Consider the following 144,179-nt stretch of genomic DNA (forward strand, 5'->3'; position numbering starts at 1 on the left):
TGTCATGTGTATATGTGACAGGTTCCCTAGTAGCTGGATACAGTAGCTAATTAAAAAAAAGGCCCAACCCACATCCTGCTAGATAGTACTCTATTTTAGCAAAGATATTGAACTTGATTTTCTTTTCCTACCAAAGGGTTAAGTTTTTACAATTATATTGCATTTTAAATAAGTCAAGAGGCACAAAGGGGACTTTCTGAGCATTGTTAATTATGCTCCCAAGGCAAAATGTGATACATGTGAACAACCGCAAAATGAAGTGAATCACTTCAGGATTTCTAATTATATCCTGTAGGAGAGAGATAAGAGGAGCAAAAGTGTCTTCCACATAAACAGCAACAATTATAAATACATAAATATGTTTCTGCACATCACAGTGCAAATGACTCAACTAAATTACTTCTAGACCGGCATATTGCTGGCTTGTGATACTCCGCTTGTAAAGCTCCGACATAAAACAAACATTATGGATCTGTGTGTTTATTACCATCTATATTATCCCACGTTCTGTAGACTCCGCACACATACACAGCAGCAGAAACAGACCGGTAACCTTGTCCTGATATTATTCTGTATCTTAAAGGGGTACTCCTCACCTAGACATCTTATCCCCTATCCATAGGATAGGGGATAAGATGTCTGATCGCCGGGTTCCCTGGCAATTTCAGCTGTGGCACCCCAGACATCCAAGGCACGGAGCAAACTTTGCTCTGTGCCGGATGACTTGCGATGCGGGGTGGAGGCTGATGTCACGCCCGCTCGTGACGTCACGGCCATGCCCTTCAATGCAAGTCTATGGGAGCGGGGCGCGGCCGTGATGTCACGAGTCCCCGGCGCTGCACTCGATGCTCTAAAGGAATGTTGGGTGCACCAGGGAGATAAGATATCTTATCCCCTATCCTTTGGATAGGAGATAAGATGTCTAGGGGCAGAGTACTCCTTTAATATTGCATATTTGAAGAGGTTGGCCTTTATACATGTGTTGTGCCTTCTTTTTTACTATTTGTTTATTTTCTGTAAATCAATTTCTCTAAATTTCCAGATGGGTGTAAACTATGTTGAAAAGCAGGGTGTAAATGCTAAACTCATGGGGGTGTGATGTGGAGGCTGAGCCGGAAGCAGGTGGCACCTTACATGGTGTAGTGGTCGTATTGGTTGGGATACTGCAGCTCAATAAAGTGATGGGGACCTGAGCTGCAGTTATATAGTATACAGAGCCGTCAGCTTCCAGCTCTGTTTTCTGTGGTCCCCGCTTCTCTAGTGAACAACTAATCTTCAGCCATTCTAAGGATAGGCCATGAATAAAGAAAGTCCTGGAAAATCCCTTTAATAAAAATAGGCCATGAACTCCAGAACGTAGAATCGGGAAGGGAGTTTTTATTTAGATGATATGCCCTTCAGATAGAGGAGAATAGTGATGATACTGCGCTCAAGCTTTTGTTCTTACAATGTTGGTAAGAAACGTCTCAGGCGACTTATCTATAAAATATTCTTTAATAAGTAGTGTGTATATTTGCCAAATGTCTCTAATCTCCGGGGACAGCTCCAGGCTTTATGGCTGTGTCCCTTGAAATGTCCTTATTTTCCTAGTACTGACTAGAAACACTTCATTTTAATCTGTATTCAGCTCTTTACTTCAATTCATTTTTCTCAGGTTCAAAGATATTCATTCAGAAGTTAAAATATGTTATTAACTAAGTAAAAACTATATTTTAATATGTAAAACTGGACTGTAGGTTGATGACAGGTGATAGATGGATAGATAGATACAAAACAATATAAGAAACTGACACTGCCATAAGGGCTTGTAATTCCAAGGTGGTGGCTAAGCTTCCCAAGATCTGACTCCTGGCCTTATGAACAACAATATCTAGATAAGCTTGAAAAAAGTTCTATTGTTGGATTGAAATGTTGCATTGTACACAGATGGTGAATAAACTGCCTTTTTGATTCATTGAATTGGAAATACTGTAAATAGATAGATAGATAGATAGATAGATAGATAGATAGATAGATAGATAGATAATGAGACAGACAGACAGATAGATAGATAGATAATGAAACAGACAGATAGATAGATAGATAGATAGATAGATATGCTGTCCTGTGTGCTAAAGATTTCCTCAGGCATCCATGCTCTCTATGTTTTGGGCCCCCTGCTCTATTGTCTGACCTGATATACTGTGATATATTTTTATGTTATGTCTTAATTTATGCACTGTACCCTTAAGAGATTGTGTCAGAGAGACCAGGTGACCCTGACCCCCAATGGGAGACCGCCAAACCAAGCCCTTATGTAGTGTAGGGGGAGGAGCTGTTCTGTTGCAGTCTGGTTAAGTAAGAGACAGAGTGAGGAAGAGTGTGTTCCAGCTACAAACAGTTCACAGCCACTTCAATCTCAGGAAAAGCCCCAACGCACATTTGAATATCATAGCCTGGCGGTAAGCAAAGCTCTTGGGAAGGATCTCTACTTCAGTCAGTCAGTCAAGTTAAGTAACCCTGCTTCAGTGTATTCATTACTAGTGTTGAGCGGCATAGGCCATATTCGAATTCGCGAATTTTCGCGAATATATGGACGAATATTCGTCATATATTCGCGAATATTCGCATACTCCCGTTTTATTTTCGCATATGCAAAACTTCGTGTATGCGAAAATTAACATAAGTGAATATTGGCCCATACAAAATTAACGCGCGCGAAAATTCGCATATGCGAAAATTAGCATATGCTACTTTTCGCATATGCGAATTTTCGCATGCCAGTCTCACACAGTAGTATTACAGCCTTCTTTACACCACACAAGCTGGAAGCAGAGAGGGGTGATCACTGTGATGTGTACTGTGAAGAAAAAAAAAAAAAAAAAAAAAAATATTCGTAATTACGAATATATAGCGCTATATTCGTGAAATTCGCGAATTCGCGAATATGCGATATTCGCGAATAATATTCGAATTGCGAATATTCGCGAGCAACACTATTCATTACCTATTTAAACCTCGGATCGTGTAGGTTAATGGTGCCATGGCATCACAAACTGACATTTACACCTTACACCCCATAACTACCACAGGTAGATATGAGAAAGGTAGATTTATGAGATAGATAGATAGATTGGGGGCCTTTTAAATGGAACTCAAGGCCAAACAAGGGGAAAATGTGTAATTTCCTTTAGACATTTTTGAAGAAACACTATGGAGTTATCCCCTTCTCTTCCCTCTGGAAGCCGCAGTATTTAAATGTTACATCTTTATGATCTAACCTCCATATCTGTATTTCTATCTCCAGGCACACTATTCTCTTTCCTAAGATCAAGGCCTACGTCATGCCGCACACCATCCCTCCATTCTGGCATCCTAAAGTCCAAAAGTTTATAATAAAAAAAAGTTTTTCAAAAGTACTAAAGCAAAAAGAAAAAGAATTATAAGACCCCATGATATTATTAGCTTTATTACATTCTCAGCTGCAGATGATTTACTTAACTTCAACTCTAGAAGAAATGAATGAGAAAAGTCACACAATGGTTGCTAGGAACCTGAAATGCAGCCTTGTTACATTTGTATAAAACCGTCCTTTACCAGTTTTAATCCATTTTGCGGTTACATATAATTCTCTGTTGTTGCTCTCTTTTTGTATATTCCTATTTGTTTCTTCTCTCCTCTGGGGTTTTATGACTTGTGTACAAATCCCAGAAGACTCAGCAAAGTTCTCCTAAAATAGAGCATAAACCTGTAATATTTAGAAGGCAGCGTAACATTTCACAGTTTTTACATATTTCAGTGTTTTCATGGCCAGGGAATCAGTTTGTGAAGGTAGAGCTGGAAAAGTACAGTCTTATAAATGTCACGGATTCTAAAACCACTTCAAGGTCAGAAAGTTATCCCTTTGTGTGGCTAAAGAAAGTTCCACATTTTTACTGTGTAATTTATACAATGTAGTTCAATGCACCGTTATTAAAGCCAATGTTATTATTGTTCATGTCCTGTCTGTCTAAACCAGTATTTTCCAACCATTGTGCCTCCAGCTGTTCCAAAGCTTCAACTCCCAGCATGCTCGAACAGCCTTTGACACTGGCAACTGACTACATTTTTGGTCCTGATTTTGGCACTGACATGCCTGATTGTTTTTCACCTAGCTAGCTGACTATCCTACCCTTCTCTGTACACTTATTTAGGAAGGGACCGTTGCGCAGTTGAGGACCTACAGTGGATACATCAAGTAGTTACCTAGAGTGGATACATCAAGTAGATAGTGAAAACAGCTGTTCAGTCATGCTGGGAGTTGTAGTTTTGCAACATCTGGAGGTCCACAGATTGAAAACCACTGGTTTAGTTGAACCATGAGGCTTTTGTATTACATACAACAGCGGTCTGACATCATCCTAAATACTTATCCTCATGGCAGTATTATGGCAGACTGGGCATGCTGGGAGTTGTAGTTTTGAAATATCCCTACAACCTCTGACCTCTACAGAGTCTAATAGAGCATCCATTGGGCCATTGCTTCTAGAAGATAATATTTCCACTATGCAAACTTGTAGAGGCGGCCATGTGCAGTGCTGCTCCACAATGTGTATGGTTCCAAAATGTATAATAAAGCAACTTAGTAAAGTAACATTATTAGCCATACTGCACGGACCCTTCCATATCAACTGAGCTGTCTGGCTTGCAGCTGTGGCATTACATCACTCTCTCTGAAAGTAGTCTTCTCCAACCCTGCTCCCCCTTCCCTTCTGTCTGCTCAGGATGAGACTAGTGATGTGAAGAGGGGAGCTGGTATTACTGCTTATTAGATTTTAATGCAGTAGGAAGCCTTTGTCAGTCACAGTAGTTTCCATCAGAACAGGCTCACTGCTGTCTTATCTCAGAATGGCTTCCTGCTGCCTTAAAATCTAATAAGCTGTTATATGAGTCCCATTTTTCACATCAATGGTCTTGTCCCAAGCAGACAGGAGGGTATGGCGGAGGAGGGAGTTTTGCTTTTTTTAGAGAGTGCAACGTGATGGAGATATCTCAGCTGATAATGGAAGATCTGTGCAGTATGACTAATAACATTATCCTAACAAGTTGCTTTATTATACTTTTTGGCACAATGCACAGGTTGTTTCTTTTGCTGGGTAACGCCATTTTAAGGTAATATTTAGATTGTAAGGAGGAAATGCAAAGAATCTCTTATCAGCATAATTCAAGAACAAAGGAGCGGCGCGTGATCCTAGGTTGCATGATGTTTTTCGCAGTGATTTTTCATTTGAAGTCCCAATGGAATTAAGTGTACTTTTACACCATAGAATAATATTTCTTAATGTATACCTCACCATGTTCAGCAATTACAGAGCATTCCTCTTAACTCCAGCACCGCATACTATAAGAAGCTTTACTCCATCACTTTTTGTTTCATAATAGACATTTGCAAATCGCCTAACTTATCTTTCTTTCTATCCCAGAAGCCTGGGTGATACCCATTTAGATCCAATTAGAGGCCTTTCTCTTAGACTATTAATAATTCAATAGGTATATTTAGCTTTTTTCTTTTCCTCTTCACAGCCAGTATATCAGGATTATACATCCAGGTGCATTTGCATTGAAATTCCATTAGTCTCTTTGCATCAACTATTCAGAGTGTTTTAAAGGTGCTGGAATGGATATTCATCCCTCTCCTGCATGTGCCATTCAAGTGTGCAAAAAAATAAAAATGCATGTAAATGCCCATAATTTATTTTGTTGAAGTATGTTGTTTTCTTTCTTCGATGGCCTTTTTCCCCACATATAAAATTCCTATAGCATTGATCACCGGAATGTGCTAAGCATTTTTCCTGTCCTGACGCTGACATAGTACCCAACTGCGAGCATCTATCAACATCTCGCTGATTTATAGGCTTAATAATGAAAAATCATTGGCTAGGCTAGCCGTGCTTTGCCAAAATATCGACCTGCGACCTTCATTTTCTAATATTCAACATTCTTAGCTTTAAGGTGGTAACACAGCATATTTATCTTAATAGGCCGCCTGTGCATAAGTAAATCATATTTTTGCGAGAGCTAACTGTTGTCAGAAAATAGAAATACAGGCTTAGTTTAGCCTTTGTCAGTGTGGTAAGACTCACTATGGCATGGCAGTGATATATAATGGGGGGTTATTTGTATATTGGGAAGACTATATCATGCAAACCTGTAGAGGACACCATGTGCAGTACTGCTACACAATGTGTAAGGTGTACGGTTCTAAAATATATAATAAATATATTTAGTAATATAATGTTTTAGCCATAGTTATTTGTATATTGAGAAGACTATATCATTTGAGAAGGCCCCACATTACTGTTAAAAGGATAGATCCTTGTAATTTCATAGATAAAACCTTCAGACAACCTTATGGATTGACCATGAGCATTGGTAGACAGGGAAAAAGGCCCATAGCAAAAATTAGGCCCCCTTCACATACGTCCATCGTCCATTGGTGTTTCCCTCCAGCGCAGTAGAAAAAGTAGGGAAACTAATGTAGAACTGATCCCAATAATTTGAATGGGACAGTTCACATTCATCCGATGTTCAACTTGAGACACATCGCATGGGTGAAGGGCAGGGGAACTCATCTTGCTGCGTTTCCCTTTCCGATTTGCACAATAATGAATATCAGATTCCAAAAATGTATGCAAACTGAGGCACTTTTTTCCGATAGTTGTGGCATCAGTTGTGATGAGTGTTAGGCTAGGCTTACTGAGCGGGACCCGGATATATGTGAACCCAGCCTTAAAGGGGTACTCTGCCCCTAGACATCTTAACCCCTATCCAAAGGATAGGAAATTAGATGTCTGATAGAGGGGGTCTCGACACTGGCGACCCCCACGATCTAGGCTGTGGCACCCCTGATGCACGGAGAAAACTTTGCTCAGTGCCGGATGACTGGCGATGTGGGGCAGAGGATCGTGATGTCACGGCCACGCCCCGCTCGTGAAGTCACCGCCATGCCCCCTTAATGCAGGTCTATGGGAGAGGGTGCGACAGCCGTCATGCCCCCTCCCATAGACTTGCATTGAGGGGGCATGGCCATGACGTAATGAGCATGGTGTGGCTGTGATTTTACGAGCCTCTGACACTGCACACGATGCTCTAAACGAACACCGGGTGCAGCAGGGAGATCGTGGGGGTCCCCAGAGGCAGGACCCCAATGATCAGACATCTTATCCCCTATCCTTTGAACAGGGGATAAGATGTCTAGGGGCACAGTACCCCTTCAATGTTACCCAATATGGTACCTACTTTACCACTCAGTACGGAGGGCCTGCATTTGTTTCCTCCCATAGTATTTTACTTTTGGACCAATTTTCTATCGTCTTGTTTGCAAAAATAATTGTTCTTATGGACATAGGAGTCTTGTGCAAGTTCGTATCACCCAGTAGCAATAGTAGCTATGTGTACTATTTCTATAGTACATGTGTTCTCTTTCTATAGTACACAGACCCTTGTTTAAAAAGCCTATCTACTGGCAGGAAGGTAGTGTGTGCTATACACTTAGTGGTCTTCACACAAATGCAGGAGCAGAGACCTGGCTCAGTCTACCTTGGACATGTTTCACTCATTTCTTGCTAGAAAGAAGACTTCTTACATGGCTCAGTATCAGGCAGCACACACTAATACAACATATACTATCTTCTTTTTCCCATGAACTCTTAAGGGTTCGTTCACATGGGCGGATACACAGCGTATTTTAAGCTGCTGATCTGCCGACATGGACCCCACAGTGTTGCCTCCAGATGTGCATGCTGCGATGTACGAGTCGCCCCGCGCATGCATGGTGTACTGACACACATCGCGGCCTCTCTCCCTTCTCCCTAAGCTAGGCCAAGAGCAGTCGTGATGTGTGCGAATATACTGCTCATGCACGCGGCGATTCGCACATCGCAGTGTATCTGCTTGTAGCGGCGGATTGCCACTCCAAGCAGGCACTTCTGAGGCGCCCTCTAGGGGTCCATCGTCAGCGGATCCGCAGAGTAACATACACTGTGGATCTGCCCGTGTGAATGGGCCCTTAAGGATCACCTAGTAGATGTAAATACTCCTATAATGTCCTCTTTTTTAAGACATCTCAAAGCTTGACTATCACTTGACGTTTACCAGTAACTTTAAAAAAAAACTTTTGACAAGTCATAAAGACAGTTTTGATCGGGTTGGGGTCTAAGTGTTCAGACCCTGACCAATCATAGAATGACCGTGCACTGATTCTCTGTGCCAGCAATTAAGACAATCCAATAGACTGATCTTAGTCATGTGACACAAAGCAGGGAGAGAATGCTCTTCCTGATCTTCTCCCAGCTTGTTCTAGTGATCAGTTGAGTTTTTGAAAGTGACATTGCCTATGTAATGGTTTTTACCTAATCTCCTCGTTTTGTAAAGCATGGTCAACGGTGCTTTCACAACAGGTAAAAGTCAGGTATACTGATAAAGTTCAAGCAAAAGTACTTTTCGAAATGCAGTAGTCTCCTGAAATGGGAAGATTTGTTCAGCTATAATTCAGATGGCTGATTCAGATTTTAAATTAAACAAATTTGCTGGACCAAGCATTCCGTCAAAATTATTTATTTTAGTAAAAAAAAAAAATTATTCTTCCTTTTCATTTCTGGAAAAAGTGGATGGTGCCTCCCACAGCTTATCTGATTTGCTATAACTTACCCCAAAATTTGGCAACGTTATGCCCGAAATCTACTTTAGATTAAGCTGGCATAGCACTATTGCCTTGCAACTCTGGGATCTTAGGTTCAAATCCCATCAAGTACAACATTTGCAAGGTGCTTGCATGTTCTCCCCGTGTTTGTGTGGTTTCCTCCAGGTACTCTGGTTTTCTCCATGTCCTTAGTCTGTTTGCCTACAGTAAACTGTTTGCGTGCTTTCTTGGGCTTTATCTTCATAAGAGGCTTTCTTCCGGGACGACAGCCATGCAGACCAATTTGATTCAGTGTGTGACCAGCCATTGTTTCCAACACGTGTTGTAGAAGATGAAGCAGTGGAATGACATTGTTCATCCTGTAATCCTAGTGACTGAATAATAATGTGGCTTCCTCAAGGCCTGAGCAAACGGCAGGTGTCACGTATGAGCTGCCACTGGTTCACATTGAAGTTACACAGGGGAGTCCCACTATCCACTTGGATCATGAAGAAATCGGTGATGGCTTTTCTCTGTTCATATAGTCTGTCCAACATATGAAGGGTGGAATTCCAACGTGTGGAAACGTTGCAAATCAGACTATGTTGGGGGATACCGTTCTGACGCTGCAGCTCAAGGAGGGTGTACTTTACGGTGTACGAGTGGCTGAAATGCATGCAAAGTTTCCTTCCCATTGTTAGGATGTCTTGCAGATGGGGGGAACATTTCAGAAACTGCTTCACAACCAGATTGAACATGTGTGCCATGCTGGGTGCATGGCTCAGCCTTCCTTGTGGCAGCGCAGACAAGATGTTCTTCCCATTGTCGGTCACCATGGTTCCCATTTCCAGTTTTCGTGGAGTAAGCCATGATTCGATTTCTTTATGAATGACTTTTAGCAGTTCCCCCCGTGTGACTCCGTTTGCCAAGGCAAACCATGTGAAGAACAGTGTGACACCTCCGTGCCCTACACACATGGTATGCTGGAGGAGCACTGAGACCTGTCCATGCAGTGGAGGTTGAGGACAGGGTGGAGGATGAGGAGGTGGAGTTGCACACTGTCACAGGATCAACGGCCTTAAAGCGTGGAGGAGGAAGCAGCGTGACTTGTCCAAGTTGCTTTTGTGGCTGTGCAGGAACCACATTCACCCATTGGGCCGTAAAAGACATGTATTGTCCCGGACAGTAGTTACAGCTCCAAACGTCACTGGTACCATGCACTTTAATACAAACTGACAGGCTCAAGAACTGTCCCACCTTCTGTTCCATAAAATTGTGCAGGGCTGGTACTGCCTTCTTCGCAAATAAATTACGGCTATGCACTCTCTACCTCGGCTTGGCACAAGCCATCAGTTCTCTGAAAGGTGCAGGGTCCACCACTTGAAAAGGGAGGGACATCAGCACCAGCAACGGACAGGAGCACATTCAAATTCTGCGCCGTTTGATGAGTGGGCGCATACTGTTGTGTCTTGGACTTAGCTTTGCTGAAGGATTGCTGGCGGAATGACTGACTCGAAGTATGAGGAGCAGGAGCATCTGGAGCGACAGAAGATGGATATGACACACAGCTCCATTCGGCTGAGATGGTGGAGCCTTGGATGGCTGAAACAGGGAGCGGCGTGCCACTGAGTGATGCAGCAGGCTGGACCACCACATCGGAGCCACGGTTCTCCCAGGCCACTTTATGTTGACACTGCATATGTTAACACAGGGCCGTGGTGCCAACATTGGGACCCTGGCCACGCTTCACCTTCTGCGACGCATCTTGCATGCAGCCAGGTTAACATACTCCGGATGCTTGATGAAAAACTGCCACAACACCGAGTAGCTGATTTTCCCACCAACAGTCCACTCTGATTGAATGCTACTTCTGCCGACTCCAGGAATCCCTGTTCCCAGGAAGGTAGGCTGCCACAAAGCAGGTGGTCTACTCTGGCACGTTTGGCTCCAGACTTTCCACTTCTGTCACCATGCTGACTGCCAACCATGCTACCACCTTGCTGTCTCAGCTGCTGCTTCAGGGCAACCTGCAACCCTCTTCTCCTGATGATGATGAAGCCCCTTATGGACCCGGCTCCCAAGTGCGGTCGGCTTCATCATCATCGAGTTGTGTCTGCACGTCACTGATGTCCTCCTCAGGTTCCTCAACAGTCTGCTTCAGGAGCCTGAACGCTCGCAACACCATCTTCCACGCCACTCTCCTCATCACTACTTGCCCACCTAGTGGAGGAAGCAGCGGATCTCTCCTCCACTTGTTGGCTGGGCAGTAGCTGCTGACCGTCCTCTATTAGATCGTCCTCACTAAATTGTAGAGCTGAATTCAAAGCATAAGATACTTCTGTAGGGGAGGGAACAGCATAGGACAGAGGCAATGGGAGGAGAGGGACTGCTCCCGAGCCCTGCCAACTGAGGGTTGTTTCTGAGGAACCAACCGACTGTTGACTGGGGGTGTCAGATGTTACTTGTGATGAAATGGATGGCCGTGTTAACCAATCAATGACGGCAGATGAGTTGCTGGTCGAGACACGACCGTTAGCTGATACCGGGAGCTCAGGCCTTTCGCTGCAACTCCTGCTGCAACTCACCCCTAATCTGCTGTGACCTCTGCCTGATGAATTTAGGCCTCTGCTACTCCTCTGTGCACGTTCTGGCACTTTTCTGCCTGACATACTTAGTGCATTTATGAGGGGAGTACAATACGCTTCACTAGACTAAAAACAGTATTTGTCTACAACAACAGCAGGTGTGTACTTTTGGCTGGCCTTTCACAGTATCTAGGCCCTTAAGACTTTAACAGGAACAAAATAGTACACCACCTAGATGTCCGTATGTGGTATGCACTTATGAAGGGACGACAATGCGCTCCAGTATGCTTAAAACAGTATTTGTCTACAACACTTTTCTGTGCAAGACACTGCTCTCTGTCACTCTCTGCAATATAACACTGATGTGACTGGGGGGTGAATCACTGCTGTAAAAATGCTTTTCTGTGCAACACACACTGCTATCTGTCCCTCTTTCTCTTTAATAGAATGCTGATGTGACTGGCCGCAAGATGGCTGACGATTATATAGGGCTGTGACATCACAGGGGTGGCTGGCTACTGATAGGCTGCATGCTGCTTGTGATTCAGGGTCATCTCGCCCACCCTTGTTCCCGCCTTCCCGGGATTCCTTGCCGCATGTCCTCACATGTGGATCCGCCATTTTAGATGCCCTGGAGCCTGGACTGCACTAAATGGAGTTTAATTAAGCGATTTGCGCAATCGAATTGAGGAAATATTTACATTTATTGTGTATCGAATTTTTCGTGAAATTTGTAACAAATTTGGATTTGGCAGATTTGATTCACTCATCCCTAATGTCCACGATCACCTTCTCACATTTGATCACATTGTTTTGCCGCCATATTGGATTGCACAATACTCCGCAAATATAGTTTTCTCCCAAATAACTGGTAACAACAGTGCAAAAATTTGCACACATGTTTGTGATTACTTTCTGTACCACAATTGATCACCAGATTTGACGGCCATATTGGATTGCGCAATATCCTGCATACATGGATTTCTCTAAAATTGCTGGTCAGAACAATGTGAAAATTAGCACACATGTTTGTGATAACATTCTGTACCACAAATGATGACCTAGTTTGGCAGCCATATTGGATGTCACAATATTCTCCATACATTGTTTCTTCCAAAACTGTTGGTCTGAACAATGTTAAAATTACCACACATGTATGAGATCACGTTCTGTACCACAATTAATCATGTTTGGCTGCCCTATTGGATTGCACAATATTCGGCATAATTTTTTTCTCCGCAAATGCTGGTTGGAATAATGTGAAGCATAGCAAAAATATTTGTGATCGCTTTCTGTACCACAAATGATGACCTGCTTTGGCAGCCATATTGAAATGTGCAATGTTCTACAAACATAGCTTTCTCTAAAATGACTGGTCAGAAAAGTGTGAAAATTAGCACACATGTTCACGATCAATTTCTGTACCGCACGTTATCACAAGATTTGGATTCTCATATTGGATTGCACAATATTCTGCAAACATAGTTTTCTTTGACAATGCTGGTTGGAAAAATGTGAAATTTAGCACAGATGTCCATGATCACCTTCTCCACCAAAGGGGGTCAAAGGGGTACTCCACCCCTCGACATCTTATCCCCTATCCAAAGGATAGGGGATAAGATGTCGGATCGCGGGGGTCCCGCCACGGTACCCACCTGTAACGGCTTCCGGAACCACTGGAGGCCCTCAGGCTAATACCATCCCAACCACAGGGACATAAGACTGTGACGTCACGACTCCGCCCCCGTGTGACGTCACACCTGCCCCCTCAATGCAAATCTATGGGAGGGGGCGTGAAAGCTGTCACGCACCCTCCCAAAGACTTGCATTGAGGGGGCGGGGTGAGATGTCACATGGGGGCGAAGTTGTGACGTCACGATCTTACGTCCCCGTGGTCGGGATGTTATTAGCCTGAAGGCCTCCAGCGGTTCCGGAAGCCGTTATAGGTGGGTGCCGCATGGTAGAATGCGGGGGTCCCCAACGGCGGGACCACCGCGATCAGACATCCTATCCCCTATCCTTTGGATATGGGATAAGATGTCTAGGGGTGGAGTACCCCTTTAAGGAATCATGTGCCATAACCTTGTTTTGCTGCTTGGATACAGCCCCTCACACAATTTTTATATAATTTACTACAGAGAGAAAAAAAATGGATACCTCTCTGTCTACCTACCTATGTCTTACAACAAGGGGCCCTTTATAACAAGGAATGTTTTATGTTATAAACTATAAAGTACAGGGTGGGCCATTTATTTGAATACACCTTAATAAAATGGGAATGGTTGGTGATATTAACTTCCTGTTTGTGGCACATTAGTATTTGTGAGGGGGGAAACTTTTCAAGATGGGTGGTGACCATGGCGGCCATTTTGAAGTCAGCCATTTTGAATCCAACTTTTGTTTTTTCAATGGGAAGAAGGTCATGTGACACATCAAACTTATTGGGAATTTGCTGCAGAATGGGCAAAACAAAAATTGGAACAGGACCCTCAGTTTACGCAGAAGATTTTGTTCAGTGATGAGGCAAACTTTTATGTGAATGGGGAAGTTAACAAACAAAACCACCGCTATTGGTCTGACACTAACCCACATCGGATAGATCCCTCCAAGACTGTTGGAACACAAAAATTGATGGTATGGTGTGGTATATGGGGGTACAAAGATAGTGAGGCCATTCTTCATCAATGGAAACCTCAAGGCCACTGGATATGCGAAATTGCTACATGATGATGTGTTTCCCTCTTTATGCACTGAAGCTGGCACGTTCCCTGAGTTTTTCCAGCAAGATGGTGCACCACCACATTATGGGTGTCAGGTCCGAGCATTCCTAGATGAACAGTTTCCTGGAAAGTGGATTGGTCGTCATGGGCCAGTTGAATGGCCCCCAAGATCTCCCGATCTGACCCCCTTAGACTTTTATCTTTGGGGCATCTGAAGGCAATTGTCTATGCTGTGAATATACGAGATGTGCAGCACCTGAAACTACAGATACTGGAAGCCTGTACTAGCATTTCTCCTGCGGTGTTGCTATCAGTGTGTGAAGAGTGGGAGAAGAGGGTTGCATTGACAATCCAACACAATGGGCAGCACATTGAACACATTTTATAAGTGGTCAGATAATTGCAAATAACTCATGAAAGAATAAAGTTATGTTAAAACCAAGCACATCATTGCTTTTCTTGTGAAATTCCCAACATGACCCTCTTCCTATTGAAAAAAAATAAAAGTTGGATTCAAAATGGCCGACTTCAAAATGGCCGCCATGGTCACCACCCATCTTGAAAAGTTCCCCCCCTCACATATACTAATGTGCCACAAACAGGAAGTTAATATCACCAACCATTCCCATTTTATTAAGGTGTATCCATATAAATGGCCCACCCTGTACTTTGTGTAGGTTTTTACTCTCTTTACCATTAAACAGTAAATTAGCTCTTACGCCTCATACGGCATGTGTGTGTGTTATACAGCAGTTGTGTCAGTGTTATACGGCATGTGTGTGTGTTATACAGCAGTTGTATCAGTGTTACACGTCATGTGTGTCAGTATTACACAGCAGTTGTGTCAGTGTTATACGGCATGTGTGTGTGTTATACAGCAGTTGTATCAGTGTTATACAGCAGTTGTATCAGTGTTACACAGCAGTTGTGTCAGTGTTATACGGCATGTGTGTGTGTTATACAGCAGTTGTGTCAGTGTTATACAGCAGTTGTGTCAGTGTTATACGGCATGTGTCAGTGTTACACAGCAGTTGTGTCAGTGTTATACGGCGTGTGTGTGTGTGTTATACAGCAGTTGTATCAGTGTTATACAGCATGTGTGTCAGTGTTACACAGCAGTTGTGTCAGTGTTATACGGCATGTGTGTCAGTGTTATACAGCAGTTGTGTCAGTGTTATACGGCATGTGTGTGTTATACAGCATGTGTGTCAGTGTTATACAGCATGTGTGTGTTATACAGCATGTGTGTCAGTGTTATACGGCATGTGTGTGTGTTATACAGCATGTGTGTCAGTGTTATACGGCATGTGTGTGTGTTATACAGCATGTGTGTCAGTGTTATACGGCATGTGTGTGTGTTATAGAGCATGTGTGTCAGTGTTACACAGCAGTTGTATCAGTGTTATACGGCATGCACTGCTCTTTCTGAGGCTAATAATTAAGTAAATTAGAAACGCAGTAAAAACTGACACATATTATGGCATTTAAAAGAAAGCCTCAGACTTATTGTAACATTGTATCCTATAACACATTGTGCGTCTGCTACATTGTTCATTCTAAGCTTCCTGTTTCATGAACAGAATACAAACCTGAAATTAAGAGTGACAAACATGCAGGCTTTGCAGAGAGAAATGTAATTTTCTGTACAATGAGTTAAATGGCATCTACCAGCACTGCTAATACAGTCATACCTGGAACACAAAAAGTACAGTGAGGACTGACATACATCCTCCTCATACCGTATATACTCAAGTATAAGCCGAGTTTTTCAGCACGATTTTTCGTGCTGAATATGCCCCCCTTGGCTTATACTCAAGTGAACTCTCCGCTTGTCAGTGGTGTTCAACCTGCAGACCTCCAGAAGTTGCAAAACTACAACTCCCAGCATGCTCGGACAGCCATCGGCTGTCCGGGCATTCTGGGAGTTGTAGTTTTGAAACCTCTGGAGGTCCGCAGGTTGAAGACCACTGCGGCCTTCATCATCCAGACACCCCTTTTAGTTTTCTACTCACCTCCCCTTGGTGGGAAGGAAGGGTAAGCTGGTCTGGGCCATCTATGCTGCAGGGACCATCCAGTGGGGAGGGTTAGTCATTCCGGGCTGTACATTTTCACCCAGGGGGGCCCTCTTCTCCGCGCTCCGGGCCTGCCCCGGACTAGTGACGTTGCCTTGACGACGACGCACAAGGACGCGCATGAAAGTCCCTGTGTGTTGTCGTCAAGGCAACGTCACTAGTCCGGGGCGGACCTGGAGCGCGGAGAAGAGGGCCCCTTCGGTGAAAATGGACAGCCCGGAACGACTAACTCTCCCTATCGGACGGTCCCTGCAGCATAGATGGCCCGGCCCAGCTCACCCTTCCTTCCCACCGAGGGGAGGTGAATAGAAAACTAAAGGGGGTGTCTGGATGATGACGAAGGCCACAGTGGTCTTCAACCTGCGGACCTCCAGAGGTTTCAAAACTACAACTCCCAACATGCCCGGACAGCCGATGGCTCTCTGGGCATGCTGGGAGTTGTACTTTTGCAACATCTGGAGGTCCGCAGGTTGAAGACCACTGATAAATGGATTGACAGGCGGTGATGATGAAGGGGGGGGTGTATGAAGACGGGGGTCTGGATGATGACATGGGGGGATGATGTATTTCCCACCCTAGGCTTATAGTCAAGTCAATAACTTTTCCTGCATTTTTGGGGTGAAATTAGGGGCCTCGGCTTATATTCGGGTCGGCTTATACTCGAGTAAATACGGTATTATGTCTGCATTAGAAACCCCTGTTTGTAATTCTAGGTTTTTGGAAAGTTGGGTGACGGCACTGTGATTGTTACCCAATATGAGTCAAAAACAGAGAGAGACTAAAGGAATATTCTGTATACATGGTTTTCTCTGAAATTACTGGTCTAAACAATGTGAAAATTAGCACACATGTTTGTGATCACTTTATGTACCACTATTGCTCACCATACTTGTCGGACATATTGGATTGCACAGCATTCTGCAAACATACCGTATTTTACGCCGTAAAAGTTGGTGCGTCTTATACGGTGACTACACACCTATCGCCGCGGTCCCTGCGGCCATCAACGGCCGGGACCCGCGGCTAATACAAGATATCACCGATCGCGGTGATGCCCTGTATTAACCCTTCAGACGCGGCGATCAAAGCTGACCGCCACGTCTGAAGCGAAAGTGACACTAACCCGGCTGCTCAGTTGGGCTGTTTGGGACTGCCGCGGTGAAATTGCGGCATCTCGAACAGCTTACAGGACACCGGGAGGGACCATACCTGCCTCCTCGGTGTCTGCTCCGTGCCGGGATCCCCTTCATGGCGGCCCTCTCATTTGACCTCATCACGTCGTCGCGCACGCCGTCCCGTCATCCAATAGGAGCGGCGTGCATAGCGACGTGATGACGGCGACGAAGAGCGTGGATCCCGGGAAGAAGACGTCCGGAGCGACGGGGACACCCCGGAGACGCGGCGACAGCAATGGAGCGACATCCAGGGCAGCGGTGACGGGACCGGAGCGGCGGGGACACGTGAGTATTACCTCCTATCCAGTGGTCTTCAACCTGCGGACCTCCAGATGTTGCAAAACTACAACTCCCAGCATGCCAGGACAGCCAACGGCTGTCCGGGCATGCTGGGAGTTGTAGTTTTGCAACATCTGAAGGTCCGCAGGTTGAAGATCACTGTTGGGTTCAGAAGCTTTTTTTTCTAGGTTTTGCACTTTCAAAATTGGGTGCGTCTTATATGCCGGTGCATATAGGGCGAAAAATACGGTAGTTACTAAAAGCACTGGTCAGAACCGTGCAAAAATTAGCAGTCATGTCCACGATCATCTCCTCTACTACCAGGGGTCACAGCAATCGTGTGCTATTCCCCGGCTCTGCAGCATGGCCACCTGTATTGCTGCTTGCAGCTATATTTATCATTATTATTGACGTTATTATTAGTATTGCTATTAATAATAATCATGTTGTCAATGCTGGCCATGATAAATGATAAATAAGTCGTCAATCGGCAGCATATAATTTCTGCAGAATACTCTGTCAAGACTGAAACGATGAACTGAGAGACAATTCCCCTTTCATGTTGACTTTATTCAGTGACTTCAGGTTTTCCACCAATTATCAATCTCTTTAGTTTTTCTTAACGTTGTGAATTAATTAGAAGGTGGCATTATAGTGTATAAACTACAAATCCATCATTTCATTTATTTATATTATATCCTTAATCTGTCATCATCTTTGTGTTACTAACTCAAATGTAATTTATTTTACAATGCACTGTTGGGAGAATGTATTACGTTTTGTGCTATCTTGCCATAATAGGCTTATCATTCCTTTGTGTGTCTTACTCGTACGGCTTTGCTAAGAACTTTGTTAAACAAAAAAAAAGATTTTCTGATTTTCTCTGATGTAATTTGCGTTGTTAACTCTTCCTAGATGTCGCTCAGTCTGCGGGTTTAGTAGTGTAAACGCATATTGAGACATTTTTGTTATTTTTGATAACTTACCGATCAGCACATCAATACTGGGACAGATTAAATAATACTGTCTAATTTGTTTATTGTAATTGTGGATTGTCTAATACAGTGGTCTCCAAACTGTGACCCTACATGTTGCAAAACTACAACTCCAAGCATGCAAGGTGGCCAAAAAAATCTGCATAACCCTTGAAAAGCTATATAGTTAAAGGGGTACTTCGGAGGAAAGTTATACAGATTTGTAAATTACTTCTATTTAAAAATCTTAATCCTTAATCCTTCAGCTGCTGTATGCTACAGAGGAAGTTTTGTTGTTATTTTCTGTCTGACCATAGTGCTCTCTGCTGACACCGCTGTCTGTGTCAGGAAACATAGAAACATAGAATGTGTCAACAGATAAGAAGCATTTGGCCCATCTAGTCTGCCCAATAATCTGAATCCTATGAATAGTTCCTGGCCCTATCTTATATAAGGGATACCCTTATGCCTAACCCTATCTTATATAAAGTATAACCTTATGCCTATCCCTATCTTATATAAAGTATAGCCTTATGCCTATCCCTATCTTATATGAAGGATAGCCTTATGCCTATCCTTATCTTATATAAAGTATAGCCTTATGCCTATCTCTATCTTATATGAAGGATAGCCTTATGCCTATCCCTATCTTATATGAAGGATAGCCTTATGCCTATCCCTATCTTATATAAAGTATAGCCTTATGCCTATCTCTATCTTATATAAAGTATAGCCTTATGCCTATCCCTATCTTATATGAAGGATAGCCTTATGCCTATCCCTATCTTATATAAGGTATAGCCTTATGCCTATCCCTATCTTATATGGAGGATAGCCTTATGCCTATCCCTATCTTATATAAAGTATAGCCTTATGCATATCCCTATCTTATATGAAGGATAGCCTTATGCCTATCCCATGCATGCTTAAAGGGTAGCTCCCACCAACCCTCTTTTTTTTCTGTCCCTGCCTATTGCCCTTCTATCCCTAACCCCCTCCCTGCCTTTATTTTTATATTTATTGACTAATAAATGCCCTTTTGTCTGCCAGGTAGTGTGCTCACTACCAGGCAGACTTCCCCAGCAGGCACCACGTCACAGTTGCCTGCTGGGGGCAACTTCTGCCCTTAGATCTAACAGGGTGCCTCCAGCTGTTTCACAACTCTAACTCCCAGCATGCCCTGACATCTATTGGCTTACAGGGCATGCTGACAGTTGTAGTGGTGAAACAACTGGAGGCACTCATTCATACCAACCCCCCCGGAGTCTGCAGAGAGTGTGCGGCCGCCATGACACCAACTGGGCTGAGGTACAGGCTGCGTGCCTGCTGCGGCCAGGGAGGCTGCTCCTGGACTTTACTGCACTGGCTTCCTGCCTGTTTGATTGACAGACAGGAAGCCAGCGCACAGTGAACGAATTTCGACTCATAGCCAGGCTGAAATGAGTCGAAATTCTGTAGTGACGTCACTGCCGAATGCATTCGGCCACTAGGAGGGCGACCCCTAGTGGCCGAATTTAAAAGTGATTTTAAACTGTTTTAAAATCACTTTTTTTTATTAAACTATATTAGAGATATGTTGTATTACTTAAGTACTACAACATATCATTTTTTTGTTTTCATGACAATGCCCATTTAAACTCCTTCACTGTATTTGCAGCTAATACTTCTGCAGGGAGGCTATTCCATGCATCCACTACTCTCTCAGTAAAGTAATAATTCCTGATATTACTGCAGAAACCTTTCCCCTCTAATATAAAACAATGTCTCTTGTTGTAGCCTTTCTTCTTTACATATGCTCTCCTCCTTTACTGTATTAATTCCCTATGTATATAAAAGTTTTTTTTTATCATATCCCCTCTAAGCTACAAATAGTAAGGTAATTTGACCCTTCCTTTTAAGTTTCATACTGCAATCCATGTACTAGTTTAATATCTTCTCTGAACTCTCTCCAATGTATCTATATCCTTCTGGGGATACAGTCTCCAGGACTATGCACAATACTCCAAGTGAGGTCTCACCAGTGTTCTCTGTACAGCAGCATCAGCACTCCCCTCTCTATTGCTAATACCTCTTCCTATACACCCGTGAGCACTTCCCTCTCTTCTGCTAATACCTCTCCCTATACAGCCATGAGCATTTCCCTCTCTACTGCTAATATCTTTCCCTATACACCCTTGAGCACTTCCCTCTTTCTACTGCTAACACCTCTCCCTATACACCTATGAGCACTTCCCTCTTTTTACTGCTAATACCTCTCCCTATATACCTATGAGCACTTACCTCTTTCTAATGCTAATACCTCTCCCTATACACCTATAAGCACTTCCCTCTCTACTGCTACTACCTCTCCCTATACACCCAATCATTCTGCTAGCATATCCTTCTGCTCTATGACATTGTCTGCCTACCTGTAAGTCTTGTGATACAATGAACACTAAATCCCTTTCCTCAGATACTGAGGTTAGGACTGTATCACATATTCTCTATTCTGCCCTTGGGTTTTTATGCCCCAGGTACATTCTCTTGCACTTATTCACATTAAATTTTACGGAACTGTCCAAAGCAAGGGAAAATCCCAATGGAAAACCTCTCCTGCTCTTGGCAGTTCCTGACACGGACAGAGGTGGCAGCAGAGAGCACCGTATCTGACAGGAAAGAACTAAACAACTTCCCCTGTAGCATTCTGCAGCTGTTAAGTACTGGAAGGATTAAGATTTTTAAATAGAAGTAATTTACAAATCTGTATAACTTTCTGGCACCAGTTGATTTGAAAGCATTTTTTTCCTCTGGAGTACCGCTTTAATTAGGTGAAATGCTGGGAGTTTTACCTTCAAATGTGGCTTATCATTGCCTTTTTCCTGCTATGGTTCCATTATATACTATAAGTTCAAAAAGAAAAAGTAACCAAAGTTCTGTTCCACATAGCAAATGGTGAGCGACGTTTCCTGATTCCACTAATCCAAGATACTGAGGCGTGCATTAAAAGCCACTAAACCAACGTTGTAAATATTTATGAATTATTCATCCCTCATCATGTTTGGTCATATCGTATCAACCGAGGTCATTAATAACCCTTTACACAGTCTTATGGCGTGCATTAAGGAGCCATGATGGATCACAATGTGCTGGAGACATCAGTTTGCCGGTATTACCCCCTCTTGTGATTTATAAGTGTTTGTCTTTATTTAAATGTACTTTACAACCTGATAATACATTAGGTGGCATCATACAGGTCTTTCCAACAACCGTTCCCATCATCATACCAATCATTAAACCAGTTTTCCCCAACTAGGGTGCCTACAGCTGTTGCAAAACTACAACCCCCAGCATGCCCGGACAGCCGAAGGCTGTCCGAGCATGCTGGGAGTTGTATTTTTGCAATAGCTGGGGGCACCCTATTGGAAAACATTGTATTAAACAATGAGTTGGATTCAGTATTTACAATACGTTCTCTTTAGATTTTAAATAATTTACATTGTTAGTCCTGACAAGCATGAAAAATTCATTTACTTGCTTATGTTTTTTTAATCGTGTAAAAATTTGAGGGGCCCACATTTATAAAAGAAAAAAAAAAGATAAGATCACAGGGTTTCGGAGAAATTATATTATTTCAGTACGGAAAGAACTGAAATATGGAATGTCTTAAATATTTGTAGCCTTCTTAAAGGCTATGTTCGCACTGCAATTTTTTCGAGCAGGAAAAATTCTTAAAGGCTGTGTTCACACTGCAAAATTTCAGAGCAGGACAAATTCAGATCGGAAGTTCCATTGCAGAAGACCCATTGATTTTAAGAGGAAATTTCGATTCTGGCCTCCGCAGAAAGAACTGATATGACAATTCTTCCCACGGAATCCGCTTGGAAATGCATCGCGGTCTATGGAGATGACGCACTTTTGAGTGGTACTAGCGCCGGCATGTTATGCACTTGCCTGTGGAATCTCCCCAGGGAAATTTTCCAGGTGGACATTTCAACGTGTAAACATAGCCTTAAAGGAGTACTCCACCCCTAGACCTCTTATCCAAAGGATAGGGGATAAAATGTCAGATTGCGGGGGTCCGGCAGCGGGGATCCGGCAGCGATCTCCGGGCCGTCAAAGCGGTGTTCTGAACATGGAAGCTTGGGTCTTCTGTGTTCATGACATCATGTCACGTCCCCTCCTTTCATGTCTTTTGGAGGGGGGGGGGACAGCCGTCACGCCCCCTCCCATAGACATGAATGTAGGGGGCATGACGGCTGTGGTCGCCCGCCATCTGGAACAGAGTGGAGTTCACTCCATGCAGTGGATTTCTGGGCCCCTACAGCTAGACCCCTGTGATCAGGCATCTTATCCCCTATCCTTTGGATGGGGATAAGATGTCTAGAGGTGGAGTACCCCTTTAAGCTCTGCTGTTTCTGCCTCACACTTCTCCTGGATTCAGTTTTTTTCCCCATTGACTTCTGCAATAAATCAGTAGTTGTTGCAAATTTTGAGGTAGCACAGAAGAAAATAAAGAATCACTGCAAATTATATTCCCATTTTATGGCAAGTGACTATGGGAAGGAGGTTTTGGAAACTGGAGATGGTGTTGAAGCCCCAGGCTTAAAAGAGAACCCCAGCCAAATGAAATTAGCATTATATAGCTGCACCTGTTAAAGTTATATAACTTTGCAATGTAAGGGTAATCTTTGCAGAGCACATTCCCTGTTTCTCTCAGCTTTTTCTCCAAACAGGAAGTCCAGTAGATCTTATCACACATGATGACTAGTGTTTACATGTAGACTACATGTCACACTTTCTTCTCCACAGCTCAGAGAGCCTAGTTTCAGTATGTCATGTGTGATTGTCTCTAATTGGTTGAGGCTCACACCCCCCCTCATCAATATGCACTGCTCCCTCTCTGAAGGAAACTCCTCCCTGCAGCTCACACAGGAAAAAAGCGCAGAGGCTCATGGTTTGTGTAGTTTTTTGCCTCACTCAGCTGGATTTTCAAAGTCTGTTTATGGTGGCTACAGAGGCGTTGCTAGGGTCCTAAAACATCTGGAGCACTAGCCCACTGTGTTTTATTTTGCCCCTCAGACCCTCAGTCATGCCGTGACTAGCAGCAGTAACATAAACACAAAATTATATCTGTATTATGCTAACACGAACACAGCCCTATACTAAATAATATAATCCATTATTTTTCAGGTGAAGAAATGCCACAAAAAAAAAAAATATATATAATATAATATATATGTGCAAAGGAGGTCTTAGGGTGGATTCACATGTGCTGTAACTTAATGTCAGAACAATTCACACAAATGATATGAAGGTCGTACATGACGTGTTGGATTCATATTTGTTGCAAAATTCACATTTTGCATTGCAAGGGGAATATGTACAGCAGGTGCACAGCAAATATACATCCAACACTGCAAGTATGACCTGTAGATTTTGTGTATCTGTCTGTGAAATAAAATTAAAGCACATGTGAATCTACCCTGAGGTTTTCATTTTTACCTTTTACTATGGCCTACTTTATTTCATTCTTCATTATGGACAAGCTTAGTCTGATTGTGACATTTGGTCTGTGTCCTGCCATATTTTACTAAAAATAGCCACCAATGGGCCTCACAATACGCCACTGTGTGTGAAACAGCTGCTGTCGCCTGCCCGGTGAAGCACTCCTTGCCTCCCCGCATCCTATGCCCGTACAGTTTTTTGATGTTCTGTGTGACATGAAATAAAGTGACTACAAGCAATTCCTGGATGGTGGTTACTATATCAGCAATTGCTAACAATATTACGTTTGAATTGTATATGTTTTGTCCCACTTTTGTGTGTGTTTTGCATGTTTGGCGTTGTCGTTTTTCCTACACACTTTGTATATACCGCACACTGTATATACATAGACACACACTGTATATAGCTACACACACTGTATATATCTACAAACATACACTATATATATCTACAAACACTCTACATATATCTACACAGACACTCTGTATATAAATACACACACTGTATACAACTACACACACACTATATATCTACACGCTATCTATACACACCATGTACATAACTACACATACACTGTATATACCCACACCTACAAACAAACTCTATATACCTACACACATACACTGTATATATCAACACATACACACATTGGCCCTGATTTACTAACATGATCCCGACTCTTTTTATCAGGTTATGCAACACAATTTGTGTCGCACGTCCTCTGCAACACTCTGTGCGACACATTTTATTGGTAAAAACCTGACGGTTTTCTAATTACTCAAAGTATTTTTTTTTTAACCCGACTAAAGGGGCGTGGTTTGCATAATTAGGGGCGTGTTCTCAACATTTTCCTGAAAACCCGACAGTTGTATTTAAAAACCCACCAGATAAATAGTGAAATCCTGAACTTGAAAACCCGACTGCCTTGAGGTGTGGGGAATCTGATAAAAAGTGTGGATTTTTCGAAAATCCTGTTACTTTGTCCCCTTAGTAGCTTTTTATATTCTGTTTTTTATATTTCTATTTATTTTTTTGCAATTTCTCTTTTTTTTTTATCTTGCCTTTCATTTGCTTTTTTTATTTATTTATTTTTTGCTTTTTTACTTTTTGTTTGTTAACCCATTAAGGAGCATGAATGTAAAGTTATGTCTTGGCGCAGAGTTACTTTGCTTTAATTATTTGCTCTTATTTTTCCTGTGCGACAATTTTTTCCCCCCATGCGACAGAATTTTATATCATGCGACAGAATTTTATATCATTCGACAAGAATTTTACCGACATGTGCGAAACATTGATAAATGTTACGTGTGAGAAAAAATAGTCGGGGGGGGGGGGGGGGACACTCTGAAAATAACCCAACACTCAGGGCCATTGTATATGTCTACACACACTGTAAATACCTACATACACACTGTATATATCTGCACACACTAGGCATATACACACTGTATAAATACACACACACACACTTGTATATACAGACACACACTTTGGGCACAGCTTTATACCCTGGACAAGTTATTCATGTCCCCTATAGTTGCTTATTCACTGTAGCTCCTCTGTAGTGTCCACAGCTTCTCTCTCCTCAATGCAGAGAGGCAGTGGGGGAGGGCACATAGATCATGCAGGATATGGATATCTAAGTAACTGATGTCTCCCAAGAAGACTTCTGTACTAGCAGTGTGCAGGGAACCTTGCAAATATTTAGGATAATAAACAGGCTGGGGGATTAGGTGAGAGACATTGGCTGCACAGTCTATAGGTGCTCAGCCTACCGTATTTTTTGCCATATAAGACACACTTTTTCTTCCCCAAAACTGGGGGGGGGAAAGTTGGTGCGTCTTATACGGCGAATATACACCTATTGCGGCGGTCCCTGCGGCCATCAACGGCAGAGACCCGCGGCTAATACAGGACATCACTGATCGCGGTGATGCCCTGTATTAACCCATCAGACACTGTGATCAAAGCTGAGCGCCGCGTCTGAAGCGAAAGTGACACTAACCCGGCTGTTCAGTCGGGCTGTTCGGGACTGCCGCGGTGAAATCGCGGCATCACGAACAGCTTACAGGACACCGGGAGGGACCTTACCTGCCTCCTCGGTGTCTGCTCCGTGCCGGGATCCCCTGCATGGCGGCGCTCTCCTTCGACTTCATCACGTCGTCGCGCACGCCATCCCGTCATCCAATAGGAGCGGCATGCGTAGCGACGTGATGACGGTGATGGAGAGCGTGGATCCCGGGGGAAGAAGACGTCCGGAGTGACGGGGACACCCCGGGGGCACGGCAACAGCGATGGAGCGACATCCAGGGCAGCGGTGACGGGTATGGAGCGGCGGGGACACGTGAGTACTACCTCCTATACCAGTGGTCTACAACCTGCGGACCTCCAGATGTTGCAAAACTACAATTCCCAGCATGCCCGGACAGCCAACGGCTGTCCGGGCATGCTGGGAGTTGTAGTTTTGCAACATCTGGAGGTCCGCATGTTGAAGATCACTGTTGGGTTCAGAATCTTTTTTTTCTAGGTATTGCACCCTTAAAATTGGGTGCGTCTTATATGCCAGTGCGACCTATAGGGCGAAAAATACGGTAATTTCTTTCAAAACCCGCTCCCTGTCTGTCTCTAGGTTGGCTGTGGTTTTGCAGCTCAGTTCCATTGAAGTGAAGGGAGCCAAGTTGCAATACAACACACAACCTGGACTCTCACATTACCCGAACACTTTTACATTACTACCCAGCACTAGAATCCAGTAAAATTACTCAAGCACTTTAAAAGCTGGAAGAAATATTCTAGACATTTCACACAGCTTGTGTATTTTCCTTATCTTCAGCATAACGTGGATAGGCTTCACCAAGGAGCGGCTGAAGAACCTCACTCTTTCTGCTTCTGTGTTGAACGGCACATGTGGCACCTGCAAAAATTATAGCCACTAGAACCAAAGCTGCTACAACCGCTATGGTGATGATCTCTGTACTACCTAATGCACGACCAGGCCACTGGACATCATATGAGTATCCCAGGTTATCTGGAGCCAAGACAAACATTTCATTATTGGTCACTGGTGGCCAGAAGGGTACCATGTTGTACTGTCGGTTATGACCAATTGGTGCATTTTCCAGAGGATACTGATTGGTATCTGTATTATGCCTCCTCAGCCATTCATCAAAAACTGCATCAGTAAAGGTATGAAGAAGCACGAAGATTGGATCATTTGGAGACAAGTGAGTTTGTCCCCCAGTACCATTGAGAAACAGATGAGCTAGATTGTGAAGACTTCTTACTGTGGGATTATATTGCCCAGAAGGTTCACTGTAACCTTCAATGGTATTCCGAAAGCTTTCTGAAGACGTTGAAAAGAATGGGGGAGTGTCAAACAAGTTTACTTCTAAGCAGAGAAGCACGTCTTCTGGCTCAGGAAGCCTCTGTACCATTGGGCGGGCAGTATTTCCAGCAGGATTTCTCCTGATTGAGCCACCTGCTGTATTGTTACAGATAGTCCCTAGGCTTTCATAATCTTCCACAGATTCACATACAACACGCCAACGGGAGAACACAGAGTTGGGACTTAAGAGATTTTGATCAAAATTGCTTCTCGCACCCATAAGGTCATCTGTACAAATGTCACATTCATTTCCACCAAGAGCAAAGTTCCAGTAAGGAAGTGCAAATGTGGGATCCTGCAAAAAGTTCTGCATGTCCCTTTCCAGTTGAATCAAGTGGTATCTGTGCCAGGTAAGAAAAGCAGGGCCCTCATGAGAGAAGTCTATGTCACCAACACTACCCTGGCCTGAGCCTAGGAAAGTTTTGCTAACACTGTAAAAGTGGGTCCAAACAAAGAAGTCAAAGATTGAAATGTTTTCAAAGTTAGTGGTATTCCTTTCTTGGTCTATAAGCTCATTGTAATGACGGGTTGCAATGACGAAGTCTGGGTGCACAGTGTTTTTGGCAAGATCAGGTGCGTTAATAAAACGTTGTCTCTCTTCAGCACGCAAGTCCAAGACATTTCTCCTTACTACTACAAGTGATTGGTCACAATTATCTCCTGTCCATCCAGGTCTGCAGCTGCCACAGTTGTGACCATAGAACCGACCATTACATATACATGTCCTATTAACCCCTTAAGGACGCAGGACGTAAATGTACGTCCTGGTGAGGTGGTACTTAACGCACCAGGACGTACATTTACGTCCTAAGCATAACCGCGGGCATCGGAGCGATGCCCGTGTCATGCGCGGCTGATCCCGGCTGCTGATCGCAGCCAGGGACCCGCCGGCAATGGCGGGCGTCCGCCATTAACCCCTCAGGTGCCGGGATCAATACAGATCCCGGCATCTGCGGGAGTTCGCGATTTAAATGAACGATCGGATCGCCCGCAGCGCTGCTGCGGGGATCCGATCATTCAGAACGCCGGACGGAGGTCCCCTCTCCTTCCTCTGTCCGGCTCCCGGCGTCTCCTGCTCTGGTCTGTGATCGAGCAGACCAGAGCAGAAGATCACCGATAACACTGATCTGTTCTATGTCCTATACATAGAACAGATCAGTATTAGCAATCATGGTATTGCTATGAATAGTCCCCTATGGGGACTATTCAAGTGTAAAAAAAAATGTAAAAAAATGTAAAAGTAAAAGTAAAAAAAAAGTGAAAAATCCCCTCCCCCAATAAAAAAGTAAAACGTCAGTTTTTTCCTATTTTACCCCCAAAAAGCGTAAAAAACATTTTTTATAGACATATTTGGTATCGCCGCGTGCGTAAATGTCCGAACTATTAAAATAAAATGTTAATGATCCCGTACGGTGAACGGCGTGAGCGAAAAAAAAAAAAGTCCAAAATTCCTACTTTTTTAATACATTTTATTAAAATTTTTTTTATAAAAAATGTATTAAAAGTTTTTTTATATGCAAATGTGGTATCAAAAAAAGTACAGATCATGGCGCAAAAAATGAGCCCCCATACCGCCACTTATACGGAAAAATAAAAAAGTTAGAGGTCATCAAAATAAAGGGATTATAAACGTACTAATTTGGTTAAAAAGTTTGTGATTTTTTTTAAGAGCAACAATAATATAAAAGTATATAATAATGGGTATTATTTTAATCGTATTGACCCTCAGAATAAAGAACACACGTCATTTTTACCATAAATTGTACGGCGTGAAAACAAAACCTTCCAAAATTAGCAAAATTGCGTTTTTCGTTTTAATTTCCCCACAAAAATAGTGTTTTTTGGTTGCGCCATACATTTTATGATGTAATGAGTGATGTCATTACAAAGGAAAACTGGTCGCGCAAAAAACAAGCCCTCATACTAGTCTGTGGATGAAAATATAAAAGAGTTATGATTTTTAGAAGGCGAGGAGGAAAAAATGAAAACGTAAAAATTAAATTGTCTGAGTCCTTAAGGCCAAAATGGGCTGAGTCCTTAAGGGGTTAAAGAAGCGAATTGGCCATTGTTCTCGGTCATCTGTTCCATCAAGCTGATACTGGGGTCCATGAGGCCTGGAGTCCACAGTTATAGGTCCGCACACCCCACGACCTACAGTAAAGCCACACTGATCACTTGCATCTGGAGACAGTTGAGGAAATAGACTAGGGCAGCACTCGCCACTAAGTAACGCCTCTTCAGTGGCACATTGGCGAGGAAATTGTGTAGATACCAGGTCATGAAGAAGTACGAATACCAATGCTGCCAAGCAGAACCGCCAAGATCTATGGTACAACATGGTTCTATTCTGGACAATCACAGCCAGACTCCTGACTGAGCAACAGGGACACACAACCTGGGTACAGACGTGGAGCTGTTTTTTAAGGACATTAGCTCTGCTTTTCTATTCCTGGATGACCCCTTTAAGCTTGGAAACAACAGTTGCAGCAATGGCTCTAACCAGTAAGAACATGTTACCAAACTCACAGAATTAAGATGCTGATGAATCCTCCTGTTAACCCCCTTTTAGGCTGCATTCACACTGGGTGCTTAATTAGTTGTACAGGCAATTTTACTGCTATCGTGGTAAAAATTGTGCAATACACTGGGATAAATAGCAGTAACTACAAGATACAGAAACAAAGTCTACACACTAATAAATCAAGACCGAAATTAGACTACATGAATGTGCTATGGAAATAAAGGAAAACTGTGAAAAATCTGAGATTTTTTTTTTTAAGTGCACCATATGGGTGCTTGTTTTTTGCTAGACCAATCGTACTTTGTAATGACACTTTCCATTTTTACCTTAAAATGTACTGCAAAACTGAAAAAAAATAATAATATGTATATATATATATATATATATATATATATATATATATACATATATATATACACACACAGTGGTCCCTCAACATACGACGGTAATCCGTTCCAAACGGACCATCGTTTGTTGAAACTATCGCATGTTGAGGGATCCGTGCAATGTAAAGTATAGGACAGTGGTCTACAACCTGCGGACCTCCAGATGTTGCAAAACTACAAAACCCAGCATGCCCGGACAGCCAACGGCTGTCCGGTCATGCTGGGTGTTGTAGTTTTGCAAGAACTGGAGGTCCGCAGGTTGTAGACCACTGTTAGAGGAAGTTGTACTTACCTATCCCCGCCGCTCTGGACCATCACCGCTCGTAACCGCTGCCCGGGATGTCGCCGTCCATCGCTTTCACCGCGTCCCCGAGGTGTCCCCGACGATATGGTAAGGCGTCTTCTTCCCCGGCATCCTCGCTCTCCGTCGGCGCCATCACATCGCTACGCACGCCGCTCCTATTGGATGACGGGACGGCGTGTGCAGCGACGTGATGACGACGATGGAGAGCGCCGACGATGCAGAGGATCCCGAAGAGGACGCGCCGGAGCCCCGAGGACAGGTAAGTGATCGTCAGCGGACCACACGGGGGACCGTAAACGGCTATCCGGTGGCAGCTGAAGCAGTCTGCGCTGCCAGATAGCCGATTATGCGATGGCCCCGACATACAAAAGCATCGTATGTTGATGCTGCCTTTAACATGTGATGGCCTCTGAGAGGCCATCGCATGTTGAAATTATCGTATGTCGGGGCCATCATAGGTCGAGGGGTCACTGTGTGTATATATATATATATATATATATATATATTTGGAAGGTTAAATTTATGGGAAAAAAAACAATTAAATGCAGTGGTATTGACAAACTATCCTTTATCCTACACAATTTATATATACCCTTGTTCATTCTGGGTCATTAAATGGTAAAAAAAAAGAGGCTAACAAATCAGAAACGTATACTCCTAAAACAAGCTGCCCAGGGCTAAGCAGCAAGACCAGCTGATCCAGAGCAGCAAGATCAGCAGGTCCAGAATAATCGATCAGCTATTGCAAATTCCCCAAACAAACTAATGGAAAGGATAAAACAAAATAGCAGGATGATCATTTCCATTAGAACTATATAGAAAAGTGTCGACTCTATCAGACAACCTGCTGTATTTAACCTTTATCTCATAATAAGTCCATCCTTCCTGTATATTACTTCACACATATGCTGCATAACATTTCATTGCAGTATCATGAGCGATTACAAATAATAAATTACTTAAACTTTAATTACCAATGTTAATTATTGCCTGAAATATATAGTGGGATTTACTGCCAATGACAGAAGTAATTACAGATCTAAACTTCTCCCGAACATTTCATTTTAATGACTTTGTGACATATTTTAAGCGCCTTTAGTGGACATATTACCAAAATGAACAGGAAACAGCTTTGGTGGTTTCCATCCAGATTTTTTAATCAATATGAAAAGTAATAATTCTGCTCAAATATCTTCTTTTCTGGTTTTAAAATGAATGCTATAAAAAAATATCTGCAACGTAATAAAATAATTCTTTAGTACATATTGTTCTTAAATTGGATTTTTATCTTTTTATATCTACTTATGTATTCTATAGATGTTAACCTGCAGACCACTATTACCAGTGACCTCCTGTTTCACTTATGTCCTAGTGTAATCACATGGTCTGTGTTCCTTATCATTCGTTGCTTTACCTTGAAAAAATTTAAAATGGAACATACAGTACAAGGAGGTCAGTACTTTGATTTAATTTGACAAGGCTCAAGTGTTAGATGCTGCTTTAAAGGGGTACTCTGATGGAAGAGACTTTTTTTTTTTTTTTTTAAATCAATTTGTGCCAGAAAGTTCTTCTATTTAAAAATCTTAATCCTTCCAGTACTTATCAGCTGCTGTATGCTCCACAGCAAGCTCTTTTTGTTTTGAATTTATTTTCCGTCTGACCACAGTGCTCTCTGCTGATACCACTGTCCATGTCAGGAACTGTCCAGAGCAGGAGCCAATGCCCATAGCAAACCTCTCCTGCTCTGTACAGTTCCTGGCACCAACAGAGGTGTCAGCAGAGAGCACTGTGGTCAGACAGAAAAGAACTACACAACTTCCTTCTGGAGTATATAGCAGCTGTACTGGAAGGATTATATTTTTTAAATAGAAGTAATTTACAAATCTGTTAAACTTTCTGCCACCAGTTGACATAAAAAATGTTTTCCACCAGGGTACCTCTTTAACCCGATAATGACTATGGGCGTCTATGCTCGTCCAATGGCCGTTAACGGGGTATGACGCAGGCTCGAGTCGGCTGATTCCTGTATCTGGGGACCTGCATTAATAGCCAACATGCGGCGATCACCGCGGCCGGCTATTAACCCTTTAGATCGCCGCTGTCAAAGTTGACAGCAGCGTCTAAAGGTGCCTGTATCCTGTCCCTGGTGGTCCAGTGGGGTGGATCACCCCCCCGCAGCGCGATCATGGGGGGGGGGGATCCACTGCTGAGGTAGCTTGAGGGCTCACCCCTCCTGCTGCGGCAGCTCCCGTGCTCAGAATGATGAAGCCTTTATCAATCGAGCGCAGAGCACACAGATCAATGGGATTGTATGTAATCCCATTGATCTGTATGAGGAATCTAATGATTCCTTCTAAAAGTCCCCTAAGGGGACTAAAAGTGTAAATAAAAAAAAGCTTAAAAAAAGTTTAAAAACACACATATTAACCCCTTCCTTATTAAAAGTTTAAATCACCTCCATTTTCACAAATTCCATATAAAAAATATATAACCATAATAAAAATAAACATATGTGGTATCGTCACGTGTGTAACTGTCCAAACTATAAAAATATATTGTAAATTAAACCGCACGGTAAATGGCGTACGCGCTACAAAATTCCAAAGTCCAAAATAGCGTATTTTGTTCACTTCTCATACCATAAAAAAAGGACTAAAAAGCAATCAAAATGTCAGATCAAAAAAAAATGGTACCGATTAAAATTTCAGATCACGGCGCAAAAAACATTGCCCTCATGCAACGCCGTACACAGAAAAATAAAAAAGTTATAGGGGTCAGAAGAGGACAATTTTAAATGTATTAATTTTCGTGCATGAAGTTATTGTTACGCCGAGCCCTCCGGGTCCCCGCTCCTCCCCGGAGCGCTCGCAATATCCTCGCAATTGCAGCGCCCCGGTCGGACCTGCTGACCGGGTGCGCTGCAATATCTCTCTCAGCCGGGATGCGATTCGCGATGCGGGAGGCGCCCGCTCGCGATGCGCATCCCGGCTCCCGTACCTGACCCGTTCCCCGTCGGTCTTGCTCCTTAGGGCGCGCGCGCGCCGGGTCTCTGCAATTTAAAGGGCCACTGCGCCACTGATTGGCGCAGCAGGCTTAAATAGTGTGTTCACCTGTGCACTCCCTACTTATACTTCACTTCCCCTGCACTCCCTCGCCGGATCTTGTTGCCATTGTGCCAGTGAAAGCGTTTCCTTGTGTGTTCCTAGCCTGTGTTCCAGACCTCCTGCCGTTGCCCCTGACTACGATCCTTGCTGCCTGCCCTGACCTTCTGCTACGTCCGACCTTGCTCTTGTCTACTCCCTTGTACCGCGCCTATCTTCAGCAGTCAGAGAGGTTGAGCCGTTGCTGGTGGATACGACCTGGTTGCTACCGCCGCTGCAAGACCATCCCGCTTTGCGGCGGGCTCTGGTGAATACCAGTAGCAACTTAGAACCGGTCCACCAACACGGTCCACGCCAATCCCTCTCTGGCACAGAGGATCCACCTCCAGCCAGCCGAATCGTGACAGTTATGATTTTTTCCAAAAGTACGACAAAATCAAACCTATGTAAGTAGGGCATCATTTTAATCATATGGACCTACAGAATAAAGATATTTTTACCGAAAAATGTACAGTGTAGAAACGGAAGCCCCCACAATTTGCAAAATGTTGTTTTTTCTTCAATTTTGTCACACAATGATTATTATTCCCATTTTGCCATAGATTTTGGGGTACAATTACTGATGTCATTACAAAGTAGAATTGGTGGCACAAAAAATAAGCCCTCACATTTATTTTTAGGTGCGAAATTGAAAGGGTTATGGTTTTTTAAATGGTAAGGAGGAAAAAACTAAAGTTCAAAAACAGAAAAACGCTTGGTCCTTAAGGGATTAAATCACTTTAGTATAATTACAATATATAGTATATCCAATCCTAATATCCTAGCAAAACTCTGAAGGAGCTTCAAAACTCATCAAAACTACTGGGTGGCCACATATACACTCACTGGATACTTTATTAGGCATACCTTGCTAGTACCTGGTTGGACCTCCTTCATTTCTACATGGTGCTGGAAACATTCCTCAGAGATTTTGGTCCATATAGACATGGCCAGTAACAATACTCAGAAAGCCTTTTGTGTTTATGCCATGAAAAATTGTTACTAGGGGGCCCAAAGTGTGCACCACCGCCAGCCTGAAACATTGATACAAGAGAGTATGGATCCATATTTTATCTTTTCTGATATTTAATTTTAAGAAAAATGAAATAAAAAATAAATAAATTATATATATGTATATATATATATATATATATATATATATATATATATGCAAATCAGCTCAGTACATCACCTTTTCAGGCGATGTTCCCTGGTATCAGCTCAGCTCCAGTTGCGGAATATAAAAAGCTAATCGGGATTAATGCCAAGCCAGAACTCTCTCTCCAGAAGGAAAGAGCACCCTGCGGAGTGCTTAGTGGCCCTTGAAAGCTCCGTCACACCACTCATGCCGTATATATATATATATATATATATATATATATATACATAATTTATTAAATTTTTCTCTTTTCTTATTGACAAAAAACTCATATCATTTATCAGACATCTCAAAATATGGTGAACCACTGTTTTTATTATTGAAAAGTTATGTCTCCCAGAATGAAAGGACAAATACATTGAATGGAGCACTGATGGGTGGCGCTAGTGAGACATCTTTCCTCCTCAATTTGCTAAAAAAAATATATTTCTACACAAGGAGAATCAGTAACCACTGAGACCCGGACAATGATGAAGGTTTGCTAGTATTAAATATCCTAACATCTGAAATGTGCTCTGATAACCTCTTTTTAAACTCCCATTTTTGTTGGAGAGAACAATGTATGCACAGTATTACATGGGCCATTTTGGGAAAAAAGAGACTTTTGATATGTTGCAGATACCCTTTAATTATCAACAAACCTATTCCCGGATTTTTCCTGCCTGAAACCAAATCTGTTTGGATTTCCAATAACAGCCAATCACAGCTCAGCTTTCATAACTTAACAAGCTATGGTAAAGTAAAAGCTGAGCTGTGATTGGTTATTATGGGAAAAACCAGACAGTTTTGCTTTCAGGCAGATTGATAAATCCGGGTCTGGGTTTTATACATTGTTGCTATATACCGTAGAGTAGGTGACAAAATGTTATGGAAAGTTATTGAAGTGCATGGAACAAATCTGAACAATGTCTTGCATCCTGTCATGTAAATCAGATTTGTCTTTCATCTGATCTATATTACTGGGTCTGTCTGGTAGCGAGAAATGTTTCAAATGACATTTTATATTTCGGCTTTCTATATCATACTCAGTTTTCTATGAACAAGTTATTGTTATTATTTCTTCTAAACATTACTTTGCAGATAGAATCCAAAAAAACACATTGGGTTCCTATGGTGGGAATAGGTGAACTTGAGTTTCTTGACATTATTTTATATTTCATGAATTCTAGTATGGGTGCAACATCTCCATACCAAATCATAAGATGGTCGTCTATGTACCAATGTGTCCATCCTAACCTTTCCTAAGGCACAACAAAATATTGATCATGATATGACCAACTGGGGGGGAAAAACAGGGTTTTGTAATACTCTGGGAGGACATGCAGATGTCGTATGTGTCTATGTGTGTGTCCACCACAGGGCTGGCGTTAGGGCGGGGCAAACCAGGCAATTGCCCAGGGGGCCCCCTGCCGGCTGCTCAGTAGGGGGGGACAACTGTTTTAAAGTGGCCGCAGCGTTGGCTTCTTGTTAAAGATTAGCAGCCCGTGCCCCGTGCCCGCAGGGGGCCCCCGTCACATTCGGGACATCCTTGTGTCTCGAAAAATCTTTTCAGGACACAAGGATGCCCCTGTTACCTCACAGCGGCCCCGCGTTAACTTTAAAAATGCTGGGGCCGCTGGGAGGAAGCACACGCAGGAACGTCACTGACGTCCGGTACATATGCCCATAGCAACAGTACAGCGGAGCCGAGCAGTGAGGAGGACGCGCGGGTATGGTAAGTGATCTGCGGTCATCTTCAGTGTTCTGACTGCGCTCCCGGGATCTACTGCTATGGCCCATTGGCCATAGCAGTAGATTGTGACCGGTGGTTGGAATACTCAAGTGGGGCAGTAAACAGGCATACAGCCTCCAGCCATACACTGTATATGGCTGAAGGCTGCATGTCTGTGGGGGAACATACTGCACCTAATGGGGGGAACTATACTGCACCTAATGTGGAGAACTATACTTCACCTAATGTGGAGAGCTATACTGCACCTAATGTGGGGGACTACTGTATACTGCACCTAATGTGGGAAACTATACTGCACCTAATGTGGGGGGCTATACTGCACCTAATATGGGGGAACTATACTGCACCTAATGTGGGGAACTATACTGCACCTAATGTGGGGAACTATACTGCACCTAATGTGGGGGAACTATACTGCACCTAATGTGGAGAACTATACTGCATGTAATGTGGAGAACTATACTGCACCTAATGTGGGGGAACTATACTACACCTAATGTGGAGAGCTATACTGCACCTAATGTGGGGGACTACTGTGTACTGCACCTAATGTGGGAAACTATACTGCACCTTATGTAGGGGACTATACTGCACCTAATATGGGAGAACTATACTGCACCTAATGTGGGGGACTATACTGCACCTAATGTGGGGGAGCTATACTGCACCTAATGTGGGGGAACTATACTGCACCTAATGTGGAGAACTATACTGCACGTAATGTGGAGAACTATACTGCACCTAATGTGGGGGAACTATACTACACCTAATGTGGAGAGCTATACTGCACCTAATGTGGGCGACTACTGTATACTGCACCTAATGTGGGAAACTATACTGCACCTAATGTGGAGAACTATACTGCACGTAATGTGGAGAACTATACAACACCTAATGTGGGGGACTACTGTATACTGCACCTAATGTGGGAAACTATACTGCACCTAATGTGGGGGACTATACTGCACCTAATATGGGAGAACTTTACTGCACCTAATGTGGGGAACTATACTGCACCTAATGTGGGGGACTATACTGCACCTAATGTGGGGGAACTATACTGCACCTAATGTGGGGGAACTATAATGCACCTAATGTGGGGGACTACTGTATACTGCACCTAATGTGGGAAACTATACTGCACCTAATGTGGAGAACTATACTGCACGTAATGTGGAGAACTATACTGCACCTAATGTGGGGGAACTATACTACACCTAATGTGGAGAGCTATACTGCACCTAATGTGGGCGACTACTGTATACTGCACCTAATGTGGGAAACTATACTGCACCTAATGTGGAGAACTATACTGCACGTAATGTGGAGAACTATACTACACCTAATGTGGAGAGCTATACAACACCTAATGTGGGGGACTACTGTATACTATACTGTCAACCTAATGTGGGGGGAACTATACAAAAATATAAAATTGTACTATTCTGATCCCTATAACTCTTATTTTTCTGTATATAGGGATGTATGAGGGTCATTTTTTGCGCTGTGATTTTTAGTTTTTATCGGTACCATTTTTGTTTTGATGGGACTTTTCAATAGCTTTTTAGATATTTTTTTATAATATTTGATGTGACCAAAAACGTTCAAATCTGGTTAGTGCATTACTACGACTTTTGGGGCCACACTTTTGATTTTGCCTAGGGCCACGCTAAGCCTAAAACCGTCCCTTGTCCACCATGTGGCTGTGATATAAACTACAGCTTATTGATGTTCTTCTATCATGTTGTGATATTGTATTAGATTTGTTTCATGAAAAATGTTACGTTTTCCAGGCAAAAATATTACTACTGTAATCACCTGTCCCACTGTCGTTATCAAATCTTCCAGTTCCCACTGCGGTCCTCTTCATCCTTCTTCCAATAATGTTTCATGCTCAGCCAAGTAATTGACAGAGCAGGCAGCTCCTGCCAAATGAAACCTCATAAGAAGATGGAAGAAGAGGACCACAGTAGGGACCGATCATCATGGGGGACATTTATCAATGTTTGCTTATGTATTCCTTTTTTTAGTTATTTTTTTCTTACTATTTTTTTGCTTATGTGCGACTTATTTATCATCTGCTTTCAGCTTGTTGATACATTTCTTTCACTTAAGCACTTTTTCTTTCTTTGCTTTGGTAGTGGCTTTTTCTGCCCCATGTCTGAGCTGGAGTAAATTTAGCAGGTTTTTTCATGCGATGCGACTTTTTTGCGACTTTCACACTTGATAAATCTCTGACCACTGCAAGTCAAAAATCACTTTTTGCTTTGGTAAGCAAGATTTTTATTTTTTGCTTAGGACACTGAACATGCAAAAAGTCGCAGAAAAAAGAGCGTAGTCGCACATGCAACTTTTTTGCGACAATTTTAAGCAAAAAAAAACACCTACTAAATGCTTTGATAAATGTCCCCCCATGTCTGATGAAGCAGCTGTGCTGTGAAACGTGTTGCATTATGGGTGAATAAACGTTTGGTCTAGCTACCTGGTTGTCCAGTGCCTTTTATCCCGTCTACACCTTGGAGTTCTACTCCTGTTGTATCTGTACCTTACGAGACGTGGAGTGGCTGTGGATACCTCATTTCCTTTGATCTTTACGTCTTGATCCATTGTTGCACTTGGTGGAGTGTAACCCATTTTGGTAAGTGTGACATCCACCTGAGCTACTTTTGTGCAACAACGGTATCACACTACGGAGCGCTGTCTGTCTTTTGTCACAGTAGGGACCGGCAGTTTTGACAGCAGTAGTGGAGCAGAACAAGTGAGTATGCCATCTTTAATTTTACATTTACAACAATTTTTATGTTTTACATTACAATTGTTAGAAAACCAGAAAAATGTAAAGAGGTTGTCCAGGAGCAGGAAAGGTATTACTTGTTCTGCTTTGGGATACTCCACTTCTGCCCTCAGCACTTAGAATACCTTCCAAGACAAGAGAGGCAAGTGCCAAGTCTCAATTACCATGTGCAGGCCAAACCCACATGTGATGTCCAGTAGTGGCATGTCGCTGTAACACTGGCAAAATTGTGCAGCATTTGGACAACACACTCTGTGGTTTCACCTAGAGATGAGCGAACTTACAGTAAATTTGATTCGTCACAAACTTCTCGGCTCGGCAGTTGATGACTTATCCTGCGTAAATAAGTTCAGCCTTCAGGTGCTCCTGTGGGCTGGAAAAGGTGGATACATTCCTAGGAAAGACTCTCCAAGGAATGTATCCACCTTTTCCAGCCCACCGGAGCACCTGAAAGCTGAACTAATTTATGCAGGAAAAGTCATCAACTGCCGAGCCGAGAAGTTCGTGACAAATCGAATTTACTGTAAGTTCGCTCATCTCTAGTTTCACCCTAACCCAATGATCATGATTTGGTATCTGTCCCTTTTATCTTCAAAAGCATACTTCACGCTGGGGGGCGAAAGTGGAGGCCCGGAAGCAGAACAGGTAAGACCTCTTTTGCTCCTGGGACAACTCCTTTAAAGGAAAACAGTCATCTGTCCAACCACAATAAACCCAATACTGTCTGTCCGAAGATCAGATTCATCTTCAGTAAATTGTGCGCTGGAGGCGGGCCCACTGGCTCAATTTAAATATTAATTGTCATTTTGTATGCTGTTAAAAATAAACAAAGATTAGAGCAAAGATCACATAAGATTTGTGAGACCAGCCATCACACACAGGTACAGACACTATATTATGAACTACACTAACTTTACAGCCCCTGTAGCATAGTCAAATAAAGAAATACCCCTTTAAGCAATGCTCCAGCAACAACAACAAAAACGTAAAAATGACCAGAGTTTTTCTCCTTTTGGCATATTCATCACCCAGCCATATATTGCAGTTTTCTAAACTTGTGGGTTTTACTTTGTATTCAGAGAAAAATATTGAGCAATTAAAGTAAATTAACCGAAATCAATATTTTTAAATAGGATTTTTTTGCAGTTTTATGTATCTGTGATTTCCACGAGGCAGTGTGTTAATTTAATACTTCCTGGGAAGGGTTTAATGTTGGTAGTTAAGGGGCCATGAAAAATGTAACTGCATGGTCATAATGTACAGACGTGACAGTACACAATTTTAGAATTACGAAATGTTAACCCTTCACTGCCACAAAATGTATGTAATATATTCTGACATTTAAAGCTAAAATATGAGGACTTGGGCCCAGGAAGTTCATATTTTTAGCTTTCAAATGATACTAGGTATTCTAGGTGTGTTATTTTAGGCACAGTACCAATTTAAGGGAGCAGCATGAAAAGTTTTACATCCAGGGTGCTTTCTACATGCTATCATCCATTTACCAATAACAACCTGTTACCGTCATGTTTTGTGATAATGTGACCCCAGAGGAGAGAGAGAAATTATTCTGCAAGTTATGACACCTTAATCAATCACAACCTGTTGCTTTCATACCCCAATGTATAGCCTATAGGAACTTTTCTACATGTTATCACCTCTCTTACCATTCACAGCCTGTTCCTCTCATTTCTCTCACTGTATAGATTCCAGTAATCTGAGGGTATAATACAGGGACCTTCCTTTATGTTATGACCCTCACTACAATTCTGGGAGGATATGTGCCCCCTGATTGTCAAATTTGTGTCTGGTGGTTGTTTTCTGATGCTGAAAGCTATTTTCAGTTGTCTAAAAAATGATCATATATTGGTAAACAAAGTTCTTAAACTACCTTTTAGTGGTCTTTCATGCTTTTCTTCTAAGGTATACTATCTGATTTGTTGCCCTATCTCAACAATCTCCTCTAACGGACTTGCTCCTGCTTTACACTCTAGCTAGAAATTCAGCTAACATTCCACTTCATTGTCTTGACTGTAACCCTGCCCACTAAACCCACAGCAACCTCATGCCTAATTGTAGGGAGATATAGATGACTACATTTCTGGCTATTGAGTTCACACGAAGAGGAACTCTTTGAAGGATTTACGCTAAAGAGGAAGTTGGGCCAATGACAATGTTAAAAGTGACCATGACAATTTAAAATCTAGCATACTGAATGCCTGCAGATGTAGGTAGATGTGTCATTACTGATATTTAGAAAATTGTCCACAGGATTCCTACCGACATAAAATAATAAAAAAAAAAATCTTACTGACACTTAATACTTTGCCGTTCTGGCACCATAACTACAGTACCAGTGACCTCCACAGGTTACACTGCAATGTTGTCAAAGCTAAAGGCCTACATGAACACATGGGAATGGAGTTCCTGCACTTTTTCCACAGCATGAACACTTTTCCCATTAGCATGAGTCCTGCAGGACCACCCCTTGAGTGGAAATCTTGGGTGAGTTCCCACATTTGGTTCCAAGGACTTGATCCCTGAGTGCTGTTATGATGAAGTCACGTACACTGTTCACATGATGCTGCTGCCAATCCCTGGCTTTAGCAGTCATGTGCAGTAAATTCAAGCTCAGACCTCCTAAGGCCAACAAATGTTTACAGTATTATGTAAACAATGCCGACACGCCCCCTCCCATAGACATGCATGGAGGGGGAGTGACATGACGTCACGAGGGGGTAAGATGTCTAGCAGCTGAGTACCCCTTTAAACCTGCATTTTTAATCTTTACTCTGGGTTGTGCTGTTTTACAACAGGATTCGGAAGATCTATCTGTTTATCCATCTGGTTATCTTTTATCATATTTTTATCTTTTTGAAACCACTAATAAAATGATACATATAATAGCACCAGAAAAATCAATCCTCTATTGCAAACATTTCCTAGAAGTGAGCTGCGGGAGAACATGTAATAGCTGCTGAAGAGGTCGAGGTACAACGCAAGAGTTCAGAAAAATGAAGCACTGAATACATAAATACTAAAATATACATCCATAGAATAAATAATACTGAAAAACGATCACAACAAAGAATAATACATAAGATTAGACAGGTTAGAAGCACAAGCTGCTGTGACTTATTTCTGTAAAAGTAACATTAATACTAGTGAATACTGATAAATACTGAACTTAAGGCCATTACATACTACAGAGTATACATTTGTAAATAAGCTGAGACTTAAAGGGACAAACAACTTAAAACTAATATTCTGTCATGTCCCATGCAGGACCAGGTCCTGAGGGGGAGGAGCATGACACAGAAATTCAAAAAAGTCATGCACTGCCCCCTAAGGCCTGACACAAGAGAGTCAGCTTTATCTACAATGATGCTTGTTACCATTAAGGTTTAGATTTTGATCAAAATATAGGCAAATAAGTAAAATAAACAGCAGAGGATAGAAATGGTCATGGATTGTGGTCCTTACAGTCTGTGACCTTATATATGAAGAGAAATGTACTACATGAGTTAAATATTGAAAACAGAGGACAGCATGTATGTAATGAATAGTGTTGCTCACGAATATTCGCAATGCGAATTTTATTCGCGAACATCGCATATTCGTGAATTCACGAATATTCGTGAATATAGCACTATATATTCGTAATTACGAATATTTTTTTTAATTTTTTTACAGTACACATAACAGTGATCATCCCTCTCTGCTTCCAGCTTGTGTGGTGTAAAGAAGGCTCTAATACTACTGTGTGAGACTGGCGTGCGATTTTTGGCATATGCAAAAATTTGCATATGCTAATATTTGCATATGCTAATTTTCATATGCTGATTTTCGCATATGCAAATTTTCGCATATGCGGAAATAAAACGCAAATATTACGAATATGCTAATTTAGCAAATATATGACGAATATTCGTCCATATATTCGCGAAATATCGCAAATTCGAATATGGCCTATGCCGCTCAACACTAGTAAGGAATAGAGATGTATTATCTGATACACTGTATCGATCACAGCCATAATCATCTCTGATGGCCACAATTAGAGATGAGCGAATTTTTGAAAAATTTGATTCGGCCGATTGGCAAAATTTTCTGAAAAAAATTGGTTTGATCTGAATTTATTTGCGCGAATGTGTGTTACAAACCGCTATTACTGGCCTACAGAGAGCCTCAATAGGGGTGTAGAACACTTTGCCTTGCTGTAACACGCATAAGGAGTGTTATGCTGTTATTCAGTATGACATGCAGATTAGAGGCATTGCAGAGCGGCACAATGAGGTGGCATCAGTATGAGGAAACCATATAGTGCCTGAATAACAAAGCGTGGAGGTGACGGTAGCATGAGGAGACCACATAGTGTCTGAATGACACAGCGTGGAGGTGGCGGCAGCATGAGGAGACCATATAGTGCCTGAATGGCACAGCGTGGAGGTTAGGGTTGCCACCTTTCCCTCAGAAAAATACTGACCGTGGGTGTGGCTATGTGGGGGTGGAGCTAAAAAAAGGGGAGGGGCCCGATTGCACAGAGGACGAGGGATCAGGGGTTTAAGAAATGGCATGGGGGATGGGAGGGGGGGTAAAGAAATGGCACAGGGGATGGGAGGGATAGGTGACGGCAGCATTAGGAGACAATATATCGGCTGAATGACCCAGCCGGGAGGTGGCAACAGCCTGACGAGACCATAGGGCCTCAAAATTGAAAAGATTAAAGATATATTTTAACATTTAAATTGAAGATTTCAAATAGATCAACCTAAAAAGTTTTATGTAATGTGCCAGCAGCATGAGGAGACCACATGGTACAGTGACACAGCCTAGAGGTGACGGAAGCATGAGGAGACCATATAGTGGCTGAATGACACAGTCTGGAGTTGGTGGCAGCAAGAGAAGACCATATAGTGGCTGAATGACAAAGCCTGGAGTTGGCGGCAGCATGAGGAGACCATATGGGGGCTGATTGACAGACTGGTTGCACAATGAGTCAGCCTGGAGGTGGCATCAGCATGAGGAGAACATATGGTGGCAGAATGAGACAGCCTGGAGCATGCATCAGCTTGAGGAAAACAGATGGTGGCAGTATAAGACAGCCTGGAGGTGGGATTCCTGTATAGAGATAGAGAAAAGACAACCGCATACGGCGCCTTGTGTATTACCCTTGGTAGGCTAGCAGAACTAACAGCAATGTGCTGTCTTGAGGGACCAGTACCGTCCCTTCAGATCTGTGCTCACCTTAGAAAAGAATAAAAAGAGCGTATCGTCCCACTAAAGGGGTGCACTGATGTGGATAGCTGCTGCCGGGATCAGGTCACCGGACCACGTATGTAGAAGAAGTCCTGGGTAAGTGCAGGAGAAGAAGAACAAAAAGACCTCTGGAATCCTGGGGCTGCCAATCAACACATCTAGACGGTGTATTATAAAGGAAATTCTGGGCAGGATTACATTTATTAAAATAAAAAATGTAGCATACAGCATACAAGTAGATTATGCGTTTCAAAGGGAAACCCCTTCTTCCTCAGATCAGTATGCGAAGGCTTTGAAACGCGTAATCTACTTGTATGCTGTATGCTACATTTTTTATTTTAATAAATGTAATCCTGCCCAGGATTTCCTTTATAATACACCGTCTAGATGTGTTAATTGGCAGCCCAGGATTCCAGAGGTCTTTTTGTTCTTCTTCTCCTGGAGGTGGGATTAGCAGAGTCCTCAAAGTGACCCAGTGACATAGTAGGGTGGTGGGTAGCAATACCAGTACCCAGTGATGAAGGTGGAGAAAAAAGGAGAACTTGGCATCAGATGTGTGGCATCAGGCGGGTGGCAGGATCAGAATAGTAGCTGAGGAAGGTAGGCAGAAGGAAACGGTCTCTTTTGTAAAAGTGTTAGTGTGCACAAGTAAGTATTGAGGATATGCATTACGTAAAACTTAACTTTTAGTAAAATTCTTAGGATAAAATATATGTACCCAATTTATTATTATTTTTTTTTTTAATCAAACAAAAGGAAAGGTGTGCAAAAAACACCATGTGCCACCTACACCAACAAGTATTGATGTGATGCAAAGACCTCTAAAAGGTGGAAGGGAACAACATATGGTTCATTGTAACCGGTCGGGGTAAAAACTTCCCCTGTAATGCCCTACTCTCGCATTATTAATTCCCTTCTTGGTCAGTGTTTCTCACCCTAAAAAGGGTGATCCCACACAGGAACCTCTCCCTATTTCCACCTGTAAACACTGCCATTTCCCAGGGTTTTTAGGTGGAAATAGGGAGAGGTTCCTGTGTGGGGCCTCTCTTTTTAAAGGGGTATTCAAGGAATTTTTTTTATTTGACAATGCTACAGGGGCTGTAAAGTTAGTGTAGTTCATAACATAGTGTCTGTGGTTTTCTCACAATTCTTATGTGATTTTCACCCCAATGTTTATTTTTAACAGCATACAAAATGACTGTTGTCTCAGATTTTTCCCAGGTTGCAATGCGGCCGAGACCTGACTCACTAGTCAGCTGATGACAGGGAGCCTGTCAGCTTCAATGGGTGGAGTGATCGCTTGGTGGGAGATGGATCAATCTGCAACAGCTGTATGCACCCTGATTGAAAACCACAGTTCTTTTGAATGGATGCAGCTCATTTATGTTTCAATGTGTGGGGTGGCTGATGTGTGGGAGGGAGGAAAATAGAATTATGGGATTTGTAGGCAAAGAAGAAAACTTAAACAGGAAATACCAGTTCACAAAAAGCTAGTCACAGGGTTATGGTAATCTCACAACATAGCCATTTAACCCCAAGACAAGTGCAGATCCTTCCTAAGCATGTCCATTACTGTCTGGCAGGTACATACTAAAATCACCTAATGGAGGATAACCCCTTTAAGACGAGTAACACTTTCCTCCAAAAAGTGGAAGGGAACAATGTATTGTCCTTTGTAGCAGGTGGGGGTAAAAAAAATTCCCCTGTAAGGCCCTACTCTTGCCCTATTAATTCCCTTCTTGGCAAGTGTTACTCGCCCTAAAAAGGGCGGCGCCACACAGGAACCAATCCCTATTTCCACCGTAAAACCCTGTGAAATGGCAGTGTTTGTAGGTGGAAATAGAGAGAGTGAGGGCTGCCCTTTTTAGGGTGAGTAACACTTGCCAGAAGGGAAAATAATAATGCAAGAGTAGGGATTTACAGGGGAAGTTTTTACCCCCACCGGTTACAATGGACCATACATTGTTCCTTTCTACCTTTTAGAGGTCATTGCATCACATCAATACTTGTTTTTTGCACACCTTTCCTTTTGTTTGATTTAAAAAATTTTTTAGTTTTAGCTAATGCATATCCTCTATACTTACTTGTGGTCTGATGCTGAGGAATGTCTGTAACTGGGCAGCAGCACCTTAAATATGTTTTGCACTATCATTACTTGTGAAATGTTCGTGCGGCACCATGGTAAATCTATTCTGATGCATCACGCAATGGTGGGTGGAAATTCTGGGTGATCCATGCCTGACAGACAAGTTCTCCTTGGGGTGACTATGGCCCCCACCGCACTAAACGCCCGCTTTGATGGCACACTATTGGCCAGGTAGGACAGCTTTTCAAGGGCAAACTCTGCTAGTTGCGGCCACAAATCAAGTTTGGCTGCCAGAAGTCCAGCAGATCTTCAAGGTTTGCTGGCATGGTCACGTCAAGGTATGCCACCACCTGCTGGTTCATGTCCTCCTCCAGGTCTACCTACTGCTGATGAGTTGCTTCACTATGCGGATGAAGAAAGCTACTCATCACTGACTGTAGACTCAGGCTGCGTTCTATTCATTCCAGTTTCCCTCCATTTTATGGATCAGACTCAAGTTGTCCCCTGAACTGTGGATAAGGGATAATATAACATGATGAGATGACTACTTCATGTTCAGCACAGACATTCTGGGTCATCCACTATGAGAGATAGTCTTTATAGCAGTTCTCCCCTCTCCAAATAGACACATCACCTAACAGAATATGAGATGCCCCTCTACTAACGGGCCTATGGTCTTTGCTATGCTGGGGCAATGTTGAATTATGCCCAGCCTGAGTGGCTGCCAAAGCCAAGTATGCTATCAAAGACTAGTGAGGGAAGTGGTATGGATTAGAAAGTATGAGTAAGTCTGATATTAGTGAGGGGAGATTGGTTTTGTAGAGTTATGTTGAGATTGCACATAGGGTGTAAATATTGGAATATTTATTTAGTACATCAACACTATGAGATAATGATGCTACTTCAATATTTTGATACCAAGACACATGATGTAAAGACAGATGTAGCAGAGCTGAACTGCAAGGGGCTGCATTTTAATTGATAATGGAATGGAATTCATGAAGTCCTATGAAAATGACCTCATAGCACATTGTGACATCACATTGAGCAGAGCTACAGAAATATCATATATATCATTTATCAGATTTAAATCCTTATGTCTTCTGATGTGACTTTTTTATTGCACCAGTATTTTGTGATCTCTAAAGAGGTAATAATAAAAGGTTAGTATCAAGACTGTGTATCAGTCACCTCTCTCCTTCTCCCCCAGTAGCAACTCCCAGTAAAGCTAAAAATACAAGTTTTATTCAGCCAATGAATTACACCCAGTTGTATATAATGAAAGCCTTGGTGGATACCATGACATGAGGGAGAAGAAACCTGGTGCATTGATTTGAATAGACATTGAAACAATCAGATAACCATGGAATGGAAAGACTATTTCTGCACAAATCTGCCATTGGTGAACATAACTCTTGTAACACTTTCTAATCCATTGCACCTCCCTCATCAGTGTTTGTTGTCATAACCTCTCTTCATAAACACTTCTATGATGATAATGGAAGGTGCCCCTGATTAGCGTCTTCAAGGCAGATGGAAGGACGTATTACTTGTCTGTCACAACAAGTGCACTATAATACCGTTATTATCTTGGCTTGCTGACAGCCTCCTGTCCTAATATTGTATTTAACAGTGGTTTATTTCAGGCAACTCCATTAAAATACAGTCATTTATATTCTGTATGTAAAGTGAAAAAAAAATTCACTTCTCTGACAATCGCTACATGACATGATCCTTATTATAAACTTACCACAAAGCAGGTAAAGTCCTAGCAGTTTGTAGTCTGTTATAATGGAACACATTTGCTTAAAGGGGTACTCCACTGCTAGACATCTTTCCACTATCCAAAGGTTAGGGAATAAGATGTCTGATCATGGGGGTCCCACTGCTAGGGCCCAAGCGATCTACCGCAGCACCAGTTCTAAACAAAAAGCGGGTTCTTGAAGCAGTGGTTGTGACATCACAGCCAAACCTCCTCGTGATGCCAAACCCCCACCATTCAGGTCTATGGGAGGGGGCATGTCTGCCGACACGCCCCCTCCCATAGACATGAATGGAATGGGCCTGACGTTACGATGTGGCAGTGAAGTCACGATTACGGTCCAGCTTTGAGCGTTCTGAACAGAATGTTCAGAACACTGGAGCACCGGAGTATCCCTTTGAAGCAGTGGAGGGCTGTCGTCCAATTCATTGGATGATCATCCTATGGCACCTGGTTCTAGTCTTTTATTAATGACATGAAAGCTGGAATCTGGTTGCTGCAGTCCGTCTAGCCCTGATGGCCATCGGAACATCTGAAGAGCACCACATTGAATATAGCGGCTCCAATTCTGTTGTTATAATGGACCCCAAGGTTTAAATCACAGTACTTCTTACCACTGGCGAATGGCCTTCATGGATCAGACTTGGTTGGATTGAGATCTCAGGAGTTTGGAGGCCAAGTCAACACCTTGGACCCTTTTTGTCTGGTTCCTCAAACAATTCCTGAACATTTTTTGCAGTGTGGCTGGGGCATTATCCTGAAAATGGCATTGCGATTAGAGGACCTCACTGCAATAATGGGAGGGGGGGGGGGTGCATAGTCGGCACAATCTTGAGCTTAGCGATATGTGTCAGAGTAACATCCACATGAATGCCAGGAGGACCCAAGGTTTCTCAGCAGATAATTGCCCAGAACATCACATTGCCTCTGCCAGATGGTCTTTCTTCTTTAGTGCAATCTGGTGCCATCTCTTCCCCAGGTAAAGTGATGGACATGCAACCGGACATCCACTTGAGGCAAAAGCAAATGTGATCTATCAGACCCTGTCACAGTCTACAATGGCTTTATGGTCCAATTCTAGGAGCTTCTAGGATTCTAGGAGCTTTTGGTGGGGGACAGTGGTCAGCATGGGTAATCTGACTGGTCTGTAGCTACACAATACATGAGCTAGCCTTCACTCCCCATGCACATCAATGAGCCTTAAGGGTATTCCGGCTTTATACATCTTATCCCCTATTCAAAGGATAGGGGATAAGATGTATGATGGCAGGGGTCCCGCTGCTGGGGACTCCCGTGATCTCAGTGCAGCCTCCGGTATGCTGTGCTAGGCGCTGCCTCTGAGATGGAGACTTGATGTCTCGGCTACACCCATTCATGTCTGTGGGAGGGGGCGTGACGGCCATCAAGCCTTCTCCCATGGACATAAATGGAGGGGGCGTGATGTGACATGACTAGGAGGCATGGCTGTGACATCACTAGGGGTATTCCACTGCTAGACATCTTTTCCCCTATCCAAAGGATAGAGGATATGATGTCTGATCGCGGGGGTCCCACTGCTGGAGTGATCTCCCGCAGCACCCGGTGTAGTAAACAAACACCGGGTTCCGGCAGCAGTGGTTGTGACATCACCAAAATGCCACTCCCCCTCCATTTATGTCTATGTAAGGGGGCGTGTCGGCAGACACGCCCCCTCCCATAGACATAAATGGAGGGTGCGTGACGTTAAACATGAATGGAGGGGGCGTGACATGACATCACTAGGGGGTGTGGCTGTGACATGCTCCCTCTCATAGACATGAATGGAGGGGGCGTGATGTGACATCACTAGGGGGCATGGCTGTGACATGCTCCCTCTCATAGACTTGAATGGAGGGGGCATGACATGACATCACTAGGGGGCGTGGCTGTGACATGCTCCCTCTCATAGACATGAATGGAGGGGGCATGGCTGTGAAGTCACATCCCCGTCTCGGAGCCAGCGGTCGGCACAGAATGCCGTGGGGCTTCACCGATATCGCAGGGGTCTTCAGCAGCGGGACCCCTGCAATCATACATCTTATCCCCTATCCAAAGGATAGGGGATAAGATGTATAATGCCAGAATAACCCCTTTAACCACTCATGACCCAGTTACTGGTTGTCCTTCCTTGGGACCACTTTTGGTAGGTACCAACCACTGCATGCCAGAAATACCCACAACCTCAACATCCTCAATCGTGTAGGCATCATAATCTGCTCAGATCTTTACTCTTGCCCAATTTTCTTGTTTCCTAATATAGCGTCAGTGAGGGAGCAGTGAAGAATTCTAAAGGTAAGTATAGAGATACGTTTATTGTTTTCGCATTTTGAGTGGCATGTCTATTTTATCCCTCGAAAACCACTTCCAGTAAGGCGCTCCTGTAATTATAAGATAGATGAAGCTTTCTATGGAGAACTCATACCGAAGATCATGTGCATAGCACAACCAAGAAATGTTCACAACAATAAAAGGGTAAACACTTTACAATTATCAACACAGGTGAGCACAGCCGCCATCACAATAGTATGGAAACACTATTGTCTACCTCATAGTAGGCTTCTATGATAATGTGGGTCACGGGGCTAACATCCATTTTCTAACATGTAATTACGATTTGCATTATTAATGCAGAGATGATTCCCGATAAATATGTGCATAGAGGAAATCCTATTAAAGAAATGAGCAGTTATTCAAAGCCCTTCTTATATCTGCAGGCGTAGCCTTACATTTGTTCTCATATACACAGTACAGAAAACGATAACAACTCTTCTTCATCACAAGCACGAGGGAGGCTTCTATAGTAATGCATTTCATAATGCACATTTTAGATATAAAAGACTTTAGTAACATGCCTTACATAAAAGCACATTTATTTCAATGAGCCCACCGCAATTCTAATGCAAAAAGAGACTCTCCAGCTTTTGCGGTAAGACAAAGTGGGGTTATGTTTTCTGCAGAGTCCGTATATATATATTTAACTGCTCCATTTGCAGAACATTTCTACTCAAATTCCTTTGGCTGACATATATCTTATGTCAGGCATATAAGAACAAAAACTAATATATTCGAACAAGATATAAAAGATAACAAGCAGTGGTGTACATACAACAGGGGGCCCTCAAATGGAATGATGTCGGTTTTTCAAGCCAGAACATAAGAACATGTTGGCCCTGATTTACTAAAGTTTTCCCGGCAGGTTTTCCTCGAGTTACGCGCCCACATTGTGTCGCACGCGACATGCGACACAATTTGCGACAGTCTGTGCCCCAAGAAGATTTAAGGCTTCTCAAAATCCTCAAATTTTTCACAAAAACCTGAAAAGGGTGTGTGGCCTCCGATGAAAGGAGGTGTGGTCCAAACAAAAGGGGAGTGTCCCCGACAGTTTTGTGGTGGACTTGAGCTCTGAAAAACCCCAGAGCAGTTGTAAAAAAATGGAAATGTAGGGAAAAGTGCAAAACGTAGGAAAAGTTAATAAATACCGTGGGGAAAATTAAAACTCACAAACAGAACTACACTCCAGTTTTAGGAAATCAGCGCCATTATTTCCTTTAAATTCCTGGACCCAATTCCCCATCCTTGTGTTTGCTAACATTACAGATCATCTGGAAAGGACGCTCTTGTATGACTTTTGCTGCCTGGTTGACTTATGTTCAGCTTTGGCATAAATACTTGGACAGCTCCCGATATACATGCATATATATATACAGGGTCACACCTTTTTTTTTTTTTTTTTTTTTTTACAAGGGAAGTCAATGAGCACTGTAGGTATGTGTATGGAAATTGATGTTACCAGGCCTTACTGTGAGGAGTACAATAAAAATAAAGCACCATGTAGCGTACAGCCTTGACCCTCTGTAGCAGATCCTGTATGTGTGAACGCATCCTTAGGGTCTATTCGCTTGCGGAATTCTGCCTCAAATTAAAGCCCATAGACTTCAATGGGATTCCGTACTCCCTTTCACACTTCTGAATTTCCACCAGCGGAAATTCAGAAGTGTGAATGGGAGTGCAGAATCCCATAGAAGTCTATGGGCTTTAATTTGAGGCGGAATTTCCGCCTGCAATTTGTTTCCAATCTGCCTCCATTCTGCGTTGGGTAAAAATCCACCTTCAAATGAGAGTCCCATTGAAGTCAATGGGATTCGGCAGCAAAAATCCACCTGAAGAAAGAGCACCACCATTCTTCAGGCGGAAATTTGAAAACGAAAATTCCGCTCACAAATTCCGCTTCAAAAATTACAAAGTGTGAATGGGTGCATGGAAAACCTATTGACTTGCAGGTATATTTTAGTAAGCAGAATTTATGTCTGCAATTTCAAAGCGGAATTGGCAGCTGAAATTCTGTAGTGTGAACCTAGCCTTATAATGAACGCTGAGCTGGTCAACTGTTGGTGTCTGTTACAATAGACACCAAGCAGAGGCAGGAAGGGACAATCATATTGTGGCAGAACCTGCACTTAGGAACCTCCTGCACTGGCGTCATAATATCAGCTGGACATGCAGATCTTTATTATGGTCCAGGACTGTAAAACCCGACAGCCCATAATATATGTAGTAATCTCTAAAATGCATTTCAGATACATTGAGTTTTCTGTTCTCACAATTGTAAATATATAGAGAATAATGAGTTCTGCCTGCACATCCCTATCACATGGTCAGACATCTGCCATTCCCGCTCACATTGGCGGCAGGTTGGTTTCTAAGTTTATACTACCGATCCCATTGGGAATACGCGGCAAACATTTCTATGACAGTTTGGATTTTGGGCTTCTCAGCTGCAGCTAAACATAGTCTGTGTTCTCTGCTTTATTTTTATTGCCTAGAATCCAATCTCCCGCATTAGCAGCAATTCCTTATGAACTGTCAGCTGGTTGGGAAGCTCCAATTTCTATTGTGATTTTCTGCTACATTTGCTCCAGTCACAGAGGGTATACAGAATATGTTTTTCTCACATAAGAAAATAACACATTGAAGCATAGCTGCTGCTGATATACAAATGCATGAGGTCTATTTTTTGCTAGCACTGCATTGCACTATTCCATTTTATCTAAGATTTTTTTTTCACGCTATTAATCAAAAGTAGCTACATGAAGTCATTTATGACAGACACACAAATCGCTAATATTCCTTCCCTGATTTCCTGTACAATGTGCCCCAAGGTACTCAGCTATTATAAATTCCACCATGTGCAGACATTAATGTGGAACACATGTAGAAGTGCATGTAGAATTATAGGTCAGTGGACATGCCTGAAGATAAAAGATGAAAATAATGTAAAGGGGCTATGTGTTCTTGACAGACACTACTCACATTGTGTTACTGTCCACTGGATATGACATGAAAGGGACGGCCTGATTCAGTAACAGACTGACCATTTGGGCAATAAGCCAATTGGCACCTGCCCTGCATCTAGAAAATACACTGCCAATCTTTATGGACGGTTGAAGCCCATGACCCTTCTTGCAGTAGGTATTCTTAGTTTGCCCCTGGTCTTGATCATTGACCCATTCACACTGCAGAATTTCTGTGGCAGTGCTGTTACTTCTTTTAACAGAATTAAGCTTGGACTGCATTGGTGATGATGCAGGTCTATGTGGTCCTAGCGCCTATGAATTTTGGCAATGGCCGCCCAGATATAAACTCTGACCCAGAATATTATTGGGCCGGAGATTCTGCAGTGTGAACATACCCGAAGACAATGTTCACATGAGTGTGATTTGCTGCAGTTAAATCCAACTCTAAAGCCCAAATCCACACGTATTCTGCTTCCAACTCAATGGCCCTTATTTACTATTGCAAACCTGACATGTATTGTCGGGTTGTGCATCAGATTCTGGCTAAAAAAAAAAATTGTGGGGTATTAAAACCCACAAAGAAACCTACACTCCACTCTTAGTAAATCAGGGCCAATGTCTTTTCCAAGTAAAAATTGCCTACTATTAACCTGTTGGTAGGCCCGTGGAAATTTCGGTCCCCGCCGTGCGCCGGGCGGGGACTAGACCAGGATGCCTGCTGAAATCATTCAGCAGGCACCGCGCGGAAATCCCTTGGGTGGGTCGTGAGACCCCCCCCCCCATGTAGGCGATCGCCGCAAATTGCCAATCAATTCAGATCGACAATTTGCAGCGAATCCTGGCAGATCGGGTCGCTGATGGTTTCTGACCCGATAGCCCAGAAAATAGGTATGATCGGAGCTGACAGCCCCAATCATCCTAAAGGATAGGAGTGAGGTGGCAGGGGTGCCAACTACTTCTATCCCCTTGCCATTGGTTGGTTAGGACTGACCAACCAATGGCAGTTGTTGGCGGGGGGTTAAAGTTGAAATCCCCACTCTGCCCAGTCCTCGATGTTGGGGCAGAGCGGGGGGAAGATGGCGGTGGGTGCCGGAGCAGCAGGACCGGCGGCAGGCAGCGGCGGGACCGGTGGCAGTAAGGAGGCGGTGGTGGAGGCAGCAGTGAAGATCAGTGGTAAGAGATCTTCACTGCTGCCTTCTAGGAATTGCCAAACTACAACTCCCAGGCATGCTGGGAGTTGTAGTTCTGTAACATCTTGAAGGGCTACAGTTTGGACACCACTGCCCCAAACTGTGGTCTCCAAACTGTGGCCCTCTAGATGTTGCAAGACTACAACTCCCAACATGTCCTTCGGCTGTCTGAGCATGCTGGGAGTTGTAGTTTTGCAACAACTGGAGGCACACTAGTTGGGAAACACTTAGGTTAAGTAACAAACTCAGTGTTTTGCAACCAGTGCTCCTCCAGCTGTTGCATAACTGCAACCCCCAGCATGCACGGACAGCCAAAGGTCATGCTGGGAGTGTTATTAGTTTGCCTCCAGCTGTTGCATAACTACAAGTCCCAGCATGCCCTTCAGCTGTCACTGCATGCTGAGAGTTGTAGTTTTTGCAACAGCTGAAGGCACACTGGTTGCAAAACACAGAGTTTGTTACCTAACTCTGGGTTTTGCAACCAGTGTGCCTCCAGTTGTTGCATAACTACAACCCCCAGCATTGCATTCTGGGAGTTGTAGTTTTGCAACAGCTGGAGGTTCCCCCCCCCCACCCCCCATGTGAATGTACTGGGTACATTCACACAGGCAGGGGTATACAGCGAGTTTTTCACTGCAAGTTTGAAATGCAGCTAATTTTCCACTGCAGCTCAAACTCTCAGCGGGAAACTTGCTGTAAACCCCCACCCGTGTGAATGTACCCTAAAAACACTACACTACACAAAATAAAGGGTAAAACACTACATATACATATACCCCTACACAGTCCCCCCCCCCCCCCCCAAATAAAAAAAAAATGTCTCGTTCGACACTGTTTCCTAAATGGAGCTTCCGGATGTTGCAAAACAACTCCCATTATTGCCAGCCTTTGACCGTCCAGGCATGCTGGGAGTTTTGCAACAGCTGGGCTGGAGGCACCCTGTTTGGGAAACACTGCAGTAGGGTATTTTTGGTATGGGAGGCAAGTGTAATTCTTGCCTCCGGGTCTGTCCCTTAGCAAATCCCTTATTTAGGCCTCAAATGCGCATGGTACTCTTTCACTTCAAAGCCCTGCCGTAATTCAAGGCAAAAGTTTAGAGCCACATATGGGGTATTTCCGTATTCGGGAGAAATTGCCTAACACATTTTGGGGGCTTTTTCTCCTTTTACCCCTTTTGAAAAGCTAAAGATGGGGTCTACTCCAGCATGTTATTGTAAAAAAATTTCATTTTTTACACTAACATGCTGGTGTTGCCCCATACTTTTCATTTTCACATTCGTAACACAATTTCTCCTGAGTATGGAAATACCCCATATGTAGACGTAAAATGCTCTGTGGGCGCACAACAAGGCTCAGGAGTGAGAGCGCAATGTACATTTGAGGTGATTTGCACAGGGGCTGCTGTTCGTTACAGCGGTTCTGACATAAATGCAAAAAAATAAAACTACACCCCTCATGGAACATAATAAGGGGTATAGTGAGCCTTAACACCCCACAGGTGTTTGAAGAATTTTCATTGAATTTGGATGTGAAAATGAAAAATTTGTACTTTTTCACTAAAATGCTGGTGTAATCCCAAATTTTTCATTTTCACAAAGTGTAATAGGAAAAAAACACCCTAAAATTTGTAACCCCATTTCTTCTGAGAATAGAAATACCCCATAAGTGGATGTAAAGTGCTCTGCGGGCAAACTACAATGCTCAGAAGAGAAGGAGCACCATTGGGTTTTTGGAGAGAGAATTTGTCTGGAATTGAAGGCCATGTGCGTTTACAAAGCCCCCATGGTGCCAGAACAGTGGACCCCCCCACATGTGACCCCATTTTGGAAACTGCACCCCTCACGTAAAGTAATAAGGGGTGCAGTGAGCATTTACACCCCACAGGTGTCTGACAGATCTTTGAACAGTCGTCAGTAAAAATGAAACATTTTATTTTTCATTTGCACAGCCTACTTTTCAGAAGATCTGTCAAGAGCCAGTGTGATGTATATGCTCACTGCACCCCTTATTACATTACGTGAGGGGTGTAGTTTCCAAAATGGGGTCACATGTGGGGGGGTCCACTATTCTGGCACCATGGGGGCTTTGTAAACGCACATGGCCCCTGACTTCCATTCCAAACAAATTCTCTCTCCAAAAGCCCAATGGTGCTCCTTCTCTTCTGAGCATTATAGTTCACCCGCAGAGCACTTAACATCCACATATGGGATATTTCCATACTCAGAAGAAACGGGGGTTAAAATTTTGGGAGCATTTTGAAAAACGTGGGGTAACACTAGCATTTTAGTGAAAAAAATAAAATTTTTCATTTTCACGTCCAACTTTAGCAGAAATTTGTCAAACACCTGTGGGGTGTAAAGGCTTACTGTACCTTTTGTTACGTGCCTTGGGGGTGTTGTTTCCCACATAGTGTGCCCTGTGGAGCTTTTTTTTTTAGATGTTCTGGCACCATAGGGACTTCCCAAATGCGACATGCCCCTCAAAAACCATTTCAGCAAAATGTTCTTTCCAAAAGCCAAATGGGGCATTTTCTCCTATTACCTCTTGTAAAAATTTTAAATTTTGGCAAAAAAAACAGCATCTTAATAAAAAAAACAAATTTCATTTAAACATCCGACTTTAACAAAAGTCTTCAAACACCTGTGGGGTGTTAAAACTCACTGTACCCCTTGTTATGTCCCTTGAGGGGTGTAGTTTCCAAAATAGTATGCCATGTGTTTTTTTTTTTTTTTGCTGTTATGGCACCATAGGGGCTTCCTACATGTGACATGCCCCCCGAAAACCATTTCAGCAAAATTTTCTTTCAAAAAGCCAAATGTGGCTCCTTCTCTTCTGAGCATTGTAGTGCGCTCACAAAGCACTTCACGTCCACACATGGGGTATTTCCATACTCATACATTTTCTCCTATTACCCGTTGGTTAATTTGGTGAAAAAAATGCATTTTAGTGAAAAAAATATTATTTTTAATTTACACATCTGAGTTTACCAAAAAATGTCATCAAACACCTGTGGGGTGTTAAGGATCACTGTACCCCTTGTTACGTGTCATGAGGGGTGTAGTTTCCAAAATAGTATGCCATGGGGGGCATTTTTTGCTGTTATGGCACCATAGGGGTTTCCTAAATGTGACATGCCCCCCAAAAACCATTTCAGCAAAATTCACTTTCCAAAATCCCGTTGTTGCTCCTTCCCTTCTGAGCCCTCTAGTGCACCCACAGAGCACTTTACGTTCACATATGAGGTATTACCTTACTCTAGAGAAATTGGGTTACACATTTTGGTGGGCTTTTTCTCCATTTACTCCTTGTAAAATTTATAAACTGGGTCTAGTTTACTTGTTAGTGTAAAAAAATTGAGATTTTGAATTTTCTACCTCACTTTTCTGCTACTCCTGTGAAACACCTAAAGGGTTAACAAACTTTCCGAATGTCATTTTGAATACACTGAGGGGTGCAGTTTTTATAATGGGGTCATTTATGGGGTATTTTTAATATGAAGGCCCCTCAAATCCCCTTCAAAACTGAAGTGGTCCCTGAAAAATTCAGATTTAGAAAATTTTGTGAAAAATCTGAAAGTTGCTGCACTACTTTGAAGCCCTCTGATGTCTTCCAAAAGTAAAAACATATCAACTTTATGATGCAAACATAAAGTAGACATATGGTATATGTGAATCAATATATAATTTATTTGGTATGTCTATTTTTCTTACAAGCAGAGAGCTTCAAAGTTAGAAAAATGCAACATTTTCAAATTTTTCATGAAATTTTGGAATTTTTCACCAAAAAATGATGCAGGTAGCGACGAAAATTTACCATTATGTAAGTAGAATATGTCACGAAACAACAATCTCGGAATTAAATTCATAAGTAAAAGCATCCCAGAGTTATTAATGTTTAAAGTGACAGTGGTCAGATGTGCAAAAAAGTACTGTGGATAGTGCTGGAGAAAATATCTGACAGTTTTTCTTTAAGGTGAAAATGGGCTTGGTCCTTAAGGGGTTAAAGGAGTTGTCCTCCATAAGTTGATTTTAGTACGTATCTGACAGACAGTAATGGACATGCTTAGGAAGAATCAGTGCTTGTCTTGGGGCTAAATGGCTTTGCTGTGAGATTACCATAAAACTGAGGCTATCTTTTTATGAAATGGCTACTACAAATCCCATCATTCCTTGTTCGTAAGTGTGAGGTCACTTTTCTCTCTCCCACACATCAGCCACCCCACTCATTGAAACACATCTGTGATCCCTTTAATGCAATAGACCAGTGTTTTCTGACCAGGGTGTCTGCAGCTGTTGCAAAAACAGAATCATGAGTCATGACTCATCAGGACCTGCACTCTGCCATTGGGATTTACAGCACCAGCTAGATAAGTGTATAGTTTGCCACTTCAAATTCACACCAGTGTCTGACCTCATCATTGCGCATAGGGCACCCACAACATCACCAGCCAGCACTGTAAAACAGGTTGTGACCCAGAGAAACCACATTACTACCTTCAGTAGGGCAGCTTCTCTGTCACTGTTTATGTTTATTGTTTACCCTTAAATTATTTTTAAAAATGTGATTAATCTTCTAAAAACAAGTACTCTTTTGAAATGCGCCAACATGAATACATACATATATAAAATGTTTCCTTTTTTGAAACATTGGATTACATATTTGGAGCTGATATTTTGATGTTCTTATAAAAAATTTTGGGCTGATTGTATAAGTCTCTCGGAAGAGTTTTCATTCTATTGAATCAAAGTCATCTTTTGTGTTCAGGCTTACTGAATAATTTTTTGGACATACTTGATATTGCTGCTTTTTGCCTCGCCATTTACACTGCTTAGCAGGCATGGCCATTGTCTTTGGCACTTGTATTAGAACCTTTTTCGTTCCAGCACTCCATCATAATAATGCTGTGTTACATTTTAAACAGGTTTATTTATATGATGGCTCTAAGGCATTCATTATGCAGTATTTCTGAAAAATGTTCTATCTGTTTCCTGTAAGGATCCTTGAGGAAAATAATAATGAAGCGTAGATAAATAGGAATTAAGCAGAACTGCATTTCACCACCATTATTAGGTGACTGGATTTATAGCTATTAAAATCTAAAACATATACTGTATCAAACCAAATGAAAAACAAACAACAATGGAAATACTTCTTCAAGAATGGAAGAGGATCATCTATCTATCTATCTATTATAGTAAAATTATGTAGTAAAATTCCCTTGTGACCACCCTCCGGCTACTTACAGTAAAATAATTAAAATAATAATAAAAAATAAAATAGCAATACTGCTGCTAGTGATCAAAAGTAGTGATAATAACAGATGATTAGAAAGGCATTATGCGCCTTGTAGTTAGTTGAAAGTAAATGTTTGTCTTTGTAAGGCAGTATGGGACTTGTAGTCGCCATAGTAGTTAATCACTCATATGCATATTGTAATCCTATGGTAGTGCAGATGCCGTTGTAGATACTAAGGTATTGCATGTAGATGCTTAATAGAATGAAATGGCTTTTCACTCTTCCACATATACAGCAAGATAATGAAAGTCAAATGGTGTGCTGCACCTCTCACCTATCCCGGTAGTGTTCGCAGCCCGGGAGATAGCAGGTCAGTGAGGCTCCACTTGGCACTGGTCCTAGAGTTGGCTGCGCTCCTCACACTGGATTGTACTGTTATAAGCTGACAGCCTGCCGCTCCGTCCGGAGATGCTTGCAGAAATCGTCCTGCGTGCGGCTGTCCTGAAAGAAACTTCTTGTGAAGCGGCACAGGTGTTGTAGCGGGGATGAGTAGTTGCGATGTCCTCGTGTATCCACGTAGGAAGTTGTTTGATTGACAGGGCACTGTCATATCAAAGCAGCAGTATATGATTATACATATATTAAGGTATAGGCTGGACGCGTTTCAAGACCTCCGTGGGTCTTTTCTTCAGCAGCTTATTCAGTAAATAAGGTAATTTCTTTATTCTTGTCCCTAGCTGTCGCTTGGTGCTGCCAACATAAATTTTGGCACAGGGACAAAGGATTCCGTATATTACACCCTTAATTTTATAGTGGATGTGATATTTTATTTTATATTGGGTGTTATCCACCTGGTTCTGAACCATTAAAGTAGGGGAACTGTTGTTCATGACTTTGCATGCACTGCATTGTCTACACAGGTAAAACCCATTTTTTGACTGAAGAAATGTTTCTGTGGGGTTTCTTGATGTTATAGTCTTCTTAATAGTGAGGGCAATCCCTTTACCAACATTCTGTGATGTTTTATACACGAAGGAGGGGGCATTTGGGATGAGATCTCCCACAATTTTGTCACTTTTCAAGAGGTCTCAATGTTGTTTCACTATTTTGCGCAATAGGAAACTATGTTTACTATACTGGGTGATGATTGGTATCTTGATTTTTGGACCCCGAACATTATCCAGATTTTCTTCATGTGGTTGATTAGTCCGTTCTTTTGATATTAAGGGTTCCTTCCTGGTCTCCCGTATCTGTTTTATGTGTTCTCAAGTTGTTCCTCCTCATATCCCTTGTTTATAAAAAACGTTCATACATTTTTACATTACATATCTTGAAAAGTGACAAAATAGTGTGAGACCTCATCCCAAGTGCCCCCTACTTCGTGTATGAAAAATCACAGAATGTTGGGAGCTGGATAGCCCCCACTATTAAGAAGACTATAACATCAAGAAACCCCACAGAAACATTTCTTCAGTCAAAAAATGTTTTTTTCCCATGTAGACAATGCGGTGCATGCAAAGCCATGAACAACAGTTTCCCTACTTTAATGGTTCAGAACCAGGTGGATAACACCCAATATAAAATAAAACATCACATCTACTGTAAAACTAAGGGTGTAATATATGGGATCCTTTGTCCCTGTGCCACAATTTATGTTGGCCGCACCAAGCGACAGCTAGGGACAAGAATAAAGGCACACCGTTTCAATATCCAAAGGGGATATGAAGGACATACTTTATCCATTCATTATAGGGAAACGCTATCAGTCTAATGTAGGATCAACATTCTTTGGCATTGAAAAAGTGGTACCCCCTCGGAGGGGGGGGGGGGGTCGATTTTATTGCACAACTTTCAAGAACAGAATCTAAGTGGATATACAACTTAAACTCATTGAATCCATATGGACTCAATTCAGAATTTGAATTATGTGGCTTTCTGTGATGTGACATAATATTCCTGCCAGTAGTTCTCATTTGCATGTACTTCATGTAGATTCAAATTCCTACAAATACGGACAACAGCGGGTTAACCTCTAGCGTGATTGCACTGACTAGTATAAGAACAGACAGCAGTACCACAATCACTACTCCAAACTAAGGAAACCAAGATACAGTTTTCGAAACGTGTCTAGGTATTGTGGAGCATAGGAGCCTTTGTAGTGCCGTCACTACCCAACAACTAACCCGGAAGTCGCAAGCAGATAGGTTGAGATGCCACCGGCCGGGGCGTTCTCCCACTGCACTAGCAGAGGATTTGACCTGGATAATATGCACTGGATCTACAAGGAACATCATAAGAATCACGGTACATGGGACCGAAGCAGTGTGCCGGACATCGTAGCAACTATGGCCGGTAATGTACTGATCTCATTAATTGCGTTTTAACTCATCCACTGCGGATTCACATACTTGTGAAGTCCATACCTCCAATTAGGAACAACGCAAGGTTCCTAGTTTCTGAGGATAAATATTGGTTATGTTTTGTTTGTTTTTAGAGTGAATACAGGTATGTAAAAGGAACGGTTATTGAGCATAGCATTTACCCAGACGGCTAATAACCCTGTAAACCTGTAGACCACTAGGTATAACTCCAGTACCTACATGCATGTTATTGAAAACCAATGCCCTCTAGAATAAATCAAGATCAAATAACCATTCTATTTGGTCTACTCAAACAGATCTAACAGTTTACACCATTTCCACTGCAACTTCTCTGCATATACCTGCTCTAATGACAAGCTCTCTACTGTGACAAATTTACCACTGTCTCAGATCTCAGGTGTGCATTAGTAATGTTATCATATATCACTCTTTCTGTAATATATTCAAATTTGCGATATTTCACGAATATATAGACGAATATTCGTCCTATATTTGCGAATTTCACTTATTTATTATATTTGCATATTCGTGTATTCGAGGAAGAAAACAGTGAGGGGGTGGACAACTTTACTGTTGGTTGCTAGGGATGTTGTTGATAACCTCTGACAAGTGTATTTGCATCATTCTAATTGGCCCACAAGTGAAAAGAAGGAATATGCGAATATTCACATATGCGAAACAAAAATCGAAATGTGAATATTCGCGCCCAACACTAATCAGTACTTACTATTTCTTTATTAATATATATTGCAGTATTAGTGCAACATACAGGGACGTCTGCTTATAGTACAGCTGTAGCTAGGTTAATCCAGGTTGTCACCTGATGCAAGCGCTTGTGTTTTATATATCTTATTTATTATTATTATTTTACTGTAAGTAGCCAGAGGGTAGTCACAAGGGCCCTGTGACATACCCAAGGGAATTTTACCACATAATTTTACTATAATAAATATCTGGCTTTAATTTGAGAAGCAAATCTACTGTATTTTAATACTGTATTCCTCTCCTTATTTATTTGTATTATACATACCAATATGTGAGTTACCTGCCCGAAAGGGGATAGGTAACTTTGACTGCCTGGACTGGTGGGGCAGTCAGGGGTTAAGCGAAGGGGTTGGGCCGACCAGAGGGAGTGTAAAGGGTGGGTGGTACTTGTAGTCCCCTTCTCTGGGTATAAAAAGTTAGTAAGTTCCCTTCCTCTCCCTCTTTGTGTCTTACCAGTGTCCCTGGGGAATCTTGTTGCCGGTAGATGATATTAAGCGGATTGGTAGATGGCACTGTACCTGCTATGCAAGGTATGGTTGCCCGGAGCTTCTGCTTTAATTTTCCTTTTTCAGGATCATCAAGGGCGACCAACTGTTTTGTGGGCCATTCCTATATCGCCAGGGCGTTGCAACGAGCGGAGTGTCGCCCGGGTGGAAGATCATTTGGATTCAGGGATGTGATCGTCCACTGGCGTGGTACTAGGGGTATGAGGTCTTGGGTACTCTCAGAGTCTGTGGATTTGGCGAGATCGGTTCATTCCCCCCTCGTGTTGGTCATTCACGCAGGGGGGAACGATCTGTGCTTTGTACGGGTCCCAGAACTCATAGCCTCTGAGCGCACAAACCGTCTCTGCAGTCTCGGTCAGATGTTCTACTCCATATAGAAGCGCCGTTTGCCGATCCCAGTGGTGAGTGCGGATTTGTCTTTTTTCTTCTACGCACTGATGATATCTCATATCTATATCTAGATAGCAAAAAAGGAATTGATTGCAGCACACCAAGTATATATATATATATATATATATATATATATATATATATATATATACACAAATAGAGATAACTACTGTATCTATTTTTGCATCTGTTGCACTTTTTAGAGGTCCATTGACAAGGTGACAGAGCATCCATCAGAACTGAAAAGTGGAACAGCAGAAATGAGTGCTATTTGGCATTGTTTAGGTCTAGTCTACACAACTGACCTTCAGGCCATATAGATATCAATAGATAAATATTAGTTTATGCTACAGTACAGGTATGGTACAGGGACATTTGTCATTCCACCCATCTTCAGAAAACTCAGTGGGTTTACCTTCAAACCTACAGAAAGCCATGAACAGCATTATTGAGAGTTGTGCCAAATTCAGTGACAGCATAGACCTCAATAGCACACAATATCATTATGTCTTAGGGAGACAGTTTGTGACTCCTGCATAATCTTTCCGCATGCTGTGTCCCAATTTTCTTATCTTGGCTGCGCTGTACAATACTATAGAAAATAAAGACTTGTTTGTGGCTGTGACATTGGGAGGTGATGCTACCTAACAATCTCTGAAAAGTAACATACGCTCAGTGACATAGCAGGATAGTGCAGAGATTGAAATTACACCCAGACCAATTGTCAGCGTGGGATCCTGCAACATACAGATGTGTCCAGACTTACTTTTCCTTCAATTTAGTTAAATTGACACTGTTATTTACAAAGACTTTCACGCAATGTAGATAATACCATTATAGGTATATTTGTCAATTACATTGGTTAAAAAATGTGTATGTTTTTGGTTACAAAAATGCTGTCTTGTCCCTGCAGGTATTGCCTGTGTGTCTCAGCTGGGACAAAATAGAGGAAGTGTTGGTGAACAAGTAAGGCTCTGTGCACTGAGGACAAGCAGGGCTCTGTACACTGAGGACAAGCAGGGCTCTGTACTCTGAGGATAAGCAGGGCTCTGTGCACTGAGGACAAGCAGGGCTCTGTACACTGAGGACAAGCAGGGCTCTGTACATTGAGAAGAAGCAGGGCTCTGTACACTGAGGACAAGCAGGGCTCTGTACACTGAAAAGAAGCAGGGCTCTGTACACTGAGGACAAGCAGGGCTCTGTACACTGAGAAGAAGCAGGGCTCTGTACACTGAGGACAAGCAGGTCTCTGTGAACTGACAACAAGCAAGGCTCTGTGCACTGAGAAGAAGCAGGGCTCTGTATACTGAGGACAAGCAGGGCTCTGTACATTGAGAAGAAGCAGGGCTCTGTACACTGAGGACAAGCAGGGGTCTGCACACTGAGGACAAGCGGGGCTCTGTGCACTGAGGACAAGCAGGGTTCTGTACACTGAGGACAAGCAGGGCTCTGTACATTGAGAAGAAGCAGGGCTCTGTACACTGAGGACAAGCAGGGCTCTGTACACTGAGGATAAGCAGGGCTCTCTACACTGAGGACAAGCAGGGCTCTGTACACTGAACAGAAGCAGGGCCCTGTACACTGAGGACAAGCAAGGCTCTGTACACTGAGAAGAAGCAGGGCTCTGTACACTGAGGACAGGCAGGTCTCTGTGCACTGAGGACAAGCAAGGCTCTGTGCACTGAGAAGAAGCAGGGCTCTGTATACTGAGGACAAGCAGGGCTCTGTACACTGAGGACAAGCAATGTGCTGTACACTGAGAGGAAGCAGGGCTCTGTACACTGAGGACAAGCAGGGCTCTGTGCACTGAGGACAAGCAGGGCTCTGTAAACTGAGAACAAGCAGGACTCTGTACATTGAGAAGAAGCAGGGCTCTGTACACTGAGGACAAGCAGGGCTCTGTACACTGAGGATAAGCAGGGCTCTGTACACTGAGGACAAGCAGGGCTCTGTACACTGAGGACAAGCAGGGCTCTGTACACTGAAAAGAAGCAGGGCTCTGTACACTGAGGACAAGCAGGGCTCTGTACACTGAGAAGAAGCAGGGCTCTGTACACTGAGGACAAGCAGGTCTCTGTGCACTGACAGCAAGCAAGGCTCTGTGCACTGATAATAAGCAGGGCTCTGTATACTGAGGACAAGCAGGGCTCTGTACACTGAGGACAAGCAGGGCTCTGTACATTGAGAAGAAGCAGGGCTCTGTACACTGAGGACAAGCAGGGGTCTGTACACTGAGGACAAGCAGGGCTCTGTACACTGAGGACAAGCAGGGTTCTGTACACTGAGGACAAGCAGAGCTCTGTACATTGAGAAGAAGCAGGGCTCTGTACACTGAGGACAAGCAGGACTCTGTACACTGAGGATAAGCAGGGCTCTGTACACTGAGGACAAGCAGGGCTCTCCCCACCGAGGATAAGCAGGGCTCTGTGCACTGAGGACAAGCAGGACTCTGTTCAGTGAGGACAAGCAGGGCTTTATGCACTCAGGACAAGCAGAGCATAAACCACTGAGACCCCAGAGATCTCCAGAAAGAGGGAGAGTTTTTTCATAACTGAAATACCTTTTTAACACAAAAACTCTCATATGGGTGCAATGCACATCCCGACCACTAGGTGGCCATACAGATATGTATGGCATAAAAAACTTCTAACAGAATATTACAAAATCATGTTGTTCTAAGATGGTCATGTCTGATATTGTGACTAACATAGTGGGATATACTGACCATGAAGAAATGTAAGGGGTAATGTTTCTGCTCAAGGAGAGTGTCATAAGTATTGTGGAGACATATAGGTCATTAATGCTCCACTGGGAATATATTCCCAGTTACATTCCGTGGCTTGGCATACATTCCCTGTTATGCTACTTTCACACTGCCATCATGATCATGCCTGCTCTTGACCCGCTATTCATCAATAACGGATCATGAATGAACGGATCAAATTACTGATCACAATGGTTCATAACGGACATTCTGTTAAAATGACGAATATTGGCCATCCATTGTGATCCGTTATTTTTTGCTAATTTTAACCCCTTTTTTTCCCGGGTTGAGAGGCTTCACTGAGCATGCTCAGTAGCAATAACATATCATAACGGAATATACAAATAATGGGTACTAACGGATGGTCATTTGTGGTCATCAGTCATCCATAGACTTCAATGTCAAAATGTTAACGTCCGTTATTCAACCGTTATTTTTGATGGGACAAAATTTGGTGCATGCATCATTTTTTGTCCCTTCACAATAACGGACGTCATTCATAAAGAAGTATAACTGGTGACAACGGATGGTTAAAAAATCCCATTGACATGAATGAGATTCTTTGATGGCCGTTTTCACGGTTTTACAATGGAAGATAATGATGGGAAAATTTACAGGGCGACAAGGTAGTGTGAGAGGGGCCTTAGTTTAAAGACTCCTGCTTGGAGTGAAACACAGATTTTAAATGGACACTCCGCTGCTAGACATCTTATCCCCCATCCAAAGGATGGGGTTTAAGTTGTCTGATCAAAGGGGTTCCACTTCTGGAGCCCCCTGCAATCTCCCGCAGCACACGGCGTACTAAACAAATGCTGGGTTCCTGTGGCAGTGGTTGTGATGTCACGGCCATGGCCCTCGTGACGTCTTGCCATGCTCCCTCCATTCATGTCTATGAGAGGGGGCGTTTCGGCCAGCATGCCCCCTCCTATAGACATGAATGGAGGGGCATGGCGTGACGTCACGAGGGGCGTCACGATCACAGGCTCCAGCTCCGAGCGTTCTGAGCAAAATGTTCAGAACGCTGGAGAACCGGAGTACCCCTTTAAGTGTAAACTACCTAGAAAAGGTGGTGAGAGTGCTGCTTTGCATATCCTTTCTTCCCAGAATTTCCAGTGGAGCAATAATGGTGCATAATTCTGCACACTTAATTATGACTCTCTCCTCAAGGAGAAACCTTAACCCTTTGGATCCTCTTGGAAAGAGGATCCTCATGGATCTGAGGAATTCAGAAGGCATGCCGTGCCTTATAAACCAACACTGGGACCCTCCCCATGTAACGTCAGCACCACTGCTATATAAGAACTGATATACTGTACATAGTATTTCACTGTTTAGGGCCCCAGTGATGACTTTTCAAATGGTGTAATAGCTTAAAGTTATATTTTAGGTTGAAGTGAAACTTTTGTTGGTATGAAGCTTTAAATTGGCCAATTTTGCGTTTTTTTTTCCAAACAATCCACTGTAAGTATTATGAAGTAATGTAAAGCAGCTCTGCTACGAGCACATACAATAGAAGCCGCCTGTGCTAAAATATTAAGTTAATCAGAGTTATCTGTGCTTGAAATTGGGATTGTTGCGAAACCCAGGTGACTATAAAAAGCTGAGGAACAGCACTAAATCATAGAGCATTACACATGACCAGATCTTTGATGACTTCTAAATTTCACTGCTTATAAAATGTTGATGTGCTCCGCTAAATCTAAATTATGATGTGAACTGTGTTCGAAATAAAATTGGTCAAGTGCTTAACAGTATTATATGCACGCAATTTGTGAATGGGTCATAAAAGCTGCAAACTGTCAATGTGATACAAAAAAAAATGCAAAAAGGTCTCCTAAATCAACATGGAAAAGTAGGAAACTTCCAGAATTAGAATAAAAGTGAAAAAGTTTCATTTGACATCTGAACCGCACACTGTTCTGTGGTCTCATTCCTGGTCTTTTGTGTAGCAGGCCTATTGAGTTCAATGGACCTTATGTAGTCTATTAGGAGTTTTGGTCTATTTCCTAAACATAAGCTGTTTGATGGGACTGACAGAATACATTTGGTAAATGGGCCAAGTTTAACCATTTGTAGACGATGTTCAGTCTAGGGATGTCCCAATGCCATTTTTAAAGACCAATTACAAAGAACAATACTTTTTTCAAGAACTCACTGATACCAATTACCAATACTTTTTTGTAATGTCATGTGCAGAAGTGGCCCTAGACTTTGTAAAGTCTTAAAGGAGTGCTCCGGTCGAAAACTTTATTATTATTATTATTTTTTTTTTTTATTACCCGGTGGCAGAAAGTTAAACAGATTTGTAAATTAATTCTATTAAAATATCTTAATCCTTCCAGTACTTATTAGCTGCTGAACACTACAGAGGTAATTCTTTTCTTTTTGGAACACAGAGCTCTCTGCTAAATCACGAGCACAGTGCTCTCTGCTGACATCATGACCATAGTGCTCTCTGCTGACATCTCTGTCCATTTTAAGAACTGACCATGGTAGGAGAAAATCCTAAAATGGACAGAGATGTCAGATGAGAGCACTGTGCTTGTGATGTCAGCAGAGAGCACTGTGTTCCAAAAAGAAAATAATTTCCTCTGCAGTATTCAGCAGCTAATAAGCACTGGAAATATCAAGATTTTTTTTAATAGAAATAATTTACAAATTTGTTTAACTTTCTGCCACCAGTTGATTTAAAAAAAATAAAAAATGTTTTCCACCAGAATACCCCTTTAAGTGATAATTGAACATGAGAACCTAATTGACACTCATAAGATATGCTCAATTAGTTAGGTAGAAAATCCCCAGTATATGGTAGAAGCACTTAGTAGGGGAGAAAGTAGGTATGTATGAAATCCCCCTCTTAGACAGAATCCCACCCTTAAGTAAGTAACCCCCCCCTATTAGGTAAAAGCCTTGAGAAGATATGTAGGTAGGTTAACCCCCTTATAGGCAGATGCCCCCAGAAGATAGATAGGGAATCCCTCTATTAGGTAGAAGCACCCAGTAGGTATGTTTGGAATTATCTTCTTTTAGATAGGAGCTCTTCGAAGAGAGGTAAGTAGGAAATCCCCTATAAGATTGAACTGCCCAGTAGGTAGGTAGGTAGGAAACCTCCTATTAGGTAGATTTCCTCATTAAGTAGTTTCCTCCCCTTTGAAAGAAAATAATACTAATCTCCTTCCCTCTGCTCTCACACTAAGGCTTCTACATCCTTTACTTTGTAAGGGGTTTTTCTTTGGTTTGCAGGTATTAGGATGGTTATAGTTTTTCAACCTTATGAACTATGAAACTGGATTGGGGTTTATACAGATTCCAATAAAAACCCTATGCTCAGAGCTTCCCTTGTGGCATAAAAAATATATATATATATATATTTTTTTTTTATTTATTTATTATTATTATTATTATTTTTTTTCATTAGCACAAGCTCTGATGTTGACATAACCCCATAAAATGAAGAAAATTTAATATTTCTATTGCCATTAGAGGAGCTCTAAGCCTTCAGATTCATTATTGATTCATTATCAGGGCATGCTGGAAGTTGTAGTTTTGCAACATCTGGAGGTCCAATGAGACCACTTCTATGCAATATATCATATTTATAGATATTTGTATGAGAGACCTAAAGGTACATTCAAACAAATATAGAAAATCCTGGTTTGTTACATTTTGCATTGATCACACACGACACCATATCGACAGTAATGAAAATCTGGGATACATTGTTTGCAGGATTAAAAGTTGCCGGGATACAAACAATCCATCTTTACCTAAGCCTTAACCAAGATCTTATTGCTTTCAGTAATTGCTTTTTTTTTTTTTATTTTTATTTTTTTTCCTCCCCTAATTATATTGCTGAGCAGTTCGCTGTTGTGTGGACATAATGCACTGACAGAAGAGATAATCGCTGCTTATGACTCACATCCAGCGGCTTCCACAGGGAACACTTTACAGGAAGAGGCAGCACTCAAATTGGTTTCAATTGAATATGTTTCTTCAGCTCGTGTATTTGTATATACACAGCAGGTGAAATAAGTATTGAACACATCACCATTTTTCTCACTAAATATATTTCCAAAGATGGTGTTGACATGGTCACCAGATGTTGGTAAAAACCCAAGTAATCCATACAAAGAAGCCAAAATAAATAAGCTCAGATATTAAGTTATGTGTAATAATGTAAAATGACATAGGGAAAAAGTATTGAACACAAGAAAGGGAGACACAAAAGGGCCTGGAAAGCCAAGACAATAGCTGAAATGTATTTGTAATTAAAAAGGAATCCAGACCCTCATCAGTGCAAATTAAGACCAGTTGGTTCAGTCCCAACTGACAGCTCGAAAAAGGTCTCATTGCCGAAGTGTCACACAAGACACATCTCATGATGGGTAAAAGCAAAGAGTTGTCTCAAGACACTCCCAACCTAATTTTTGCAAAACATAACAAAGACATTGGTTACAGGCACATTTCTAAGCTTCTGAATGTTCCAGTGAGCGCTGTTGGGGTCATAATATGGAAGTGGAAAGATGATCATTTCACCATAAATTTGCCTTGACAAGGTGCTCCTCACGAGATGTCAGAGGGGTGAAATGAACTGAAGAGTTAACCTTTAATCTCTGTATGTATGGTCATTATTGTAATCTATAGAGGTTCCAGTGTAGGCCCAGGTCACAAGGACAGGGGACCTACAGTACTTAGGCAGGTTACTCAGACTAGGGTAAGAGCAGGTTCCCCTACCTACCCTTCCCATTATTGTGGCTGCTCTCGAGAAATATCGACATACAGTATATATAATAATTCTATGTCTTGAACTTATACTAACCATGTTTGCGAACATTTAATAAACACTATAATGGAAAATGTTTTTCTTGATTTCTCTATGCCTTACTAAAGATATTCCCACTTCACCCTAGACCGGTACATCTATAACTAAGTACCTCTATGCGCTCTTTATGTAAGGGGTCAACCATATATATATATATATATATATATATATATATATATATATATATCACCACATTGGTTTAACAGATGCATGGATCAGCACACCATGCCTGCATCACACAAAGTTCCCAATCCCAACGCGTTTCTGCAGGTGTATAGATAGGATATTTACACCGCCTATTTTCTCAGGGGAAGCATACAGGGACCTGTGTCGGTATAATTACCATCATTTGTGTAGCATAACTGTGCATACAAAAAATAATAAATACTAAATTGGTCTCAAAGTACACACTACTGGTCACTGTGCAATAATGGACCCCTAAATAAAGCATGATAGTTTCAAACTGTAGCGTCACCATATTCACTCCCATAAATGTACATATTATCAAGCTGGGGTACTGCGTAGCCAAGGACATGACCCCTGGGACCCTCAAGATAACGGCGCTACAATATAGGAATAATGTTCAGACGCTGCAGTGGCAGCGTTCTTGCTGTGTTGCCGGGACTGCCTTACACCCTCCTAAGCAAGAAGTCCCATTTGTTCCATAGAAACATGACCTGGAAGGAACTCTCCCAATGCTATGACTACCACCAATGGACAGGACCATGGACAGCAACATATACCAATCAACTTATAGGTAGGGTAGAGACTTCCAGAAAGTTTGAGACAGTTAGAGTCCATGCACACTAAACTGAATCCGCATGCAGCAGCCGTCTATTTTTTCCGATTCCTTAGCGGGACGTCCGATACAGAATTGCATTCCGACAAAAAAATTTACATGTTTATTCTTCTGGCAGAAACTGCTAACAAAAGCCTATTTGTCAATGGAACTTTTAATGGGGTATTCCGGGCAAAAGCATTTTATCCCCTATCCAAAGGATAGGGGATAAGATGTCTGATCGCAGGGGGCCTGCTGCTGAGACCCCCGCAATCTCCCTGCAGCACCCACATTCTATGCAGGGACTGCATCTCTAGTTTCGGAAACCTCCGGGTTTCCGGGACTGGGGACGTGACGTCACGCCACGCCCCCTCCATGCATGTCTATGGAAGGGGGCGTGACGGCCATCCCCAGTCCCAGAAACCTGCAGGTTTCCAAAACTGGAGATTCAGCAACCGCATAGCATGTGGGTGCTGCAGGGAGATCGCGGGGGTCTCAGCAGCAGGCCCCCTGCGATCAGACATCTTATCCCCTATCCTTTGGATAGGGGATAAAATATTTTTGCCTGGAAATCCCCTTTAATTTCCAAAGCTTTCTGGGGTAAAATTCAGCACAATATAAGGACCAATTCCAGGCAGTGAGGAAATTCCTAGCTATATTTCATGTGCATGAGACCTTACTGTACAGAAATGGAAAAGCACATATGGTTATATAAACAAGAAACACAGAGCATACAACAAATATATAGTTGCTATTACACCTATGAAAGTAGAGGCCCAAGTCAGGTTTCCCTGTCATTATTAATTATGGGTCAGTGTTTCCAAAGCAGGGGGCCTCTAGGTGTTGCAAAACTCCAACTACCAGCATGCACAAAGGCTGTCCGGGCATGGCAAAAGTTGTAGTTTTGCAACAGCTGGAGGCAGCTTGGTTGGAAAATACTGCTATGGGTAGTGCAAACCAGCACAAGGAACCAAGCCTGTATGTTAGTGGTCTCCAAACTGTGAACCTACAGATGTTGCAAAACTACAACTCCCAGCATACCCGGACAGCCGTTCACCAGTCTGTTCCTAGTTAATTCAGTTAGTTTGTGGCTCTACCTTATGTCATTTTCCTTCATGTATGTATTGTTATTGTTTCTCACAGTTTCTCTTCATTTTCCATCTTTTTGAATACCGAACTCATTTTCATCATCAGTCGGTTCCTGTCATATCTTGGTGTGTTACTATTTTTGTTCTTTGTTCCTTTCTCGCGATGATGTGCTTTCATATATTTGTTCTTTTGAATATTTGCTTTGGTCCTACTGTTGTAGAGGTATCTGAATACCGGAACAATAAATTATGTCCATTTCTTTGTGACCAGCTAATGCTGCTACCGCATCCTTACCTTTCTTCAAATGACCAAACATATGATAGAAATAAATAATGCTTATATATGCTACTTTTAACATAATGCATATGCTTTACATGTCTTTTTTATGTGTCCAGCTCCTGTATTTGACTCACAAGTCCCTCTGTTCTGCTGCTCACTCATTCAGACATCCCCTGCTCAGGAAGCGGCGTGTCCGAAGCAAGCACTGAGCCCGCCCTCACCATGCATTCACTTCCTCCCTTAGTATGTTGTGCTGTGCTGGATCTCTTCATTCAATCACTGCAGGCTGCTCTGTAACTCCTTCCTCACTGTTTTTAGACAGAAGTCTGATAAACAGGACAGGAGTGAGCACAGTCCCACCCTCACTTCCTGGACTTTGTTGCAGCCTGTGCTTCAGCTGGGACAAAGAAGATGCTGCAGCCAGGCAGTATTATGTTCTGGATAATATGGTCTTTTTTTTTTTTTTATAAGCGTTGATTTCTTTAAAAAGAAATACATTCTTTTTTATATTTATATTAGAAAGATTAATGCTTGCAAGTTGTACTACAGGTAACAAGTTTTTAATTTGGACAATATCAAATTAAGGACTCCATTTGCTAACAACACAAAGTCAAAACACGCAACACGCTAGCAAACTCTTAACAGGCTGCAGTACACATGACAACCACTGGGTGGCCACACATAGACACAACTAACATAAACATCTCCCAACAGAATATAGCAAAATCATGTTTTTTGTTTTTCAAAGCTGGTCATCTCACGCCACTCAGTGGAAAGCCAAGAGGAAAGATAAAGCAAGATACATCTGTAGTCTTAACAAAAAAATCTTTTTAAATTGCATTTATTTGAATTATTATTTCACCATATTCTTTCTCTGATCCTTTTGCTGTTGACACTTTTACAGCAACTGAATTATCCATTTTACTCATTTTAAATCCACATCTTTTTATTAAATAAAACGTTAAAGAAATCGGACAAGACAGATACAAAGAACGTTTAGTAAGAGGAGGGGATGGAGTCCCACGTCAGGCTTGGCAGCTGTGATAATGATCTATAATTCAATTGAAGATATGCTGCCATCTTAAAAAGAACTTCAAATCTCTCCCCGTGTTTATGTATTATTCAGGCTAATGGTGACCCTGAAATAGAAAAAAGCTTCTTATCTCTTAAAAGTTTTATGGCTGTGAGTACAAAATGCACAAAAGCCGAGCGGTGCACTCAGTGCTCTAATGCGAACTGAAAGGCGACGGATCTTAACCTATTTTAGCGTCACTTCCTTGGTAAGAATGTTGATAAGATGGGATCTGCTGCAGTTCTCTGAATTTTTCCCAGGAATAAGAAAGTTTCTTTAGATGTCTTGAGAAAAATCTTACAAAGCCGAGAGATAAAAAAAAAATCTATTCTATCACTACGACTTTTTTAGTTGCGGACTACGTGTACTATATGTAGGTGTTTTGAATTCTAATGCAGGTTTATATGGCTACAACGTCCCACCAGATAACTCATTGAGGCAGTGTTTTCCAACCAGGGCGCCTACAGCTGTTGCAAAACTACAACTCCCAGGTATAGGTTGTAGAACCATGTGCATATACTCGATGAGTCCCGGCTTGTCCCCAAAGATCCACTGGGGTAAATCTGGTGAGCATGGTCGTGCCCTTGGCAAATTTGATCGAGATATAGCTTCAGGGCTGGAGGAGGAAGAAAAGCCCGCCTCTGGCGGGGTACTCACTGCAGACTCCTCTGATGGGATCTCGGCCCACGAGCCCAAGTTCTGTGGTGAGGGGACAGTCTCACCGGCGATGCACCTCCAGGTGTCCCTGCGCTCACCGCTGGAGGTGTCTCTGGCCAATCGTCGTCATCATCAGGCAGTGGGGGAAGATTGCAGGCCCCCTCTACGTCTAATGACAACCGCTGCAGACGGTCAGCAAATTTTTGGAAAAGTCGGGCTGCGACTGCCACAACTTTCCGCTGTTCACGCGCCATTTTGCCATCTTCTCCACATGGAATGCTGCTCTCCGCCATGTCTGTACTCTCCGGCTCCCTGTGCAGACTTAAGAGGTTGCTGTGCCTGGTGTCCTTTATAGTGGGCTTCCCCAAAATGGCGGCCGGCAGGAAGGACGTCATCAGTGCAGCCCCGACTTCCGGTCCTTCCAGAGATGACTCCTGTATTTGAGGGGTTAATTTAACCCCTGTCACTCGTGACACCAGGGTGAGGGTTAATACGCTGAGGTAAATCTTTGGCCTATCGCCACGCTTCCCAGAAACGATAGGTGCGTGCTTAAATTAATGAAGGTCCACAATAGGGATGAACTTGAACTTGCATAAACTTTACTGAAGAACTTGCGGTACATCCAATTAACAGCAACAGTCTTAGTAATACAGTATCTATACAGTTCAGCAATGATTGACAGATGCTGCGGACCATTGACTTATCCAAGGATTAATAGAATTAGGATTTGTGCAGAGATCCGTCCGGATTTAGGGGTCTGTTTAGGTCCGGTGATCTTGCGAAGTTAACAGGGATTGAGATAACTCAGTTTTGTATGAATGGCCATTGCCGCAAGGCTTGGGCCTAGTCACTGCGGAAGATAGCTGCGCAGATCCGTCCTCATCAGCAGCGCAGGAACAAGAGAGCGATTAATGGCTGCCGCTCCCTTATATGGGCAGGGCCGTTTTGGATTGGTCCGTGTCAGCTGTCACTCACCGTTACAAGGCATGGAGGGTGAACACGTCACTAGGACCTCCTAAGATCCTAAAGCAAAACCATAGAGTTTTCCACCTCATCACATGACCCGCAGGTCCTGTTAAGCTACAAACAGGTAGACAATTCAATATATACACTTTTTATACTTATAACTGTATAAATATCAGATAGAACTACTATACATTTAGTGGCTAAGTGAGAGGTGACAAGGGGAAGACTAGAAAAGAAGGACCCTGACATCCTAGGGACTCTGGTTGTGGGGACCTCTACTTAGGTAACATATAAAATACGGTACCGGGACACCACAGCAGCATATGGAAACCATATAGTGGCTGAATGACACAGCCTGGAGGTGGCGGCACAATGAGGAGAACATATAGTGGCTGAATGACACAGCGTGGAGGTGGAGGCAGCATGAGGAGACCAAATAGTGGCTGAATGGCACAGTCTGGAGTTGGCGGCAGCATAAGGAGAACATATAGTTGCTGAATGGCACAGCCTGGAGTTGGCGGCAGCATGAGGAGAACATATAGTGGCTGAATGACACCGCTTGGAGTTAGCTGCAGCATGAGGAGAACATATAGTGGCTGAATGACACAGCCTGGAGGTGGCGGCAGCATGAGGAGACGATATAGAGACTGAATGGCACATCCTGGTGGTAGTGGCAGCATGCGGAGAGCATAAAATGGCAGAATGAGACAGCCTGGAGGTGGCAGCAGTAGCAACAGGAGTCCTGAAAGTGACCTGGTGACAGAGTGGTGCAGTGGGTGGCAATACTAGTACACGGTGATGAAGATGGGTGAAAAAAGGTCTGATGTGGAAGAATGTTTGTTACTGGGGAGCAGCATCCTAAATCTGTCTGGCTCTATCCATATTTGTGAAGTGTTGGTGTGGCACCATGGTCAATCTACTCTGATGCATCAGGAAATCCTGGCTGATCCATGCCGGATTCATTTTCACAAAGGTCAGTCTTTCCACATTTTTTGTGGAAAGATGAGTTCTCCGTAGGGGGACATTAGCCCCCGCCGCACTTAACAACCGCTCTGATTGCACACTGCTGGCTGGGCAGGAGAGCTTTTCCAGGACAAACTGCTAGTTGCAGCCACAAATCAAGTTTGGCTGCCCAGAAGTCCAGCAGATCTGCCACATTGGGTCTGGTTCCTCTGTCTCACCTTCCTAATAACCCTCTAGCTCCTCTGGCGGCTCCTGCTCCTCCTCTCCTGTCAGATTACAAGAAAAACCACCAATTTCGCAAAATCTAACCTGTGCCCCACTGTGCCCCTCCCCCTCCTCCTCCTCCAGTTCAGCCCCCACAGGGCTCATATGGCCATGAGATGTAGGCGCCACATCTCCAGTGCCCTGACCAGCCATAATTTCCATCACGTGTTGTAGGAAATGAACCAGTGGAATGATGTCGTTCATCCCGTAATCTTGGCGACTAATAATGTTGCTTCCTCAAAGAGCCTGAGCAAACGGCAGGTGTCACGTATGAGCTGCCACTAATTGACATTGAAGTTATACAGGGGAGTACCCTTATCAGCTTGGATCATAAAGAAATTGGTGATGGCTTTTCTCTGTTTGTATAGTCGGTCCAACATATGGAGGGAGGAATTCCAATGTGTGGCAATGTTGCAAATCAGACTATGTTGGGTGGATACTGTTCTGACGCTGCTGCTCAAGGAGGATGTGCTTTGCGGTGTACGAGTGGCTGAAGTGCCTGCAAAGTTTCCAAGTTACACCTCTGCATTCGCCATTATCATTTGGAGAGCGCCCACCCCAGGAAATGTATTGAGTGTTGATGCACTCAACATAGTGTATGTATCCGATACACTTGCCTGTATTACACCCACCCGATGCTGAGAAGTGATGGGTAGGTGCAAGGACCTCCACAATGTGTTGTGCAGGTACATCTGTAAATTGCAGTGTGTCCCTGTTTTCAAATTCTCATAGTTCTGCTGGCTCCTTTTGTTGTTCCATTACCATTTCTGTATATCACACTTATATTGGAAGAAATAATAAGATCTATTTGCTTCTAATCTGTCCAATATCCCTCAACACTATCTCCTAATAGTTATCATTGGTAAATCTTGCCAACTCAGTGTGATCCACACATCATCATTCCTATTTTTTTCTTTTTTTTTTTTTTTTACCTTTTTCTTTACTTTGTTTTGTCAGTTACATTATTAAATTCCCACAGTATGTGGCAGCTTGTAGACAGCTAGAAAAAGGTTATTAGCAAGTTTACGGTTGGCCACAATAGAATATCTAACAATAAAATTGCATTCTAATACAAATCAATTACATTGTACACTTAATTTAATTCTCCAAATGATTATTAATTTCACAAATGTGTACAAGCTTTAAGCAGAAAATATTAGACTTCATGATTATGTGCTTAATTCTGCTACAACTAATTAACTTAAATTCATTGTTTTGCAAAATTAATTAATCCTTGTGCTTGTTCCTATTTCTTTTTTTATTAAGACAATGTAGGAATTGTGGGATTCACTACTCAGAACACAAAATTTTTATAGTAACCTAACAGCAAACATAATCTTTTGCCCCTATCCCAACAACCTTTTTATTCTGTATTTCCACTAGCAACATATTATGCTTGTCCCCTGATGAAGCAAATAAAGAAATTTGCAGAAACATGTTGAGACAGTTTAGTTGTAAATATACTCTGTACTAGTTACAGGAGGTGTTTATAATGATGGTGTGATTAGGCTTACAGCAGAAATGTGTAGGGACAGAGTGGTCTGGACAGCCTTTTCAAGTACTCCGATTGAAGGGTCAGGAGGGAGGGAAAGAAATTGTTCCATCCATTCATTTTAAGTTTTTTTTAATAAAGCCCAACCTGCAAGAATAAATGCCTTAAAGTAAGCAAAACCTACAGCCTTATTTAAAATCTACCTCTATGAATCTTTATGCTGTGATATAATTGTTGTACGTTAAGGTCTGCCTCCAAAGATTCTGGTCTGCACCATCCTCAGGTCCAGCATGTCAGGGCAATGCACAAGTTCTATGAACAAGTTGTTTTAAGCAGAAAAGGGCTTGTGTATGGAATTTGCTGGGCATTGTACAGCTGGCAACCGTACCACCCAGCATGGACTGCATGCCCCCACACTGGACCTGAAGATAGTATGGGCCAGACACTTTGGAGGTACACGTAATGTGGGTACTTAGTATTCTCTGCACCAACACAGAATGTTAATGATATACCGTATATGCTCGAGTATACGCCGACCCGAATATAAGCCGAGGCCCATAATTTCACCCCAAAAACCCAGAAAAAGTTATTGACTCGACTATAAGCCTAGGGAGGGAAATACATCACCCCCCTTGTCATCATCCAGACCCCCGTCATTAACACCCCCCGTCATCATCCCCCTGTCATCATCCCTCCCCCCCTTTCATCATCACCGCCTGTCAATCCCTTCAATCAGTGGTCTTCAACCTGTGGACCTCCAAATGTTGCAAAAATACAACTCCCAGCATGCCCAGACAGCCATCGTCAAGGCAACGTCACTAGTCCAGGGCTGGGCCCGGAGCTGAGAGGAGGGCCTCCCGGTGAAAATGGACAGCCCAGAACGACCAACCCTCCCCACCGAACGGTCCCTGCAGCATAGATGGCCTGGACCAGCTCACACTTCCTTCCCACCGAGGGGAGGTGAGTAGAAAACTAAAGGGCGGGGGGGGGGGGGGTCTGGATAATGACGAAGGCCCGGCAGTGGTCTTCAACCTGCGGGAGTAGTTTTGCAACATCTGGAGGTCCGCAGGTTGAAGACCACTGAGAAGGGATTGACAGGCGGAGAGTTTACTCGAGTATAAGCCGAGGGGGGCCTTTTCAGCACAAAAAATCATGCTGAAAAACTCGGCTTATACTCGAGTATATATGGTATATCCCCCTAAGAGTTGATCAACTAGCATTGTATGCAATTGTGTATTGGTGCCACCCCAATGATTGGTCTATTATTGATAGTTTCCATAAGGATTATAGTAAACTACTCTGAAGCCTCATGATGAGAAAAAATAGGTAGATATTAAAAACTCTACATTTTTATTACAAACTCTTAAAAATACTTCCAGACGGATAAATAGAGAAAAAAATGCAACGATAAAAGCACAAACTTGGGAGCCGGATATCTACCTATTTTTTTCTAATTTAGAATACCATTCCTAAAGACCCGGCTTTACTGCAGGAGTCCGTGTTTCCAATTGAGATGTGTGATGCTGCATGGATGTCCACACATGTGGTGAGCTGCCTACACTGAATTTATTTTTCGCAATTGTGAAGGCTTATAACCTTTAAAGTTTACCTGGCATTTCAGGTTAAGCTTCCCTGTGTGTGGACAAGAAAAGCAGAACTGTTTCTGGCCATTCTCAAGGGTGCCACTATCAAGGGGGGTGCCAGGGGCGGACTGACCCGCCACCACTGCTGAGGTCCGGGATCCACAGCAGACAGCGCTACATTCTCCTGTATGCGTGATACAGGAGAAGGCGTCCCCTCTGTGTGAGCCACATCTGCAGCTTACACAGAGGAGACGTGACCTCCGCCCCCAAGCAGTACGCAGTACTGGCGCCGATGACGTCACTCATCGGCGCCTGTACTGTGGAGGGGATAAGACGCGGCCCCTGCTGCTGAGGAGATCGCTGCGTGGGATATCAGGTGAGCATCCTTTTTTTTTTTTAACCCTGCCTATACCTGTAGGGGGGGGGGGGCTCTGCATATACTTATAGGAGAGGGGGGGGGAGAGGGGGAGCTCTGCATATACTGTACCTATAGGGAAGGGGGGAGAGGGGGGGGGGGTGCTCTGCATATACTGTACATATAGGGAAGGGGGAGGGGGGGTGCTCTGCATATACTGTACCTATAGGGAAGGGGGGAGAGGGGGGGTGCTCTGCATATACTGTACCTATAGGGAAGGGAGTAAGAGGGGGGAGGGGGGGTGCTCTGCATATACTGTACCTATAGGGAAGGGGGGAGAGGGGGGGTCTCTGCATATACTGTACCTATAGGGAAGGGGGGAGAGGGGCTCTGCATATACTGTACCTATAGGGAAGGGGGGAGAGGGGGGGTCTGCATATATTGTACCTATAGGGAAGGGAGGGAAAGGGGCTCTGCATATACTGTACCTATAGGGAAGGGGGGGAGGGGGGCTCTGCATATACTGTACCTATAGGGAAGGGGGGAGAGGGGGGGCTCTGCATAAACTGTACCTATTGGAAAGGGGGGGGAGGGGGGGCTCTGCATATACTGTACCTATAGGGAAGGGGGGGCTCTGCATATACTGTACCTATAGAGAAGGGGGAGAGGGGGGGTTCTGCATATACTGTGCCTATAGGGAAGGGGGGAGAGGGGGGCTCTGCATATACTGTATCTATAAGGAAGGGGGAGGGGGGCTCTGCATAAACTGTACCTATTGGAAAGGGGGGGAGAGGGGGGGCTCTGCATATACTGTACCTATAGGGAAGGGGGGGCTCTGCATATACTGTACCTATAGAGAAGGGGGAGAGGGGGGGTTCTGCATATACTGTACCTATAGGGAAGGGGGGAGAGGGGGGTGCTCTGCATATACTGTACCTATAGGGAAGGGGGGGAGAGGGGGGTGCTCTGCATATACCTATGGGAAAGGGAGGGAGAGGGGGGTGTAGCTCTGCATATACCTATGGGGAAGGGGGGTGTAGCTCTGCATATACCTATGGGGAAGAGGGGGGGTGTAGCTCTGCACATACCTATGGGGAATGGGGGGTGTAGCTCTGCATATACCTATGGGGAAGAGGGGGGGGTGTAGCTCTGCACATACCTATGGGAAAGAGGGGGGTGTAGCTCTGTATATACCTATGGGAAAGAGGGGGTTACCTGGCTACCTACCTACCTGCCCTTTTACTGTGCAGGACACCAAGGAGGGCATTATTACAGTTTGTGGGCCTATAGATGGGAAGATTGTGTAGAGGAGGGGAGGGCATGGAAAAAATGAGTCTGACATGTTTTTCCTGCAGATGTTAAGAGATCCACATGGTGGTCTTATCTGGACGGAGAAGAAAAGGAAAGAGGACGCCGCTAATCAGAAAAGACGTAATTGTGAGTCCCAAAATGTAACTGTACTTATATGGTATACACATCCTGTGTACAGCTGATATCTACCGCCATATGGTCCTGTATATAATACAGATCCTTTATAGTATACTGGTCTGTGTATAGTGGTTTTATACAGTATGGCGGTATTATCCAGTTATTGTGTGGTGGTATATATTTTCTCCTTGTATACCTGTATTATTGGTCATGGAAATTTACCAACGTTAAAGTGTTTCTTACATATATAAATTTTAATTTATTGTGTGTGGGATTTGGGTGGAATAGGAGCATGGCAGAAGATTGACGAGCTGCAGAGCCTAGCAGGGGCCCTTGCCTTTTTTTTGGTCCAGGGGCCCCGAGTATTGTCAGTCCACCCCTGGGGGGAGGGGAGGGAGGGGGTGTAATTAAGGGAGGGGTGTGTGGGGGGGGGGTGCCAAACAAAGGGTCCGCCCCGGGTACCAAAGGCTCTAGGTACGCCCCTGTACAAAGGTTCTTATATTGGATTGTAACAGGTGCTTTTGATGTTTTCTCATTATTGGGAATAAGATTTGAAAGCTTTATTGTCCCTTTTGACATGTCACACAGACATTTCACAGACAAAAATTTTGATCAGAGTTTCTGTGCTGAGACCCGCACCGATTGCTGGCCGGGAGAAGCATGTGGCTGTGAACTTTACTCAAACTTGTTGCAGGATAAGGAATCCAGAAACATAAAGTTGAGCCCATATCCTGCAACAAGTCAGATTGTGCAGTGAGTCAGGAGTGAATCAATAAGCTGCATATTTCTCCCTGCTCTATCTAGAGATCAATGAGGGCCTCAGCACCGAGTCCCCCGACCGATCAAAAATTTGGATATGTTTGTGTGACTTGTCAAAGGTTTTTTAAAGTTAACATAACGCTTTAATGAACTAATAGTAAAAGTTCCATTACATGGTGCATTAAACTAGACAGATGCACAACACGCATCAGTGCTGAGAGAGACGGAAAGAGGCAGGAAGAGGTAAAGGGGAGCTCTGACCATATGATTATACCAGGCTCAGAAGCCATAGTATCTCACATAATTATATTTTATAATTATATCTTTTTAAGTGACGGCTTAAAGTGAGTCCACAGCCTGTACAACAGTGTTTAATATTGTTTCCCCTCAAAATAACTCAATACACAGTCATTAATGTCTAAACTTTTGCAACAAAACTGAGAATACCACTAAGTGGAAATGTCCAAATTGGGCCCAAAGTGTGTGGCCACCATTATTTTCCAGCACTGCCTTAACCCCTTAAGGCCCTATTTGGGCCTTAAGGACGCAGACAATTTAATTTTTACGTTTTCATTTTTTCCTCCTCGCCTTCAAAAAATCATAGCTCTTTTATATTTTCATCCACAGACTAGTATGAAGGCTTGTTTTTTGCGCGACCAGTTGTCCGTTGTATTGCCCTCACTCATTTTACCATAAAATGTATGGCGCAACCAAAAAAATATTATTTGTGTGAGGAAATTAAAAAGAAAACAGCAATTTTGCTAATTTTGGAAGGTTTCATTTTCACGCTGTACAATTTACGGTAAAAATGACATGTGCTCTTTATTCTTTGGGTCAATACGATTAAAATGATACCTATGGCTAGATACTTTTCTATTACTGTTGCGCTTAAAAAAAATCGCAAACTTTTCAACCAAATTGGTATGTTTAAAATCCCCCTATTTTGAAGACCTATAACTTTTTCATTTTTCCGTATAAGCAGCGGTATGAGGGCAAATTTTTTGCGCCGTGATCTGTAATTTTTATTGATACCATATTTGCTTATATAAAACTTTTAATCCATTTTTTATAAAAAAAAGAATTTGGAATAAAATGTTATAAAAAAGCAGCTATTCTGGACATTTTTTTTTTTACGTTCATGCCGTTCACAGTATGGTATCATTCACATTTTAATAGTTCAGATATTTACGCACCAAATAGTTCAGATATTTACGTACCAAATATGTATATAAAATATTTTTTTAATGCTTTGGGGGGTGAAATAGGGAAAATTGGACAATTAACATTTTTATTGGGGGAGGGGGGTTTTCACATTTTTTTTACTTTATTTTTTTACTTTTATTTTTACACTTTAATAGTCCCCATAGGGGACTATTTATAGCAATCATTCGATTGCTAATCCTGTTCAGTGCTATGTATAGGACATAGCACTGATCAGGGTTATCGTCATCTTCTGCTCTGGTCTGCGGGAAGGCAGATCAGAGCATAAGACCCCGGGAAGGCAGTGGAGCAAGGTGAGGGGACCTCCGTTTTCCGTGCTGAATGATTGGATTTCCGTGGCAGCGCTGCGGGCGATCTGATCATCCATTTTTATGACCGCGATGCTGCAGATGCCGTGATCTGTATTGATCACGGCATCTGAGGGGTTAAGGGCGGACATCCGCAGGATCGCGGGTGTCCGCCATTACGGGCGGGTCCCTGGCTGCGATCAGCAGCCTGGACCTGCCGCGCATGATCCGGGCAACTCTCCGATGATCGTGGTTATGCTTAGGACGTAAATGTATGTCCTGGTGTGTTAAGTACCACTTCACCAGGACGTACATTTACGTCATGCATTGTTAAGGGGTTAAAGAAATCTGTCACCAGTGTCACCTGCTCTAACCTGTCGGTACCGACAGATAGTGCAGGGGACATTGATGCCAACAGTACTCACCTTGTCCCATTCCGTGGCGGGGATGTGAGGGGAGAACTCACTTATAGGAGATACTGTATTTATAATGTGAGGGGTGGACTCACTTATATGGGATACTGTTTATAATGTGAGGGGTGGACTCACTTATGGGAGATACTGTATATATAATGTGAGGGGTGGACTCACTTATGGGAGATACTGTATATATAATGTGAGGGGTGGACTCACTTATGGGAGATACTGTATATATAATGTGAGGGGTGGACTCACTTATGGGAGATACTATATATATATAATGTGAGGGGTGGACTCACTTGTGAGATACGGTATATGTCCGGTGTATTCTCTGATTGCTCCTATTAGCCAAATGCAATATGCTTGTACCATTTTTGGCTAATAGTAGAGCAGATCTATGTCCATTGCCGAATAATCTGATGATAGATCCACATTTTTTCCTCTAAGTCATTTATTTATTTATTGGTCAACCCAGAGGCAAACATTTTCACACTTGAGGGATCAGTTCTACATGATACGCTGTGTAAGAGAAAACATGGCTGAACCAATGATTATGGCCTAAGAGCATAGTATTTAATATTGATCCTTTAATAATATGCATTTAGAGCTCAATTGTGCTGATACATGTCTTCGCACAGACAGGCGGAATAACAAGTTGCTGCAGAGATTAATAAAACGTAGAAGCTATAATTAAGGAGACATCTCAAGGTATTATACATCTGAACAACATTGGCCCATTAGGGATATAAATAAAGAATACAGGTTTTACTGACAATTCTCAATAAGCTTCACGATTGTCAGACGACATCAGCCGCAGCAATTTCTTCTTCCCTCTGACAATTGAATACAAATGAGGTTGTGAACTGAATAAGCAGTGGAGAGACTGCTGCACCCTGTGCTGGATGGTTTGGAATTGTATGTAAAGAGTTCTCCCATAAGGGGTTAAAACATCATCTGCAATTGATGATTCCCATTATTGATATTGGATTCCCATTCCTCTTTTCTGGAAATCTATCTATTTGTCTAATCTATTTCATATCTATCCATAAGTCTCAAATGTATCTATCTCATATCTATCTGTCTGTCTGTCTGTCTGTGTGTCTGTCTATCTATCTATCTATTTACCTCATATCTATCTATCTATCTATCTCATATTTATCTATCTATCTACCAACTTAGTAAAGAGAGGCCCTGTTGGCCCTGGTATAACAAAGTAGAAACCATGTCCTAACTATGGACTGGAAAGAATTGATACACCAGTCCAAAAAAAGAAACTAAATGACCCATAATTCACATCTACATTTAAAGAGTACCTGTCACCAAACTAAACTTTTAATATATTGTTTATTATGTAATTATAAGACACTTTGCTATTTACTTGCTTTTAAAATTCTCAACCTTTATATGTTTTTAATGTGATTGAAAAAACGCCCACTAGGTGGCTCTGTTCAGTTTCCTGCACAAGTCAAACAGTTAGTTTGGTCTCCACCTGGACTTGCAGAAGACCAAACTCAGGAAGTATTAGGGCAGGAGGGGTGTTAGGAGAAGTTAGTGAAAATAATCTGCTTAGAAAATATGGTTTGATGACAGGTACTCTTTAACGTTAGATCTGGAGTGATTGCAAAAACTATCAACAAGCATTGGCAAATTAGCAGAGAAGGTTTCCTTGATATTCCTGAGTTCCAGAACAAGCCATTAATGTCTTATAGAAAACCCCCAAGTTTGAGGGACAAGTTGGTCAAGGTCGACGTCTCTTCTAACTTTGGGAGTCGGCAAAAATACAGATAGATAAATATGAACTAGATAGATAGATAGACAGACATTGAGGCTCAAGCTTGCCTTGCACATTAACCCTCATCTAACCCGCCTTACCAGGGCCGGTTCTGCCTATAGGCATAATAGGCAGCCACCTAGAGCGCCCTCATGATGGGGGCACCACTCTGCCCACTGCAAGAATAATAATCTACATTCTTCAGCCTGCTGTAGGAGCGCAGTGCCATCTCCGAGGCCAGACAAGCAGGTCCTGACATCGCGTGCACCTCTATACATCCACCCCATGAGGAGTAGGTTTGCTACAGTGTGTCACCCCATTAAGGTAGGGTGTGTCAAAAGGGTGGAGCCAATGGGTGGGGTCAAGGGGCGGCAAAATTAGCTTTCGCTTAGGGTGGCTAAAATCCTTGCACCAGCCCTACGCCTGATTAATGACTCCATGACACACAACCCATCTTTAAATACTCATATATGTCCTATACAAATCTATTATCCCAGAATATGAAGGAAAACAAGAATGAAGATTTACTAACAAATAAAGTGTTACTTACACCAAGCCAACCTCAAATTAAGGTTCTCCATGCACTCAGCAGTATTTTACTGCTTTATACAAACATCTACAGTAAGTAATGCAATCCTAGTGCAACCCAAAGGAACCTCCGAGCCTAAAAGCTTTAAATCAATACTGTTTGGCACACAATATAATTGCATCCGAAGATTAGAATAAAAGTAAAGCCGCCGTTTGGTAATCTTAGTGTTTATCATAGGTGAACGGCTTTTATAAATTAGAATTCTAATGAAATTGCTTGCAACATTTAACAAACAATTCCAACATATTTGTCCTATTAGTGGATCTAATTATGGGAGTTTGCTTCTTCCTGCTGATTCCCTAATGTGGTTGATATTTTGGAAATTATGCTAATTCAATGGTTTTACATTTATATTAAATAACAAAAAAATTATATACTCAACCTAGCTTACACTGTGCCAGGTACTCGTATGAAGTGAGGGTAAAATTTAATTTAACATATTAAATAATGAAGGAATCCATCTGTGGAAACCCCCCATCAAATGCTCATTTAAGAATATTTATAATAGGACACCTCTGCAGAGACGTAGCTACAGTATATAGCAGTTTCATACAGGCATTGGTATTAGATCCATAGTATTATAAATGAGCTATGGTCAGTCACAGACCCACTTCCCTTATGAAGGTGGACCTACTTTTTCAATAACATCTCACATGACCTCCCCATATACATGAGCATTCGACATAGCATTGAGGGGAGTGGTAAGCCGGAGCCAGACTTCTCTGAGGCCGCTCAATCCATTCTAGAATGGTAGGGTTGGGTGGAAAAAATCCAATATGCCCAACTCCTTCTTCCAGTGGAGAGTTGGGAGGCCACCATACACCTTAGACCAGTGTTTTCCAACCAGTTTACCTCCAGCTGTTGCAAAACTACAACTCACAGTATGCATGGACAGCCTTCGGCTGTCCATGCCTGCTGGGAGTTGCAGTTGTGCAACACCACGAGGCACACTGTTGGGAAATAACTGCCTTAGACAGTCAGACAAACCCGATATACGTTGATTGGTGTAAAACAGTTTCATTCATTCTCTATGGGCCTTCCAAATAGTGTTGCTCGCGAATATTCGTAATGCAAATTTTATTCGCGAATATCGCATATTAACAAATTCTCGAATATTCGCGAATATAGCACTATATATTCGTAATTACGAATATATATATATATATATATTTTTTTTCACAGTACACATCACAGTGATCACCCCTCTCTGCTTCCAGCTAGTGTGGTGTAAAGAAGGCTCTAATACTACTGTGTGAGACTGGCGTATGCTAATTTTCACATATGTGAATTTTCGCTTATGCAAATTTTTGTATATGCTAATTTTCGCATATGTTAATTTTCGTAAACGCGAATTTTCGCATATGCGAAAATAAAACGAGAATATTACGAATATGCGAATTTAGCGAATATATGACGAATATTCGTCCATATATTCGCGAATATTCGCAAATTCTAATATGGCCTATGCCGCTCAACACTACTTCCAAATACTGCTGAGTGCTGTGCTGTCAGTTCTGTTCATTCAGGCTACAATTTTACTGTGTTCTGGGGATTGCTGGGGGTCCCAGCAGTTGAATCACAAATAATCCACAAGTTATCCCCTATCCTGTGCACAGGTATAACTAGCTGAAATGAGAATACCCCTTTAAACTCCAGACAGCACCTGCTGTCTGGGAAAAAAAAAGTTTAGGAACTCAAGATTTCCCCCACCACCTCCCCTCATCATTTGCACCAAAATTAAAGTAACCTCCCAATTGAGACTTCCCTTGCCTTTTACGTTCTGGTGGAGGCATGGCGTGTTGTGTGACATCATCTTGCACCCCCACACTTGGACACTGACACTTCCTATAGGCTGCAGGCATACAGCTGTCTGCTGTCTGGGGAAAAAAAAAGTTTGGGAACACAAGATTTCCCCCGCCACCTCCTCTCATCGTTTGCACCAAAATTAAAGTAGCCTCCTAATTGAGACTTCCCTTGCCTTTTACTTTCTGGTGGAGGTACGGCGTGTTGTGTGACATCATCTTGCACACCCACACTAGGACACTGACACTTCCTATAGGCTGCAGGCAAACAGCTGCCTGCTGCCTATAAGAGTTTAGTTATGGGGCAAGACTTATCACTCTGTTACACTTCCGTCTCTGCAGCACTCAAGCTCTGTGTTTTATAAAAGTTCTTTAATAAAAGGGTCTGTCTCATTAATTCTTAGGAAGATATGCACTGATTTATGGGGTAGCAACCTCTAGACAGAAATACTACACTAGAGATACTAAAGAGATACTACACTAGTGCAGCCTACACTAGGACAGTGGCTTCCTGCACAGCTTCCGATAGGCTGCAGGCATGCAGCTGCTTGCGGTCTATAAGAGTTTAGTGATGGGGCAAGACTCATCACTCCATTACAGATTTCAACTGTATGCACGTCTTTCTGATGCATACAGTTAGTAGAGTGCTACAGTTCTGTTCCTACAGGACTTGAGCCCTGTGTTTCATATCTGTTTTTTCTTAGGGATAGACAGTGACTTATAGGGTAGCAACCTCTAGGTGGCAGTACCGTGATAGTCCTCATGTGTGCCTACACCAGGTTACTGATATCCTACTTGGCTCCCAGCTACTATACGCACAGACATCCAGTTGCCTGCGGTCTCAGAGTTTTGTGATAGGGCAAAACTTATGACTCCATCACAGATTTCAACTGCATACACGTCTTCATGATGCCTATGCAGCTAATGGCAGTGCTCTACAATTTTGTTCCTGCAGGACTCCAACACTGTGTTTTAAAAGTGCCCTTTAATAAAGGTGTCTGTCTCATGAATTCTTAAATGGGTACTCGGGTGGAAAACTTTTTTTTTTTAAATCAACTGGTGCCAGAAAGTTAAACAGATTTGTAAGTTACTCCTATTTAAAATACTTAATCCTTACAGTACTTATTAGCGACTGTATACTACAGAGGAAATAATTTTCTTTGTGGATTTCTTTTCTGTCACGACCACAGTGCTCTCTGCTGACACCTCTGTCCATTTTAGGAACTGTCCAGAGCAGCATGTATGAGGATTTTCTCCTGCTCTGAACAGTTCCTGACATGGACAGAGGTGTCAGCAGAGAGCACTGTGGCAGTGACAGAAAAGAAATCCCAAAAGAAAAGAATTTCCTCTGTAGTATACAGCCGCTAATAAGTACTGGTAGGATTAAGAATTTTTAATAGAAGTAATTTACAAATCTGTTTAACTTTCTGGCATAAGTTGATAAAAAAAAAAAAAAAAATGAAAGTTTGCCACCGGAGTACACCTTCAATACATCCAGGGCACAGGGCGTACAGATATGCCCTGACATCCTGGGACTTAAGGACCCAGGGCGTATCTGTATGCTCGTGAGAATTCCGGTATGCTGAATTCATTCAGCAGGCATCCCGTGACAACACCTGGGGGGTCCCTGAGACCTGAATTCACACCGGCGATTTGCAGCGATTCCAGTCATACGGTTCCCATTTGACCCGATTATAAGGAATCAGAAGGTGATGGGTGGTGTACTATACACCACCAATCACCTCCTGTTGCTAGGGGGAAGTGGTGAGCACGTTACCTCCCCAGGAGAGCTGCTATTGGTTGGACGATCATCTGACCAATAGCAGCTGGCAGAGGAGGGGTTAATATCCCCTTCTCAGTCAGTGGGCAGAGCTGAGAGAAAGTGCCAGGAACCCCCTCTGTGAAGATCTGTGCCCCTCAGGGCAGAGAAAGTGACCTCCTGCCACCCTTAGTGCAGGGAGAGTGATAGTGGGGGACAGGTGGGTGTTAAAAAAAAAAATCATGGGTCACTGAGTCAATATCATCGGGGGGTGGGAGGCTTATGTTGCCTCAGGTTAGGGACGGCCATACACATCACATTCCCAGAATGATGATTCAGAGCATAAGGTTTGGGGCAGGCATCATTTTTAGTTTTTTAGTTTTGGCTATACTCTGGGTCATCATTCTGGGAACATAATTGCCATATCAGTGGTAACATTGTAATTTTAATCCCCCCCCCCCCCCCCCATAGTACACTTCAGCCATTCCTGGAAAATAAATTTGGGAACACCCGCCCATTCCAAATGTCAAATCCCCCCTATACACCTTCCCCAGGGGGGTACTGTCTGTAATAGGGTCACATGTGGGTGTTTCTTTTTGTTATTTTCCGCTGAGTACATGTAACCGTCAGCTACTGATATGCCATAGGCCTCAAATGCAAACATAGCTCCATGACTCTTGAGCCCTGTTATGTGCCCGCACAGCATTTAACAACCACATATGGAGTATTTCCATACTCGGAAGCAATGGGGTTACAACATTTTGGGGGCATATTCTCCTATCACCGTTTGTGCAAATGAAAAATTTGGGGTAACACCGGCATTTTTGTTAAAAAAAAATAAAAACATTTACTCATATTACGGGCCACTGTTCAAAACACCTGTGAGGTGTAAATACTCACTGTACCCTTTGTTATGTTCCTTGAGGGGTGTAGTTTTGAAAATGATTGCACTTAAGGGGGGGGGGGTCCCGCTGTTCTGGCACAATGGTAGCTCTGTAAATGCTCAAGGCCCCTGACCGATTCCAGCAAAATTCTCCAAAAGATGAATGGCGCTCCTTCTCTTCTGAGACCTGGTGTGCACCCGCAGAGCAGTTTACATCCAGATATGAGGTATATCCTTACTCCAAATAAATGTATTTACATTGTGGGGGACATTTTCTCCTGTTACCACTTGTGAAAATAAAAAATTTGGGGTAAACCCAGCATTTAAGTGTAAAAAATAAAAATTTTCCTTTTCATATTCCACTTTAATGAACAATTATCAAACACCTGTGGGGTGTTAAGGCTAACTGTACTGCTTGTTACGTTCCTTGAGGGGTGTAGTTCCCAAAATACTTTTTTTTGCTGTTCTGGCACCATAGGGGCTTCCTAAATGTGACATTGCCCCCCAAAAACCATTTCAGCAAAATTCTCTCTCCAAAAGCAAAATGTGGCTCTTTCTTTCCTGAGCATTGTAGTTCGCCCGCAGAGCATTTTGCGTCCACACATGGGGTATTTCCATACTCAGAATAAATGGGGTTAAAAATTTTGGGAGGAATTTTCTCCTATTACCTCTTGTAAAAATCATAAATTTGGGAAGAAAACAGCATTTTAGTGAAAAAGAAAAACACAATTTTGTATTTACACATCCGACTTCGTCAAACACCTCCGATTGCTACCCAGGAGGCTCTAGTGACCAGGTGCCCCCCCCCCAAGTGACCTATGGGCTCCTTGCACAGCCCCCTATATAAACAGAGGACGGGCTGAAATCTCTCTCTCTTTCCATGCTCTTAGTTCTTGAGGTCCAGTGCAGTCAAGTCGTCTCTGTGTATGTGTGTGTGTCCGGAGCATTGGAGGCCTCAAGCCTAAAGTCTGCAGTCACCTGTCAATTGCAAATAAGCCAAAGTCATCTAATTGTCAGTCATCAAGACAGTCAAGTCAAGTCTACTATTTAGTCACTTTGGCCTGCACCAAAAGTCTGCCTAACTACTGTAAGTCCCAGCAAACCTGCGAGGTCCCCCTGTGTCACTGGTCACCTCCTTGGGATATTGGCTGTACTGTGTAATCTGTCTACCCTCAGTAAAGCTACCGTTGTCCGTAACTTGGTGTCAGTGTCTTCATTGCCCCCGTGCCTAGCCCAGGACCAGCGGTATTACCTTCGGGGGTTAAGGCTAAACCACGCCCTGGTTTCACAACAAGAAGGGGTTAATAACATCTGCCCCTTGGGTTATAACATCTACCCTGCACCTCATACCCCGACACCACAGGGGCTTCCTAAATGTGACATGCCCCCCACAAACCATTTCAGCAAAATTCACTCTCCAAAATCCCATTGTCGCTCCTTCCCTTCTGAGCCCTCTAGTGCACCGACAGAGCACTTTACATCTACATATTTGGTATTTTCTTACTCAAGAGAAATTGTGTTACAAATTTTGGGGGGCTTTTTTTCCTTTTACCCCCTTGTAAAAATTCAAAAACCTGGTCTACAAGAACATGCTAGTGTAAAAAATGAAGATTTTGAAATTTCTCCTTCACATTGCTGCTATTCCTGTGAAACACCTAAAGGGTTAACACACTTACTGAATGTCATTTTGAATACTTTGGGGGTGCAGTTTTTATAATGGGGTCATTTATGGGGTATTTCCAATATGAAGGCCCTTAAAATCCACTTCAAAACTGAACTGGTCCCTGAAAAATACTGAAACCTGGTGCTGAACTTTGAAGCCCTCTGATGTCTTCCAAATTTAAAAACATGTCAACTTTATGATGAAAACATAAATTAGACATATTGTATATGTGAGTCAATCAGAGAGCTTCAAAGTAAAAAATATGCAACATTTTCAAATTTTTCATCAACTTTTGGAATTTTTCACCAAGAAATGATGCAAGTATTGACAAAATTTTACAACTAACATAAAGTAGAATATGTCACAAAAAAACTTTCTCGGAATCAGAATGAAAAGTAAAAGCATCCAGATTTATTAATGCTTAAAGTGACGGTGGCAGGATATACAAAAAATGCCCGGGTCCTTAAGGGGAAAATGGGCTGGGTCCTTAAGGGATTAAAGGGGTACTCCGGTGGAAAACATTTTTTTTTTAATGAACTGGTGCCAGAAAGTAAAATGGATTTGTTAATTACTTCTATTTAAAAATCGTAATCCTTTCAGTACTTTTTAGCAGCTGTATGCTACAGGGGAAATTCTTTTCTTTTTGATTTTCTATTTTGTCTTGTCCAGAGTGCTTTCTGCTGACACCTCTGTCCGTGTCAGGAATGGTCCAGAGCAGCATAGGTTTACTATGGGGATTTTCTGCTGCTCTGGACAGTTCCTGATACGGGCATCAGGTGTCAGCAGAGAGCACTGTGGACAAGACAAAAAAGAAATTCAAAAATAAAAGAATTTCCTCTGTAGCATACAGCTGCTAATAAGTACTGGAGGGGTAAAGATTCTTTAATAGATGTAATTTACTAATCTGTTTAACTTTCTGGCACCAGTTGATTTAAAAAATAATAATTCCCACCGGAGTACCCCTTTAAGGTAATAATGGGCTGTGGGCTGTGTCCTTAAGGGCCTTGGCATTGACTTAGTATTTTGGAATAGAGCTCTTGCATGCATTTCTGTATATTTTTTTAAACATCCTCTGGCATATGTACCGTATATCCATAGACTATTACCGTATATACTCGAGTATAAGCCGAGTTTTTCAGCACGATTTTTTGTGCTGAAAACACCCCCCTCGGCTTATACTCGAGTGAACTCCCCCACCCGCAGTGGTCTTCAACCTGCGGACTTCCAGAGGTTTCAAAACTACATCTCCCAGCAAGCCCGGGCAGCCATCGGATGTCCGGGCTTGCTGGGAGTTGTAGTTTTGAAACCTCCGGAGGTCCGCAGGTTGAAGACCACTGCGGCCTTCAACATCATCCAGCCCCCTCTCACCCCCTTTAGTTCTGAATACTCACCTCCGCTCGGCGCTGGTCCGGTCCTGCAGGGCTGTCCGGTGAGGAGGTGGTCCGGTGGGATAGTGGTTCCGGGCTGCTATCTTCACCGGGGAGGCCTCTTCTAAGCGCTTCGGGCCCGGCCTCAGAATAGTCACGTTGCCGTGACAACGACGCAGAGGTGCGTTCATTGCCAACGTACTTCTGCGTCATTGTCCAGGCAACGCCTCTATTCCGGGCCGGAAGCGCGGAGAAGAGGCGCCCCCGGTGAAGATGGCAGCCCGGAACCACTATCCCCCCGGACCACCTCCTCACCGGACAGCCCTGCAGGACCGGACCAGCGCCGAGCGGAGGTGAGTACTCAGAACTAAAGGGGGTGAGAGGGGGCTGGATGATGTTGAAGGCCGCAGTGGTCTTCAACCTGCGGACCTCCGGAGGTTTCAAAACTACAACTCCCAGCAAGCCCGGACAGCCGATGGCTGCCCGGGCTTGCTGGGAGTTGTAGTTTTGAAACCTCTGGAGGTCCGCAGGTTGAAGACCACTGAGGGAGAATGATGAGAAGAGGATGATGAAGGGGGGGGGGGGGGTGTGTGGGGATGATGAAGGGGGGTGGGGATGATGAAGGGGGGTGTGGGATGATTACAAGGGGATGATGAAGGGGGGATGTGTGGGATAAGGGGATGATGAAGGGGGGATGTGTGGGATGATGACAAGGGGATGATGAAGGGGGGATGTGTGGGATGATAAGGGGATGATGAAGGGGGGATGTGTGGGATGATAAGGGGATGATGAAGGGGGGATGTGTGGGATGATGACAAGGGGATGATGATGAGGATGTTAATGACGGGTCTGGATGATGACAGGGGGGGATGAGGTATTTCCCACCCTAGGCTTATACTCGAGTCAATAACTTTTCCTGGGATTTTGGGTTGAAATTAGGGGTCTCAGCTTATACTCGGGTCGGCTTATACTCGAGTATATACGGTATTCCTATCAAAATGTAGAATACAAATGACTAAATGATAATTAGAAGAAAACCTTCTATACAGTATAATAAGATCACACTGTGCTACGGTGCTGCCGATTCTGCATAATTTCCCTCAATGATGCCTGTCATTTAGGAACAGTCCTGGAAAATGTGTCATTGTAGTGTTATCTCCTCAACCATGGGGAAAAATCATTTAGAAATAAGTTCTGTCTTGTATAAATGAATAATAACAAGTCAAGGTGAAGGCATCTTTATCCGGTGATCATTTATTAGAATGCTGTAACATTCATTAAATATGCCGTATATAATCGGCTTCATCTAGGATGTGGAATGTCCTATTTAACGTCTGCCGCCATCCCAGCTGAGCTCAGCACAATGGAAACATTGGGATACTGTATCTGAAGTTAGACAGAAAGAAGTTCAAGCAGGTTTATTCTATTCTGTTGAATGGTGGTAAATGATGAAGATAAATGGAAGATCTGATTTAGCCAATATTTAAAGGGGTACTCCCCTGGAAAACATTATTTTTAAATCAACTGGTGCTAGAAAGTTAAACAGCTTTGTAAATGACTTCTGTTTAAAAATCTTAATCCTTCCAGCACTTATCAGCTGCTGTATGTTCCAGAGGAAGTTCTTTTCTTTTTTGACTTTCCTTTCTGTCTGACCACAGTGCTCTCTGCTGACACCTGTGTCCATTTTAGGAACTTTCCAGAGAAGTAGCCAGTCCCCATAGCAAACCTATCCTGCTCTGGACAGTTTCTAAAATGGACAGAGGTTTCAGCAGAAAGCACTGTGGTCGGACAGAAAGGAAATTCAAAAAGAAGGGAACTTCCTGCTGATCAGCTGATAAGTACTGGAAGGATTAAGATTTTTAAATAGAAGTCATTTACAAATCTTCTTAACTTTCTGGCACCAGTTGATTTACCAGAAATGTTTTTCAGGGGAGTACCCCTTTAACTTTTTTTTTGGGTGAAACATAGTTTAAGGCAAACTAAGTGCATGAAAGTTTGACATAGTATAAAGCAGTGTTTCCCAACCAGGGTATCTCTAGCTGTTCCAAAACTACAATTCCCAGCATGCCCGGACAGCCAAAGGCTGTCTGGGCATGCTGGGTGTTGTAGTTTTGCAACAGCTGGGGGCATCCTGGTTGGGAAACACTGGTATAAAATGGGATGTATATCATATGGATGTGGCTTTATGTACCTTTCCTTATGGCTCTATGCAACCCTAAATTTGTTTCCAGAGATGCCTAGCTTAAGGGGACTCTGGAGGAAAAAACATATTTAAATCAACTGGTACTAAAAAGTTAAACATATTTGTAAATAACTTCTGTTAAAACAATTAATCCTTCCAATATTTATTAGCAGCTGAATACTACAGAGGAAATTTTTATCTTTTTGAATTTCCTTTCTGTCTGGTCACAGTGCTCTCTGCTGACACCTCTGTCCATTTTAGGAACTGCCCAGAGCAGCATATGTTTGCTATGGGGATTTTCTCCTGCTCTGGGCAGTTCCTGACACAGAGAGAGGTGTCAGCAGAGAGCACTGTGGGCAGACAGAAAAGAAATCCAAAAATGAAAGAATTTCCTCTGTAGTATACAGCCACTAATAAGTACTGGAAGGATTAAAATTTTTTAATAGAAGTCATTTACAAATCTGTTTGACTTTCTGGCACCAGTTGATTTAAAAAAGAAAAGTTTTCCACTGGAGTACCCCTTTAACACAGACATGGGGGGTGTTTACTCTCTGCAGTGTTTTGGTGAGTCATGGGGCATGTAATTCTGCACAATTCTCATTGTCTATCAGCTGGGAAGAATTTAAAATAAGGGACACACCTGTAAGTGTGACATTATGTTGATGTTTGATGCACAAAACTGCGCACCTATGGACAAAAAACAAGCAAAATTGAGGAGATAATTTGCCCGTTTAAAGGCAAGTGACTATAGAAAGGAGGCTTTGGAAATTAGGTATGGGGTTGGAGCCCACTGGAAACCAGTGCAGCAGCAATAGCTCCAGACAGTGAGAACATGTTTCCAACCTACAGAACTGTTCACTATGCAATTTCCAACTTGCTGCGGAAATCCCAATTCCGGCATCCGCAAATAGATTTAGCAGATTTTGTTCGTAAACGCTTTGCCGTCTATTAGACAGTACATTTCGGAGCGATCCCCGCGCCTGCCGGATTATTCAAATGTGCACAATGTTTGCACGTTTTCCATGCAAACATTCCGCACATTTTACACCATGGGAACATGGCCTAAGCTGCAATGTTATTACTCACAACGATAGGAAATACGTTTTTTTTGTGTGTGATAACTACTTTAAGGGTAATTATTTGCTACTATTTTCTGAAGTCACATTAAACATTTCACATTTTTTACAGTTATTTCAGAAAAGCAGTAAAGTTACACTAAAATTTACCGCTATTTTCTAAAAAAAATTTGTTACAAATGTTGTGATTTTTACAGAGATTTTAGATAACCAGTAAACTTGCAGCTATACCTAGCGTGAACACAGCCTCAAATTGGTTATCCAGAACTAAAGAAGGTATCCCCATCCTGTGGGAAGTGACTGCATTGTAGCTTACTGTGTTACCTCTAAGGGTACGTTCGCACATGCAGATTTACAACGTATTTTACGCTGCAAATCCACTGGTGAAGGCCCGCTCTATGCTGGCTTTACATGTGCCTGCTGGAAGCGGCAATACACCACTCCCAGCAGACACCCTGCGATGTGTGAGTCGCAGTATACTCGCACATCGCTGGAGCTCTCTACCTAGCTCAGAGCAGGGAGAGCGGCAACGATGTGCGAGCATGCTGCGCACATCGCTGCACTGTGTCTGCTGGTAGCGGCGTATTGCCACTACCAGCAGACACATGTAAAGCGAGCATAGAGCGGGGCCTTCACCAGCAGATCCGCAGCTAAATATGCTGCAAAAATCTGCGCGTGTGAACGTACCCTAAGACTCAGAAACAAGTGAGCGAAGATGCATGCAGTACTGTATGCATCGCTGCTCACTTTACAATCTTTGGGTAAAGTGAGAAAGTGCTTGCCCCAGTGAGGGTAGGGAGCACCGATGCATACAGTACAGTGTATGCATCACTGCTCACTTTACAATCTTTGGGTCAAGTGCGACAAAGCCTAGTCTGGTAATAGTAGTGAGCAGCGAGACATACAGTACAGTGAATGCATCGCTGCTCACTTTACAATCTCCTGGCTAGGCACAAGAGCACTGGGCCTGGCAAATGTAGTCAGTGGTGAGGCACATACGGTAATACAGTGAATGTGTACATTGCCAAGCCCCTTCCTTCTCCTGCTGCTGCATACCCTATATCAGTACTGTGCCTTGGAACCTACTATGCTAGACGAATGTAAAGGTTCTGGTTCAGTAGACAGACTGAGTGAGAGATGTTCTTCTCACTTTCGGACTTCCTTTACAATATCGCAGCATATCCAAATTGGGTACTTGAAAGTGACTTTTCCAAACCAGACAACTTCTTTAAGGGCTTGTTCTTCAGTCTAGGATGGCTTTGTGATGCTTACTAATAGCTTATGTTCTTTTTATTTCATGTTTCAAGATTTGATTTTCCAAATTGCCAGCTGTCACAGATGAAAAACCTCAGAACAATCTCCAAGTAATTGCATTTTCCTTTGTTTCCTTTGTTTTCCTACTTTTTTTTGTTTTTGTTTTGTGTTTGCTTTGTTGGTTAAATAAATATCAAGTCATAAAAGCCTTTCTGTGAAGTTTAACCGATGGGTCAATTGTGGATGTCTTTGTTCATAACAATTTTAATAAGGGGTTTCTAAGTAAGATAACCAGGGCTATACTTTTTCCGGCAATATTTCAGTGGGCCCATTACCATGGTCAAACTGTATGTCATTTCCTAACAATGCCTTCCCTTCTCGTACAATACCTGACCGCTTTGTAACATGTAACTATCTCCAGGATCATTGATTCTTATAATTACATAACAAACTGTTGCAATACAGGGGACATCATTGACACCTAGTTTACCATTGTGATGCTTTTTACTAGTCAATGTGATATAGAAGTTGGTGGGGGTGTAGTTTTTTAGCAAACTGTGTACCTGCTGGAGGCTATACTGTAAAGCGCTTGGTGTTCGTAAATACTAATTTATGGTGGTTTTAGTGCATTATAAAGTTGGGGGTTCACCTTTAAATGGGTTATCCACCATAAAGTTACTTTAGTACTTACCTGTCAGACAGTAATGGACATGCTCAGGAAGGATACGTGCTTGTCTTGGGGCTAAAAGCCTATGTTGTGAGTCCACCATAACACTGCTGCTTTCTTTTTGTGAATTGGCTATTTCCTGTTGGAGTTCCCTCCCTCCAACTACAAGTCCTAGGATCCCTTATTTATAAGTATAAGCTCACTTGTTTCCTCCCACACATCAGTCAATCCACCCATTGCAGCACAGTTGATCTCCCTTCCATGTGTGCTGTTAATGAAACTACAATTCCCTGCAGCCCTGTGGAGAATGATCTCCTTCCCACCAAGTGGTCACTCCACCCATTGAAGCACAGACATGCTCCCTTTCAACACCTGACTAGTGATGTATTGTCTCAGGCCGTACTGCAACCTGGGAAAAACTGAGACAACACAAATTTTGTATGCTGTTAAAAATAAATATTGGGGCTAAGATCACATAAGAATTGTGAGACCAGCCATCAAACACAGGTACAGACACTATATTATGAACTACACTAACTTTACAGCCCCTGTAACCCAAGTCAAATGAAAAAAAAAAATACCTGGAATACCCCTTTAAGGCTATAAGTGTTTCCCACTGGTGCCCTGGTTGTAAACACTGGTCTAGACAGCTAAAACTGCTGATAGAATATAAACCTGCCTTCATTTCTTTTCCCCAATGCAATATATTGGCCTATAATTTAATGCTGTCTTGAAATGAATTACATGAACAAATGCTATATGTTGAGAGGCCTGTCTTACTGTTCCCCAGGGATTACCGGGTTGTACCGGTGTTAGAATGTAATTTCTATACATACTTTGTAAATTGCATTCATATAGTGTACATATATTTGTAGGGAATCTGTGGCCAGGTCAGGCTTTTGTTATACTAGGACTTGACACCTTGTTTAATGATTTACTAGTAGGCACAATCTGGACAACTCCCAGAAAGTGGAGCTGTAGGGAAATGCGTTGAAAGACCTTATGTCAAATGTAGAAGAAGAAAATACTTGAGAAAGAATGTAAAGTTATAGCTGTTTTTATGTTAAAGAATATTATAATGCTTTTTTTCTCTTGCTTTGGGCTTTTGTAAATGGTCCCCTAATCCCCAGTATGTAATGGGTCTGTACATGAGGTTTCTTGAGCAGAGGGACCTTGCGGACACTGCAGGATTTCAGTCCTTCACATCATAGTGTGTTACCAATTTTTTTTATGATGACTATGACCCCTAGTTGCCATGAGATCATTGACAAGTTCTGGGCTGATTCCTCATGATTCTCATGATCATTCAAAGTCCTTGAGGTGAGATCTTAGATAGAGCCCCCGACCGAGGGAGAATGACTGATATTTTCTGTTTCTTCCATTTGTATATAAGGGTACCAACTAGCACCTTAAAGGGGTACTCCGGCCCTAGACATCTTATCCCCTATCCAAAGGATTATTTTTATATTATTTGGCATGGAGGGGGGTAAAAGTGCAAAAGTATGATTTTATTTTTAATAAGGGGAGGGGGTTTTATATGCAATCACTAGATTGCATTCACTGTACAATGCTTTGCCGATTGCATAGCATTGTGCAGAGTGATTGGCGCTCCACTGATACTGCCTGGCTAAGCCAGCTGCATCATTTACCTGTCAATTGGTAACAGGAGGCAGGTAAGGAGACCCCTGTGGCCACGTCCATGAGATGACTTCTAGACGAGATGTGTGATCTGATACTTGATGAGATTGTCTCTGCGCTTGGTTAAAACTCCCTTAACGATCTATCTCTCTGTCTGTCTAATACTTATCTTTCTCATATCTATATCTATCTGTCTGTCTGTCTGTCTGTCTGTCTATCTATCTATCTACCTACCAATGGTGAAACATGGCAGCACTCCTGAGGTATGGGGATTAGTGGCTTTATTATCACCAAAATGTACAGCAATGTTTCGGCCACCTCATGTGGCCATCATGAAGCCTTGATGATGGCCACGTGAGGTGGCCGAAACGTCGCTATACATTTTTGGTGATAATAAAGCCACTATTCACCATACTTTTGGAGTGCTGTAATGTTTCACCGTTGCTGTATCTGAGGGCACCTAGGACCAGGGTCCAACCACAGCCTGCGCCACCTGCTTGTTATCTATCTATCTTTCCATCTATTTATCTATTAACCACAATATGCAGCACTACTAAGCCCAGCAGAAGAGTGTGGGTGCCACTTTTAATAGGTACACAATGGTGCAGCACTTCCAAGCAGCCCAAAAAATTGTGATTTATTTAACTCTTGTTCAAGCAGCAACATTTCAATTCTCCATTAGAAGTAGAGTGATACACACCAACAGGGGCTCTAGTAACAGACAAAGTGTATCTGTGCCAGTAATTACTAATACAATTGAGTGTTATAATATTACCTATGCAAAAAAATCATACTTCATACATACTTCATAGCATGGCTGCTTGAACGTGAATTTAATAAATCTTGTTTTTTTCACTACTTGGGAGTGCTGCACCATTGTGTACCTATCTATTTATCTCCTATCTATCTATCTATCAATCTATTTATCATCTATCTATCTACCTATCTCATATCTATATATCTCATATCTCATATCTATCTATCTATTTATCTATCTCACTTCTATTTATATATCTCCAACCTATCTAATATCTATATATCTATCTAATAATAATACTAATAACATGTTGGTTTATTAATAATTATCAAGGTAAACATAACTAGTTTCCATCATTTTGTTCATAGCTGTACAAGAATTTCCTAGATATCCAGGATTCCAGCTGCAGCCTCCTCTTCCCTGTATATAATGGATGATAGCGATTAACTCATCATTTTTAGCCCTCAGGTGAATTTTCCTTATGTCACAAAAAAAAATTGAGCTAAATCCGGAATCCTTTCTGTAAACTTGTTTTCCTCCCATTCAGAGGCTTTATTAAAAAGTGTTTAAAAGAAAAGAGAAGGTGTCTGAGAACAACCTAGGAACTGAATGAAGAGTATTTAAAGACTAAAACTGTGTTTTGTCCCTGGAAAAGTAGGGCACATATTGATTCCCTTAATTGAAAAAGCTCTTGGGAGCGAGTGACTTTTATCTCAGTACTTCATCTAAATTTAGAAATTCAAAGCAATGAATATGTTAATAGTTCTACTTAAAAAGGCAAAATATTAGAGTTAACTTATGAATTAAAACAAAGGCTCTCACAAATCCTAGGAGCAAACGTTGTGAATGATCTGCAGCAATAACAGCCACATATGACTTCTACTTATCTATCCATTTCTTAACCCCTTTGCATACTAAAGATTCCCCTTTCCTTGACTCTGTTCACACCAGTATCATTTCTTCTGTTCATAATGGAAGTCTTGACGTTCGTTGCACTGGGTCTTTTATCCCACAGTTCTGAATGGCACCAAAGGAGCCTATTGATTTATAATGGTTCCTCCGTGGTTTCATTGTGGTTCCATTGTTTTGGCAAAAAAAATATTTCTACATGTATCTGTTAAATTTGATGAAATTTGATGGAAAACCCTAGAACTCGCAACACAGATGTGAATGGACCCCTGACCAATTGTGAACGCCATGAAATTTAGTGACTACATGTAGCAATATTTAAAGGAGTATTTTGGTTTCAGCGCAAGTTCACTCCTTGGGGAAGGGAGGGGTTGTATACATTATACAGCACTTTAAATGGCCGTATTATGTAAATAGTGAAGAGAGTGATACTTACAGTCTTGTCGATGACATCACTATGGGCGGAGCTACACAAGAAGAGTAAGTATCACTCTTTTCACTGTATACATTAGACAAACATATAAATGGCTGTATAATGTATATATCCCGTTTCCCATAAAGGAGCTCACTAGTGCAGCTCTGCAGCGCTTATCAACATCTTCCTTGCTGGGCTAAGCTGTGCTCGCAGCTGCCAGGTTTTTGCGAGCCGAACCTGGCAATGTTCCATAGTTCAGCAAGCTGAGAACCCTCTGAGGTACAGATCACTCAACTCTAATCACAACACATTTCTAAAACTCTCAACAGGGTGTAATGCACATCACAACCAGATGGTAACTTAAAAAACTCATAGAGGGGATTTATAAACTGGCATGCACCTGCAAAATTACATGCTCAATGAGTTTTTGTTTTGCATATTAACCTGCATCTAATTTTGTGCTATTCTTTTCATTTTGTGTGCTTCCAGGGGGCGTGATAAGCAGAGGCACTACCTGGTGCACTGAATTTATCACTTGTGCAAAAAATGTAGTTTGTACACATTTACTTCAGTGATCTGCTGGCGTAGGAATGTGTGTGAGCTTTTTACCTTTACATAAACTCTCTATGTGCTTCCTGTCGTGTGTGCAAATTTATGAAGGGATTTGTGCTACATAATAGATTTTTTGAAGCAACTTGGAAAATCTTCCACCAATTTTGAAGGCTAGGATAGCTACCTGTCTATCTGTGTTTCTGTGAGTGATCCACCTGAATCAATGGTTCTTTTCTAACATTATTGACCCAATTAAGTTGACACCCCTAGCTTGGGTGATGGTGGCCTTAAGTCTATGGCACCTTTGTTTGGTTGCCCATTGAACTCTATATCTGACTCCCTTGATTTTTTGTGTCATTGAGGGACATGCATCAATGTTGGTGTAGGTAGATCATTTTGGTTGGTCTAAATTTGGTGAAATTGCACCAAATTTACCATACTTGTGCAAGCCACATGATACATTTTGTACAAAGTTCTAAATCTCAATACAGCTCCATTTGTACACCTGAGTTGCACCTCACAGGAGACGTGTTGTGTCCTGGACACAGGGATTTTGTTCTATTGCTTTGAGGCTCGGATTGCATAGAAGTTTTTTTTTTGTCCACCAGCAGTTTTCTTATGTTTTTGCTGTTGTGTGGAAAGAGTCATTTTTGAACCCTGTGGTTTTTATTTCACTGCCTTCAGGATACCACTCCATGGGTCAGATGCATGGGGCCCACGGAGTGTAAGGAGGTGAGGAGGGATGCATAGCATATATGTATACAGGGTGGATAGCATCACTACTTACCTCCACCCACTGTATAGTATACAGGGGTGCATAGTGCACCCATGTATACTATATAGGAGCCCAGCAAGGAAAGAGTTAACCCACGCTGCTGCTAAGCAGTGCAGAGTTAAGTCTTTGTGCGCTATCCTGTATATGCAGCCATCTATAGATGACTGTATATACAGGATACAGTAGGCAAATGTCAACAATTGGAGGCTCCCTGTACTAACCCATTTTTTTCTTATTTTCTTCGCATTTTAGATATGTGGATGTGGAGGACTACTTCAAATTCGGCAGACTGTGATGATGACCAGTGTTTTTTACATTTCAATAAAAGGGTTAATGAGGGCGGTGGAAGAGTGTTTTTTTAAGTAAAAAATATGTTTTCAATGTGTTGTGCTTTTTATAATTGAATTTTTAGGCTTAGTGGTGGAAACCATCTTGTAAACAGAATCCATTACTAAGCCAGGGCTTAGTGTTAGCCCCAAAAACAGCTAGCGCTAACCCCCAATTATTTCCCTGGTACCCACTGCCAGGAATGAGCCAGTACCAACAAGCCTGGAGCATCAAAGATGGCACTCCTGGGCCTAGGCGGTAACAGGCTGGGCAACAATGGTCCTCGCCAAACCTGGTAACATCAGGCTGTTGCTTCTTGGTTGGTATCTGGCTGATACTGAAAATAGGGGGAACCACACACATTTTTTATGTATGTATTTATTAAAAAAATAAAATAAAAATGAAATAGGGTTCCTCCTATTTTCATTCTCAGCCAGATACCAACCAAGCAGCAACAGCCTGACATTACCAGTTGGCCCTCCCCAGCCTAAATAACATCAGCCTGTTACCACCTAGGCTTCCATTACTAAGCCTGAAAATTCACTTATAAAAAAACAAGACACATTAAAAAGAAAAAAAAACACTCCCCCACTGCCCTCGTTAACCCTTTTATTGAAATAGAACACTGGTCATCGGCGCAGTCCACCAAATCCAACGTAGTCCACCGTATTCATGTGTCATATGAGAGGAGAAGAAAAACACGAAAAATGGGTTATTACAATGCAGTGTGTTCCTAAACAGGGAGCCAATTGTTGCTAAACTACAACTCTGCAACAGCTGGAGTCTCCCTGTTTGGGAACACACTCCCAGAAAGGTTCTGTTCCCATTATGCAAAACGCATAATGAAAACATAGCTATACTTACCACCCTGGCTTCAGGCCTGGACCGTGTAACTCCGGCCCCTAATGACATTATCACTATGCCGCTCCACTGCACTCCCTGCCGGCTCTAGAAGGGGAATATACAGCTGTCACAATTCATAATCCCCACCTCCGGGAGACAGGAGCTCTGATTAATGAATAGCTACTCACCAATGAGAGGTCTCGTGATTATGAATTATGACAGTTGTATATTTCCCGCCTGGAGCCGGCAGGGAGTGCAGTCGAGCTGCATTTGTCACCCACTTTTTAAGTTAATAAATGGGGATCGCAGCGAGTTTTAGGAGAATGAGCCGCTGTGATCTGTCCCTCAGCCCCTGGACTACAACTCCCATCATGGACAGAGTCTGTTCATGATTGGAGTAGCAGTCCTAACATTCCCCAAAAAGTCTCCCAGCTGGGTGATGTGCAGGAGCCATCCTTCAGCGCTGGGATACTACAAACACTCCGATACCATTTTATTTTTTTTGTAAATGCAGAAATTATAAAAAGTCAAAGCCAAGTGGGTCATACTACAGAGGTTCACACAAACACATAACACTACTATAATACCACTCACTTATCCTGTAATATCATTGCATTGAATTCACAGCACCAGGCGTCTCCCATCAAACATCCTCCGAAGAGTAGCGCTTAATAAAAGGCACATAACCCCCAATAACTGTAATTAAACTGCTAAACACATCAAATCATTGGGCTTCATGTGATTCTGACTTGCTATAAAACCTAATAAATATGTCACAATTGATGTCATATATAATTTACATGAGGGGACGCTTTTTGTATCTATTGTACACTGTCCATAGAGACCAATTACTCTTTGAAACGATTACTACCGTATGCTCATCTGTTTGCCATATGTGTTGATACGTCTGCTGTAATATCCGATTTATTGTTTCCCGTTTTATACAACAGAAAATAAAAAAAATCTAATTTTGTGATAATAAGGAATTTGTATCCAGAGCACAGCTGACGAAGGGGGGAGGGATGGTAAGGATGCACGAATTCTACACCACACTGCCATGGCATGATTACCGGCATACAGTAAATTGAGCAATGTTTAATCACTGGGCCCCTGTGCTTGCTGATGTGTAATTATATGTATACACCACTGTATATCCCCATGAGGACCCAAGACTTATCACCAAGTCATTAGGATTTAGCCACAGTAGTATAAATGTTGTGCTCGTGGGTCAACCCATAAAATTGATAATTAGTTCTTTACAAAGTTAATATGGAAAGGGCAATGGTGAAGACCCTCTCTGGTCCTGTGTGATCTCCTGAAGATTAATCCGTAATCATTTAATTGAAGAGTTAGTGAGGGAATCAGGGTAATTGCTGAAGAAGCAACAACCAACTCCAACAACTAGGAGCGAGGGAGGGAGGGGGGCGGCTGCTAATACAATGCAAGAGGAGACGGGAGGAATTGACTGGCATATTGGGCAAAAACAAACTGGCAACAGGTATCTATATGCATATATATATATATATATATATATATATATATATTTATACTGTATAATAATCGGTCGTCATCAGCGCGCAACCTCCCTACTTTCAGCTTCTTCTAAGCTGAATGCGGATTGGGCTGCTTTTGGCGAATCATATACCATGATGGGCGCATGCGCAGTTGGTCCTCGCTCCGGAGGATCCTCTGCGCATGTGCCATAGTGATGTCAGCATCGGGCCTAATGCGCTGGGGGTTTGTTAACCCTAACGTGGCCAGAGCTGAGTTCTGGAGCGCTGGACAGCTCCTGAAGGTTTTCTATGGCAGTGTTTCCCAACCAGGGTGCCTCCAGCTGTTGCAAAACTACAACTCCCAGCATGCCCAGACACCCGAAGGCTGTCTGGGCTTGCTGGGAGTTGTAGTTCCGCAACAGCTGGAGGCACCCTGCTTGAGGAGACTTAAAACAGCCATCTATTTTATAAAATTTACGTAACCAGAGTTAAGTTGATTACGTAACCAGAATTATGTAAACAGTGCAGCTCATGCAAAAATACAGTTTGTACAGCAAACAGGCCGGAGAGGGCCAGGGAGTCCTTGATCTCAACATAAATGGTTTTTTTTAGGGATGGAACTTTTAGGAGACATTTCTGGGGTATCCTGTGCCATACATTTCCGAGATAAGAAAAACCCTTTAATTAGTCATTAACTTGTCAAAAAAGATAACCTGGCATATGTGAACATGAGAAGGTTCTGCTATAATATGTCTCTAAAGCACACCCCCAGAAGCAGCAGCAGCATGGAAGACATTAAAGATCAGTATTGAGCAATATAATCTTTGAATCTAGGACCAAGTTAGATATAAACCTTACCAGTCCTTTTAGAAGGGTGTCTGTGTCTCTCTCGCTGCCCTTTCTCTTTTCAGGTATGCCTCTTTCTTCCTCCCTTCTCCTCTAACCAGACTTGTATGAATAGCTATAACCTGATCCCTCAGTGAGCTGATCTATTCGGTGGATTTGAGCATTTTAATGGATTTGATGGATTAGATGGATTTGAAAATATTTTTTTTTCACAGTGAATGATGAATTTAGGAGGAAGGGGAAGGAGGACAAAAGTCTCCATAAGTGGAAAGTAAGAAACTTTTCTTTAATAAGATATTTACTGTTTCTATTGATTTATGCAACAGCAAATTCTTGCACTAAGCTTGTCATGGCAGATGCAGATGTTTAGCCTTATTTCAAGCACACAGGTCCAACAAATATTGAACCTCCACATTCCTCCAATAACCTACAGCCAGCCTTGGGCAATACGGGTATTACAGTAGTTGTAGTCAGTATATAATAAAGATAATGGAAGCCACCTCATATTTAGAGAGTCACAATATATTGCTGAGGCCTTTTGATATCAGACTAATACAGCCGCAGTAGAGCAAGAACCTTTCACCACTCACGTGAGATTAAAGCTGTATTTCTGTCTAAACTGTTCCCATATGGCAACAGGAACCTTGATCTTTTCATCCTCTTGAACCTTTTGTGGAAGAAGCAACAGCAATAGTAAAGAGAAGCTAAAAAGGTGATTGCGCTAGGTTGTTTCTTCTGTTTTACATAAGTGTATAAAATAACCAGATACAGATGAGTGTAATGATGGACTGGAGAGTTCAGAATCACATAATCACAATGGACATATATATAGCAAATAACCAAGAATAAGGCTACTTTTAACCTTTTGCGCCAGGATAGCTTGCGGCGTATACGTTAAATGGACCCACAAGTCCCAATTAACCTGACAGGGGTCAAAACTGTGTCATTTTAGTGTCTACCAGAGCAGTATACATGAATATATTTTATTGTTTTCTTTGCTTCAACTTGGGAGACTATGTAAGACGTTGCTGTATGCCGATAGAGTAGTTCCTAAGGGAGTCCCTCAACATGCACTGCAAACACAGTCTTGGTCAAGTAAAGAGAGGGAAAGTACCATCCATATAAAATCCTATATACTAAATATGTAACATAAAGTTATGAACAAATAAGAAGTATTACCAACAAATCTAGGCCATCTAAACCACTAACTGCAAGGGAGAATTATGACGGTTCAGTGCATTGTTTTCCAACCAGGGTGCCTCCAGCAGTTGCAAAACTACAACTCCCAGCATGCCCAGACTGTCTGGGCATGCTGGGAGTTGAAGTTTTGCAACCGCTGGAGGCTTCCTTGTTGAGAAACACTATTTTAGTGTGCATCACATGCAGTGGCTAAAGGAGTAAAAGGTTGCCGATTTCGGCTACATTGTGCGGCCCTTGGACACCACATGTGAACGTGGTTTTACCATTATGGGTCGACCACGATATAGCACCTGTCCACCCTGTTTGTGCATTTAGGAAGTTATAATGCCAAGATAGGAACAATCTAGAAGTAAGTCACAGGATAATAGACAAGATGTTTAGAGCGGAATACCCCTTTAAAGCCTCAATGTCATTTAAATAAACTTTTGACATGTTGTCCAGACATGTCAATGGTTTATATCAGACTGGGGTGCTTTCCTGAGACTGCTGTGATTGCGAGTTACAGCCTGTGAAGTATGAGGCAGCGTGCACCTCATTCCCTGGTTGTCACTCAAATCCAACCCTTTCAGTGCCCTAAAGGGGTACTCTGGAGAAAACAAAATTTTTTCATATTTCTGGTGGCAGAAAGTTAAACAGATTTGTAAATCACTTCCATGTAAAAATCTTAATCCTTCCATTACTTATCAGCTTCTATATGCTCCGGAGGAAGTTGTGTAGTTCTTTCAACATTGATCACAATGCTCTCTGCTGCCTCCTCTGCTCCGTGTCAGGAACTGCCTAGAGCAGAAACAAATCACATTCCTGCTCTGGGCAGTTCCTATGTGACAGCAGAGAGCACTGTGGTTAAACTGGAAAGAACTACCCAACTTTCCCTCTAGTATGCAGCAGCTGATAAGTACTGGAAGGATTAAGATTTCATATCGGGGGGGGGGGGGGGGGGGATATACAAATCCGTATAATTTTCTTGCACCAGTTGATTTGAATTTTTTTTTTCCCCTAGAGAGTACCCCTTTAACCCCTTAACGATACCGGACATAAATGTACGGTCTAATGCCCTGGTACTTAACGCACCAGGACGTACATTTACGTCCTGTACATGACCGAGAGCACAGGAGTGGTGCTCGTGTTATGCGCGGCAGGTCCTGGCTGCTATCAGCAGCCAGGAACCCGCCAGTAATGGCGGACATCAGCGATCGCGCTGATGTGCGCCATTAACCCCTCAGATGCCGTGATCAATACAGATCACGGCATCTGCGGCAGTGCGTTCGGTAAAATGGATGATCGGATGGCCGCGGGGATCCGATCATCCATAATGGTGGACGGAGGTCCCCTCATCTGCCTCCGTCCGTCTCCAGGGGTCTTCTGCTCTGGTTTGAGATCGGGCAGACCAGAGCAGAAGATAGTCGATAACACTGATCAGTGCTATGCCCTGTGCATAGCACTGAACAGTATTAGCAATCAAATGATTGCTGTAAATAGTCTCCTATTAAAGTGTTGAAAAAAAGTAAAAAGATTTAAAAAATAAAAAGTACTTCTTTTTTTTTTTTTAAATCCCTTCCCCAATAAAAATGTTAATCATCCCTTTTTCCCATTTTACCCCCAGAAAGTGTAAAAAATTTTTTTTGTAAATGTCCGATGTATCAAAATATAATGTTTTGATCCAGTACGGTTAACGGCGTAAATGTTAAATAAAAAAAATCCAAAATGCTGCTTTTTTTGTCACATAATATATAAAATAATAATAATAATAATAATAATTTAAAGTTTCATATATGCAAATGTGGTATCATTAAAAAGTACAGATTACGGTGCAAAAAAATGAGCCCTCATACGGCCGCTCATACGGAAAAATGAAAAAGTTATAGGCCGTCAAAATAGAGGGATTTTAAATGCACTAATTTGGTTAAAAAGTAAGTTTTTTTAAATTGGTACAATAATAGAAAAGTATGTAATCATTGGTATAATTTTAATCATATTGACCCACAGAATAAAGAAAACATGTCATTTTTACCGTAAATTGTACAGCCTGAAAACAAAACTTTCTTTTAAATTTTCCCACACACATAGTATTTTTTTTTTGGTTGTGCCAGACATTTTATGGTAAAATGAGTGATGTCATTACAAAAGACAACTTGTCATGCAAAAAAAAAGAAGGCCTCATACTCGTTTGTTCATGGAAATATAAAAGAGTGAGGAGGAAAAAATGAAAATGCAAAAATTAAATTGGCTGCGTCCTTGAAGGAAATATCCAGTACTGAAAAATGTATCCCCTATCCTAAGGACAGGGGATAAGTTTCAGATTGCGGGGCTGTCTGAACGCTGGGGCCCTCCGTGATCTCCTGTACGGGGCCCCGGTAGCATTGGGAAAAAGGCGTGTATACCACCGCATGAAGCGGCGGCTGACGCGCCCCCTATGGCAGTGCCGGAGTGCTGCCTTCGGCAATCTCCGGCTCTGCCATAGCGATGTGCTGAGGGGGCGTGTCGGCCCCTTCGACACCTTGGATAGGGGATACGTTTTTCAGCACCGGACTACACCTTTAAGGCCAAAATGGGCTGTGTCCTTAAGGGGTTAATCAATGGAGTGAAAAGGATGGCCGGCTAGGGAGTGAAGCACACAGCAGGTCTCTCTCCTGATCTATACTTTTGACATGTCTGGCCAACATATCAATAGTTTATTCAAATGACAGTAACACTTTAAAAGCAGAACTTCAGAGAAAATTAACTTATCCACAGGATAGGGGATAAGTAGCTAATCACTGAAGGTCTGACCGGTAGACAGCGCACGCTCCATTAATTTCTATGGGAGTGCCGATGGGGCCCGAGTGCTGTATTCGGATCTTTTCGGCGCTCCCAAAGAAATGAATGGAGCACATTCCACCTGCAGTACACACTCCTCAGCAACCCCCGGGGCCCTTCAGGAGATTGTGAGGGCCCCGACGGTCGGACCCCCCATGATCAGCTACTTTTCCCCTATCCTGTTAGATGGATTTCTCCTTTGTCTTTCTGTTCATTTACACTGACCAAGAAAATCTAGATTTGGTTTGACTCTGACATCTACCATAGACCACATATACCATTTGATTTTTTGTATGGTTTAAAGTACTTTTCTCGGATATAATAGTATTAATAATATCTAACAGTACATTCTTTTTCACAAATTTTGCGCTCCTTGACCTATGATTTATGTTAGTAGTAGACTAAAAAAGGATATGCAAGAAAACATACAGTAGTATAGAGATGATCTTTTCACCAAATAAACTGATGTTTAGTGCAGTCTCGATGCAATGCGTCTTCATTTAACACTTGACAAGAGACGCGTTTTGGCCACAGTATGCGACCTCAGTCATGGTATGACTAAGGGCATATACTGCGGCCGAAACGCGTCACTTGTGCCCCATCCATGTTTGTTTAAGTGTAAAATAAAGACGCATTGCATCGAGACTGCACTTAATATCAGTTTATTTGGTGAAAATGTTCCTGTGGGACAGAGGTCCAGTCCTGTGCGAGTTGCAGCAGGAGGCAAAGTGGGTGAGCGGACTACAATATCTCTGATTATAGAGATGATCTGTCATAATGCATAAGGCTATTTATGGGTAGTTTGTTATGCAAATTCCAACTAATAGATTCTACCTCCTATTTAATGGGAATCGTCGCTGTAACTTACATAGTTCAACTTTTTTTCCACATGGATTTTAGAGGTTTTTGCACATCTTTTTCCTCATAGATTCTGAGTTTGGTAGCCTGGATGTGGGTTAATACTATTAAATGGGGCTTATTCTCATCAAAAACCTTGTCTGGATCCACACCAGAAATCTGAGGGTGAAAATGCCCTTATACACAACTTATATATGGCTGACAGTGTCAATAAATGGACAGTTTACCACTTTAGGAAGACTTTAAAAGGGAACCTGTCATCAGGTTTAACCTTATATTACTCCCCACAACATGTAATACATCTGAATATTAGCTTCCCTACCATTCATGGATGTCCTCTTGTCTGTCAGAGAAACTAAAAATCTCCTCCTCCATATGTAAATTATGTGGTTTTCTGTTCTAATCATCGCACACCCGGCAAAAATAATGCATAGTCAGGTGTGATTGACAGCCTGGGCTCAGTAGACGTCACAGTCAGGGGGGTGGTGACTATTTCGGATATCCCTATACCCCATTGATTAGATGTGACTAATTTACATATGGTGCAAAAGATTTTTTTTTTTTAAGTTGCTTGATCCAGGCACAGTAGTGAAGCTAATCTTCAGATGTATTATGTGTTGCTGGTAGCTATAAAGGGTTAAACCTGACAGGTTCCCTTTAATTCAGTAAACCTAACTTTTAATAATAGACTTTACAATTTTTACTAGATTGGGAAAATTGTGGGGAATTTATCATTGAATCGATTTTTCCTCTGTTTTGCTAGTCGTATATCACATGTACCTGCGCCAGATTTATCAAAATAACACACGTTCTTCATAAATAACTTAGAAATAAGTACATTTCAAAGTGTGCTCTGGACTGGAGTGAAATTGCTAAAACATGTAAGAACTACTGGACGATCAACTACCAAGTAAATTTGGCTTCATGCAAAGGAGTTTTTATAAAATTTTTGGGCCCATTCACACTCTGGAATTTGCACACTTGTGGAATGTTGGCCACCCAGAATCAGCACTAATTTCATACATAATTTAACTGCGGAAATAAGCGCTGGAAAAAAAGTCCCATTGAATAAAAAATCCCATTAAACATGCTAAACGTTCTTTTCTTTGGTAGAAATTACGCAGTGTTAACCGGGCAGCGGAAACCTATTGAAATCAACGGAAGGCTGCTGCAAGCAGAATTTCTGCAGTGTGAAATGTGGTGGCCCAGTACAGGAGTTATCCTCCTGTACACCTGTCTGTCCAGTATGGCGGCCTCCATTTCAGTGTTCTCCTGGGTTCATATCCCTCCTATGGACTCTAAAGTGTTGAAAGCTCTTTTGTTATATGCTGGTTTGTCTTTTGAGGTATTTGTCTCTTTAAATATTGTTGCTAAGATCTCTGTAACCAAGGAAGGTGCAATAAAAACAGATGACTTGTTGATGACCTATAGGATTCCTCCAAATTACTCCCTTATATACGAGGGAGGAGCTAGCCTAGTCAGTCTAGTTCTTAGTTCAGTGGGAGATGAGTCTGAGGTACAGTCAAGTGAAGACCTGGTAGTTGTCTGGTATTCCTGAGGGAGACTCAGGCCTAGTCACGCAGCTACTACCAGTAACCCCTGTAGGTGAAAGTCAAAGCCTGGCGGTAAGCGCAAATACAGAGGAGAACTCTAGTCAAGATAGTCGGGTCTGTCAAGTCACTAAAGACAGCGTGGACTGCATAATTCAGCCCAAGTTCACTACAAGTCCCAGTGAGCCAACAGGCTCCCTAAAGTTCACTGAGCATCTCCTTGGGCCTAAACTGAGCTGTAGAGACTTTACCATCATGTCTGCCTCAGTAAAGTGCCATTGTTCTGTAACCTTGCATCAGAGTGATTATTTACCCTGTGTCTGGCCCAGAAACCAGTGGCCATACCTCGGGTGATGTAAAGGGTAACCACGCCCTGGTTTTACGAATAAGTAGGGTTAATACCATCTGCCCTAAGGGTTAACAACATCTGCCGTTCCGACACCCTCCCCACAGAAAGGCTACTTACTGTTATGTATGTTGTGGAGTAAAGCTTTTTAATTTTAGTTGACCTTAAACTCTATATTTAAAAGGTTTGCCCAGCCTTTCTTTTCTAGGATTGCACTGAATATTAGGTCAGTGGGTTGCTAACTCCCAGCATGCAGCCAATGTAAACATCTTATAGACAGTTGTATCTACAAGTCTGCCATGGCTATTTTGAACAAAACAGGGCCCATGTTATTCAGTTAAGGGTGCATTTACATGTCATTTCCCAGTGACAACATTTACCATAAAAATAGTTTTTTAATAGAGCTTTCAAATGCTTGACCTTACTGAGGAGCTTTTTTCAACCTTACATTGTTTTCACTTACAAGAGAGCTATCTTTTTGAGGAGTATTGTGACATTTAAAAACGTATCTCCCCTATGTGACCCCATCAGATCTCCTCTATGGGGCCCCGGCAGTCCGCAAGAAGGGGGTGTGTTCGACCATCGTACAAATCAGTGATTGACACACCCCCTCAATACAACTCTATGGAGCTCTGCCATAAAGCTGCATTGAGGGGGCGTGTTGGCCTAATGAGATCCTCTTGAGAGATATTTGAGCTTCTGCCAGAGCTTTTTTTCAACCTTTAACATTTCTGCTAAATGTTTTTCAAATATTTTGACTGGTAGGAGTCCTTTCCAGCCATAGGCATGTGATGTGTTAGCTGATGTGAGAGCCTTTTTTAAGCATTTTTAATGGTTAACCATCCTGAACATCCAGTAGCTTTCACACAATAAACAGAGTTAGCCTTGCCTATATATCCAGCATGCTATCCAGTTAACAGGTGTTCTGTTCCATGCTACAAATAGGACTATTATCAGCCTGCATGCATTTACCGCAATGACCAAAAGATAAATCAGTGACAACATTGACGCGTTTCATCCACTGTCAGAGCTTTTTCAAGAACACTCATGTGTTTTACTTTACTCAAGATCCCGTTCAAAGTTGCATTGCTTTTTTCTTATAACAGGGCAGGAGCATCATTAAGCATTTGTTTCACATCAGCTCACTTTCTACCTTCCGCAACACTGTAGTTTCATTCAGATCCTTTTTGTGAGACGTTCTAGCTTGTGACAGAGCTTTTTTCAGCCTTCAACAATATTTAACTTTTTTGAGCTTTTGTGTCTAGCAGAACCTTTTAAGTTTGTTAAATGTTTTGACTGGTGAGAGTCCTTTTCAGTCGGAGGCATGTACCGTGTTAGCTGATGTGAGAGCCTTTTCAGCCTTTTCTTCAATGGTTAAGCTTTTGGAAACATTCTGTCTGAGCAGCTTCATGCTTGAAAGGAGCTCTCACAAGAAATATTTCTATAACAGATAAGTAAAGATTTTATTTGCTGAGCTTTGTAGCGAATACAAAAAGGGTTTAACACCACGGTCTGTAGATGAGACACTCTTTCTTTTGACATGAAGCCTGTATAGCACATGGCCCTGTATATGTGAGCATAAACCTAACCTAATTTGACACATAATGTATCCATTTGTTTATGACACTGCCATAAAAAGACAACTTTCCAGCCTATCAAGCGGATCTCATGGCTAACGTTTTTACTGTTCTTATTATCCTCTTGCCCTAGCAGTGCAGGCTAAGTGGCTCTTCTTGGAAGTTGTCCATTGAAGTACTGTAGGTAAAAGATTTGTGGCGCCCTAATGCAACAAAGGAAACCCAGAAAGGAGGGGTGTGAGTGACTGCCCCCTCTGCCACTGCTGCTGCTGGGATGTTGCTATAAATTATTTAAACTTTTTTCTTTTTTTTTTTATCTTACACATAGCAGTGGAAACAAAAAAAAAATTAATAAAAATAAAATAAAGAACAACACATACCAGAATAAGAACAGCCATTAGAAAGATCTTGTGCAATTGCTTAAATAGATCACCTTTTGAAATGTATAAGAAATCAACACTGGCAGAATTCTGCTTTAAAGCAAGCATAAGGCATAGAAGGAGCCATGGCTATGAGTTATTTAACTCCTGAGTTGCAGTGATGGAATACAAGCAAGGCAGCCTACAAGGTTAAGACTCAGACACAACTCCAATATTTGACATTCCCCCCACTTGCTATACCATCTGCATGCATATAAAAAAAAAGTTGAGCTGCTCGTGATGCTAATATTACAAAAGCATTAACTATCTCTTTCTCTGTGTGCAATTCTTCTAATAAGGTCAATCTAATTTACCTCTATAATCAGATCAGGGCTGGAATATTATTCTTGCTCTAGGCATTCCCGAATTCACAGCTTCTAAACGTCAAGACATAGATATGTGATCGTAATTCCTATTTACTAACATCTAAAAGCCATGATAGATCTAGCAATGTGAATCAATGTCTCAACCGATCCGCAACGTAACTTGTGTGTCTACAAGAACTAGACAGGACGAGCCTCCGTGATACCTAACCATCAACACAACAAGGAACAGTAAATAGTGAAGAGTCTACCCAGAAAGCCAAACTATACAGAACCCTCCAAATCTCCATCTCAAGTCCATAGCAACAGCTATAAGTTGGTATTTTGTAGTAAACTTTTCTAACTTACCCCCTTTCCAGTTCTTGCCTTTGGTCCTGCTAACCTTACTTAAAGTTCCACCATGGAAGACGAGCAGAAGGATGAAGATAAGTTCAGGGGTGATGGTCCTGGGTTTCGCTGAAGATAACATGTCCAGATGATCATTTCACACCATTCCTAACATCTCCTTGTACTCCACAGAGCCCCTTTTTCTTTTCTCTTTTTCCCCGATCGGAGAGAAGTCATCAATCACTGAAGAATCAGAGCGCACAGTTGGTTTGCCATCGCTGGATGTAGAAGCAATATCTCATACATGTAGCCCTGAGGTAAAGCACATTGCTCACTGCTCCTGTTTCATCAACACACAGAGCAGGCAGCGAGCACCACTGCTAGTTCACGCCAGCAAAAATGCACATCTCTTCCCCGTCACTTTGCTTATAGTCAGGATATATCCCTTTGTTTTCACTGGAGATTGATTGACAAATATAAAAAAAGAAATGTAATGACTATGTCCAGCAGAAATGAGCTAGAAAATATGCTAGGCTTGGTCAAAACAGAAGAGAGGCAGTAGCACTGACAGCTCAAAGCCCGGCTGCCTGAGCCTAATAGCCGTGCACGCTACTAAATTGCTCTTTTAAGAGTAATAGGGCTTTCGGTAAAAGCTGGTGTCATTGCCACTTGGGTGGAAAGTGCAGGGTTTATAAAAACACCATGAACCCCCCGCGTGAGAGCGGCTCAGTCCAAAGCTGCAATGCTAAGGTCTGAACAGAGGGTGTTATTGCCTCTCTGCTATGTGGAGGTGGATGTTTATTATAGTGGAACATCCGAATGTTCAGGTTCTCTTAGAATAAAAAAAAAAACTCATTGTATCAGATCTCGGGATTATTTGGGGGATATAAAAATAGACTTTATGTATCTCTCAGGCAGTAATTATTTATGCCACCTTTTGAAATATTTATCAATCTGATGGAAAAAAAAAAGTACAAGCTTGTTCTGTTTTATATTGCATGAAATGAGACCAGATAGGAGTCATCTGCTGCAATAATGTTCCAGTCACATTTCCGCTACATATTCAAGACTTTTTTTTTTTTTTTTTAATATTTCTGTCGATGAGATTGGGAGTTTTTAACTGTTTCCAGGGAAGGGAGGTCTGAAAGGGTTAAAGAGAGACCGAGGATGGTTGGAACGAGTGCGTCACGTGGGGGAGTTTGTGAATGGTGTATATGATTCTTGGCAGCACTCGTTGCACGTGCCTGCAGTGTAATGAGTGGCTGGGAATGTTTAATGCCTGGCTTATCTAGGACTAGTACCAATCGAAGCTGAACATGTTCGATCACAACGTACAGTATTTGTGAACTCTTTTTTTTTTTTTTTTGTTATATATTGTAAGCACAGATTACTCTGCTTTATTAAAAGTGGAATTTAATGTATAGCATGAATTATGCAGCTGCGTCTTCCATTAAGGCATCACGGGGTATAGAACAGGAAAAACTGACACAATGCTACTTCCCATTAGTCGGAACGCACTGTTTTATCTTGACGTTTGCACGGAATTTATTGTAACCCGGTAATAGTCTGCAGGTGGGCTCATTTGGATTTAATTGGGTTTGACGTAGGAAGAAAATAGACAGTAAGCCCTGGTGTCTAATGATACAGTTGTTAAAGGCAAACTGGTATCAGCATATGTTTTCTAAAACAGAGGATTTTGTGGTGCCCTTTAAGGAATGCATTACAGTTTCTGACTGTGGCAGACATTTTTATGAAGCACAAAGCCGCAGAAGCAACACGTGGCTGATCACCTGATAGGACGTTGTGCAGTAGAACTTGCAAAATATTTACAGCAGTATGCTATAGAAACCAAGAACTAAGGCAAGATCAGAGCTCTGCTGTTTGTCAGTGGTACTCACAATTATACTTCCTTTCCCTTGCTTCTCTGGCCAATCACAGGACTAGTGTTGGAGAAAGTGCACTGGACTAAACAGACTGGCACTGGGCATCACTATAAATACATAGGGGAATGGTTATTGATCCACTAAGTTTGTATGTAATCAGAAAGGAAAATAGCAACAGCATTACAGCAAGTATGGGTTAAATCACAAAAGCAGCCACAGTCTAAGCAGTAAAATAATGATGATGATGAAGATGATAATGATGACCAAAGGGAGGAAGAGGGGGAAAAAGTAAACCAAAAAAGCATCCCGGGTCTAAACAGTGAACTGTTGCTGCTGCTGATGATGATGATGATGAAGCTAAACACAGCACAGCAGTCTAAAACTTTATGGGTGGTCAAAGGTAAATGTAAAGCCTTTATTTACCTATGTGAATTATACCTATTTATAAATGATATGGCTTGGCTTTAAGTATATCTGTCACAAAGGAAAATAAAAAAATAAAAAAAAACTTAAAGGGGTACTCCGCTAAAAACCTTATTTTTTTTTTAAATCATCTGGTGCTAGAAAGTTAAACAGATTTGTAAATGACTTCTATTAAAAAATCTTAATCCTTCCAGTAATTATCAGCTGCTGCATTATCCACAGGAAGTTCTTTTCTTTTTGAATTTACTTTCTGTCGGACCACAATGCTCTCTGCTGACACCTCTGTCCTTTTTAGAAACTATTCAGAGTAGGAGCAAATCCCCATAGAAAACCTATCCTAATAAAATGGACAGAGGTGTCACCAGAGAGCATTGAAAGAAAAAACTGAAAGGAAATTCAAAAAGAAAAGAACTTCCATTGGATCATACAGCAGCTGATAAGTACTGGAAGGATTAAGATTAAGATTTTTTATAGAAGTAATTTACAAATCTGTTTGTAAACTTTCTGGCACCAGTTAAAGGGGTATACCGGGCAAAAACATTTTATCCCCTAACCAAAGGATAGGTGATAAGATGTCTGATCGCAGGGGGCCCGCTTTTGAGACCCTCGTGATGTCACGCCACGCCCCCTCCATTCATGTCTAGAATTCGGGTGCTGCAGGGAGATCGTGGGGGGTCTCAGCAGCAGGCCCCCTGCGATCAGACATCTTATCCCCTATCATTTGGATAGGGGATAAAATGTTTTTGCCCAGAATACCCCTTTAACCCCTTAAGGACAAGCCATTTTACACCATAGGACCAGAGCGTTTTTTGCACATCTGACCACCGTCACTTTAAGCATTAGTAACTCTAAGATGCTTTTACCGAATATTCTGATTCTGAGATTGTTTTTTCGTGACATATTCTACTTTATTTTGATGGTAAATTTTTGGCGTTACTTGCATCCTTTTTTTGTCAAAAATTCCCAAATTTAATGAAAATTTCGAAAATTTAGCATTTTTCGAACTTTGAAGCTCTCTGCTTGTAAGGAAAATGGATATTCCAAAAAATATTTATTTTTATTCACAAATACAACATGTCTACTTTATGTTGGCATCATAAAATGGACATATTTTTACTTTTTGAAAAAATTAGAGGGCTTCAAAGTAGAGCAGCAATTTTCAAAAATTTCATGAAAATTGCAAAATCTGAAGGGACAGATGTTACAGAACTACAACTCCCAGCATGCCTGGGCAGTCTAGGCATGCTAAGAGTTGTAGTTTGGCAACATCTGGAGAGCTACAGTTTGGGCACCACTGTAACAGTGATCCCCAAACTGTGACCCTCCAGATGTTGCAAAACTACAACTCCCAGCATGCCCAGACAGCCTTTGGCTGTCTGGGCATGCTGGGAGTTGCAGTTCGGCCTTCCTAGTGGTTGCCACAGTAAAAATCACTTTACTTTCAGTTTAATTTCTCCCCCCCACCGTCGATTCCCTACCTGAGCCGTGATCTACGGTGAATATCTGCGATGATTGCCGGGCCCCACGAGTCTTCTGACCAATGGCAGGGGATGGGAGGAGATCGCAGCATTGCGACCTCACTCCTACCCTGCAGAATGCTGGGGCCTGTCACTCACAGGTCCGAGCATCCCTTATTTCCGGGTGATCGGGTCACCAGAGACCCGATCAGCCCGGAATAGGAGAAAATCGCATGTCTGAATTGACATGTGATTTTCTGCGATCGCCGACATGCGGGGGTCCCGGGACCCCCCTAGGCATTTGCACAGCATGCCTGCTGAACGATTTCAGCAGGCATACCGTTCTGATCTCTGCCCGGTGAGTGGAAGGGACTGGAAAACGCCATGACGTTGTGGGACGTCATTGGTCCTTAACCCCTTAAGGACCCAGCCCAAATATACCTTAAGGACCCGGCCATTTTTTGAACATCTGACCACTGTCACTTCAAGCATTAATAACTCTGGGATGCTTTTACCTTTCATTCTGATTCCGAGAATGTTTTTTCGTGACATATTCTACTTTATGTTAGTGGTAAAATTTTGTCGATACTTGCATAATTTCTTGGTGAAAAATTCCAAAATTTGATGAAAAAATTGAAAATGTTGCTTTTTTTTTAACTTTGAAGCTCACTGCTTGTAAGGAAAATGGATATTCCAAATAAATTATACATTGATTCACATATACAATATGTCTACTTTATGTTTGCATCATAAAATTGACGTGTTTTTACTTTTGGAAGACATCAGAGGGCTTCAAAGTTCAGCAGCAATTTTCCAATTTTTCACAAAATTTTCAAAATCGGAATTTTTCAGGGACAAGTTCAGTTTTGAAGTGGATTTGAAGGGCCTTCATATTAGAAATACCCCACAAATGACCCCATTATAAAAACTGCACCCCTCAAAGTATTCAAAATGACATTCAGTAAGTGTGTTAACCCTTTAGGTGTTTCACAGGAATAGCAGCAAATTGAAGGAGAAAATTCAAAATCTTCATTTTTTACACTCGCATGTTCTTGTAGACCCAGTTTTTGAATTTTTACAAGGGGTAATAGATGAAAAATCCCCCCAAAATTTGTAATCCAATTCCTCTCGAGTAAGGAAATACCTCATATGTGTATGTCAAGTGTTCGGCGGGTGTACTAGAGGGCTCAGAAGGGAAGGACCGACAATAGGATTTTGGAGAGGGAATTTTGCTGAAATGGTTTTTGGGGGGCATGTCCCATTTAGGAAGCCCCTTTGGTGCCAGAACAGCAGAAAACCCCAACATGGCATACCATTTTGGAAACTAGTCCCCTCAAGGCACGTAACAAGGGGTCCAGTGAGCCTTAACACCCCACAGGTGTTTGACGACTTTTCGTTAAAGTCGGATGTGTAAATGAAAAACAAATTTTTTTAACTAAAGTGCAGTTTTTCCCCCAAATTTACCATTTTTACAAAGGGTAATGGGAGAAAATGCCTCCCCAAATTTGTAACCCCATCTCTTCTGAGTAAGGAAATACCACATGTTAGGACATAAAATGCTTTGCGGGCGAAGTACAATGCTCAGAAGAGAAGGAGTCACATTTGGCTTTTTGAAAGCAACTTTTGCTGAAATGTTTTTTTGGGGGCATGTCGCATTTAGGAAGCCCCTGTGGTGCAAGAACGGCAAAAAATACCCACATGGCACACTATTTTGGAAACTATACCCCTCAAGGAACGTAACAAGGGGTCCGCTGAGTCTTAACACCCCACAGATGTTTGACGACTTTTCGTTAAAGTTGGATGTGTAAATGAAATTTTTTTTTTTTACTAAAATGCAGTTTTTCCCCTAAATTTTACATTTTTACAAGGGGTAATAGGAGAAAATGACCCCCAAAATGTGTAACCCCATTTCTTCTGAGTATGGAAATACCCCATGTTAGGATGTAAAATGCTCTGCTGGCGAACTACAATGCTCAGAAGAGGAGGAGCGCCATTGAGCTTTTGGAAAGAGAATTAGTTTGGAATGGTAGTCAGAGCCCATGTGCGTTTACAAAGCTCCCCGTGGTGCCAGAACAGTGGAACCCCCCCACATGTGACCCCATTTTGGAAACTACACCCCTCACAGAATTTAATAAGGGGTGCAGTGAGTATTTACACCCCACAGATCTTTGGAACAGTGGGCTGTGCAAATGAAAAGTTTTATTTTTCATTTTTACGGACCACTGTTCCAAAAATCTGTCAGACACCTGTGGGGCGTAAATTCTCAATGTACCCCTTATTACATTACGTGAGAGGTGTAGTTTCCAAAATGGGGTCACATGTGTCGGGGGTCCATTGTTCTGGCACTATGGGGGCTTTGTAAACACATGTGGCCTTCAATTCCGGACAAATTTTCTCTACAAAATCCCAATGGCGCTCCTTCTCTTCTGAGCATTGTAGTTCGCCCGCAGAGCACTTTAAATTCACATATGGGGTATATTCTTACTCAGAAGAGATGGGTTTACAAATTTGGGGGGGCTTTTTTCCTATTTCCTGATGTGAAAATGAAAAATTTAGGGTAACACCAGCATTTTAGTGAAAAAATATAATTTTTTTCATTTTCCTATCCAACTTTAATGAAAATTCGTCAAACACCTGTGGGGTGTTCAGGCTCACTATACCCCTTGTCACGTTCGGTGAGGGGTGTAGTTTCCAAAATGGGGTCACATGTGGGTATTTTTTTATTTTTTTTGCGTTTGTCAGAACCACTGTAAAATCAGCCACCCCTGTGCAAATCACCAATTTAGGCCTCAAATGTACTTGGTGCGCTCTCACTCCTGAGCCTTGTTGTGCGCCCGCAGAGCATTTTACGCCCACATATGGGGTATTTCCGTACTCAGGAGAAATTGCGTTACAAATTTTGGGGGTCTTTTTTTTCCTTTTACCGCTTGTGGAAATAAAAAGTATGGGGCAACACCAGCATGTCAGTGTAAATTTTTTTATTTTTTTACACTAACAGGCTGGTGTAGCCCCCAACTTTTCCTTTTCACAAGCGGTAAAAGGAAAAAAAGCCCCCAAAATTTGTAGTGTAATTTCTCCCGAGTACGGAGATACCCCATATGTGGCCCTAAACTGTTTCCTTGAAATACGACAGGGCTCCGAAGTAAGAGAGCACCATGTGCATTTGAGGACTAAATTAGGGATTGCATAGGGGTGGACATAGGGGTATTCTACGCCAGTGATTCCCAAACAGGGTGCCTCCAGCTGTTGCTAAACTCCCAGCATGCCTGGACAGCCAGTGGCTGTCCAGAAATGCTGGGAGTTGTTGTTTTGCAACAGCTGGAGGCTCCGTTTTGGAAACCCTGCCGTACAAGACGTTTTAAATTGTTTATTGGGGGGGGGGGGCAGTGTAAGGGGTGTATATGTAGTGTTTTACTCTTTATTAGGTGTTAGTGTAGTGTTTTTAGGGGACATTCACACTGGCGGGTTACGGAGAATTTCCCGCTAGGAGTTTGCACTGTGGCAAAAAATTTGCCGCAGCCCAAACTTGAAGCAGGAAATTTACTGTAAACCCGCCTATGTGAATGTACCCTGTACGTTCACATGGGGGGGCAAACCTCCAGCTGTTTCAAAACTACAACTCCCAGCAGCATGTACTGACAGACCATGCATGCTGGGAATTGTAGTTTTGCAACAGCTGGAGGCACACTGGTTGGAAAACCTTCAGTTAGGTTCTGTTACCTAACTCAATATTTTCCAACCAGTGTGCCTCCAGCTGTTGCAAAACTACAACTCCCAGCATGTACTAATCACCGAAGGGCATGCTGGGAGATGTAGTTATGCAACAGCTGGAAGTGCCCAACTACAACTCCCAGCATGCCGAGACAGCTGTTTGCTTTCTGGACATGCTGGGAATTGCAGTTTTGCAACATCTGGAGAGCTACAGTTTTTAGACCACTGCACAGTGATCTCCAAACTGTGGACCTCCAGATGTTGCAAAACTACAACTCCCAGCATGTCCAGACAACAAACAGCTATGTGGGCATGCTAGGAGTTGTCGTTTTGCAACATCTGGAGGGATATAGTTTAGAGACCACTGTATAGTGGTCTCAAACTGCAGCCCTCCAGCTGTTGCAAAACTACATATTCCAGCATGCCCAAACAGCTGTCTGGGCATGCTGGGAGTTGTAGTTTTGCAACATCTGGAGGGCTACAGTTAGAGACCACGGTCTCAGACTGTAGCCCTCCAGATCTACTTACCGGCTTCTGTAGGATCCCGGCAGCCGTCCTCTTCAGAAGCACGTGACGCCGCCCGCCGATCAACGTCGCCGCAGCCTCCGGACGGGTAAGTGGACGTCGGCGCCCGGTCCCCTTCGGTTCCCAGTTCTGCCCCGCCTATTGTGGGTGGGCAGGACGGGGAAAACGAAAGTTAACCCCCCCGCCCCCGGTCTGCTATTGGTCGTCGCCTCTGACGATCAATAGCAGACCAATAGCAGGGATAGGAGGGGTGGCAACCCTGCCACCTCACTCCTATGCCTACAGGGGGATCGTGGGTGTCTTAGACAACCGCGATCCCCCTTCTATTCCGGGTCACCGGGTCACAATAGACCAGTATGACCCGGAATGGGCGCAAATCGCAAGTGTGAATTCACTTGCGATTTGCGCCGATCGCCGACATGGGGGGGTTTGATGACCCCCCTGGGCATTTGCACGGGGTGCCTGCTGATTGATATCAGCAGTCACCCCGGCCCGGTCCCCGCACAGCGCGAGGCGGGGACCGAAATTCCCACGGGCGTATGGATACGCCCTGGGTCCTTAAGTACCAGGACGTCAAGGCGTATCCATACGCCCTAGGTCCTTAAGTGGTTAAAGCCCAGGGTGCCATGACGTTCCACAACATCATTGATCCTTAAGAGGTTAATTTATTTATTTTTTGCAGCAGAGTAACCCTTTAATTATGTTACTCACATAGTCATTTGGATCAGGTTCCCGTTACTTTTACCTGTGATGACTCTAGTTCTTGCCACAAAATAGCCCCATTGTGTTGCTCACTTTTCCTGCATTCCTCTTGCACCGGCTGTGAGAGCAGAGTCCTGAAATTTAAAGGGCCAGTACACCCATAATTACTGTCACACCTGTCACTACATTATAAACTTCATGCACAATCCCCCCACTTCCCTGCTGGATCTTCAGTGCCCTTAGCCTGAGATTAAGCGTTCATTTGCCTGTTTGCCTTACCCGTGTATCCAGACCTTCCACTACGTTATTAGACTCCGCACCTTTGCCGCCTGACTTGACCTTCTGCTAAGTTTCACTACACTACTGCCTTATCCTTCAGAACCTCGCCTTGCCCAGCTACCTGTGTGGTCGAGCCATGTCAGGGGTAGCAATCTGGGTGTCGCCTGCCGCAGCAAGCCCATCCTGCCTTGCGGCGGGCTCTGGTGGAGACCAGCGGCACCTTGGACTCCGCTCCCTGATACGGTCCGAGTCATCAGCCACACAGATTAGAGGATCCACATCCAGCTCCGTTACAGCAAGATCTGGCCACGGATTCTGATGGGGTTCCTCTGCCTGATAGTCCGGATCTCGCTTCTAATGTGGCACTCCAGTCACAGCAGTTGGCTTAGCAGGCACAGCAGTTGAGCCAGTTATCTGCCATGATGCAGCAGTTGCTAACTGCACAGCAACAGCCACCACAACAACAGCCTCCTCCTGCTCCGCTGGCAAATCCGGCTTCTGCAGTCGTCTCCAGATCAAGACTCCGTCTGTCTCTTCCCGAGATATATGAGGGGAATCCCAAGTCCTGTTGTGGTTTCGTGACTCAGTGCTCTATGCACATTGAACTCATGGCAGATCAGTTTCCTATGGAACGAGCAAAGGTGGCCTTCATCCTCAGTATTTTAACTGGAAGGGCTTTGGCCTGGGCAACTCTGCTTTGGGATCGCATTAATGCTCTCACTACCAATCTCCAGGCATTTCTGACGGAATTTGGGGGTCTCTTCGAAGAACCTGCTCGAGCTTCCTCCGCTGAGACAGCATTGCTGAGTCTTACTCAGGGCAACTCCTCTGTGGACGAGTATGCCATTCGGTTTCGTACCCTGGCATCGGAGTTAGCTTGGAATGATGAAGCTCTTTGCGCCGCCTTCAAGAGAGGACTATCAAGTCAAATCAAGGATGTTCTCACTGTCTGGAAATTGGCATTGAATCTGAATGAGCTTATACACTTGGCATCCAGGATTGATATCCATTTCTCGGAGCGACGTGAGGAACTACGCCAAGAAAGGGATTCTGCACAACTTCGGTACTTTCCTCATCTGGCACCTGTCTTCCAGCAGCCAGCACAAGCTTCTACGTTGCCTCCCGCAGTGGAGGCTATGCAGGTGGATCGGTCTCGCCTTACCCTGCAGGAAAGAACTCACGAAGAACTGAGAATCTATGCCTCTACTTCACCAGTGCGGATCAATTCCTAAAAAAATGTCCTCTGCGTCCTCAGTCACAGGGAAACGCTCGCACCTAGGATTTGTGGGAGAGACCTCCCTATGTGTGAATACCACCTCTCCATGCTTAAATATGATGGTCCAGCTTTACCCACCCTCAAAAGAGTTGCCTTTTTGGACTCTGGCTCCATGGAAAATTTTACTGATGCTTCCCTAGTACATAGGCATCGACTGCCGGTGTCCCACCTGTTCAAGCCTCTGTACATCTATATGTCTTTCTACGTTCTCCCACATTGTACTTTTCCTCTCTTGCTGGGGTTCGCATTGCAACGTATCTCAAAATTGGAACCATCATCTCATCCTATGTCTGGTTTGCCTTCCTTTCTTCAGGACTTTGCTGATGTCTTCAGTGAAAAGCAAGCTGAGGTGTTACCACCACATGGTCCCTACGATTGTCCAATTGACTTACTGCCTTCCAGGGGCAGAATATACCCTTTGTCAGTCCCTGAAACTATGGTCATGTCTAATTATATCCAGGAGAACCTTCAGAAGGGGTTTATTAGGAAGTCCTTTTCCCCTGCCGGAGCCAGGCTCTTCTTTGTGGAAAAAAAAAATGGGTCCTTGCGACCTTGCATTGACTACCGAGGCGTGAATAAAATTACAGTAAAGAACCGCTACCCACTTCCTTTAATTTCAGAGTTATTTGATTGTCTGTGAGGTGCTACGGTTTTCCCTAAACTAGATCTTCGTGGAGCCTATAATTTAATTTGTATACGTGAATGGGACGAATGGAAGACTGTGTTTAATACTCGTGACGGACATTTCGAATATCTTGTGATGCCATTCGGACTCTGTAATGCTCCAGCAGTCTTCCAGGAATTTTTCAATTATATTTTCTGTGACCTCCTGTACTCCTGTGTCGTTGTCTATTTGGATGACATACTCATCTACTCTCCCAATGTCCAGTCTTATCACTCTCACCTCCGCCAAGTGTTACAGCGTCTCTGTCAAAATCATCTCTATTCTAAATTGGAGAAATGTACTTTTGAAAAGACTAGCCTCCCTTTTCTGGGCTACATTGTTACCAGTCAAGGTCTACAAATGGATCCCAACAAGTAATCTGCAGTACTGGACTGGCCACAACCTACTGGTCTGAAAGCGATTCAGCGCTTCCACGGCTTTGCCAGTTATTATTGGCAATTTATTCCTCACTACTCCACTCTGGTAGCTCCCATTATTTCGCTTACCAAGAAGACTGCTAAGAAGACTGCTAATCCAAAAGTCTTGACTCCTGAGTCTGAAGAAGCTTTCAAACAATTAAAGTCCGCCTTCGCTTCTGCTCCAGTGTTATCCAGACCTGATCCAGGCAAGCCATTTATTCTGGTAGTGGATGCATCTTCTGTAGGTGCAGGTGCAGTTTTGACACAAAAAATCCTCCAAAGGTAGAACTGTAATTTCCGTTTTTTTCTCTAAGATCTTCTCTTCTGTGGAAAGAGAAATTATACCATAAGAGATCACAAGCTCTTGGCTATAAAGTTGGCTTTGGAATAATGGCTTCATTTGTTCGAGGGCTCTGTACACCCAATTATTATTTATGCAGATCACAAGAACTTACTCTATCTACAGATTGCTCATCGTCTCAACCCTCGTCAGGCTTGTTGGTCTCTGTTCTTCTCCAGATTTGACTTTTTTATTCACTTCCGTCCAGCAGAGAAGAATCTTTGGGCGTATGCTCTGTCTAGGTCCTCCGATGTACAAGACCAAGAATCCCATCCTCAACATATTATACCTCCTAATCGTCTCATTTCTGCAGCACCGGTAACTCTTCAGCACCAGCCTCCTGAAAAGACTTACGTAACTCCCCGTCTCAGACTTCGAGTCTTGAAATGGGGTCATTCCTCATTGTTGGCCGGTCATGCCAGTATCCGTAAATCCTTACAAATCATATTGCGACAATTTTGGTGGCCAACTAAAATAGGACATCATTGATCTTGTCTGTTCCTGTTCGATCTGTGCCCGGGACAAGACCCCTCGCTCCAAACCTGCAGGACTTCTACAACCTTTGCCAGTTCCTGAGCGACCTTGGACCGATATTGCCATGGACTTTATTACTGACCTTCCTTTCTCTGGCGGCAATACAGTTATTTGGGTTGTAGTAGACCAATTCTCAAAAATGGCTAATTTTGTGCCCCTGCCAGGATTACTATCAGCACCGCAGCTTGCTAAACTTTTTCTCCACCACAACTTCTGCTTACATGGACTGCCTACCCATATTTTATCCGACCGGGGAGTTCAATTCGTCTAAATAATTCTGGAGGGCCCTCTGCTCACGTCTCCAAGTCAAATAAAATTTTTCTTCGACTTATTACCCTCAGTCTAATGGACAAGTCAAAATGGTAGCCCAAGTCCACCCCTTCCCTTGTCTTGTCCCTCCGGTGTCCCTATGGCAGATTGTCACGATTCGGCTTGCAGGTTGTGGATCCACTGTGTCAGCGAGGGATTGGCGTGGACCGTGCCGGTGGACCGGTTCTAAGTGGCTACTGGTGTTCACCAGAGCCCGCCGCAAAGCGGGATGATCTTGCTGCGGCGGTAGCAACCAGGTCGTATCCACTAGCAACGGCTCAACCTCGCTGACTGCTGAGAAGGCGTGGGACAGAAGGACTAGGCAGAGGCAAGGTCAGACGTAGCAGAAGGTCGGGGCAGGCGGCAAGGTTCGTAGTCAATATGGATAGCAGGAGATCAGGTAACACAGGCTTGGACAACACTAAACGCTTTCACTGGCACAAGGCAACAAGATCCGGCAAGGGAGTGCAGGGGAAGTGAGTAGATATAGCCAGGGGGCAGGTGGAAGCTAATTAAGCTAATTGAGCCAGGCACCAATCATTGGTGCACTGGCCCTTTAAGTCTCAGAGAGCTGGCGCGCGCGCGCCCTAGAGAGCGGAGCCGCGCGCGCCAGCACATGACAGCCGGGGACCGGGACGGGTAAGTGACTTGGAATGCGATTCGCGAGCGGGCGCGTCCCGCTATGCGAATCGCATCCCCGCCGGCAATGTCAGAGCAGCACTCCCGGTCAGCGGGTCTGACCGGGGCGCTGCAGGGAGAGAGACGCCGTGAGCGCTACGGGGAGGAGCAGGGACCCGGAGCGCTCGGCGTAACACAGATGAACTTGTACAGAATTTCACCTCCATCTAGAAGAATACTCGGCTCTCCCTCTTATATGCCACGACCCATATGAAATTTCAAGCGGACAAGAAGAGGTGTTCTCCTCACAAATTCTCTCCTGGAGACAGAGTGTGGTTGTCACCTAAATATATCTGTTTCAAAGAACCCTGCTATAAACTGGGTCCTCACTATTTGGGTCCTTACAAGGTCAAGAAATGTCTAAATCCAGTGGCTTATTCTCTTCATCTGCCTTCCTCCCTCCGGATCCTGAATTCTTTTAACTTCTCCCTCTTGAAACCTGTCATCCATAACTGCTTCTCTAAAAAGGAAATTTATCCTACTCCCATCTCAGGTACCCCCGATGTTTTTACTGTCAAGGAAATTCTGGACTCCAAACTTATCAGAGGAAAACATTTCTTCCTTGTAGATTGGGAAGGGATCTGACTGGAGGAAAGGTCTTGGGAGCCACAAGATAATATTCTGGACCATGATCTAATTCAGAAGTGCTTGCCTTCCAAAAAGAGGGGGAGATCAAAGGAAGGGGTAATGTTACACTCCGCGCTCCGGCCGCAAGCACCTGCTGTGGGAGCGGAGTCCCTGTGTCCCCATCTGCCGGCGGGGCTGGGATTTGCATCGTGAGATGCAGGGGAGGAACCGTCACTCATCCATACTCCGCTGCCGCCTCCTCCCGTGTCTCCGGCACGCGTTTCCCTGTCTCCTCCTTATCCTTCGGTACCTTGCCTTGCCCTGCTACCTGTGTGGTCGAGCTGTGTCGGGGGTAGCAACCTGGGTGTCGCCTGCTGCAGCAAGCCCATCCTGCCTTGCGGCGGGCTCTGGTGAAGAACAGCAGCACCTTAGACTCCGCTCCCCGATACAGTCCGAGTCATCAGACACACAGGTTAGAGGATCAACATCCAGCTCCGTTACATGCCAGCTTTCACTTTCTGATTCTGTATCTCTCAACTTTTTTTTTTTTTGCCAATCGGATCCTAAAAGTGGTTGGGTGCAAACAGCTACTACAGGGTTCTGATGGACCCCATTCACTTGCATGGGATCTGTTGGTGATCCGTTAATTTTACAGGAATTTAGCGGAGAAAAAAATAGTGCTTGCACTATTTTTTTCTCCGCTAAACTCCCGCCCTTTTGGCCGGATTGCCAACAGAACTCCGATTAGCAGAGTCAGACAGCAATGGGAACAAGGCCTTATTCTTGAATATACACATTGGACAACTAGGTCGGCCACATCTGCATTCTGTATGCAACCAAGTGTCCGTAGGGGAGCAAGTGGTTTGTGTGTATTCTCTGGGTGACAAACGGTCCCTAAGTGACCTAGTCTTTCTCGCAACACATCTCACTCTGTTTAGTAGTATGCAAGATAAATTTTTATCACAATGTAATACAGATATGTGTGTGTATGATACATTATATATCATTGAAATGTACATTGTACGAGGTGGAGAAGATGAGGGGCTCTAGTGTTGTACCATCAGGGGAATGGTTTCTGAGATAATCATTTACTATCACTTTTTCTCTATTAAGAACATTGTTTCTTTAACCCCTTAACCATAACCTCTTAATAATATCATTGCAGTCTGCTTGTAGAATGCTGGTTTTGCCCTTACGAATTTGCCAATTTGCCTATCATATGCAACAGGTGACAGCTGCTGGTATGTAATATATTATTGCTTGATGATGGCTTACAATATGGTTTTGTGTATATTTTAATGTCCTCAGCATTACCCATTAAAGTGACATCCAAAATATTCATATATGTTTCCTTAACAGACATGGTAAACCTCAGGTTAAAATCATTGTCATTTAGTAACTTCATAAACATGGTAGCAAACGGTGATCCAACCAAGCCCCTAGTTTTTCCAATAAGGAATCTATACCTGCAACAATAGGTCGAGGGGACGGGGGGGTTATGATTTGTGTGATTTTCTTTGTCTGTGTGTCTTGGGAAGGGCATGGAATATAGGTCATTTAGTATTTTTTAGGAAGCAGGTACTGTTTTTGTTTACCAAGTAAAACACCTTCCTGTAAAATCTACTCCAGTGTCCTCTGAACATCAGTAGTGGGATCTTTGAGTATTTCCATGACTTTTCATATAAAAGGGAATCTAAGACAACCATGAACCCGCCTTTGTCTACTTGGTGTACTGCTATGTGGGAGTTATTTTTTATTTTTTTTTCAGGTCATCCAGTGCTTTATTTTGAGGTTTGATAAGGTTGATAGATGGGAGATCTAGTGAAAATTCTGGTTCTATATCCTTAAAATCACGTTCCACCCTTGACTGGAACAAGTCCATACACTCCTACCATTAGATAGAATGATGGACTGGACGTGGAAAAATGTTCAAAGGAATTAGTGATGAAACTCTCTTGTGTTGGTGAGTCCTCAAGTTCCATCAAGGTTAGCATACTCATATGTTCCAGAAATGTAGATAGGTGCCTCCCTGGGATAATTGCCCCCGACTAGGTAGATATATACCCTCAGTAGATATATGCCCCCCCCCCCAAATTAGGTGCCTCCCCCAGTAGGTAGGAGCTCCTCTGTGGGTAGCCAGATGCATCCATTAGGAATATTTCCCCCAATAGGTAGCTGGTGCCCTCAGTAGGTATATGCCACACAGTAGATTTTTGTTTATTTTTTTTCAGAAAAAAATTAATCACTACATACTTACCACCCCTTTGCCAGCAAGGCCTGCAAGAGCATGAACAATGAGTGAAATCATTGCATATGCATTTGAGCAGGATGGGGTAAAGAGGTCTTGCTTTGCTCATAGCTTCTTGTTGACTTTGCTCCATCAGCTTTTACCTGCAATTGTACCAGGTAGGCAGTGGTGCCCTAGGAGGGTCCTACCCTGATAATTAGGAAAAAGGGATCTTCTCTGAATGGGTGTACATATATTGTGAATGTAAAGTAGGCCATATCATAGTCACTAACTATTCTCTAAAGTAATACAACTCAATTATTATTGTTATATCATGGTATTCAATTGGACACAATATATATATATATATATATATATATATATATATATATATATTTAAAAAATAGTAGTTAGAGTGGCACTGTAAAGATGACTTGTTTAGCAAAAAGCGGGTGCTCAGCCAGCCAAAGCCTCGACCACAAGTGCTCAGAATTCCAAGAAATCAAAAAGGCAAGAAGGGCCACTTCAGTGATTAAAGTTGTAAAGTGATATTTATTCACCCATCCATTGGTGCAACAATTCAACCCTCTCAATGGGGTCTTTTTCAAGCATATCATTATTTATGCTTGAAAAAGACCCCATTGAGAGGGTTACATAGTTACATAGTTACATAGTTACATAGTTAGTACGGTCGAAAAAAGACATATGTCCATCAAGTTCAACCAGGGAATTAAGGGGTAGGGGTGTGGCGCGATATTGGGGAAGGGATGAGATTTTATATTTCTTCATAAGCATTAATCTTATTTTGTTCCAGGAATGTATCTAATCCTGTTTTAAAGCTGTTAATTGTTCCTGCTGTGACCAGTTCCTGAGGTAGACTGTTCCATAAGTTCACAGTTCTCATGGTAAAGAAGGTGTGTCGCCCCTTGAGACTAAACTTTTTCTTCTCCAGACGGAGGGAGTGCCCCCTCGTCCTTTGGGGGGGTTTAACCTGGAACAGTTTTTCTCCATATTTTTTGTATGGGCCATTAATATACTTATATACGTTTATCATATCCCCCCTTAAACGTCTCTTCTCAAGACTAAACAATTGTAACTCCTTTAATCGCTCCTCATAGCTAAGATGTTCCATTCCCCATATTAGTTTAGTCGCGCGTCTCTGCACCCTTTCCAACTCCGCAGTGTCCCTTTTATGGACAGGTGCCCAAAACTGAACAGCATATTCCAGGTAAGGCCGTACCAATGATTTATAAAGGGGGAGTATTATGTCCCTGTCCCTTGAGTCCATGCCTCTTTTGATACATGACAATATCCTGCCGGCTTTGGAAGCAGCAGCCTGACATTGCATGCTATTCTGTAGTCTGTGATCTACAAGTACACCCAGATCCTTCTCTACCAGTGACTCTGCCAGTTTAATCCCCCCTAAGACATACGACGCATGCAGGTTATTAGTACCCAGATGCATAACTTTACATTTATCCACATTGAACCTCATTTGCCAAGTGGATGCCCAGACACTTAGTCTATCCAAGTCATCTTGTAACTTATGCACATCCTCTATAGACTGTACTGTGCTACAAAGCTTGGTGTCATCTGCAAAGATAGAAACAGAGCTGTTAATACCATCCTCTATATCATTAATAAATAAATTAAACAACAGCGGGCCCAGTACAGTAGGTTGAAACCTTGCACCAATGGATGGGTGAATAAACATCACTTTACATCTTTAACCATGAGTGCCGCTTCTTGCCTTACCTTTGGATATATATATATATATATATATATATATATATATATATATATATATATTTATACGGGGTCAGCACTTTCCTCAGGAAAGTACTGACCCCATTTAAAGCCACAGGCCTCTCATCTCAGCCAAGCCAGATAACCCTGCTCTGTACTGACAAGGGGCAAACACCCAGAAACAGCTGTCTGAAGATGGGTCCTCTTTCCTTCTGGAGAGAGTTCTGGCTTGGCATAAATCCCAATCAGTTCTGAGACTTCTAAACTGGAGCCTGAGCTGCCTGTGAAGGTGGTGTGATGAGCTGATTTGCATACATATATTTATATATATATATATATATATATATATATATATATATATATATATATATATATAACTGTATATGAATAAATTCAGATCAGAAAATAATCTGCAGGGTCTCTTTTCTCCTTGAGCTGGTTAAAGGGGTTATCTCAACATTATAACTCATCATGTATTTATGGAATAGAAGATAAGTATCTGATTAGTGGGAATTTTACTGCTAGTACCCCCCATCGATCGCAAGAGAGAGTAGTGGTCACTCACTATGGGACTATTTAAGATAGCTGAATACAGCAATATTGCAGTCACATAGAAAGTAAATGGAGTTGCACAACACTTTCTAAACAGTAACTCCATTTAAAAAGGGGAATAAGGACCTAGATCCTTGGGGTCCAGCAGTTGGACCACTAACAATCAAATACTAGTCTCCAATCCTGTGCATAAAGTATTATATTGGGATAACCCCTGTAAGGAAACTTATACCTAAAATGTTAATAAATTACGGTAACTGAGAAAGTCTATAACACAATAATGCACCATGGTAGCCCTGTGAGTCTTTGACTGACCCATGCTTTCTACATTTATGCTAATTTCTCACTGTCATAGTTGCCGAATTATAAAAATAAAAAAGTGTAAGGCTGCCAACCTGTTATTCTGTGCATGGAGATCAGCCCTGAGATTTCAATGCAATAAAGATAGCAGTATAAAGTTTTAAGTCACCTTGTAAGCGGTTATGAACAGTACGGTACTAAATAACATGCAGCTGCTTATACTGGCATACACTGCAGCCTGACAGATCTGCCTTGAGTTTGTTATCTTCAAATACTGTGATTATTTGCACATATTTATTGTCTGAGTGTATAGAATAAACATCAAGCAGAATTCCAATTTCACTTTTTCTAAAAGTCTATATTCTGCCATTCAGGCTTCTTAGCTCCAAGCATCTTATCAGATATGCCACATGTCACTAGGATAAACTACTTTAACTTAAGGCATCTAACAGACCAGATGATGCCTGTGCCCTTTTTGAGCTCAATATGCCACCCTACCTGCCCTGAAGTTATGTTCTGACACTGCTAAAAATTGTGCCAAATAGTGGTAGCGGAACAGAAGGCTAGGAAATAAACAGTAAGTAGTCTTCAGAGTATTAATTGTCATTTTTACAGAGGTAGAGAAAAAGTTTAAGGGAGGTGACATTTCATCATAGATCAGGACAGTTGTACATTCACCAGCTCTGGTCTGTGCCAGGACAGACTGGGGGAGATTCTCAAAAACTGCTGTATTTGTACGTTGTGCTAAATAATTACGTATTCAGTTTTCGTCATATTTTTAATTGCCTCTTGTCTCCTTTTCAAAATACCTTTTTTTTTTGCGCCAAATTTTTTTTTGGGCCAAAATGCTTAATTCTTGTGCCCAATTTGCAGAGTTTTGCGCCACTTTTTAAAACATGTTGGAAAATAGGTGTGGCCCCTGAATAGTGTACATTATTTGGAATACCAAATAGTAATACCTATATCAGTTGGACGAGATCAGCTGGGCTTTTAAACTGTTCTGTTTACCCCCAACAACATTTTAACATGCAATGGAAATAAAAGTGAAGTTTTAGGGAGGGTGCTTTGAAAAGGGTTTTGCACCCCCACCTGGAGTAGCATCTAGGTGTGGGGTTTGGATAATATTGTGGTTTATAGTACCCTAGCACAATTCCTGGGGCATTTGTTTGTTTAAAAAAAAAAAAGCCACTGAATAGTGGTCTCCAAATTGTGGACCTCCAGATGTTTCAAAACTACAACTCCCAGCATGCCCAGACAGCCAACAGATGCCTGGGCATGCTTCGAGTTGTAGTTTTGTAACATCGGAAAGGCCACGGTGTGCACCCGCACCGCGGATCACCACCTGACCTGATCGCCGCCTGCTGCCACCGATCGCTCCTGCCGCTGATTGCTCCAACTGCTGCTCGCCACTCCTGTACTGGTTCCCCCCACTCTGCCCGGACTTCAATGGGTGGGCAGAGTGGGGGTACTAACCTTTAAACCCCCTGTTCAACATCTGCTATTGGTTGGTCGCTTGCACCAACCAATGGCAGGGGATTGGAGCAGGTGGCATCCCTGCCACCTCACTCCTAACCTTCAAGATGATAGACAGCACGGGTCACTCTTATTTTCCAGGTAATCAGATCACCAGAGACCCGATCAGCCCGGAATAACCATGATTCGCTGGTCAGAAATGAACATTTAATGACGGCGATCACCGTTATTGGGGGGTCTCAGGACCGCCTTAGGCATTGCCACGGATGTATGCTGAATAATTTCAGCAGGCATCCTGTTCTGATCACCCCCTTGTCCTGACATGGACAGAGGTGTCAACAGAGAGCATTGTGGTCAGACAGAAAAGAAATGCAAAATGAAAAGAACTTCCTGTGTAGTATGTAGCAGCTGATACGTACTCTAAGGATTACGATTTCTAGAAGTAATCTACACATTTTCTGGCACCAGTTAATTTAAAAATGTTTTACACCAGAGTACCCCTTTAACTCCCTTAGTATGAAAGGCTGGGCCTGCAATGGCATGTAATGTTGGTGAATGATGTGGCAAAGGGAGCTTACAGTTTGTGATTCCAGGGCACCGTTAACCTACACGGTCCCAGGCTGACGTGGTTCTCTTGGGCCAAGCACTGGGACAATGATGACACCGATGCAAGGTTACAGATAATTATCTTTTACTGAGGCAGGAGTAGTTGTTAAAATCCTCACAGTACAGATTAGAGCAGAGAAGATGCAGATTAACCCTTGGGAGCCCTTTACACTTGCTGAGACTTGTAGTGTTTGGCACCCTCTTAATTTTATTGGCTTTTACTGAAGACATTGGACTTAAGACTTGATTTTGAGGTATCCCATGCTGCACCACCAGGGTATAAACTAGCCCTTGGTATCCAGCTGCCTGAGGCTTTCTACCGTATCTATCCTGGACTAGCGCTGTGTGGCCCATCAACTCACAGGCTCCCGTGCCCACAACTAGGAATTTCTGACTCCTCCTGGATGGGGAACACTTACAGAATAGTGTGGTCGCTTATTTGAAGATTTTCTTTAGGCTTCCCTTGAATAACCTCACACTTCTGCTGACTCCTCTCCACACTGTAGCTCACACTGAGCTCTGTACTCACAAACTTGATAACTCTTCCCCCCACACTATATATGGGCTAGCTAGGGAGCCTCCCATCGGGCAATCAGGGTCACATGGTTTACTCTGCATCATTCCTCCTATCCTTCACATTTATTAAAGATACAGTGCAAAACATTATAAATCAACAGACAAAAACTGTAATGAATATCAAGGCGTCGGCTAAGCAGGGAGGCAATGTTTACCTGACAGGACCCACTCTTGTACTGGGACAACATATTTGAACACAGGAATGAATAATATCTGAATTTCACCTGACATTTAATTTCCTTCTGTGAATACAGTGGAGAAAAAAAGTTTAATAAATTTGCTTTCTCATTATCATCCACGGTTGCTCCCTCATCGTTTTTTGAAAGGATTATCTTTTTCAGTATCAACTTTTTTTTTAATACTCTATTCAAGCATATTGGTAAAGGTGTGTACTCACCGGCATTATTATGTATTTTAAAAGGAAGCACTTACGATTCTGTAATGCCGCTGAGCATACACCTTTACCCATATGTTTGAATAGAGTACTATAAGGAGCCAGGTGAAACTCAGACTACTTTTTTTAATATCATTTATTACATTGTTTCTCCTTTTTATTAAATTGAGTTTCTCAAAATTTACAACAGCAATCTATACACTGTAGATCAGGGTCGAAATGGCCATCGGGCGCACTGGGCATTTGCCCTGTGAGCCGAGCCGTACGTACAGCCGGCCATCTGTTCGGCAACAGACTTTATTATTTTTTTAATAAAACAGATGCGGCCCTTGCCACTCTATCCACTGCTCGCGCTGAAGTGGGGCCTCACTGGCTAACCGGCCACAAGCAGGCCTAGAAGTGAGCTGGGGCATGGACATTGCTGCTTTAAGAGCAGACATCCGTGCTCAGGCACGCATCTGATATCACAGACATGTCCCTGACACGACCGATTCACCTGCATAAGGTGAGGTAGGGCAGAGTGGTCTGGGGGAAGGTAGAAAAGTGTAATGAAGAAGAATGATGCAGGGGTTTTGGGGGGTGGGGGTGTTAGGGCAGAAGGGGACAGAGGGGTCAGGGGGGGCAGAAAACTGTAAAGAAGATTGATGCAAGGGTCTTGGGGGGATGGGGATGTTAGGGCCGATTGGGACAGAGGGGGGGGACAGAAAAGTGCAAAGAAGAATGATGCAGGGGTCTTGGGGGGTTGGGTAGTGTTAGTTCAGAAGGGGACAGAGGTTTGGTGACCCAGTACAGGACTTGCACCCCTGTACCCTTGCTGTCCTGTCTGGCGGACTGGCGGACTATTGCAGTATTCCCTGATTCCTCCCTTAACCCCTTGGGGACGGAGCCCATTATGACCCTAAGGACGGGAGCATTTTTTGCAAATCTGACCACTGTTACTTTAAGCATTAATAACTCTGGAATGCTTTTACTTATAAATTTGATTCCGAGATTGTTTTTTCGTGACATATTCTACTTTATGTTCGTGGTAAATTTTCGACGATACTTGCAGCCTTTCTTGGTGAAAAATTAAAAAATTTCATGAAAAATTTGAAAATTTAGCATTTTTCTAACTTTGAAGCTCTCTGCTTATAAGGAATATGGATATTCCAAATAAATTATATATTGATTCTCATATACAATATGTCTACTTTATGTTTGCATCATAAAATTGATGAGTTTTTACTTTTGGAAGGCACCAGAGGGCTTCAAAGTTCAGCAACAATTTTCCAATTTTTCGCAAAATTTTCAAAATCGGAATTTTTCAGGGACCAGTTCAGGTTTGAAGTGGATTTGAAGGGTCTTCTGGTTAGAAATACCCGATAAATGACCCCATTATAAAAACTGCACCCCCCAAAGTATTCAAAATGACATTCAGTCAGCGTTTTAACCCTTTAGGTGTTTCACAGGAATAGCAGCAAAATGAAGGAGAAAATTCAAAATCTTCATTTTTTACACTGGCATGTTTTTGTAGACCCAATTTTTGAATTTTTACAAGGGGTAAAAGGAAAAAAATCCTCTCAAAATTTGTAACCCAATTTCTCTAGAGTAAGAAAATACCTCATATGTGTATGTCAAATGTTCGGCGGGTGCACTAGAGGGCTCAGAAGCGAAAGAGCAACAATGGGATTTAGGAGAGAGAGTTTTTCTGAAATGTTTTTTGGGGGGCATGTCCCATTTAGGAAGCCCCTATGGTGCCAGAACAGCAAAAAAAAAAAACATTGCACACTAGTATGGAAACGACACCCCTCAAGGAACGGAACAAGGGGTACGGTGAGCCTTAACACCCCACAGGTGTTTGACAACTTTTTGTTAAAGTCGGATGTGTAAATGAAAAAAAAAAATTTCCACTAAAATGCTGGTTTTTCCCCAAATTTTACTTTTTTACAAAGGGTAATAGGAGAAAATGCCCCCCAAAATTTGTAACCCCATTTCTTCTGAGTATGGAAATACCCCATGTTTGGACGTCAAGTGCACTGCGAGCGAACTACAACGCTCAGATGAGAAGGGGCGCCATTGAGCTTTTAGAGAGATAATTTGTTTGGAATGGAAGTCGGGGGCCATGTGCATTTACAAAGCCCCCCGTGGTGCCAGAACAGTGGACCCCCCCCACATGTGACCCCATTTTGTAAACTACACCCCTCACAGAATGTAATAAGGGGTACAGTGAGCATTTACACCCCACTGGCGTTTGACAGATCTTTGGAACAGTGGGCTGTGCAAACAAAAAAATTAAATTTTTCATTTTCACGTACCACTGTTCCTAAAATCTTTCAGACCCCTGTGGGGCGTAAATGCTCACTGTACCCCTTATTACATTACACGAGGGGTGTAGTTTCCAAAATGGGGTCACATGTTGGTATTTATTTTTTTGCATTTATGTCAGAACCGCTGTAAAATCATCCACCCCTGTGCAAATCACCAATTTCGGCCTCAAATGTACATAGTGCGCTCTCACTCCTGAGCCTTGTTATGCGCCCACAGAGCATTTTGCGCCCACATATGGGGTATTTCCGTACTCAGGAGAAATTGCGTTACAAATTTTGGGGGTCTTTTTTTCCTTTTACCTCTTGTGAAAATAAAAAGTAAAGGGCAACACCAGCATGTTAGTGTAAATTTTTTTTTTTTACACTAACAGGCTGGTGTAGACCCCAACTTTTCCTTTTCATAAGGGGTAAAAGGAGAAAACCCCCCCCCAAAATTTGTAGTGCAATTTCTCCCGAGTACGGAGATACCCCATATGTGACCCTAAACTGTTTCCTTGAAATACGACAGGGCTCTGAACTGAGAGAGCGCCATGCGCATTTGAGGGCTAAATTAGGGATTGCATATGGGTGGACATAGGGGTATTCTACGCCAGTGATTCCCAAACAGGGTGCCTCCAGCTGTTGCTAAACTCCCAGCATGCCTGGACAGTCAGTGGCTGTCCGGAAATGCTGGGAGTTGTTGTTTTGCAACAGCTGGAGGCTCCGTTTTGGAAACACTGCTGTACAATACGTTTTTCCTTTTTATTGGGGGGGACAGTGTAAGGGGGTGTTTATGTAGTGTTTTACTCTTTATTAGGTGTTAGTATAGTGTAGTGTTTTTAGGGTACATTCACACTGGCGGGTTACGGTGAGTTTCCCGCTAGGAATTTGCGCTGCGGCGAAAAATTTGCCGCAGCTCATACTTGAAGCAGGAAACTTGCTGTCAACCCGCCCGTGTGAATGTACCCTGTACGTTCACATGGGGGGGGGGGAAACCTCCAGCTGTTTCAAAACTACAACTCCCAGCATGCACGGTCTGTCAGTACATGCTGGGAGTTGTAGTTTTGCAACAGCTGGGGGCACACTGGTTGGAAAACCTTCAGTTAGGTTCTGTTACCTAACTCAGTATTTTCCAACCAGTGAGCCTCCAGCTGTTGCAAAACTACAACTCCCAGCATGCACGGTCTGTCAGTACATGCTGGGAGTTGTAGTTTTGAAACAGCTGGAGGCACACTGGTTGGAAAATACTGAGTTGGGTTCTGTTACCTAACTCAGTATTTTCCAACCAGTGTGCCTCCAGCTGTTGCAAAACTACAATTCCCAGCATGTCTGATCACAGAAGGGCATGCTGAGAGATGTAGTTATGCAACAGCTGGAGGTAGGCAACTACAACTCCCAGCATGCCGAGACAGCTGTTTTCTGTGTGGGCATGCTGGAATTTGTAGTTTTGCAACATCTGGAGTGCTACAATTTAGAGACCACTGAACAGTGATCTCCAAACTGTGGACCTCCAGATGTTGCAAAACTACAACTCCCAGCATGCCCAGACAGCAAACAGCTGTGTGGGCATGCTAGTAGTTGTAGTTTTGCAAGATCTAGAGGGCAGTATAGAGATCACTGTGCAGTGGTCTCTAAACTGCCGACCTCCAGCTTTTGCAAAACTACAAATTCCAGCATGCCCACACAGCAAACAGCTGTCTGGGCATGCTGGGAGTTGTAGTTTTGCAACATCTGGAGGGCTACAGTCTAGAGACCACTATAGTGGTCTCAGACTGTAGCCCTCTAGATGTTGCTAGGCAAATACTCACCGGCTTCCGTCGCATCCGGGAGCCGTCCTCTTCTGCCGCACGCCGCCGC

At 42.8% G+C, this 144,179-nt stretch overlaps 1 protein-coding gene and 1 long non-coding RNA gene across 2 annotated transcripts; both read right to left on the minus strand.

Moving 5' to 3' along the window:
• Window positions 1–3,444: 3,444 nt before the first annotated feature.
• On the minus strand, window positions 3,445–119,147 carry LOC130357054 (uncharacterized). Its single transcript, XR_008889090.1, has 3 exons — window positions 118,418–119,147; window positions 3,577–3,709; window positions 3,445–3,488 (listed from the first exon to the last, which is right to left on the minus strand). It is a non-coding gene; the product is annotated as an uncharacterized LOC130357054 (long non-coding RNA).
• LOC130357053 (5,6-dihydroxyindole-2-carboxylic acid oxidase-like) lies at window positions 26,607–29,665 on the minus strand. The gene is made up of 2 exons (XM_056559378.1): window positions 29,362–29,665; window positions 26,607–28,044 (listed from the first exon to the last, which is right to left on the minus strand). The coding sequence occupies exons 1-2, from the start codon at window positions 29,648–29,650 to the stop codon at window positions 26,729–26,731; spliced, it is 1,605 nt and encodes a 534-aa protein (XP_056415353.1). The 5' UTR covers window positions 29,651–29,665; the 3' UTR covers window positions 26,607–26,728.
• Window positions 119,148–144,179: the final 25,032 nt, after the last annotated feature.

Source organism: Hyla sarda, chromosome 2, assembly GCF_029499605.1.
Source record: "Hyla sarda isolate aHylSar1 chromosome 2, aHylSar1.hap1, whole genome shotgun sequence".
Classification (NCBI taxonomy): Eukaryota; Metazoa; Chordata; class Amphibia; order Anura; family Hylidae; genus Hyla; species Hyla sarda.

Coding starts and splice junctions, on each gene's coding strand:
- LOC130357053 (XM_056559378.1), bottom strand. CDS start 29,650: ATGTTGTACCATAGATCTTGGCGGTTCTGCTTGGCAGCATTGGTATTC. Junction 28,045..29,361: donor ACAATGGCCAATTCGCTTCT/TTAACCCCTTAA, acceptor GTCCTTAAGGGG/TTAATAGGACATGTATATGT.